At 44.4% G+C, this 110,873-nt stretch overlaps 1 protein-coding gene across 1 annotated transcript; it reads right to left on the reverse strand.

Annotated features, from left to right (window-relative positions):
* Positions 1-34,042: 34,042 nt before the first annotated feature.
* Positions 34,043-76,203, reverse strand: LOC138786527 (CUGBP Elav-like family member 5). The gene is made up of 3 exons (XM_069963508.1): positions 75,936-76,203; positions 34,460-34,542; positions 34,043-34,096 (listed from the first exon to the last, which is right to left on the reverse strand). The coding sequence occupies exons 1-3, from the start codon at positions 76,201-76,203 to the stop codon at positions 34,043-34,045; spliced, it is 405 nt and encodes a 134-aa protein (XP_069819609.1).
* Between the last annotated feature and the right edge of the window lie 34,670 nt (positions 76,204-110,873).

A 110,873-nucleotide genomic window follows, 5' to 3' on the forward strand; every position in this document is an offset into this window, starting at 1 on the left:
TGGACTAAGCAGAGGAATGTAAGGACGCAGAATTGTATCATGATAATGAGTATCCAAACACACAGAACAAACATTCATTGCTACCCAAATATACATCAATGAGGATATGCACAAATACAACAATGACATGAGGCCCAGGAAGACCAGATACACATGAAAACAATGGTCCATGCAGAGTATGGACATCAGTGTTCAAGATTGTGCCAGTTACAATGGAAACAATGAGTGATGGGTACAACCTTCTGCATAGGGATGTTGTTTGTCCTCTGATATACACAACATGCTACAAAACCACAGAAGCCTTACTAAGCTAACCAAAGCCAGCCAGAAATTACCTTCATTGCTTGATCATACATGGAAAGATGTTCTGACAAGCAGACAATGCAGAAGGGAGTGCATTTTAGTCAATGTCCTGATATTACATAGCAGGATGTCCACTACTATCACTATGGATTATTATTATTATTATTATTATTATTGTATTCCAGTTGGTCTGAATTGAAATTCTCTGCAATTCTGGATTTCTCTAGTTGCCTTTATTTTTAGACCAGAATTACAGTAGTCAATGCTTCTTAACATCTCAGGGGCAGACATGCTATGTATTTGTAAAGGAGTTCTATAGGCAAGACCTAGGGCCATAAAACTGTATTTCCTTCTACTATCTAGGGACCATGGTTGACTTGGCTTACGATTGCAGAGGGATTCTGGTCCAAAAAAACACAGTAAAGGGCTGTTAATAAATTGTTGAATGGCAAGGGTCTTACATACTGTTTTGCACAGGGGCGCTCTCTATAGGTTTTAAAGTGTTTTTTTCCCTTAAATTGTCAAAATCCTGACCCATCTGTTTTAGTAAATACTTATAGGTACTTGTGTTTCTTATGAAATAACATCTGGAACATCTTTTCTTATAACTTTGTGTTGTGCCACTTCTCTGTTTTTCTTACCAAAATGTATGACTAAATAACCAAGTGGGTGTTGGCTGCGTATCCCTACACCGTCTGAGACCATCAAAGCTCATCAGGTCAGACAGTATACAGGCACACCCTCAACTAGTAACATCCAGTGGGCTATTAAGTCATATTTCTAGTAAGAGTAACAGAAGAACAGTGGCACAATGAGATATAACAAAAGAAAAAAAATCCAGAATTTTTATTTAACCCCTTAAAAACCCATGACTTCATCTTTGTCATGTCCACCTGTGTCTAGGTGCACGGTGACAAAAATGAATGTCATGCTATATGAAGCTAGCTCATGTGCTAAGCTCACTTCGCAGACAGTGAGTGATGGCTGCTATCAGCAGCTGGCACACACTGTCAAATGACAGACATCAGTGATGACACTAATGTTGGCCATTTAATTTCTTAAATCCGGAGATCAATAGTAATTGTAGCATTCAAAAAATGAATTGATAGGAGCGGCACTTGTCCAATGTCCTGCCAGCACCTTTGCAACGTGTCAGTGGGGTGCCGATTTGTTACCATGGCGTTGATCAGTATTAGAAATCTAGTGGTTGCCTATAAAAGTCCCTTATAAGAACTTTTATAACAGTTTATGGTAAAATGGATGAAGTTACTACAAAGTACAATTGGTCCTCCAAAAACAAGCCCTCATATGGCTCTGTACATGAAAAAAAAAAGATATTGAGGAAAAAATAAAAGTGTAGAAGTGAAAATTGGTTAGGCCCTTAAAGCCCAAACAGGTTGGATCATTAGTGGTTAATGAGATTAAGAAGTACCAACTAAAACAGATAGGTCAGGAGAGGTCGCAGGTCCTCTTTAAGGCAAATGAGACTACAATGCCACCTTTGAATTAGCTTCTAGCTATATTTGGCTTTGCTTTTGCTTGAACATGCTGAATAAATAATGGGCAGGCATCACTTTTTGGAGATGTGAAGCCAGCTGTCACTTTGCAAAAATGGCTTCTGCACATATGGTTCACATTTTGTTCTATATATATGTAGGTCAAACCTTACCCAGATGTCTGGCATCCAGGTGATGTCATCAGATCTAGATCTATATAGGCATTTGTATAGATTCCTAGATTCAATTTTTCTGCTCATTTGGTGATATTGTTTCTTAGTGTGTAGACTATTTAGTATTGTGGATTATTTGTACACTTTAGGAATTATCATTGCTTGTGGGTTATTTATACATTGCACTTGCACTTTACTTATACACGGTGTGTGATATACTTGGATTGGGCTGTCATTGTGGGTGGTACCATACCAGGTACCCATTGGTTTGTGGATTTTTAATTGTTTTTAAGCTTGTGGGATCACTGATTTCTAATATTGTACCTGATAAAATAAATAAATAAACTTTTATTTATTATACTTTTGGTGTGCTATGGTATCAATTGGCAAAGCTTTCTCTTTTTGGTATAGTTGCATGTCAGCCATAGACGTCACATAAAAAAATTATGGTCTGCTTGGTTTTTGTTGCAAAATCTTCCTGTGTATGACCAGCAATGAAAGTGCATATACATCCAGTAATAATGGATACACTGATTGTAAGAATGCAGACAGTCACTGCACGCTTTGCCTAATTTCATGTACAATGTTGCCTTGCATTGTTAGGGTAGGTGTACACACTACAATTTTTCATGAGATCCGTCATCTTCAATGAACTATAGCATCTGTCCTGTTGTAACTCAAATTAATGGTGATAGTGTGTGTTCTAAGTCAAATTGTGCTGCCAGCTGTGTGTAAACAGGAATATACTTCAGTTGTCAACATAGGGATGGCTGTTCATCTAGTACCAGACTCATGAAAATCCTTTACAATCGACACACATGTATACTGGTTGTCAATCATCATATGTCTGACATGAAGAGAATCATAGCGTGTAAACCCATCCTAATACACTGCACACTGTAAGGGAATCAGGTTGCAGAAGTGGTTCCAAACTATGTCCAGTTGGCAATGATACACGAATGTTTCCGAAAAATATAATTGGAGCACCTATGTTTTATTACAACTCATCTATCATGCTTTAGGCTATATACTCTATAGATAATGATAATGAGTATGTACACATTGATGGTGGTTGTGCCTCCCAGTGCGATGCTGTAATAATGAACATACTGTGTTGTATAATGACACCATGTATCTGCACATTGATAATGAACATGCTGGGATCTGGGATGTAACAGAATCAATGTCATTAATGAACAGACAGCTCTGGATGGTGATGGATCCTTTAACAATGAGCAGAAGACACTGCTTGACCCTGGTAAGGGGTAGTCTAACAGGATACATACCTCCCCGACTCTCGCTGTCTGCTGGCTTCACCTGAATTGGTCGTGCCATCTGGAACCAGAGAACACTCGGGATAAATGTTTCTTACCCAAACCTTTAGCCATTACCCAATTTAAAAAAGAAGATATGGGCCAAATGTAAGAGTTTGAAGTGTAGCGTAGATATTCAAATATGTCTAGTACAGAGAATTGTGTTCATAAATAACAGTAAGGTAAAAAAGACACTTCTATCTTCCATATGACTTGATATTGTCACATAGCTGTCATCAAATGATTCAATGGAAAAAGATCTGCAGATGAAATGTAGCTTTGTTAGGATAAAACTCTACTTACTATAAGAAAGACTAACAGCATTGTACAAAGATGAAGAAACAAAAACATACATGTTGCTCTAGTCAGGGATTTATAGCTAAGTAACTTTGCTTGTTGCTGATTCACTAATAACAGGCTCGTTCAGGTTTGTGCTGGAGACCCTGTAGAGATACACTATTGACATCTACCCAGTTCTGCAGACAATCCTTATATGTCTATAGTAAACATAGTCTACAGATTCATCCAGCCCCACAACAAAATCCAGAAGGCTAGATTGTGAGCTCCATAGCAGCTGTATACGCCACTGACTATTAGTCATGGATCATAAATGCTACATTTCCCTTTCCATGCACAATGCTGTATACTAAGAGATTAGAGCCTCATTAGAAATCCAGGAGCTCCTCCCATCTGGGGCAAAGAAACCCTGAAGTCTAGGAATTCTCTAATGTCTTATGAGTTCTATGGAGTAAAATAAATGTCCTAGTAAATGAACACTATGCACTGTAATACAATGCCATTTCAAAGTTAAGGGGAACATGTAACCGTGAAAATGCAGCATTATTATATACAGCAGGAGGTGAGTTTTGAGAGAAAAGAGTCAGTATAACTTAATGATAGTCATTGAACACCCACTAGATTCCTAAGCCACATCAAATGGGATTTCTGTCAGCCTCCCTGTATAAATGTGCATAGAGAACGCTGTCCATCACTGATCAAGACTGCCCAGTGGACTCCTATACCCACAATACGTATTGAAATAAATTAGTTATTTCGAGTCTTTTCCCATAAAATCATACACTGTAACAATCTGGTGGGCCTAGCTTATTGTTTATGGTGTCTGTACACAGAGAAGGAGATCCTGTCTTAGTGTGCAGTGTAAAAAGCTGCAGCAGCATGGAAGCCATGATAAATATGTAGTGGAGAGGAAGGAAGCACTTTTGTCTCATAAGATATATTTAAAAAGTTTCTTGTTTCCTGTAACAATGGTGGCTATTTAAACAATATGTCACAATTACTACACAGATAGGTTATGTTCACACGTTTTTTCATCTCCGTTTAAAATGACCCCCGTAATTTTGAGTCTAAAATTACTGACGTCAATTAACTGTCTAGCCTTCCCTGCAATGATGGCTGTTGGTACATTATTCTAGTTTGGGGTTACTAACTGCCCTTTGGGTGTGGCTTTATTGAAAAGTACATTGAATTTAATAGTAAAAACAGAGAAAGAACAGTGAAAAAAGAAAAACTGTGTGAACAACTAATAGAAAACGTCCGCTGTTTGCAAAAGATGTCCGAAAATAATGATCATGTTCTTTATTTTGATGTCCGCTGTGATAACGTCCGTTATTCAATACATTGTGTGCATTGAACATCCATCTTTCCATTGAATGCAATGCATTGCCATTGCAGTGAATTAAATTGCGGCAAAAACTGACATTATTTTAAATTTCAAAAGCGGACGTCTTTTCTCTATTTTTGACGTTGTGTGAACATAGCCATACAGTTCTTCAAGCACTCAAATAACCCAGCATTCTTTGCCTGTTTTGTGTTTCTACCCAGTATACTTAGTTTCCTGTTAAGTAACAATGTATCGTACAGTAATCTGATGGGTCAGGACAACAAAAAAGAATTTTTAGTACCTTCTGTGTCCGGGTGAAAGTAAGGTAATTCCACAGTGATGTGGATTCGGAGCTCCTAATTTGTTTATTATTTACTGGTGTCACCGTTTGCTGTAAAGCTGTTCAGATCCCTTTCCAGTAGCCCCCTACTTCAGGTTGAAGATAAACAATCTTGTTTGCAATCGTTTACAGTTAGTCGTTAATCGCTAAAAATCGCTCCGTGTTATAGGACCCCAAGGGTCCTATTACGCTGAGCTATTTTTAACAACTAACGATAAACGATCGCAAACGAGATTGTTTATCGTTAACCTGAAATCGTTCACCATATTACACAGAACGATAATCATTAGTTACGGTCGTTACTATGATCGTTATTGCAATCGTTACTAAGAACGTTTACTTCTTCTGATCCCAGCAAAACAATGGGCAATGTGCAATTACACTGAACGATTAGTGAAAAATGCGGAACTTGAGGGAACGAATGTGGAATTACAGCGAACGATTAGCGAACTATTAACGATAATTTTAGGTTCAGATCTAAATCAATGATCAACGACATATGAACGATTTTTCGATCGTTGCCTGCAATTACACAGAATGATTATCGTTTAAATTCGAATGATTTAACAATTTTTTGCACGATAATCGTCCCGTGTAATAGCGCCCTAAGGCGTATGTGCAGGGCAGTAAAATCTGTTGCATGGTTGTGGCCGTCCATCCCCTTTAGTGATCTTATCTCTAATGCCAACAATGGGTGCTGCACACCGCTATTCCTGCATATGGCAGGATATATAGTTCCAGGATATATAGCTGCACATTCCCTTTAACCACAGCTGCCAGTTTGGTGGTTAAAGGGAATGTGTCACCTACATTTTCTTTTACTGATTAGAATCAGATACTGAAACTTGTTCTTTTATTATAATCTGTTTCTATTTTCTGACTTAAAATTCTTTTATTTCACTTTTTATACATTATTATTAGGGCTGCCATATTGCTAGAGCTGTTCTTAACAGCATTTTGTGACATGCTTCACAGCAAGACTCATGGACATAGGCAACAACAGACAGACTCTGTCCCCTTGAGATGAATGAAAAACATAATTGTTTGTGCTCTGTGACCTTTAAAGAGGTCACTCCACAGAGAGCTGCTATTGTCTTGTATTGATGCTGTCTACTGGTGTCACATGTTGCTGCAATGCTGTACAGATCACTTTACAGCAGCTTCTTCTCATCACCACAGACACAACAGGAAGTCTCAGCTTAGAAGTTAAAGGGGTAGTGCAGCACTAAACAATTATTCACAAAATAACACACATTACAAAGTTATACAACTTTGTAATGTATGTTATGTATGTGAATGGCCCCCTTCCCCGTGTTTCCCCCCCACCCACGCTAGACCCGGAAGTGTGGTGCATTATAGTCACCGCATCTCGTGTCGACCGAAGACTACAGACGGGGGTCGACATGAGAGGTGAGTATAATGCACCACACTTCCGGGTCTAGCGTGGGTGGGTGGGGGGGAAACACGCCGCACTACCATTTAGCACCGCACTACCCCTTTAAAGTTTTCAAAAGCCTTAAAGCGAATGTACCATCAGGTACATTGCATTAAGATTTGTACATCAATAGACTGGCACTGGCACAGGGATGCTGATGCAGAGGTCTTTTTTTTTTGAACCGTGGCTGGGTTCCTGCGCACAGCACTGGCCTGGCTTAAAGCACTGGAGGTGGGCCCACCTCCTCCCCAGAGTGACAAAACCCCCTCCCCTGTGATGCGGTTCTATTAGAATCAATAAACTTGTATGATATATAATATTACCTCTAAATAAAAAAAAGCTAACAAAACGCACATGTTAATATATGACTTCCTCTTTCTTTTTTAACAGATTGTCCCTGCTCCCTCGAGTTGTTTACCTAACATTAACACTGTGAATTTGTAATAAGCTCATGTACATGGTATGCCCACCTAATGCAAGACATGCAGGAAAAAAAAGGTTTCCCCCTTAAGTGTCATAGTGTACAAGTTAAGATCACAGCTCTGCACATGATTACAACTTCTGCACCATCTGCTTCAAGACCATTCACACCAGGCCTAAAATACCCCTGTGATATAATGAGCAGATACAAACAACAGACAATTCTCCTAGTCAATCTTCTTGGATATGGCTTGTAAGGGGGAGCCCTTGAGGTGGTATTATACCTTTAGAAGGATGTATTAAGACATCCTTATTTGCCATGTCTTTGGATCACCATAGGAAAACTGCTGACGTATTTTTGGTCCTCCCTCTACTATGTGTAATCATAGGAAGAGCAATGTAGTAATCATAAAATTATGCAAAGGTGGGTGCAGCATTTACCATTAGGTATTCATACTACTAGAAAGTGTACTTCTCTAGCATTTCACCTACCTCCAATAATTAGTCACTTGAGTGCTTATGGAATTTCCTGAGGAGGGGGAAGATATGGTGTCATGGCACCACTCAGCTACTGGGAGGGTAATGAGTTTGGCTGGGATGAGGAGCCAGTTCCACGCAATCCACCACCATCAAACTGGGAAGCTGTATTTGGCCCCGGATTATCAAGTAGGTGTCTGGAATGTAGAAATCCCAAAGAGGCCATCAAGCCATACTGAGCATGCATCTATCCTAGGGAGGCTGTCAACCCATACTGAACATGCAGCTATCCCAGGGAGGCCTTTAAGCCATATTGAGCATGCAGCAGTCCCACTCAGGCCTTTAAGCCATAATAAGTGTGCAGCTGTCCCAGAGAGGCCATCAAGCGTGCCTGAGCATGCATTAGGCCCAATGAGGCCTTCAAGCTATACTGAACATGCCGCTGTCCCAAAGAGGATGTCAAGCGTGTCTTGGCATACAGCAGTCCCTCTGAGGCAGTCAAGCCATCCTGAGTGTGCAGCAGTCCCAATGAGGCCTTCAAGCTAGCCTGAGCCCACTCCAAGTGGCGTAAGTTCATTTCCAGGCCCAGCTGCTGGCCCAGACAGGGAGTTTGAAAAAAGAGCGACACTTGGGCCCAAAACGCTTTCAAAGAGACTGGACACTCCTCCCTGGTGGCAGAACCTACTCCCACCTTAGAAGTATAGGAGCTGGTTCAGGAGAAAGAAAGTGCAGGAGTGGGCAGTGCAAAGACGTCTGGAATGGCTGAACTCGGAATAACTGTGTCCTGAATGAGAGGCTTGGTCCTGTAATTTTATTAAGTGAGAACATATGATGTTGTCAAGGATCACACTGCCAAGAGAGACTACCTCCCGGTCTACATGCGTACACTATTATACTGAGGCCACGCAGATAGTGGCCTTCTGCCGTCAGCTGGCCAGGTGTGTTGCCTTGAGAACCTCCTTCATCATCAAAAGAACCTGAGGTGTGAGAGGAGGAAGAACCACAACACCCTGCGCAGGCCCTGCTGGAGATGTTTGAGGGTCTGTGTTGGACACCCACGGCACAAGCCATGCAGCCAAATCCACCTAGCCAGTCCCTTATACATTTAAGGCGGTTCCCAAGTCGGCACACTCCATCTCATCTTCTCATATAGTGGCATTCTCCAAGTTGGCGAACACCATATGAATGAAACTGTTTGGTGACTATTTTATGCAGAGACTCTAATGGATGCTACTTGCTATGTGCTAGAGGACTTGTATCTGTAGGTACGCCACAGATAAAAGACTTTTACCCATTTTACCTGGTGTTCTAGTAAAGTTGCTGTTGCACAATAATACCTAGTCTCTAATACCTAGTTTCTATAGCACCTCACCAACACCAAGGGCATGATTATATGCCAATAATCCACCCCTCTCCTAGGTAAAGTTAACCCAGCGAGTTACCTGTCAGGTGGCCTGTTCTAAAACAGTGTCTGGCAGCATCATAAATCTCATTGCCAGTAACCTGACAGTTGACAGTTAACTTCACTCAGGAGAGCTGTGGACAGCGTGTACTAACACACAAAATGATAGGAGCCGAGCCATATCACAGCTCCACAGCTTACACTACTACCCACACACTATCCTCTCTCTGTTCCCGATACCTAATCAACCTTCTATAAGCATATATGTTGGGTACTGGAAGCCCATTAACAGCTGCAAGGGATTATGGATAACCCCTTACACCCAGGCTTTTGATGTAATGTAATGTACAATGTGTGGCCGTCAGCTATATTATGTTACAGTACATACATTTGTATGTTTCAGCCACAGTAGATACTCCAAGAGACAGCCATGTATAAATAACATTATACAGTAGAGATCACATGTGTGACCACACATAACAGCTATTTACTGTCATATTTATAACACATTTGTGCACCTGAAAAAGGTTACACAACACCTTTTAATTAGGGATGGTCCGAACAGAGTTCGGTTCGGGTTCGTACAAACCCGGACTCTCGGTAATGATTCCCGCTGTCTGCCCGCTCTGTGGAGAGGGTGGATACAGCGGGAGGACCGCCTGGAAAACTGGGATACAGCCATAGCCACAGGCTGTATCCCAGTTTTCCAGGCGGTCCTTCCGCTGTATCCACCTGCTCCACAGAGCGGGCAGACAGCGGTAATCTGATGCCGAGCGTTCGGGTTCATACGAACCCGAACCTCGGCAGTTTTGGATCATCCCCACTTTTAATATTTATCAAAAGTTTTGTAAAAACGTATAACATAAAAACAACGCTTATTCCTGCATATGGAGTAAAGTACCTTTTTTTCCCAGCTGAATGTTGAGTGCCCCCACTGACAGTTTTAGTGTCATAACATCCATGATAAATGTCAGTATGCACCCAGTATGCTAAAGGCATCTTAATCAATAGTAATCAATGTGGTGGATTATATGTCGTTAGATGTATGTATGTATGTATGTCGTTATGTTTTTTGATTTTATGACTTCTCTACATTCCAATTTTCATAGGGCAGATTAATAAGACAGCCTTCCTATAACTACGTGAATCTTCAAAGTACAGTAAATAAAGTTTTTCTCTGCTCTGTATTGCACGCTCTCTCTTCTCCTCGCTTATCACTCTCTAAACATATCTCTCCTTTTTCTGTCTGTATGTTTGTGTAGGTCTCTGTGCTTCTGCCTGAGGCTTTGCATCTGTCTCTCTATATTTCTGTGTCACTGGCTCTGTACTGTATCATCTTGGTCTTGCTCCCATGTCATTCTGCTCTTTGTGTTTGCATGAAGCAGCCTTGCTAGCATTTCATCTCCTTTTCACCCTTTTCTCTCTTTATCGTCCTCTGTCTTTTCCTTTGAATTACTCTCGTTCTTATGGCAAACAGTGGCCATGTTCCTCTGGCTGCTTTCGCATTGAAAACATAGTCAGGCACTCATAACCGCTTGTTCCCAGCTGCTTTATATCCTGGAAGGAAACGCAAACCTTCCTTATGCCCTGCATGGTCCCTGTTACAAGTTAAAATCTTTAGAAAAGCCACGAAGCAGGTGTAGTCATGCACATCAGTGGGAATATGTGGAGTCTACCTGAAGCCTGGCATGATTACTATACACATTGGATATCCCAAGCAACACCTACCAAATTATTGACACTTAAAGGGTCAATACGTACTGAGAAACGTAACTCTGCTACATCTGTGTATACATATGATATATGATGATGTTATTGTTGTTTTACATACAAAGATTTACATGTCCAACACAAAACATTCAGAGCACAGCATACATTACAGTATTCTTCAATTGCACTACATGACTACGCCTCACAAAGAGAACGCTCTATTTACAATACATGAATAAACACAAAGACACAACATGCAGAGTCATGTAAGACAGTACACATCATCACACACATAAAATGCCGAGCAATGCATGAATATATTTGAGATGAGTCTTCTCATGCATAGTAATGTATACCAATAGAGCAGGGGAACATATATTTGTAGAGAGACATACACACTGCACACACATTGTGCTACCCTGTACCTCTCCCCTCCCCCCAGACCTGTCACTCCAGCTATAACAGCACCTCTCTGAAAAGGATGGGGTAACCATGGAAACGACTATTCACCGCACGGAACCTGACATTTACTGTCGCTGTGGTAACCAGCGCTTAGAGGCACACGCCACTTGTACCTCTTTTTTCAATATCTGTGTATGAGTGCTTGTGTGAAATGCATAGAAGACAGCATTCTGTGATAAGGGATAAACCAGGGGAAACCCAAAGTGGTATACAGGGAAGGCTACATACATGCACATCAAGGCAACACTGCACAATATAGAGAATGTTGTATCACATAGAATTGGAGAGAAGAATACAGTATGGGCTGGACTCCATCACTATCTGCCACACACTGATCAGCCATAACAATAAAACCACTGACGAAAGTCGCCAGTAATATGACACCTGTCAAGAGGCAAAACATGTTGGCATGTGTTGGCTTGGTGTCAAAAATCCCAAGATCTCAATTCAAATGTGCATCTAAGGAATCTCCGGGAAAAACAGGTCTGATCCATGGAAGTCCCACTACACAACTTACAGGACATACAGTAATAGATCTGCTACTAACATCTTCGTGTCATATTCCACAAGACACCTTCTCAGGTCTTGTGGAGCCTGAAGACACCTGTTTAATATAGATTACTTGCTTGTGGATGGGTACAAATCTATCTAACCTCTATCTATCTATCTATCTATAACTAGTGTGACTTTATTGTTACAAGGTACAGTATCTAAGCAACCTGTTAAACATTAGCCTGATGTCTCTTTCCTGCACGATCTACAGTCAGAAGTGGGATCAATGCATTTAGTTTCCTGCCAATAAAGGAGGAAGCAGAGTTGTGTTCTGAGCAATTACTAATACCCTATGAATTGGCTCATGGCTAATACATCAAAATACTGGGGTAGTGAGGTAGTCAACAGCAAGTGTACTCTGCATCTGTGGGTCCTGTCCTTGGGAGCTTTAAAGAAGACTCACCATTTGCCCATTGTCTTAAAGGGGTACTCCAGAGGGGGGGGCACTTTTTTGCTGGGACCGGGGAGGAGGTGGCTGAGGGAAAAGACGCCCACTCACCTCCCTGGTTCCAACGGCGGGTCCCGTATTGCGGCGCTCTGGTGCCCGGTTCCCTGCCGCTTCTGGGAGTCTGACGCGGGCCCGAGACGTGACATCTCAGGTCCACTCAGTCCACTCAGTGAAGGAGGCGGGATCCGTTTCAAGTCCGGTCAGATCCCGCCTCTGTCACTGAGTGGCTGAGCGGACCTGAGACGACACACCTTGGGCCCGCGTCAGACACCAGGAAGCGGCCGGGAACCGGGCACCGGAGCGCTGCGATGCGGGACCCGCCACTGGAAACAGCAAAAAAGTGCCCCCCCCCCCCCGCTGGAGTACCCCTTTAAAGCTAAGGCACAGTGTGGTTGGCCATGTTCATTATGTTACATTCACAAGTCCCGCTTCACTACCACTGTTGCTCATAGCTTTCCATAACAGTAGATAGCCTCAAAAGTACATGGAATGTCTATAGTAAACATAGGAAGGATCCACGTGCACAGTACATGGGATCCCACATACATGGGGGAAGATAAAACCAAATCCTACATATTTATTAGATTAACCAAACATAGAACAGCTGTGTTCTATCCCAGAACAATGGATAACATAAAACCCCTTATTAATTATTCCATGACTAGATAATCCACAGAAAAACGATAACATAAACATTTGCTGATCACAGATTTAATTCTTGACACATACTGACGTGTGAATGTGGCCTAAATGTCTACATTGGCAGGGACCCACTGTCAAGTAGGTGACAGACACACAGTGGCTTTATCATTTTTTGTGACACCGAAATGGCCCCCAAAAGGATCTGTAACACCTTCAGATGTACAGTATGCATGGGGCCATATGAACTGCATGTGTGAAATGATGTGTGGAAGGGGCCATAATGTCACATGATTCATCTGAATATAACAATTTTTAGGATCCAACTTTCACCACATGAGCAACATAGAATGTTTTTTGAAGGACAGAGGGGCTTGGCTCAAAAGTAGGGACTTTCCCTCCAAAAGAGGGAAACCTGGGAGGTATATGCTTATGCTCTATTCAGATTGAGGAATTAGGAGGGCAAATAAACCCCTTGAGCTCGAACCTTCAACCCCCAATTTTTGCAGTGTGGCAGCGACTACTGCTATTAGGAAATATTAGTGCCATGAAAGTATGGACCTGGTCTGCAACAATGTTTAGTTTGGTGGTATGTGTAAGGGCCTGTTCACACTGCTTTGTTGCATCTTACATTCGTTTTGTTGGCCAAATTAACCATGGCAACAGGAGGCAATGGAAAGGCATCATGTTTAAAAAATTCCTTTATTTCTAACATTAAAAGAAAAGAAAAAAGGCTTCAACAAGATTCTTTACTGAAAGTATCCCATCCCCATGAATGTCAGAAAGCAAGGTTTCCCAGCAAAACATTTCACAGGGCATCAAAGCTTCTCTGCTGACCTTCTTCCAATAATGCACAAAGCTAGATTCACACATTATATTTTGGTCAGTAAAAACAGGAGTGGAGCCAACACTGAGAAGATCTGCACCTTTTCTATGACCAAAATACTATGTGTGAACCCAGCTTTATATTTTTTCCTCTGTGTACGTTTCCCTTCTAGGTTCGGCTTACAAATGCTGATGGTAATATCTGCTGTTCGAGAGGGAAAACTGCACCTGCGACTGTTGACGGTAATTAAAACAATCTAGTACACAATTCACATCACAGTCAGATAAAACACTGCCGTAATTTCAAGGTAAGGATTTTTTTCTCATAAAGCTTCTATTAGCCACTGGCCAGTGGAAAATCATGGCATTTGAAGTTCAGCAACAAATAGAAAGCTGCAGGTTGCATATTCCTAAAGTATATATATATATATATATAAAGCTCGGTGAAAACTCTAGAGGCAGCTTTTTCACCTACTAATTCCTTCAGTCTATAAACACTCATTGATTTAACAATTGAACAATTGGTGAATACAGACAGGGTCTAATGTGAATCTATTGGAAAAAAAAATCCTACAATTTATATTCCTATGAGAGCGAAGAATTCAGGCAACCTTTTCATAGTGGTGAAGGTACTCCCCCTTAAAGGGCCAACATCACCAATACTTCACCGAAAGTTAATGTTATAAATCTTGCTTGTCAGATGTATGAACAAGTATAACATACAGTATTACCCATACACAGTTTTTTTCTGTTTAGCATACTCTGATTTTTTTTTTTAAAGATGTGTTTCAGGTGAAAGCAAAGTAAACTTTGTACACTTTTTTCTTACTTCCTCCTCCCTCTAAAGGTCCCCATTTACTGTATACTTTTGTCAGCCGTACCTACCACTTGCTATAAAGTGTCAGTATAAGGTGTATGGGGCTCTCCTGAACAGAAGGGGTCAGGGACAATGATGCCACACTCAGGCTTGATATCTCCATCTCTTATGTCATTTGGATTGTATCCTCATTTTTACTTAAACTATTTGACTTGTCTCTCTTGTTTAGCGAAGCTGTCAGATACTTTACCATAATTTATACAGTATTTATGAAAACAGGTAAAAATAACTGCATTAGGACAAGGGTCACAAGCCCATTGACATCAGGTTGGGAACTGTCAAACTGAAAAAATAGGCTTGAGCTTAAAGGGAACCAGTTACATTAAATGCAGTCCAAACCACCACACATATGCTCTAGCAAAGGTTCAGTATAACTTTTGTTTGATTCATTAAAATCCCTGCTCATTCTAGTCTCAGTCTCAGTGACTGGCTGTTGTTTCTGTATGCACACTCACTGTCGGTCACTGAGAAGCCCCCACTAGACTCCTAAGTCCAGGATGAGTTGAGATCTGACAACTGTTGAGTTGACAACTGTTCTAGTGGATGTTTTCCCACAAAACAATATATATCACCATGCTTAGCATCTTCTGCTCTATTCTATACTGCCTGCAGGCGCTATTGAATTTTCAATGTGACAGGCTTCCGTTAATAAATCAGGCAGAGGCTGCACTTGAAAAAAAAGAGGACCAAAAGGAACACATCAAGGCTACTATATGGCCTTTGCAAAATTTATATATATCTCCACATATAAAATGTTCCCTTACTATAACTGTCTGGGGAAAAAAAGCTTTTCTCACACAAGGTAAGATCCTTCAGTCACCCATCTTTCCTGATACACAAAGATTAGCCTTTGTGTGTTCCGAATGGAAAAAAGAGTTTGCTGTCGGAAAGGATTGGGCTCCTGTGCATTAAAGGGGTACTCTGGCCAAGCTTGCTTTGTGAGCAGAAGCATTCTGTCACAGTGCGGCTGCACTCCAGTGCCGACACTTTGTGCTGTAATGTTAGCTGCAGTGGACATTTCTTGTTCCTGTCTGTGTCGTCCTCGTTTTCAAGCACAGCACGGCCGAAAGAGCGGAGCCATTGGCTCCGCCTCCCCTGTGACGTTCACAGGTCACATGATATTCCTGGATACGCTTTGTCACTGGCTTTAGGGATCATATGCCATCTACTGCTGAGGCCAGTGACTGACTACAGGGTATATGGGCAAACCCACAAAAAAGAACTATGCCGACAATATACCAGAGCACACCAAAGAATGTCAAATATAAAAGTACTTTATTATAACAGGTACAATATTATCAAAGTTTTTGATCCCATAGATTAAAAACAATTAAAAATAGCAGAACATGGGGGTACCTGGTATGGTACCACCCAAAATGACACCCCAGTAAGGTATATCACTCACCCTGTATGAATAACAAACTAATATATTGTGTAAATGTCCAAAGAAAGGGAGGAGAACTATGTCATTCCAATAAACAATGCTAGCATAAAATATGCAAGTCCTACAACCAAAAAGAAGACCATGTGATAAATAACAATCATAAATAAAGAAGTTAGTTAGTGGTCAAACCAAGTAGTCACGTATCACCAAAGAATATTAATGATAAAGACAGGGTGGTATGGGGGTGTCAAGGGAGAGAGTCCCACGCGTTCCGTCCGCCCAACCGTTTTATATTTGACATTCTTTGGTGTGCTCTGGTATATTGTCGGCATAGTTCTTTTTTGTGGGTTTGATTATGTTGGTTTTCATGTCGACTCCTTAGCACCCTACATTATCATTGGGTTGTGCATGTCCAGCACATATATTGGTTACAGGGTATATGGGCACATCATCTCTGCAGGTGAGTATAAAGGTGTCAGAGAGGAGAGAAAGCACTATACACAGCCGAGATAAAACAGCTGAGGATGCCATATTTTATTTTCTGACAATAGGAGACTGTATAAATATATATATATATATTTTTTTTTTTAAATTAGGGGATTATCTGAATCGGGCATCCCATATGAAGCATTGTGACAATGGTAGGAGACAGTAAGAACCTAAAGACATCTGGGCAGCAAACTCTGCATAGAATAGATGTGACCTGAAGTCATCTTCATAGCAGCTGAGGCGAAAGGAAAAGAAAGCAAAAATGAACAACTCCTATCAGAGAAGACGACACCTGTGAGTGCCTGGATATGTTTAGGGCCCTTTTACACAGAAACATTATCTGACAGATTATCTGCCAAAGATTTGAAGCCAAAACCAGGAACAGACTATAAACAGAGAACAGGTCATACATGAAAGCCTGAGATTTCTCCTCTTTTCAAATCCATTCCTGGCTTTGGCTTCAAATCTTTGGCTGATAATCTGTCAGATATTCTTTCTGTGTAAAAGGGCACTTACTCTGACTGCGTCTGAATGCACCAGGGCCCACAAGCCTTTAGCCCTAAGCATGGTTAGGGATGGGAGGGCCAATAAGGAGACCTTACAGCTTTAAGCACTCCAGGAGCTTGGGAACACCTCTTTAGCACTTTGCACTGGAGAATAAAAGCATTTTCTGTCATGGAAGCACAGACAGATATATAAAAGGTGCCATGTGTCTCCTTGACCTAACCACTATCCAACAGTGTCAGCAGTTTGGTGCATGAATTAGAGCTGACAGGTTTAGTTTCAATATCACTGTCTGACCTTACAAAGGTACTTTTGTCTGAAAGAAATTCTCCTTTGTGATATTGCTTCCACACCCAGATCTACAAGCACTGCTGGAGCTGTACTACTAGAATACTTTCCATGGCATCCTGCAAACACCACAGGTACCTATCTGAATGGTAAATGCAGCACGGTTTCACTTTCTGGCACAATCACCCCTACTGACATTTTTTTTCTGTATTTGATGATCAATGACAGTTTGATATATAATTTCCATACACTAAAGATGGAACATAAGCGTAGAACAGATGTAATAGCCTACAGCATGTTTTCTATATAAACCCTACATTTCTAATGGTATTCACTAGTATATACAAAGACATGTTATAATATAACAGATTGTGTGCAGAAGGGAAATGGAAAAGAGAGGACAAAACAACAGAGGAGATAAAAGGTGTAAACAATTTAGAGCAGAAAATGTGAAAACTTCCACCTCCTCCAACTGCTCAAGCATTTTGTTTTCTCTTTTATTTATCAAAAATAAACCTGCCTTTGTGACCCTTGGATCTGCGGGATGGATAGATGTTCCTTTTTATAATTTAAGGAAGATACATAATAAGTTTATATTGTGAGCACAATTATTAGGCAAGTATTTTGATCATATCATTAGTTTTTTGGGGATATTTCCAGCTCCTAGCTGTATAAACTTGTTATTAGATTAAAGCATATCAGGTGATGTCTATGGGTATTTGCATAATAGGGGAGGGTGTGGCCTACGGAAATAAAGACCCTATATCGGTGTGCATAATTAGGCAGCATTTGTTCCTCAAAACAAAAAAAAGATTTAAAAGACTCTGAAAAGACAAAACATGTTAAAGTGTAAAGCGCAAATGATGGTTTCCGGGTCGCCTGCTGTCCGCTGATGTCCTCTTCTTCAAATCTTCTGCTGATGTGCCTTGCACACAGGAAATGACTGCTTAACCCTTTAATTTATTTTTATTTTTTCACTCAACACATTTTTTGTGACCCTGTTCTCAATTTGCAAAGAAACCTTTGATGATTCTGTGATCTCATCCTAATATCTTACCAATTTAACAGCGCTGCGTCCATCTGAAAGACTTAGGCCATGTTCACACAACGTAAGTTATGTATTAATCACAGCCGTTGCTGCCGATGAACAACAACGGCCGTGATTAATACACAATTTACGTGCACTGCATTCTAAGGGAATCCTGGCCGGAGTGTATACACATAGTATACACTCCGTCCGGGATCGCTAGCCGCTGTACAAAAAACTGACACGTCAGTTTTGTGCGGCCACTATTCATTAAATAGCATCCACACATCCCTGACAGGTCACACAATGGAGCATGTGACTCTGAGTGTTTAATGGTGAATTGGGATGTGTGCACACACGGATGCGCCCGCATCTCAATTCTGCACAAATGAAGATCATCTGGCTGGTACTGCACAGAACGGCCGGTGTTTCACGATGTGTGCACATAGCCTTAAAGTGTACCTATCATCTTTAGCTGGGAGCAGGATACGTTGTCAAAATCTTGCCGCTGCGCTTCCGATGCAGGCACTCGGCGAAGATGGAATTGTTTTAGCAGCGCAGTTAATTGCACTGTATACACTCCGAGACATAACCATGGTAAGGAAACCTGAAACTTGACCACCACTAAACCAGATAAGGGTTTATGCACTAATAAAAGGAGAGTGACTCTTGAAGGATCTGGTGGATGGGCCCATAGATCATTAACAGGCACAGAGCTCCACTATGTCTCCAGCAAGGTGGAGGTGAGGTACTGCTATGGACTGGTATAATTAAAGATGAGCAGGTTGGATCTTCATGTTGAAGATGGGCTTAAAATAAACTCCCAAACCTAATGTCAGTTTTTAGTAAACACACCTTTCAAGCGGTGGCACAACAAATGGGAATTACAGCAAACGATTAACAATGATTTTAGGCTCAGCTCAAAAGATCCACACACAAGGGGTTTTTCAATCGTTGCCTGCATTCACACAAAACAATCATCATTTAGATTCAAACAATATAACAATTTTTCGCCCGATAATCGTCCTGTGCCCTAAATGGCAGGCTGGTACATAGGGATAGAGGAGCCTGCCCATGAAGGATCACAATCTACAAGGTGTGTGTGTGGGAGGGGGGCAGCTATTTAAAGTGAGGTGCAGAATTATTGATGGTCTTGATGGTGGGTAAGAGCTGGATGTGTCATGGTAGTGTGTACCAGAGCATGGGGAAACCGCAAGGGGAATGCCCACACTTGTTCTAATCTATAGCTGAATCTGTTAAAAAAAAAAAGAGAATTTCTAGAATTTCTTGTCAGGAATGTGCCTGACCCTTGCTTATTCCCTCTCTATCTTGTCTGCCACCTGCCCTATCTTATAGCTTGTTCTCGTTTATCTGACTTGTCGACTGATTCTGTACTTTTGCTGCCTGCTGTTACTGACCCGGATTGTTGACCTTGGATTTATTGTGTTATCGCTGTTCTGTGTTTCTCCCTATTGAGTTTAGGGACTGTCACAGTGGTTGTCCGCAGTCGCCTAGGACTGTCTTGTGGCAAGTAGGCAGGGACAGTGGGCAGGGTAAGCTTAGGGCTCATTGTCTGTGTCTTGTCAGGCTGCCTTTTGCCATAACAGACGCTGACATTTCTCCTGGAAATATTACTACAAATATACAACTGATTTGTCTGGCAGCAAGGTGAAAGTGTTAATGTAGCCTTAAAAGCCATAGTCAATCCAAAAATAATGGTGGCGCTTCTTGTTTTTGAAAACCAAAACCTACTGCACAAATAGGGCATAATACAGAACTGAAAGTCATCAGCATCACATGCATTTCACTGGATCTCTTGCAGAATTCAGGTGTGGTTAATGCAACAAATATATATCAAAACCTGGGCTTATAAACTGGTAAAAAGCCCTATTTCATGGAACATTATTAACCCTTAACAAGCGTCCACAGTGTTATAAGAGCAGATGGTGCAGGTCCTTGGTCTAAAAATATGTTTTGCCTGGTGTCACTGCCTAGCTCCTCCAATCTGTCAGGAGAAGGTCAAGTATGTGGTTGTCAGTGACCAGGAGTAAAAGACAGAGGCTGTTTACAACCATTTCTGTCTCCTGTTTTGAAGTCTACATAGTGCTCAATCAGGTGATCACTGGGTGCACACCAATATAACCTAGCCTGCTATTATAGCCCCAGATACACTAGTAAATTGCAAATGTCCCCCAGGGACACACCACTCATGCTATTCCAACCCATCTCCACAGCGTCCAAAGAAATGGCTCAAATATTTATTTTGGTAACCAAAGAAATAGAAACATTTCCATCTATTATAGGGAAACTATCAGCAGGTTTGTTTAAATGAATCTGCTGATATCCTCCAGCAGCCCTTTATGTCATGTCAGCAGTGTTATTCATTTTTCCGTGCGTCCTGGCGTTCTTGAGCATTTTGATCAAAAAAGATATGCAAATCGCAGCCTTAGGAGTACTGTGGGCACCCAGAGCACTGCCCTTGGCCCGCCCTGCCTGCTCCGCCCACTCTGCATATGCATATATGCATGGTAATGGCGCTTGTAATCGCGCATGCACCGGAAGCGACCAGTCTCCTACATGAGCGCTTCCTTGCACATGCAACGCTCACAGTGCTCCTAAGGCAGCAATTTGCATATCTTGTTTGATCAAAATGCTCAAGAATGCCGGGACGCACCGAAAAATGATTAACAACACTGCCAACATGAGGTAAAGGGCTGCTGGGGGATATCAGCAAGTTCATTTACACGAACTTGCCGTGCTGATAGTTCCCCTTTAAACCAACAACCAAATGCGCAAAAACACTTTCAGGATCCATTATCACGTACAGGATCTGCAGCAGGTTTGATGGTGCAGATTTGAAGCTGTAGATTTTATGTTGTGTTTGGGTCATCAGACCGCAAAATTGCGCTGCCACTTGTGTCTATATATTTCTCATGTAAAATCAGCCTGTCTATAGAAGGGCTTTCTCTCCTCCGCTCAAAGAATTGACATGTCAATTCTTTGAGTGGAGAACATAGGTGCGCGTGCCCTCCCATAGAGTCACCGGCTGACACTGAGGCAGATGAGATTCTGTGGTGGAGAGCTCCGCTGAGGAATTCTGAGGAATTTGCTCAGTGTGAACTGGCTCTTACTGAGTAAGACAGAGGACTCCTGTTCTGAGCTCAAAAATAGGAATCCCGGCAACTCACCACTTGATCATCATGTAGTTTATTCGGTTACATAACCATAATAGTGTGAACAGCAGAACATGTTTCGGCGGTATGCCTTTGTCAACTGCAACTATGCTCCTTTCCTCGTGCACCACCTGCATATCACGGAGTGCCGCTCTGATTCCTTTCCATCCTGTTCTGAGCTGTCTGGCCAATTCTCCACAGCAAATTGCTGTTATAAACAGCACTTCTTGCCTTGGAGGACCTAAGATGTTTGTGCACTAGAAAGGTCCTCCAGGACCCCAGTGGATGTAACTAAAACTTGATTTTTGAAGGGATCCAGGGCCAACCAGAGGGGTTTAAATTCATTTGCCAGTAGCAATCTAACAGTATCATGTGCAAAAATGTTCTGATGGGTTCCCTTCTTAGTCTCACCTCTCTAATAATCAGGTTTTCTAAATGATGATAATAAAGAGCATAAAAGAGTATAGTTCGTAGCAGACTTCTTGAACGTTTGCATATAGAAGCACATTCTTTTGGTGTTTCGTATAGTGCTAGGGGGCATCCTAATGAGACTTTTGCCTGAGGCTTATGAATGCCTTATAAAAGCCCCAATAAGCTCCCATGACACAGTGACTCATCACTTCATCTAATCGCATGATTTTTACTACATTTGTTCTCAGAGTTAAAAAAAAGAAAGAAATACTCTAACTATCTGAGAGGGGTTTATATAAGAACGTGAAGTAGGCCAATCGTCACAGATAGAGATGAACCTTGACTGGAAAAAAAAGAACTTTAAAATAGAGAGAGATACCCAGTCAAGGAAGGACAAACTGCATTTGACTTTATGATGGATAAACCTACAATGTTCCTCACATGTGAATGGTAACCACATCCCTGACATTCTGCTCTACTGTTAAACCACCAGTTCTGGATGTCACTATGCCTGTGGATGAGCATTTAGGTATATTTCTGTACCAGAAGCAGCCGACCCATTGAAGAATGGTCACACCAAATGCTGTTTCTATGGTAAATTAAATAAAGTTCTGTGATGTTTGAACAAAAGATATGTTATCCCATTAAGTAGGCCTCTGTTTTTTAAATGCTGGGATTCTGTTTTATCTTGTGCCCAGGTTGTGAATTACCGTACTGCAAATAGTGATAAGACATAAGCACCTTACTGACATGGCAAGAAATAAAATGTGCCTCGGGGCTCTCCTACTCTCTGCTGCGCTCACAAACTCGATTCAATCCAATTCCCATTCACTTCTTTTTCTGTACACTGATCTCTTTCTCTAGCTTGCTCCTTCTGTCATGTTGTTTGAGGAGAAAATCCCCGTTCAGAAGGGGGATGATGGCGTAAGATGTAGGAGGACTGCTGAGATGTGCTTCATTATGCTTCTGTTTGATGCTTCCGCTCTAATTTGATGGCCTCAGGTTGCCCCAGAGCAGGTCACATGGTTTAGCAAGCTTTACTCACCCCTCTGTTTCCATAGAGACATTTTACTAAATACCTCTAAGTTGCATTTGGTGGCAATGGGTTAAAGGAGTTGTGACTTTTAGTTTATCTGGTTGAATAGATCCGGACGTTTATCTGTATGAATATTGTATTACAGTGAAATGCCTCACTGCTCTTTGGAATTGGCTGGATATTTTGTAAATGAACAGTTAAACTACTGGAAGAAGGGCCATGGCTTGACATGCCTTTACGGGTAGTGTATCGCCTAGTTGTTTTTTTTTAAACTTATCACAGCCAACAAACATGTTATTTTCTTCTAATCTGTTTTTATTTTCTGACTGTAATTTTTTGCCACATTATTATATGGGCTTCCATCTTACCTGAGCTATTTTTGCAGCATTTAGAAATATGCTTTACAGCAAGCCACAAGGACCATAGGCTACAATAGACAAGACCTTTCCTATTTTGCTTAAAGAAAGGCTTCTGGGTGTGCTCTGTGACCTTTATAGAGGTTATTTTACAGGGAGGTTGTCAGCTAAATAGGTAAATACTGTGTTCACCTTTCACTGTATTACTGTCCATGATTAAAGATGAGTGAAGTGTGCTTCATTAAGATTTGTAGGAATCTCAACATAGTGTGTTTCGCTCATCTCTATCTGTGATAAGAAAGGAACTGCTAGAAATGATCTGTACAGAACAGGAAGTCTCAGCTTAGGCATAGTGAGCAGAAGGGAAACAACAAGATTTCAGAATTATTTTAAGGGGTACTTGTCATGATGCATTCTCAGGTCATCGGTGACTGCCACCAGAAGTTCAGGTAAGTATGGATATAACCACACTGTGTCGGTTCTGTGCATGAGCCCTATTCTGATTCAGTAGGGCTTGGGCACAGAACCATAGTTACCCAAACATCCAGTGGTAGGATTGACTGCACGCCAATTGGGTGAGAACGTATCATGACAGGTACCCTTTAAAATATAAAAGGTAAAATGGAAGATTTGAAAAAACATCACCAACAGTTCTTAAGAAGTATGTTTAACATAAAAACAATAGGTCATTTTCTGATGATACAGTAAGAGTACGGGCCACACGTGGTGAAAATACTAAAGAGTTCCATAATAGAAAATCTGCAACTTTATCACTGAGATTTCTGCAACAGCAAATCTGCTCTAAACGTGTGACTTTTCCGAATCTATCACTAGACTCCCTACTCTCATACATTAGTGAACAGAAATGCATACAGTACTATATGTATATCCACTCACTAACTTGTACAGCATTAACTTCTTTGTGCCCTACAGCCAAAAGCTCTTAGACTGAATGAGATAGCAACTCTTTTCTCTGTCCCACCATCTTGGACCTGTCTACGTCTTGGCTTTGGCCTCCTTTCCTGCTCCTGACTGCTCACTCTGGTAGTGCAGTGGGTGCACTGGATTGTGGCTGCCATTCACTCCACAGGGAAGGTGTGATTTCACAGTGTGGCCATGCTGGCCTGGTGGTTTTTCTCCTCATGCTGTGCAGCTTACAACATGCTACATGGAATCGGGCCTGCTGACAATTTGCTATGCAGGCATAACACAATGCTGGGATAGAGCTCTGGCTTTAAAGTGACTCTGTACTCACAATCTGACCCCCTCATACCACTTGTACCTTTGGATAGCTGCTTTTAATCCAAGATCTGTCCTGCGATCCGTTACGGCAGGTGATGCAGTTATTGTTTTAAAAACTACTTTTAATCCGGCAGCGCTGTGTCTAACGGCCGGGGCTTACATTGTATATGCATTGGGCTGGCACACCCTCTCTGTCCTTCCTCCCCACCCTCCTCCTCATGATTAGGAATGCTCCAGGCATATTGCTTCCTATTCCCCACCTGTGTGTGTATATTGAACATGGGCTGGATCGTTAATACACCTGTGCAAATCTCAAACAGCAGTAAATGTTCCTGGATCATTCCTAATGCTGAGGAGGGCGGGGAGGAGGAAAGGAGAGGTTGTGTCAGCCTAATGCATATGTAAGCCCCGGCCATTAGACACATCGCTGCCGGATTAAAAGTTGTTTTTAGGACAATAACTGCATCCCCTGCCGAACGGATCCCAGGACAGATCTTGGATTAAAAGCAGCTATCCGAAGGTACAAGTGGTTTGGGGGGGGAGGGGTTCAGATTGTGGGTGCAGAGTCACTTTAAGTGTAGAGTACCTAGCCTGGCAAATGTTGAGTGCCAATACATATAATACTGTACACATCACCACTCAGTACTGTACATAAGCCAGTAATGAACAGTCCTGCTACGGTACATTAAAAGAAGAATTTACTGTGAATCCACAACACTTGCAGACGTATTGTGCAGGTGGTGTTCAGCAGGGGACCTTCCCTATACAACATCTCTATGCCTAGATTAGGCTAGGTTCACACTACGTTTTTTCATATCCGTTTAATGTATCCGTTTTGGTTACTTTTAATGGAAGTCAATAGAAAAATTGATCCAAACGGATGGCATACAATTGCATCCGTTTTTTGCATCCGTTTTTTTTTTATATAACATATACGTTAAACAGATAGGAAAAACGCAGTGTGAACCCAGCCTAAGAAATATAAGGCTGTTGCCATCTCGCTGCAACAACCTCTCTGAGCTTATCCAGGAAGCCAGTAATGTGCAATGAGGGGCTCTATAGTTGTAGAAGTGTCCTACACAAATGTAACATTCCCTCAGAAACAAGCTACACAGTTTCAATTAAGATATATGGATGTGATTTATCAAACATGGTGTAAAGTGAAACTGGCTCAGTTGCCCCTAGCAACCAATCAGATTCCACCTTTCATTCCTCACAGACTCTTTGGAAAATGAAAGGTGGAATCTGATTGGTTGCTAGGGACAACCCAGCCAGTTTTACTTTACACCATATTTGATAAATTTCCCCCCATAGTGTATAGAATTGTCTTGTTATGTATAGTACAGCATGTGTAAAGTATATATACCCCATATTATTCATAAAGTATCATATCTAGTACTGTGCACACAGTATTTATATCACGGCCGCGGCGGCGTCCCGTGCTCCGGGCTGCCGCCGCGACCTCTCCATGCAGCTGCCGGGGTCCATGTGCAGGGACCCGGCGCTGCTACTAGTTCGGCCCCGAGGGGCGCCTTACCTCGCCCCGCTCCTGCCACCCGCTGTGCCAGCCGGCGCGCACGTCCCCGCCTCCTAGGGCGCGCGCGCCGGCTGTCTCGGATTTAAAGGGCCAGTCCGCCCCTAATTGGAAGGTGCACTAATTCACTTCCTATAAATTCCAGCCCTGCCCCACTACAGGTGTTGGAGCCTCTGCATGCTTCCCATAGCGTTTGGCCCAGCTCCCTGTTGTTCCTGACCTTAGTCCTTGTCCCTTGTTCCTGTCCGCAGTCCCTGTCCCTAGTCCTTGCCCGCTGCCTTCCCATTGTTCCTGAGTCCTGTCCGCCACCTGCGATCATGCCTACAGACCTCTGCCAGCACTATCTCCTGCCTACTGCTCCTGCCACGCCTCGCCTGCCGTCACTAGCAACCAAGCCAGGGGTAGCGACCTGGGGGTCGCCTGCAGCAGCAAGTCCATCCTGCCTTGCGGCGGGCTCTGGTGAAAACCAGCGGCCCCTTAGACTCCGCTCCCTGGTAAGGTTAGTGCCATCGCTAGTGACGGTCCAGTGGATCCACTACTCCAGGCGTCACAGTAAGCTCCAACCATGGATCCCGGCGAGGTGCCTGATATCCGCGACATAGCCCGAGTGGTTGCCCAACAGGCTCTACAAATCCAGCAACAGTCGCAGCAGATCCAGCAACTCAATGCCGCCTTACAGCAGCATGCTACAGCTCAGCGCACACCACCTCCTGCTGCTTTTTCAACACTTCGACTGGCTCTCCCAAGCAAATACGCTGGTGACTCCAAGTTGTGCAGAGGATTCCTGACTCAATGCACCATGCATATTGAACTCTTAAGTAGTCAGTTTTCCACCGAGCGCTCTAAAGTGGCTTTCATCATCAGCCTATTGGAGGGTAGAGCTCTGGCTTGGGCCATGCCGCTGTGGGACCGAGATGACCCTGCTGCTGCCAATCTCCGAACCTTCCTGGCCGAGTTTCGCTCCGTCTTTGAGGAACCTGCTTGTGCCTCTTCAGCTGAGACTGCTCTCCTCAACCTCTCTCAAGGGAGCTCCTCTGTTGGTGACTACGCCATCCAGTTCCGCACCCTGGCGGCAGAATTAGACTGGAATGAGGCCGCTCTTATAGCCACCTTCAAGAAGGGCCTGTCCAGTTGGGTGAGAGACGTGCTTTCTGTCCGAGACCTACCTACCTCCCTGAACGAACTCATCCTACTGGCCACCAGGGTCGATACTCGTTTTTCTGAGAGAAAGGAGGAGGTCTGGCATGAACGGCGACTAAGCCTGTCCCGTCGCCATCACCAGCTGGCGCCGGTCTTCCAGAATCCTGACGTTCCGGTGTCCCAGTCGACTCCTGAGATTCCTATGCAGGTGGAACGGGCTCACCTGACGCCTGATGAAAGAATTCGTCGTTTGGAGCTGAATCTCTGCCTCTACTGCGGTGGTTCGGTGGTTCGGATCACTTTCAGCTGAGATGTCCCCAACGTCCTGAAGCGTCCGGGAAACGCCAGCACCTAGGTCCGGTGAGAGAGGTCTCCCTAAGTGTGAATGCCACCTCTCCAAGGTTGTCTGTGCCAGTCTCCATCCAGACACCCTCAGGACAAACTCACCAGACTACTGCCTTTCTCGATTCTGGGTCAGCAGGCAGTTTTATTGCAGCTACATTGGTCCAAAGATGGCGGCTACCCGTGACCCAACTAGCCAGACCCCTGACTATCTCCTCGGTCACGGGCGAGATTCTTACCGACCATGTGCACTACCAGACCGCACCTCTAGTTCTCCAGGTGGGCACTTCACATCAGGAAAAGATCTCCTTCTACGTCCTGCCCCATTCTTCTTCCACCATCCTCCTGGGACTCCCTTGGCTGCAATTACATGCCCCTAAGCTGGACTGGAGAACCGGGAAGATTCTAAGTTGAGGTCAGGACTGTTCCAACCAGTGTCTGAGGTCACCTCAGCCCAAGTACTCTATGTTGTCACCCAACCCCGCCAAGCCTCTATCCGGCCTACCGGCGGAATACCAAGACTTGCCTGATGCCTTCTCTGCCACGGAGGCGGACTCTCTACCACCTCATCGGGCATACGATTGTCCCATAGACCTTCTTCCTGGAACTTCTCCTCCACAAGGTCGGGTGTACCCTCTCTCAGTACCCGAGACTAAGGCCATGTCCTCTTACATCCGGGAGAACTTACAGAAGGGTTTCATCCGCAAATCCACATCCCCTCGCCACATAGGGATGGACTTCATCACTGATTTGCCTCCATCTGCAGGCAAGAAAGAGGGGGGGGCCAAAGGGGGGGGTACTGTCACGGCCGCGGCGGCGTCCCGTGCTCCGGGCCGCCGCCGCGACCTCTCCATGCAGCTGCCGGGGTCCATGTGCAGGGACCCGGCGCTGCTCCTAGTTCGGCCCCGGGGGGCGCCTTACCTCGCCCCACTCCTGTCACCCACTGTGCCGGCCGGCGCGCGCGTCCCCGTCTCCTAGGGCGCGCGCGCGCCGGCTGTCTCAGATTTAAAGGGCCAGTCCGCCCCTAATTGGAAGGTGCACTAATTCACTTCCTATAAATTCCAGCCCTGCCCCACTACAGGTGTTGGAGCCTCTGCATGCTTCCCATAGCGTTTGGCCCAGCTCCCTGTTGTTCCTGACCTTAGTCCTTGTCCCTTGTTCCTGTCCGCAGTCCCTGTCCCTAGTCCTTGCCCGCTGCCTTCCCATTGTTCCTGAGTCCTGTCCGCCATCTGCGATCACGCCTACAGACCTCTGCCAGCACTATCTCCTGCCTACTGCTCCTGCCACGCCTCGCCTGCCGTCACTAGCAACCAAGCCAGGGGTAGCGACCTGGGGGTCGCCTGCCGCAACAAGTCCATCCCGCCTTGCGGCGGGCTCTGGTGAAAACCAGCGGCCCCATAGACTCCGCTCCCTGGTAAGGTTAGTGCCATCGCTAGTGACGGTACAGTGGATCCACTACTCCAGGCGTCACAATTTACCATATTCCTTCTGTTTCTTTCACATTATCTTATTATTAGCATTAAGCCTGCCGTCTTGCTTCGGGGGCTCCCGTTGTCTAGACGTCCCATTCAGCCAATCAGTGGCTGCAGCGGGGCAGCACACTGATTGGCTGACCAGGACGTCCAGCCGGGAACCCCCGAAGCGGAAACCCCGGCTGCGAGTACGTCTTTTCATAGAAACTACAGGCCAGGGATCCGCAGCGGATTTACCCTACCGCCAGACCGTCACTTGGTTTAAAACTCAAGTCTCCCACTGTTTTCAATGGGGCTTGTTACTCAAGTCGAGCACTCGAGCATTGGAAAATAATCACGTTACTAATGTTAATCCCAGGTATTGTTAAAATACTGTTGATTTGGAAAAGCTGTACTGTACATTGTTCAGTGATGCCACATGCAGGCACTGGGGAAGGCTTTATTACACAGCATACCCTCTTCAAAAAAAACCTTACACCAGAGACATGAAATTGGAATAAATGGAAAGAATAATGAATATATTAGCAGATCCTCCACATATATTGTGAACAGGAATGGCTAACTCCAGAGATGGTTAGCCATCACAAGTGAACTGAAGGGGGACAATAGTAATCCTGCCTAGGTCAATACACATTGCTCTTTATGAGACACATGAATGAGTCAAGCATTGCCATGTGGAGCAAAGGTCATAATAACAATAATACCTATTGAGATGTTCAAAACAGAAAAACTTGTAATGTAATGTAAAGTGACAATTCAGCACCCTGGACAGGGGAAGGAAATAATACAGTATGTGCCACTATGAAGTGGTGAAAATAGCTGGAACATCCCATAGACCTTTGTCGTTGTAATCTATGCAGTTTTAGCTCAGAACCTGACCCAAAAACACAACTAACCAAAACAACAGAAAGAAGGTCAGAATAAGTACCGGCACACCAGCAATATAGTTCAAACAATTATAAAATCTTTATTGATAAATTTATGACAAACACAAGACAACATCTATAAGCAATTAAAAACATATAACACTATACAATACAGTCTATGGTAATAGTACGGCCAAAGAGCCCTGGTGAGCCAATGCAACCATCTACCCCTTTATGCACCTTAAAAATAAATACCCTGAAACCTGTAATGCATAAACCAATATGAAAACATGAAAAGTGGTATCAATGTTTGACCCAGTGCAACTGCAAATAATACATGTAAAGAGCAATACAAAAATCCATGCAATGAGTAAATGTATGAATAAGTGTATGTACCAGACAGATGACTATGAAAAGGGTGAAGCAATAAGAAGGCACAATGAAGGAGAGTGTGCAAAAGGGAAAAATGTCACCAAATAGATGGTATTAGGAGTGGATGGAAACCAGGGTCCACTATAGCTTAAATACTTGCATACTTTGGAATGTACTGTGAATATTGTATCTGATCAATACTATTCAGCATCTAAGTATGGTATTGTATGCTTTTGTTTTGAACACTAAGGGTACAAACCCACTTGACGTATTTGCTGCGTGAATCAGTCTTAAAAATAAGCAGGCAAAACGCAGGTTGGCTTTATACAATTGTTCTGTGTTAAAATACGCAGTTGCGTATTTTTGAAGCATGAAGCTACATGCGTTTTTTGCACAGGTTGTTAACAACTGATGCTTTGCTAACAACAAGCTTCACGCTTCAAAAATACGCAATTGCGTATATTAATGCTGAACAATCGTATAAAGCCAACCTGCGTTTTGCCTGCTTATTTTTAAGACTGATTCACGCAGCAAATACGTCAAGTGGGTTTGTACCCTAAAGTTGTTCGGACCTGTGACCTATCAGGAGACGCTCTGGTCTCACGTGGATAACATAGAGGTTGACTGGGGTTTTGACATGCACAGTTGCAAGCTGGGGACGCCACAGCCATGCTTGTACCACCCATGCTGATCTCTTCCCAACACAGGTGGGTCAGATGTTTAGAATGTTTGTGATTATAAATACACAAGCAACTTGGCTTTACTGTACACTTGAGAAAGTCCACATTACTAGATGGAACGCGTGGGATCAGTGGACCCTGATTTTCCTCCACTTCTAATACCATCTATTTAGAAATATTTTTTTCCTTTTGTGCACTCTCCTTCATTGGTGCTTTTTATTGCTTCACCCTTTGCATAGTCATCTGTCTGGTTCATACACTTATTCAAAAATGTATTCATTGCATGCATTTTTGTATTGCTCTTTACATGTATTATTTGCAGTTGCACCGGGTCAAGCATTGATACCACTTTTCATGTTTTCATATTGGTTTATGCATTACAGGTTTCAGGGTATTTATTTTTAAGGTGCATAAAGGGGTGGATGGTTGCATTGGCTCACCAGGGCCCTTTGGCCGTACTATAACCATAGACGATATTGTATAGTGTTATATGTTTTTATTGTTTTTAGATGTTGTCTCGTGTATGTCATAACTTAATCAATAAAGATTTTGTAATTGTTTGACTATATTGTTGGTGTACTTATTCTGACCTTCTTTCTATTGTTTTGGTTATATGGTTTGCTAAGGTGCTAATTTTTTATATATCTATAGAGCAGGTTTTTATTGTGTGTACGCCGAGGGGGAATATGTAAGGTAAAGGCCCTATTACACGAACAAAGTATTGTCCGAAAGACAAGGATACCAATGATCTGCTGCCATCGCTGTGTGTAACAGAAGTGGCGGTAGTAGACTGCCGCTATCCCCTATGGGCTCCCCAGAGAATCTAAAGATCATCCAGGGAGCCCCCCGCAGCTCTCCGCCCCCCCCCCCTCCACGCTTTCGTTGCGTATATTAGTGCGGGCTGCAAGCGGGGAACAAGGTGCAAGTGAGCGCTGACCTGCAGTGTAAACAGAGGCATAGAGGTACTGATAATTTTTGCTTTTTACTGTTGTATGTGGGGAGTGTGGCTACCTCCTGTTGGCTTGCACTCCACCCATGTACTGTGGGCGCTATAAATAGAGATTTGGATCCTATCTGCCCAGTTGTAGGCCTATTGTTAGCCCACGAGAGGTCATTGCTAGTGTGGGAATGCTAGAGTAGGGACCATGTCTCTGAGGACCCCTTAATGTGGTGACATGGTACACTCTGTTTGATCAAATAGTTTGCTAAGATCCTAATTTTTTAATATCTACAGAGCAGGTTTTTATCATGTGTACGCCGAGTGGGGGGGAAATGTACGGTAAGCCCTTGCACCTGTAGTTTGTTCTTGCACTTTTGTTTTTTGTCTGGGCTTTAGCCACATGCATTATGCAACCTACAGTGTGAACAGAGGCATAGAAGTGCTGCCAATTTTTCCAGAGATGTATCACTGTAAGATTCACAAGGAGTAATTTTAGTGTAGTAAATTCAAGGTATTGATACTTCCCACCACAAAAATAAATAAAATCATACATATTATGGCAACTGACATTTTTCTTGTGTGCCTCTTAAACAGTTTTCTAACTTTTGACAGTGCCAATTTGTTAAAAAGATCCGTTGACAAAGAACTGATGACAAAATGGAACCTCCAGCAATCAGCTGTTATCTGTGTGGAAACCTAACAATAGATGCTCAACTGCTTCCAGAACGTGGAAAAATGCTTTTATTTCCTGGTGTAAAGTTTCAAAGAGATTTTCCTAAGCCCCTGAATTGCTGTAAGGTGGACTGCCTCCTTTCTCTCTCTCTCTGATTGATTGTCAGTCAGCTAGAAGCCGGGCCTCAAGCAGGGTCAGGGATGGGAAGTGGAAGGATTACAGCCCTCAGCACTTTGCGGCCTTAGGAAAGTCTTTTTGACACCTTGCACAGGAGGAGAAGAGCAAATCTCTACATTCTGGAAGCACAGATAAATATATAAAAAGGTACCATATATCTCCTTGACCTAGCAGTTATTGAACAGTATCAGCAGTTTGGAATGTGAATTACAGCTGACAGATTCACTTTAGGAATTGGCTACTATCAACCACACATTGGTTGTGATTATAGTATTGTCTGATTTTAATGTCTTTTTTTTTTTTAGGGATGGTCCGAACCTGCCGAGGTTCTGGTGTGTATGAACCCGAACGCTCGGCATCAGATTCCCGCTGTCTGCCCGCTCCGTGGACCGGGTGGATACAGCGGGAGGACCGCCTGGAAAACTGGGATACAGCCTATGGCTATGGCTGTATCCCAGTTTTCCAGGCGGTCCTCCCGCTGTATCCGGGCAGACAGCGGGAATCATTACAGAGGGTTTGGGTTCGTACGAATCCGAACCGAACTCGGTTCGGACCATCCCTACTTTTTTTCATCTAGGTCTATGACTTTTGCTGCAAACACAGCTGGTTGAGCTGTGACATATAGATAATACTCCCTAACAGACCCTTCATAACATCGCTAACAGCGATTTCAAAGTTTTGTTTCCTGCTTTAGATTTTTCTGGTGCAAATTTGCAGAAAAATTCACAGAAATCTGCTGCTGATCTCTTCATTGTCATTTTCAATTAAATTACTTGCAGCTGAATTGTCATCCCGCTACGAGTATGTAAAAGGCCGCCACCTTAATCCCCCACAGCCTGGTACATACATTACCGGTCTGGCTCCGTCTTGCTTCGGTAGTTCCTGGCGTCTGAACGTGCTGCTCAGCCAATCAGTGCACTGCGCCGCTGCAGCCACTGATAAGATGAGTGGGATGTCCAGACGCAGGGAACCCCCAAAGCAAGCCGGAGCACAGACCGGTAATGTATGTACCAGGCTGCGGGGGATTAAGGGGGCGGCCTTTTACATACTCGCAGCGGGATGACAATCATGCCTCATGGCACTCATGCCTATGGCTTACTACCCTTCCTACAATATATACTAACCCTACATTCAATATGATGTTGTTTCATTTGCTATGCAGCAGAATCTAAGTGATTTAGTAATGTATATTGGCATATGCAGAAGTGATATATGCACTCTCTTTTACTCTTCATTTTTCTGCCGGTCTTAATACTTATATTACCTACACAACCACATCAAGGTTATGATATGCCTAGAGGGAAAGAAGAACCATAGCTTACTCAGTATCTAAATTAAATCAACCAGATTCAGTGTTGATTTATGAGATTTTTTGTGCCCTTATAAATAAACAGATATGGTATCCACATCAATGTTTTTATCAAATACAATACGGAACACTATTTATATCCATTTCTTAAAATATTCCTCACCAATCCCAATGGTGAACGCCCATTTCTAAAAAAATAAAATAAAATAAAATAAAATAAAAAATGTGCAATGTGCTTATACTGCATATTTTCCCCTGAAACTGCAACCTCTCTGTGCAGATCCCAGCATATATCAGTTTCTTCTTATGACATGCTCGGCTGAACACCTTAATGTTTATAAAATGTTCTGTTCACATGAAACCTTTGATTGATAGCCCATCATTGTATAGATTCCTACAGCCACACACCACCATTATGTAAATCATACAGGAGGCTCCCATGCACTTAGATCTCATTTAAACCCTTTTTTTTTTTTTTTTTTTGCTGAATTTTGTTACTGAACTTGCCCCTAACCCTAAACCTCAAACCATCATCAGTAATTTCCACTCACCCCAGGAAGAGTCTTCTGCTCGTGCAGGGCCGTTTGTGCTTTTATGGCTGAGTCTCTGGCACAGTATGTAAGGAAGGCACAGCCTGAGGATGGAATGACAGGGAGACATTTATTATTTCATGTACACGGTAATATGTGTTTGTTCACATACAACCATGAGGTAATTCTCTGCGACACCTATATACTGAAGGAAGACCGGGCATGATTTTATTCTGTTGCACCAATGGATACAAAATAAATACATAAACTACTACTACTACTAATAATAATAATAATAATAAATACGTTTTGACTGCTTTACCATAACCATGTTTCTCCTTTTGACAAAGATAGTTGTATATTATTACTTTAATATACATTGCATACAAAACTCATATTAATAGTACCCATTCTGTATAAGAGAGCAGATAGTTAAATCATGTTCCTTGTCCTGCCCCTAGGCAAAAGAAAAGATAAAATATCAATAGGAGACCCTTTCCCAATGCCGGCTGAAATTCCTTCGCTTGCATGTATTAGTAAAATGCAAAAAAAAAAATGGCTCTAATTTTTGACAGGCTGCTTTTTTGCCACCCCCTCAAAATGCCTCAAATGCCTCAAAAGGTCTCTGTGTGATACCCCCCTTAAAAGCTGTGTATTTGGAGGATGGGGGCAGGGGCGGGATAAGGGATTTTTCTGTCTTTATCGCAAGCATCTTCATTACATGGGAAGGATATGTTTCCATGGAAACGCCTGAAATACCATCTCCTCCAGGTAACAAAAAACAAAACAATTAAACGAAAAAATTGGGAGAGAAAAAAAAGGAAAAACACCCTCCCTCCCCCTTCCTCCCTCACTCAGAACATCTGATTAACCCCTTCCATGCGTGAGGCAGAGTGGGGTAGGGGCTTTCTATCTGCGAGGCATCACTTTGGAAGTATGAACACAAGGGGGATTTCCCTTACAGCCATAAGCCAGCTGGGGACCTGAGAGGAGGGGTTGATAAAAGGAGAGATTGGGTAGAAAGAAAGGGAAGGGGGGGGGGGGATTCAAGATACAGAAGGAGTAGAACAGAGGCTGCCTGAAAATGCGAATGTACAAAGCCACAAACAGACAGGAAAAAGCGAACTAAATCCAGCAGAGGTGGATAAAGATAAAAAGGAGAAATAACAATCTAAGCCAGATGATGTAGGCTCACATACAAGGAGGGAAATGGGGTGAAGAGCAGCTACAAACAAGAAAGAATACAGTGACATACATAACAAAAGAGGCAAAAGGTACCCATGGCTGTAGACAGGCTGAACAAATTAACATGGGTACCCTGCCATATTTCTCTGCAACCCTGGCTTCAATATTTCATTGGCTACTTCGGCCACAGAAAACCACAGCTACTATAGCCACAGAAAACCACAGCTACTATGGCCACAAAACCACAGCTACTATAGCCACAGAAAACCACAGCTACTATGGCCACAAAAAAACCACAGCTACTATAGCCACAGAAAACCACAGCTACTATGGCCACAGAAAACCACAGCTACTATAGCCACAGAAAACCACAGCTACTATGGCCGCGGAAAACCACAGCTACTATGGCCACAGAAAACCATAGCTACTATGGCCACAGAAAACCACAGCTACTATGGCCACAGAAAACCACAGCTACTATAGCCACAGAAAAAAAGAGCAAAAAACATTTTGGGGAAGAGAGGTATAAGTATAATACAATAATACTAATTCCTAACACACCAGCTACTATGGCCGCGGAAAACCACAGCTACTATGGCCACAGAAAACCATAGCTACTATGGCCACAGAAAACCACAGCTACTATGGCCACAGAAAACCACAGCTACTATAGCCACAGAAAAAAAGAGCAAAAAACATTTTGGGGAAGAGAGGTATAAGTATAATACAATAATACTAATTCCTAACACACCTAAGCTAACTGCAACCACAATAATATGATAATATAATATAAAGCCATAATACAGTGCTCATTCAGTGTGGCCCCACAATATCTCTGTATATCTCTGTATCTCTGTATAGCTACTATAGCCACAGAAAACCACAGCTACTATGGCCACAGAAAACCACAGCTATTATGGCCACAGAAAACCACAGCTACTATGGCCACAGAAAACCACAGCTACTATGGCCACAAAAAAAACCACAGCTACTATGATCACAAAAACCACAGCTACTATAGCCACAGAAAACCACAGCTATTATGGCCACAAAAAAACCACAGCTACTATGATCACACAAACCACAGCTACTATGGCCACAGAAAACCACAGCTACTATGGCCACAGAAAACCACAGCTATTATGGCCACAAAAAACACAGCTACTATAGCCACAGAAAACCACAGCTACTATGGCCACAAAAAACACAGCTACTATAGCCACAGAAAACCACAGCTACTATGGCCACAGAAAACCACAGCTATTATGGCCACAGAAAACCACAGCTACTATGGCTGCGGAAAACCACAGCTACTATGGCCACAGAAAACCATAGCTACTATGGCCACAGAAAACCACAGCTACTATGGCCACAGAAAACCACAGCTACTATAGCCACAGAAAAAAAGAGCAAAAAACATTTTGGGGAAGAGAGGTATAAGTATAATACAATAATACTAATTCCTAACACACCTAAGCTAACTGCAACCACAATAATATGATAATATAATATAAAGCCATAATACAGTGCTCATTCAGTGTGGCCCCACAATATCTCTGTATACTTCCAATATGGAGACGTACAGGGGTTCTGTCTGATTGTTCTGAGCTAACATCTGAGTCCAATAGAAGCTGCAGAAGTAAGGGCAGCATGGCATAAAGGAAGGAGACCAGGAGCTAATAGCTATGATGTGGGGGGCACAGAGGTTAGCCATGTTGTGGGTGGCACAGAGGTTAGCCATGTTGCTTTGTAGTGTTGGGGTCCTGGGATAACAGCGGCATGTATGTCCCCCCATGTTTGCATGTATTTTATCACACACTCCAGAACATTGTGAGCTCCATTGGGGACAGTGACCAGAATTAGTGACTACAATCCTGTACAGCACTGCAGAATAGGTTGGAGCTATATAAATAAAGGAACTATGTAGGTGATTTATCAAAACTTGTGCAGAGGAACAGGGAAACAGTAGCCCATAGCAACCAGTCTTTGTTTTCATCTTAGGGTATAAACCCACACACCGTATATGCAGCAGATATGCAACAAATACGCAGCAGATTTGTTGGTACAGATTTGATGCTGTGTTCAGTTATTTAGATCTAATCTGCTGCGATTTTGCTGCGAGTTTGCTGCGAGTTTGCTGCGTATCGCAGCAGTAAATACGCTGCATATACGGTGTGTGGGTTTATACCCTTAGAGGCCGTTTTAAAAATGTAAAAAAAGCAATCTGATTGGTTGCTATGGGCAACTGCTCCACTGTTCCTCTGCACAGGCTTTGCTAAATCTCCCCTATATTGGCAGTGCTGCTGCTATCTGTAATATAGAGAGGAGAGATGCTACCTCACCTCATGTCAGTCACCATTCTATCTGTTTCTTGCTGAGGTAAACCTGCAGCAGAATGCTGGCTCATAGAACCCCACCCACCTGTAGTGTATGTGTAATCCAGGACTAAAACTCCTAACATGTACATGTGTGCTGGGGTTGTAGTCCAACAACAGACATTTAAAAAAATAAATAAATAGTTTATTTATTAATATAAGTAATTGTCAGACACTGAGCCACCATGCTACTCAAAAGACATTTGTGGGAAGACATTTCCCCGCCTGTGGGTAGAGTGGGTGGAGCTAGATTCAGAGAGGAGTGGGTGGAGCTATAGGCTTGCAGAGCTGTGATGTCCGCGCTGACCCTGTGACCTGGAAGTTCTTTATGTAAACAAACACAATTCCAAAAAGCAGCAACAGAGGAGGATGCCCAGGGACATAGAGGCAGGAAAAGGTTACAGAAAACAACTAAGGGAAAGGAACAGATTACAAATTATTAAAAATGTTGGACAAACTCTTTAAAGCAATACTGCCCCCCCCCCCCCCCACACTCTTGTGTCATTTAATGTGTTAACTAGGCGGGGCTTCATGGCAGTTCGGCCTAATGTCTGAGGAGAGTACCCAACTGTCATGAAGCTTCACCTAGGTGCCACTGTCCACTGAGCAGAAAGAAGACACAGACACACTTTATACATGTATATATTGAATGTGCAGCATTTAAGCATGTGGATGGTGCAGAGAACTGTACAAAGAGGAAGGATGTGTCAGTATGACTTTTCCACATAACATACACAGGATTGGTGACAAATGTCTGATTTACCATTTTCCACCAAAGAGACCCCTACTTATCACTAGAACAGGGGTCCCAAGCTTCCTTATCCTCCTTAATGCTGAACTCTGAAAGGCACAGTAGTGGAGGATAAATGACGCAAATCCATTCAAGGATCAGCAGTCTGACCACTATTGTTCTTATTATTTATTAGCCATTTTGTGAATTGGAGAGGAATGTCATTAGTGGTTCCTTTGAGCTGACCATACACACGAGACAGCTGTCGGCCTAATGCTCATTCGGCCAACAGCTGTTCCTCCTGAGTGCACACCCAAGGATGCTTTTCTTAGTAAGGGGATGGAAATAAGCAGCTGCCAGACCACTCTTTCCACCATTTTCTAGGAGGCTTCCACACACATTGTATCATTTTTAGGCTTCATCGGTGTCTTAAAACTGCACTCACATTATAGATGTAAAGGTTATGACTTTTAGTAAATTGCAACTGGATCAGCAAACTTGTTCATCTATGGCCACCTTAAAGGCATGTCCAAACAGCTTATAACCACATGTTTTTGGTGCAGAAACCATGCTGGCGTCTGTGTCAAAAACCACATCTTTGAAAACGTCATCTTTGAAAACCCCACTTCCATGGACTTCACTGGGAGACCGCCACACAAAAGGTAACTTCTTCTCCACATGGTTATGCACTGAAGCTCCAATTGAAATAAACAAGAGTTTCGGGAATTGGTTTCACTGTGCCACCTGAAGCTCAGAGAGCACCAGGTGGATCAGTGCACATGGGTGTGAATTATGCCAGTGTGCACATGCCCTAAGGCAGATCAGCTGAATGTGCTGGCCTATGTAAGCGCAGAATATTACAGCTAGAGGTATGTAATCCTAGTAGCCAATAGAAGCACTAAAATATATATATCAGCGTTATGAGGCCACTGTATTTATGGAAAGAGTGCTCCAGCCACTTCTCCCCACCCCTCCGGATAGTAAGTGACAAGCTGCTATGTATGCAGGTATTCACAGCACCCTGTCAGTCATCACAGAGAGGGGGCAGGAGAAGGAGGGGGGAGAATTCCCATCATGAATACACTGGATAACTGGATAACTATGTGTCTGCTGTATGATACAGTACAAAATGTTGTGCTGTTTTGGCTACTTGGAGTGCAGCCCTAGAGTTGTAATATGTCACCCTTTCATACGGTGACATTTTCAGCAGACATATCCTCTTCGAAATGTGGAAATAGGTAAAGCAGTATATTAAAATGTAGCAAACGCTTTAATAGTTTTTATGTCCTTTAGGGTGGGTTCACTCTGCATTTTTTCAATCCATTTTTTCATCCATTTTATGTAAAAAGCGGATGAAAAATGGATGAAAAAATTTATGCATTTGTGTGCATCTGTTTTGATCTTTTTTTCCATTGACTTTCATTATAAAAAAAAAAACGGATGCACACAAATGCATTTTTTTTAAACAGATGAAATAAACAGATTGCAAAAACGCAGTGTGAGCCCAGCCTTACCCTCAAAGTACCCTCCAGTGTTACAATACTATTATTTACAGTGTAACAGTAATTTCTATATGCCTCTCTTTGTTGCTTTCTACCCACAACTACCCTTACATCCAAACATTTCCCTCACCACAGTGTCATGTTTTTAGCGTAGCTGAAAGTTGTCTTCTTATTATGTAATAAATCCACTTGTTCAAAATGGAAAGGATTATGAAGGCTGAAGGGTTAAACTGTGTAAATCTAGAAAAGGATAATAAAATGCAGGGACACGACATGACAACGGATGTCGTCAATACATGGCCCAGTGCTGCTGTGACAGGATTAATACCCTGGGGAAGCTCCTGAAATAAAATTGCTCAAGGGATAAAGCAAAAATATAGAAAAATCTAGATTCTGAGCTACACTCCTGAATAGAGAGCCAGAATGGAGAACATAAGAGAAAATACAATGGTATTTATGGATAGGCACATAAGGGAATATAAAGTCAGGTATTCTTAAGCAGGAGACTGAAGAAGGAGTTATACCACTTAGGGAACCCATCATATTAAAAATGCAATCCAATCTTCAGGCATTGTGATATACAGCAGGAGGAGCAGAGCAAAATGATCTATAGTTTTTTTTTGGGGGGGGGGGGGAAGTCTCCAAGACAACTAATCCTTTATTTATGTATATCTCTGCACATTAAAGGACAAGTAGTCAAGAAGGTGGTAGGTAGGTAGGTAAGGTAGTAATAGGACTGCCTACTTGACTACTATGCCAGGAATCTGCTTGGCTCCTCCTGCCCTATACTATGATGTCTGAAGATTTAGGAGTATTTTTTCAATGTGACAGGTTTCTTCAAAGAGAATTAAATTTTTTCACAGCTAAATACAAAAAGTACCACATACTTTCAACAAACTTACTCCTGAATTCACATCAGTTTTTGTAGCTTAACTGGTATAGCATGTTACTGATGATTTCATGACTAATGACCAATACTACCATACTGTCATGACAAAAAAGTGTGCACCAGAAAGTATCTTCTGGTTATCAATGCTATCCTGGTTAAATGTGGCCTCTTGGTCTTCCACTTGTTCCACAAAAAAGGAAGAAATGTTAGTTTCATATGTTCCTGACACCGGAGATGATGATAATACCTGGTGTACATTGCAAAAATAATTAGTAAATCAGCCGTCAGTAAAAGCCTGTTCAGCCAATCACTGGCTTCAGTGCTATCCTGCTTCAGTCAATAATTGACTAAGCAGGCTGTCTCTGCCGTCTTGGAAGTGGTGTTGGGAGCATGCAGTAGGGAACCTGAAGAGCTACAAGAAGACCCATAAGAAGCATGGTTAGGTAAGAATAGGATCTATGTTCTATACAAGGACAGAAATATATAGGTAATGTTAGTGTGCCCCTTTAAACCATCCTAAATCATTTATACTGTATCTGATGCAATGTTTATGGTCTCTTTTTATTAATAAATAACTCTGGCCACTCAAGTCTCAATTTACAAACTAATCCTCTTTAGGAAGTAAGCTGGAAATTGGAAGATCGGCATGTAGGTGTTTAAATAAAATTGGACCTGCGGTTATATCTTATTCTTCTTCCTCCTCCACATATTTATCTTTCAGAATAAATACCAGAGTAAACACCATTTAAATTCTTAATTAATGTATAAACATAAGCATAAAATGAAAGTCAATAAACCATGTTCATGCCACTCTAGGCAAGTGCCTAAAGATGTCTTTATGGTAGATACAGACCCTATAGCTACATTCAGCTTCACTACAAACACGAGGCTGTTCTACTTTTATCTATCAAGACACATTAAAAAAAAACACATAGTAAATATTTATCAAGATAGAATATTGTTTTTTACTATTGGTAACTAGAGATGAGCGAACCTAGAGCATGCTCGAGTCCATCCGAACCCAATCGTTCGGCATTTAATTAGCGGTGGCTGCTGAAGTTGGATAAAGCCCTAAGGCTATGTGGAAAACATGGATATAGTCATTGGCTGTATCCATGTTTTCCAGACAACTTAAAGCTTTATCCAATTTCAGCAGCCACCGCTAATCAGATGCCGAGCGATCGGGTTCGGATGGACTTGAGCATGCTCGAGGTTCGCTCATCTCTATTGGTAACCAGTTACAGCACCAATTACTCCACTAACCTACACACCACTGTCCCCTATGTATGCTAATGCCTAGAAAAGTTTTCAGGTTTGGACAATCCCTGCTTGTTAAAAGGACTCCATGTAAGTAAGCAGATCACAAAGAGACCTGCTGGGACCTCTAACAACCATCTAAACTCTGAGGAGAAAATTAGCAGTAAGCATCTAGTTTTCAGCACTGGCCCCCCTCGGCACCCCTTCCTGTGGCAGCACTAGCCCCCCTCGGCACCCCTTCCAGTGGCAGCACTGGCCCCCTCTGCACCTCTTCCTGTGGCAGCACTGGCCCCCCTCGGCACCCTTTCCAGTGGCAGCACTAGCCCCCCTTGGCACCCCTTCCACCCTTCCAGTGACAGCACAGGCCCCCCTCGGCACCCCTTCCAGTGGCAGCACAGGCCCATCTCGGCACCCCTTCCAGTGGCAGCACTGGCCCCCCTCGGCAGCCCTTCCAGTGGCAGCACTGGCCCCCCTTCCTGTGGCAGCACTGGCCCCCTCGGCACCTCTCCAGTGGCAGCACTGGCCCCCCTCTGCACCTCTTCTAGTGGCAGCACTGGCCCCCTAAAACTCTCTTTACATGTTGAAATGTAAAGTAATGAAGTCCGCAGCACACTTGTGCTGTACTGGATTGCAATTCAATGTTTATTTAGTGCAAAGATGAGAAATAACAGCTAATATTTCTAATATAGCATTAGTGGAAACACAAAGCTTGTGGTGGCCAAGCATAGAACATAAACATTAGGACATAAATGGAGATCCGACTGATGGATATTTCGGCCTAACCTTGGCCTTTCGGAATGTCGCTGGGTGGTGCACTGGGACTTCTTGAAAACTGGGAATTTCTTGAAAACAAACGGGAATAAGGGGGAAAAGGAGGTACAGGGACATAGCAGGTTCATGTGCACTTTCCTGCACTCGAACAAAGACTATTGATATAGCCTCCTAATTCCTTAGATTTCAATCTAACAAAGGTTTTGTGCTAGAAAAACCAAGCCCAATCCATTGAGCACCCACACCTTGCAACTTGGACTAATCTTTGTGCCAGGATACAAGACACCTTCAGAAGATTTTTACTGTAAAAAAGCTTTATAAATCTCCTCCCTTTACTGTCTCTTCTTACCCCAAATTGTAAAGCTACACTTCCCTTTTTATAGCGAGTTTATGTACATGAGAAGGGATTGTGTGTGAAGCTGCAATTCGGATGAATCCCCCCTCTATGTCTTTGACCGTACAGTACACAATGATATATAGATAGGATATCTATATGACAAAAATATGATGTCCTCAATGAATATCAAACACACCTCTATCACTGCTTTAATCAAAAAGACTTAGACCACCAGGACCCCATACTAGTTATAGGGGCTTCTGAGCTTGTACTGGATCACTTTCTTTTCACAAGTCACCAGCATATTCCTCCCTTTAGGTTCTGTTCATTGAGATAGCCAAAGTACTACATACCTTACAGACGCTAGCTCACCCAGGTCAACCAAAGTCTGTTTGAAGGATTCCCTGAATCCCAGGTACTCCAAACCCTAACATTTAATTGGTGCCTTAATGATTCACTTTCTCACAGATCTGAGAGGCAGTTAAGGAATACTTTCTATTTATTTCCTCATCTGTTTCCTCTGTTTGACATAAAGTCAAATGACATTAGCACTGTAATTTACCTAGTCTGAGCTGCAAGAGAAAACAAGAAGACAAAAGCTGTACGATTTAAAAAGAAAAAACAAAGAAACACAAGTAGAAAATATCATAGTTTACCTGACTTTTATAAGGTCTGGTTGAACACAAACCTACAGTAGATGGCCAAAACAACAGTAATATTCTCAGCAACAAGCCAGATATACCACCAGACAGGCAACAAAAGGTTCCCACACCTTCGCATGAGGCAAGAAATTGCGAATCAAGCAAATCTGTCACATAAGCCCTCAAAAACATTCACCTTTTTCACACTTGGTTCTCCATCCTTGTGTGTGGTGGAATGAAAGGGAATGGGACTTGCACATCACTCTGCATTCTCCATAGCAGGAAACAATCACAGGTGCATAGGAGGCAGGGTGATGTACAGTAGTGTAGTCACATGTATCTCAATAGGATGCCATCAATGAATTAGAAGTTTGTTCTGACCCAGACAAGGATGGGAGATGAGCAGGGGGGGGGGGGGGGGGGGAGAGCTGCATAACACACTGTTCCTGTCCATGAGACACACTCTACATCAGTAAGTAACCCCTTCAAGTGACACTGTCACCCCCTGACTATTTACCAAGCTAGTGGCACCAATACACAGAAATCAATAGAAGCATTCGGAACATACCTTTGCTGCTTGTGTTTCATAAAAAACACTTTTATTTTTTTTATGTGAATAGGGTCAGAGAGGTCAAACCTATAATTCCCTGGGTGTTAACAGTGTACATTGCTGATTTTTCAAAGAGGAAGGAATAAAGCACAATGAGGCGTAGCTATGGTAAAGCCCAGGAACAATAAACCCTGCCTCTTTGTCACTATTCACAGCACAAATAAAGATTTTTTTTTATGAAAAAAAAGACACAGACACAGGCCACAAATGTACCTTCTGAATGGTTTTAATTATATATATGCAGCTCTGCCACCAGCTCAGTGGGCGGTCGGGGGGATGACAGATTCACTTTAAGTTAATACTGGGGATCCCTTTGTTTGATCTTAGCGCTATAAAGGATATGAAGACATCCAAAATGCCTGACCTAAATGATTTTTCCTTTTTATATTACAGGAAATTTCCACAATTTTAGCCTTGCATTTATTAAAGTTCTTTATTAAACTTTGAAGCTTGCTTGAGGCTCACATTGAGAAGATTCGGAATTCTTAGACATTTTACATTGCCTATAGTAAAAAGCAACTTCCGTGCTACATGTTGTTGTGTCTAATTACCCATTGATACGGAGTCCTGGTTTTATATAGGTTTTGCCCATATAAGACCAGCCAATTATCTTGGTATAGCAAATACCTTTATATCTTCCGGGTTCAGCTAAGTTCACTATCTTTGAATTTTAGGGATCTGACAGCTTTACAAAAGATTACCATTTCTTATTTTTTAAACTCACTCTAAGATTCTACGTGAGAACATCCAAAAATGCACCCGGTAATGAACTATTGTGTAATCTTCAATTGAGAAATTGGGTTTCTTTGCCATTCCTTAAGAGAAGCAATTCTAGCTCATTCTCCCAGTTCAGGGATCTGTAAGTTATGTCAGAATTCAAAGGGTCTTATTTCCATACTGTTCAACCTTTATGCCACAATCAAAACTTGTTTTATATGCTGCTGTTATTAATGCCTTCTTCTTATAGAAACTAAAAAAGGAAAGTAAAGAGAAGAAAAGAAGACATTTGAAGGCACAGCATCTGTAAAGCACTATCCTATGTAGGTCACAGACAATGTAGATATCAGTCAAGAAGAACCAGAACCATAAACTCCTCAAAAAATTCAATAACTATAAGTTGTTATACTAAGGCATCTTATTCTGCCTAGGCAGAACAAATTCAAGAAGTAAAGAAGTGTGTGTCAGACTTATAAACACAGTGTTGATACATACAGCAGGGCCCTAAATGGGTTATCCAGGATTACAAAAACGTGGCTGCTTTCTTCCAAAAACAGTACCATGTCTGTCCACATATTGAGTGTAGTACTGCAGCTCAAAAGGCTGTGTTCAAACATAGTGTGTATTTCATGTTGAGGCTATGTTCACACTACGTAAGTTTGCGGCCGTAGCGAGCTCCGTGAATAAGCGGCTGGAGATTTACGTAGTTTGCGTACAATGGAAAGTATAGGATCTACGGCTGCACAGTTCACACTACGTAAGAACTTTCACCCGGATCGTATGCGGCGCTGTAAAAAATGAACCAGACCATTGTTTCGGGATGGAAATGCTGTAACTTACGCCCATAGCGTAACATGCAGTCCCGTACGGAGTGGTGATTTCTTCCTTTTTACACTTTGATTTGCCGATCCAAAAGGTCCTGTGGGGTGTCCGGGGCTAGCCGAAGATATCCAAGTAAAAGACCACTGTCAGATCGCTATGTACGCCACTCGGGAAGCGTACGTAGATTACGGGCGTAAGTTCGCGGACCGTACGTAGCCGGCCGCAACTTGCATAAATCCCGGCCGGAGTTTTACACGTATATGTCCGGCCGCGAAAAATATGCGGCCGGACATATAAGTAGTGTGAACATAGCCTAAAGGTGTGTTTTTGCTGCAATCTTTACACTATTTTTTTGGAAATTGTGCAATCGCATTAAAATAACAAATTTTTTGCTGCAATTTTGACACTGTCTTGGCAAAAATTGTGCTATATTACAGTGACAACTTATTAGCCAAAATATTGATGAACTACCAATAGAGATGAGCGACCTCAAGCATGCTCGAGTCCATCCAAACCCAAACTTTTGGCATTTGATTAGCGGTGGCTGCTGAAGTTGGATAAAGCCCTAAGGCTATGTGGAAAACATGGATATAGTCATTCGCTGTATCCATGTTTTCCAGACAACCTTAGAGCTTTATCCAAGTTCAGCAGCCGCCACTAATCAAATGCCGAACGTTCAGGTTCGGATGGACTCGAACCTGAACCCAGTTTGCTCATCTCTAAATACCAACAATGATTTTTAGACATGTTCAAAGACAACCATAAATGACTTATCGCTCGTCAATTGAACGCTAGGTGTTATTACATGGAGGAGATAATCGCTCTTTTTCAGTCATTATAGCAAGTTTTACCCAATAATCACTCTGTGTAACAGGATCTTATGGTGAGACTTCCAGTTGGTAGCTCTGTGCAGCAATCTATTTTAAAGAAATTCTTCTCTTTGGAGTAACCCTTTAATAGTATTATGAAACATGAAAAATATGTTTATGTGCAGTAACTTGAGTTGAGTGGCAAAAACAGGATTAGCATTTCACCATAACAGCCTGATCTGGGGTATCATACTGTTCTATTAAAAGCAATCAGCTATTAAAGGGAAACTATCAGCAGGACCTGATGATATCTCCCTACAGAGCAGGGGGCGCTGAGGATGATGGTAAGTTTCTTACCTTTATCCCTAGTGCCATTCCAGTGCTATAAGGAGTCTGATCTTTGTGCCTATTAGGAGTTTTGGTGCACTGGGGACATGCCCCTTCTAATAAGCATCAGTGGACAGGGCTGGCCCCAATTGATGCACTAAGGGTGACAGTACCGCCCCCAGTGCACCAAAACACCTGACTACTATAAAGATTAAACTCCTAATAGCACGGAAATGTGTCGAGGATGTGTCTTCATCTTCAGCACCCCGTGTGCTATAGGGAGATATACACTCACCGGCCACTTTATGAGGTACACCATGCTAGTAACGGGTTGGACCCCCTTTTGCCTTCAGAACTGCCTCAATTCTTCGTGGCATAGATGCAAGGTGCTGGAAGCATTCCTCAGAGATTTTGGTCCATATTGACATGATGGCATCACACAGTTGCCGCAGATTTGTCGGCTGCACATCCATGATGCGAATCTCCCATTCCACCACATCCCAAAGATGCTCTATTGGATTGAGATCTGGTGACTGTGGAGGCCATTTGAGTACAGTGAACTCATTGTCATGTTCAAGAAACCAGTCTGAGATGATTCTATGATTCTAGCTTTATGACATGGCGCATTATCCTGCTGAAAGTAGCCATCAGATGTTGGGTACATTGTGGTCACAAAGGGATGGACATGGTCAGCAACAATACTCAAGTAGGCTGTGGCGTTGCAACGATGCTCAATTGGTACCAAGGGGCCCGAAGAGTGCCAAGAAAATATTCCCCACACCATGACACCACCACCACCAGCCTGAACCGTTGATACAAGGCAGGATGGATCCATGCTTTCATGTTGTTGACGCCAAATTCTGACCCTACCATCCGAATGTCGCAGCAGAAATCGAGACTCATCAGACCAGGCAACGTTTTTTCAATCTTCTACTGTGCAATTTCGATGAGCTTGTGCAAATTGTAGCCTCAGTTTCCTGTTCTTAGCTGAAAGGAGTGGCACCCGGTGTGGTCTTCTGCTGCTGTAGCCCATCTGTCTCAAAGTTGGACGTACTGTGCGTTCAGAGATGCTCTTCTGCCTACCTTGGTTGTAACGGTTGGCTATTTGAGTCACTGTTGCCTTTCTATCAGCTCGAACCAGTCTGCCCATTCTCCTCTGACCTCTGGCATCAACATGGCATTTCCGCCCACAGAACTGCCGCTCACTGGATGTTTTTTCTTTTTCGGACCATTCTCTGTAAACCCTAGAGATGGTTGTGCGTGAAAATCCCAGTAGATCAGCAGTTTCTGAAATACTCAGACCAGCCCTTCTGGCACCAACAACCATGCCACGTTCAAAGGCACTCAAATCACCTTTCTTCCCCATACTGATGCTCGGTTTGAACTGCAGGAGATTGTCTTGACCATGTCTACATGCCTAAATGCACTGAGTTGCCGCCATGTGATTGGCTGATTAGAAATTAAGTGGTAACGTGCAGTTGGACAGGTGTACCTAATAAAGTGGCCGGTGAGTGTACATTCTTCTAACCTGTTGATAGTTTCCCTTTAAATAAATATATTGTAGTGATCAAATTGGTCAATTTTATTATCACTGAGGTCAAAGGAATTGGTTTTAGGTTCCTGCCTGTACTGTAGGTAATCTACAGGACAACAATTAGAGGCATCGACTCTTTGTTCATATGAGGCCAATTACTACAAGAAACCACACTTGCCACTGTGACAATCTGAGTATTTTTAACACAAAGTCATTTTTATAGAACAGCTGCTAAGATAATGTTAAAAAAAAGATAATGACATTGCTGCACATGGATCATTGATGTGAAATATCAGCTGACAGTATAGATTGATGTCTCATACCTAATTTATCATATTATGTCACGTCTTAGCCCTCCCTGTCTGTTTTCACAATGTCTAATATGTTTTTACTCAAATGTTGATATAACTGATATTTCAGAGGAATTTCCACCTAACATAGATTTCTACATGGAATCAATCGACACTGATGAATTATACATTTAGCCGAAGTATGATTTCTTTTTGCATATCTCTATAAATGCACCTTTTACACTACTAATATAATGGACCAGGACCGTGCCTTGTTGGGGTGTACAATAAATCTAGCCTGCATGGAATTCCCTTCCTGCATAGTCATTACCGATTAGTAAAAAAATAAATTAAAATGTAGCATCCGTACACCTTCACAGAAGATGGAAAAGCTGACTCATTCTGCTCTAAAAGACTAATATAAACCATGTATATGGTAGAATAAAAGAAAGATGGTTTGCCCTGTTTCACTATCATTTTTTAGAGTGTTTGACTGAGATTCTTTCCAGTGCAGGATTGTCATCATTTCAATCATTAGAGATTTTAATAACCTCATTTTAATCAAGGCAGAGCATACACATGTGGCACTGATGATTAATATCTAAAGGAACTCTCTAACCCCCAGTGTAACCCGCCCAATTGCTTAAAGCAATACAGAGACTTGATTTAATATAAAAGAAAGGAGCAATGGTTACCTAGTAAATATGTTCCCATTAGTCCTTTAGCAATTCATTACGGGAGTATATTTAACCATGACAGACAGTCCCTATACCTGTATGTTCAAAATGTCTATTACTGTTACATCTCTCAGATCTGTAATACCACCAGTCATACACTAACCGTGGACATGAAAATGGTGTGCATATCATACAGACAGCCCAGGAGGCTGGAGAAAGGGGTCTGACCCAGGTTGGTTGAATCCCTTAGGGCGGGTTCACACTACGGAATTCTCACGGACAATGTCCGCGGAATTCCGTCAGCTGTCCGCCCGCACATCTGGGCGCCTTTCCACCATTCTATGGGCCGGCGTATTCCGCTATACGCTGAAAGAAGTGTCATGTCACTTCCTTTAGCGGATCGCGGAATACGTAGTGTGAACCCGCCCTTAGATGGTGAGAACCTGTGAATCTTGCTACCCCACCCATAGCAGATTGACAGCTACGCCTATATAGTAACATGTATAAGATAATGCTGTCAATCATAGTGGGCAGGGCATGCAGGAAATATGTTTTTCTCTGTGATTCCCAGCAAAATTTATGTCCATTTACCTCCTCGGCTTCAGCGCTGGGGACCCCTATCACACTACTCTCTTGCCTGGTCTCTGGCTGCTTCCTGGTGGTGAGACGTGACTGTGGCAGGCCACCGCAGTCTTTCAGCAGACATAGTGGGGTCCTGCCTCGGCTGCTGAATGGGTGAGGGGGTTATGTCTCAAGTCCCATCTCAGACCAGAAAGCAGTCGGAGACCGGGGACCAGAGCAGCATGATGGAGGCCCCAGTGCTGGAGGTAAGTGGACATCATTGTTTTCATCCACCCCCTCCGTGGTAATACTAAAATAAAAAGGCCTCCCAGCTAGAGTACCCCTTTAAGGCCATTGACACAGGCAGATTATCAGCAATGAGAGTTCCTAGAAACACTCATACGACTGAAAATCAGCCCATGTAAAAGTGCCAGCGACCAGCAGACACATGGAAAAACTGACGTTGGTAAAATCTATTGTTACCACCCGCACATCTCACTGTGTAAACAGGAGGTGTTAGGCAGATAACAATGAATGGTAATGGCCCTATTAATAATACAATGTTTATTGTTCGTAGCCTGGCTGCGCATTTCATTGTACCTTGTAAAGGCACTACAAAGTAGCGCTCATTCCACTGATCGTCACTCGTTAGCCCTAAGTGGCTAAAAATGTAATGTAATCTAAATGTTAGGGTCCATTTACACAGAAAGATTATCTGACAAATTATCTGCCAAAGATTTGAAGCCAAAGCCACAGACTATAAACAGAGATCAGGTCATAAAGGAAAGCCTGAGATTTCTCCTCTTTTCAAATGCATTCCTGGCTTTGGCTTCAAATCTTTGGCAGATAATCTGTCAGATAATCTTTCTGTGTAAATGGACCCTAAGTGGACCATTAAACAGTTTTTTTTAACATGTAAATAATCAAATCATAGATTCCTTCCTTGAGCTCAACATTTCCCCCATAGAGAGGGTGGAAATTGCCCAGCATTTCCATATGGCTGCTTGCCTCTCCTCCCCCACTAATTGCAGTGGAAACACTGAGAGGGCACTTGAGAGAAATCAGCTCCGCCCAGTGGCAACCTGCTGCTATATATACGAAGATGGTCACCACACAAGCAGCAGTTCATAAATCTAAAGGTAGGAATTTCAATGTGCTTTTAACACCTTCCTGGTGCTGTGATTAGTTATACTATCTATAACCATCTAACAGATTCTCATTCAGCCAATTACACGCATTAGATAAGTGTCAACTGAACCTACGAGTCTGATGGGATGGTACAAACATGTTACATGTATGGTGGCCTGAGAAGGATCAGTCATGTTGAAGATCAACTGCCAGATGTCTTTGGGAGTGGCTTTCTTCCATCTCCATGTTCACTAAAAATGCTGGCTCAGCCAAGTAGACTGAGCATTTGCTTATAGGAATCAAAAGACTGCCTTCGGCCGAACAACCGATTGGTTGACAACTATTTTATGTTTATGGCTAGAGTGGATTACGCACAATCTCAGGTCTCCAACTGTAATGAAGAGTCAAAGATGAGTTGTGGCTCAGCGTTTGTGCCACACTCTGGCACGCCTCACCACTGCTTCCTCCTCCCTCTTCTTCATGAATAATCAATACTGCCCAGTGTCCTGCTCGCCCAGCTGTCAGCCAGTGGTTTTTTTTCTCATCATTGTATAAAAACAATGAAGTTTAAAACAAGTTTGGACCTAATTAGGAATTCTTTGCACTTATAAAAATGATACCATACTGAGGAAAAAAATAAAAATAAACAACTATATTTCATTTCCATCAGAGTAGTCAAACCAAAGAAAGAACTGCTGGCAGGTCTCTAGACAGATAAGTTACCCCTAGACCACAGCGAGCAGAAGGCCGGGCAGCATCATGAAGAGGAGGGAGGTGGAAGGAGGGGTGAGGTGGGCCAAAGTGCAGCACAAACGCTAAGCCATGATTCCTCTTTGACTCTTTATTACAGTAGGAGACCTGAGACAAATTATCAAAAGGTACCATGCCCACAAGGGGTCTGCCAGCTACAGCACACTGTCAGCACCTTATGTAGGGCCAGGGTGCTTACAGATTCCCTTTAACTGCAAAACATAACATAGGTTCAGCTGCATTTAACCATAGTCTTACATTATATATGAATCATACAAAGCCAGAGAAAGCTGAAATCTATTGTGCTGTTAAGCAGGGTTTTTACACTTGAGAGTTGCTGTTTAGTCTAGTCAACTCTCCTAAAACAGAGGGCAATACTACCAGGCTTTAAAGGGGTACTCCAGCAAACTTTTTTTGTATTAAATCAACTGGTGTCAGAAAGTTCAAGAGATTTGTAGTTTACTTCTATTGAAAAATCTCCAGTCTATCAGCTGCTGTATGTCCTGCAGGAAGTAGTAAATTCTTGTTAGTCTAACACAATGCTCTCTACAGCTACCTCTCTCCGTGTCAGTAACTGTTGAAAGCAATAACAAATCCCCGTAAAAAAAAAAAAAACTTCCTGCAGGACGTACAGCAGATGGTAAGTCCTTGATGACTTGAGATTTTCTTAATAGAAATAAATTACAAATCTGTGGCACTTTCAGGCACCAGTTGATTTGAAAGAATATTTTTATGCTGGAGTATCTCTTTAAAGTACACTCACTACTACCCCTCTGCATTAATCTTCACTTTCAGGCACCCATCACTAACATAGTCCCAACGTTGGTCAAGGGGTCAAGACAATATCTATGGCTGGCAACCAGAGGTGAAGATGAATGCTGGAATGGAGAAAAAGGGTTGAAAAAATTATTAAAAAAAACATTTCAACATGTCCTCAAATCGTTGCTTGGCACTTGCTGATAATTCGCTTATTGCTTTGTATAAACATTTTTTTTCCATTTTTTAAAGACCCTAGATGGCCTTCAGCAATCTTAAAAACAACTACTAACTACTGGATGTGAATACTTTATATCTTTCTCAGGCTTTTTTCTTGTATTATGGTCTTCTATTTTCTGAGATAGTGTGTTGCCCTCCATCCACATGTATTTATCAGTGTGGTGTCGTTTGTTTGTTTGTTTGTTTGTTTTTTTGGGGGGGCACTTTGGTCTGGATTCTGTATTTTTTTAGGCGGTCTTGTTTAGGGTCTCTTAGCTTAGGGTCTTTGAGGTCATCTGTATTTGTTTGAATGTCTACTGGTCTGAATTTATGGGGTTTTGGTGTGCGATCTGTTTTACTTTAGGGGTCTGGTTTGTGGTGTATATTAGTTTTAGGAGTCTGCATTTTGGGGGTTTGATGAAGCTTGTCATATGTCCTATTAGTGATACTGTATATAAAATGCTGTACATTGAGATGTGTCCTATATTGATGAATAGGGTATGAGGATATTTTGTATACCTTTGTACACCCCTTTTTAACATATCCGATGTGCCTTCTCAAAAGTTGCAACTATGCTTTGACTGTCTCAAAGCCTGAAAAACGACATAAATACAATACATAAAGAACAAGTATCAAACATAAGTGACACTGTAGAGCGGCTGGTTTGATTGTCAGGGACCATCATTTAGAAAGGCACAGAAAGCAGCACTTCACTGCAATAGAATTTTTGAATTACACATAATATAATTCCATATAAAATCATCCTACAGATATACGACTAAAAAGGGGCCTGGTCATGTACTATATATTTACCTAATTGTTTGAATTGATGCCATAAAATGCTGCATTTACCCTGCTGGTGGCTTTATTACAAAAGTAAGCTGTCTTGATGAGGTAAATCAAGATATACAGTCAAAGATTTCAACAAAAGATATACTATATAGCAGTGCTCTAGCTGTAAGGCAGAGGCAGTTTTAATAAAAGTGACTATACTATAATCTGCACAGTCTAGTCCTTGGCTGCAACAATCTCTAGTTTAGGAACATTATTGACTCATGTTGTTCCTATATTGGTGTTATACAGAGTTTAGGAGAAAATGGAGGGTAGACTGAGCAATAGTTTGTATTTCTGCATGGACTTCCGCCACAGATGGTGAGGCCCCAGCATCCTCCTGGTCAGTCTGGTGAGGCCCAGGCATCACTTTGCTGGCTGATGCTCCAGTTTGAGAAGGGCTCCTCTATAGAAGGAGTTGCCATAATACTATGTTGCTTTAGCAGTATAGAAAATAGACAGTGTATATAAGATCTCAGACACATTGAATTGTTGCACATTTGATGACAACTATGGTAAATATCCCCAAGGGTCTAGAATTTGTGTCAAACTAAAGCCCTGCTATTGCATCTGCCCAAACACCCTACATATTATATTAGGGGATTTAATTATAAGGTCTTAAAGACAGGACGAATATTAAAATGTGTTCATTGATAGAAAAACAGGAGGGAAGAAGAAGGCTAAAAAATACATTTCTTACTTGGATTTATTGACTGAAGCATGGATGTGGGCATGTCGACTGTATATTAGAACCTCTATCTGCAGTCAAGTCTCACCTTGTGATATCTATTGATCTATTCATTTAATGGGACTTCTCAGGCAGAGTCTATACTATCAGCTAATTACTTATTACACAGCTTGTTACTGTTTCCTAGACACTGAGGATTGCTACCAGTTACACAGATAACAGCCGAGAATATACAGGACTAGACACAATATTTTTGGCCTAATAATGTATGAATACTGTGTATATAAACTACATTTTATACAATGAACTCACCAAATTTCTGAAGGCTCTTTAGCTTTTAAAGGGAAATTCCTGTCTCTTTCTGGGGAATACTTACTTTATATGGATTTGGCCTTTAAAATGACATAATTTGAAGGGCCTTTTCACCCACCCTTTAACTCCTCCCACAGGTGGTGATACTGCAGTGCCAGAGGCTATGTGATCTAATTCAATGAAATTATTGATCTTTCAAAAGCAATAACTTCCAGCATTAAGAATTCCCATAAATGTCAGGCCCCATCCCCCACAAAGGTTAATCAGCATAAGGAAAGCTGCAGGGTATTTTCTGAAGACAGGCAATGCCACTCTTTAATGCCCATGTATTTCTTTGCATTTTTAACACTCCTAATAAGGCTACTTCAAGGGACAACGTTAGGCGAACCTGAGATTTTAAGCTTGGCCGGGGATCAAATATAAAGTCTCAGGTACATACTGTATGATCTCACTCTAACAAAATAATGGATTTGCATGGATGAATAGTAATTTATTTGACCCTGCAGAACCAATACTCTGATGTTCAGACGTAAAAAAAAAATCCTAGATGTTGATGTCTCCACTCCACACCAGTTCTGTATATACACTGCTCAAAAACTAAAGGGAACACTTAACCCCTTTGTGCTGCAGCTAGTTTGGGCCTTAATGACCAGGCTAATTTTTCAAAATCTGACCTGTCTCACTTTATGCTCTCATAGCTCAGTGATGCTTTAACGTATGCTAGCGATTCTGAGATTGTTTTTTCGTGACATATGGCACTTTATGTTAGTGGCAAAATTTGGTCACTACTTTGTGTGTTTTTTGTGAAAAACATCAAAATATCATGAAAAATTTAAAAAATTTGCATTTTATGAACTTTGAAATTCTCTGCTTCTAAAAAAAGAAAGTCGTAGCACATAAATTAGTTACTAAGTCACATTACCAATATGTCTTCTTTATTCTGGCATAATTTGGTAAACATATTTTACTTTTTTAGGGTGTTATGGGGCTTAGAAATTTATCAGCAAATTATCACATTTTCGTAAAACAGATTTTTTTAGGGACCAGTTCTTTTTTTAAATGGATTTAGAAGTCTGGTATCCTGAAAACCCCCATAAGTGACCCCATTTTGGAAACTACACACCTTAAAGAATTAATCTAGGGGTATAATGAGCATTTTAACCCTACAGGGGCTGGAGGAAAGTATTCACAATTAGGCAGTAAAAAAATTGAAAATTTAAATTTTCCAATAATATATACGTTTAGATTAAAGTTTCTCATTTTCAAAAGGAATATGAGACAAAAAGCACCCCAAAATTTGTAATGCAGGTTCTCTTGAGTACAACGGTACCCCATATGTGGGCGTAAACCACTGTATGGGCACACAGCAGGGCTCAGAAGGAAGGGAGCGCCAATTAGCTTTTCCAATGCAGATTTTGCTGAAGAAGTTTCTGAGCGCCAGGTGCGTTTGTAGTGCCCCTGTAGTGTCAGCAGAGAGAAAACCCCCCATAAGTCACCCCATTTTGGAAAGTACACCCCTCAAAGAATTCATCTTGGTGTGTGGTGACCATTTTGACCCCACAGGTATTACAGGAAAGTATTCAAAAGAAGACAGTAAAAATGAAAAACTTGAATTCTTCCAATAATATGTTCGTTTAGTTTGAAATTTCTCAATTTCACGAGGAACAAGAGGAAAAAAGTACCCCAAAATTTGTAACACAGGTTCTCCTGAGTACAATGGTACCCCATATGTGGGCATAAACCACTGCATGGGCACACAGGAGGGCTCAGAAGGGAAGGAGCGCCAATTAGCTTTTTCAATGCAGATTTTGCTGCAGAAGTTTCCGAGCGCCAGGTGCGTTTGCAGAGCCCCTGTAGTGCTAGCGGAGTAAAATCTCGCCATAAGTCACTCCATTTTGGAAAGTGCACCCCTCATAGAATTTATTTTGGGGTGTGGTGAGCATTTTGACCCCACAGGTATTTGAGGAAAGTATTCAAAAGTAGACAGTAAAAATGAAAAACTCGAATTTTTCCAATATTATGTTCTTTTAGTTTGAAATTTCTCAATTTCACGAGGAACAAGAGGAAAAAAGTACCACAAAATTTGTAATGCAGGTTCTCCTGAGTACAATGGTACCCCATATGTGGGCGTAAACCACTGCATGGGCACACAGGAGGGCTCAAAAGGGAAGGAGCGCCAATTAGCTTTTTCAATGCAGATTTTGCTGAAGAAGTTTCTGAGCGCCAGGTGCGTTTGCAGCGCCCCTGTAGTGCTAGCGGAGTAAAATCTCGCCATAAGTCACTCCATTTTGGAAAGTGCACCCCTCATAGAATTTATTTTGGGGTGTGGTGAGCATTTTGACCCCACAGGTATTTGAGGAAAGTATTCAAAAGTAGACAGTAAAAATGAAAAACTCGAATTTTTCCAATAATATGTTCCTTTAGTTTGAAATTTCTCAATTTCACGAGGAACAGGAGAGAAATGTCACCCCAATATATGTAAAGCAGGTTCTCCTGAGTACAATGGTACCCCATATGTGGGCATAAACCACTGCATGGGCACACAGCCGGGCTCAGAAGGGAAGGAGCGCCAATTAGCATTTTCAGTGCAGATTTTTCTGAAGAAGTTTCTGAGCGCCAGGTGCGTTTGCAGAGCCCCTGTAGTGTCAGCAGAATAGATTCCCCCCAAAAGTCACCACATCTTGGAAAGAGCACCCCTCAAAGAATTCATCTTGGGGTGTGGTGACCATTTTTACCCCACAGGTATTAGAGGAAAGTATTCAAAATTGGCCAGTAAAAATGAAAAACTCGAATTTTTCCAATAATATGTTGGTTTAGTTTGAAATTTCTCAATTTGACGAGGAACAGGAGAGAAAACGTACCCCAAAATCTGTAACGCAGGTTCTCCTGAGTACAACGGTACCCCATATGTGGGCATAAACCACTGTATGGGCACACAGCAGGGCTCAGAAGGGAAGGAGCGCCGATTTACAGGAGCAAAACCGCAGCTAGTAATGGTTATTAGAATAGCGCAGTTACTAAAATAACATAAAAAAAATTAGATTACAGGTAATGTGGGGTGGTTACGGACAGCCTGGGGTGGTTATGGGCAACCTGAGGTGGTTACAGGTAATCTGGGGTGGTTACGGACAACATGGGGTGGTCACGGGCAACCTGCTGTGGTTACAGGCAACGTGGGGTGGTTACAGGCAACGCGGGGTGGTTACGGGCAATGTGTGGTGGTTATGGGCAACGTGTGGTGGTCACGGGCAACCTGCTGTGGTTACGGCAACGTGGGGTGGTTACAGGCAACGTGGGGTGGTTACAGGCAACGTGGGCTGGTTACAGGCAACGTGGGCTGGTAACGGGCAACGTGGGCTGGTTACGGGCAACCTGCTGTGCTTACAGACAATCTGGGATGGTTACGGGAAACGTGGGGTGGTTACGGGCAACCTGCAATGCTTACAGACAATCTGGGGTGGATACGGGCAACGTGGGGTGGTTACGGGCAACCTGCAATGCTTACAGACAATCTGGGGTGGTTACAGGCAACGTTGGCTGGTTACGGGCAACCTGCAGTGCTTACAGACAATCTGAGGTGGATACGGGCAACGTGGGGTGGTTACGCGCAACCTGCAGTGCTTACTGACAATCTGGGGTGGTTACGGGCAATGTGGGGTGGTTACGGATAAACTGATTGGCAATTTGGGGTGGTCAGAGGCAAGGTGCGGTGGTCAGAGGCGACGTGCGGTGGTCAGAGGCGACGTGCGGTGGTCAGAGGCGACGTGTGGTGGTCAGAGGCGACGTGCGGTGGTCAGAGGCGACGTGCGGTGGTCAGAGGCATTGTGGCGTGGTCAGAGGCATCGTGGCGTGGTCAGAGGCATCGTGGCGTGGTCAGAGGCAACGCGCAGTGGTTACGTGCAATCTGGGGGGGTTACATGTAATCTGGCGTGATTACGGGGAACCTGGGGGGGTTATGTGCAACCTGGAAGGGTTACAGACAATCTGGGATTGTTACTGATAAACTGAAGTGCTTATAGGTAATCTGGGGTGGGTACATGTAATTTGGGGTGGTTACGGGCAATCTGGAGGGGGTCACTGGCAATTTGCGGTGGTTACGGGCAACGTGCGGTGGTTACGGGCAACGTGCGGTGGTTACGGGCAACGTGCGGTGGTTACGGGCAACGTGCGGTGGTTACGGACAACGTGCGGTGGTTACGGGCAACGTGCGGTGGTTACGGACAACGTGCGGTGGTTACGGGCAACGTGCGGTGGTTACGGGTAATCTGGGGGGGGGTTAGGGGTAATTTGGGAGTAAACTGCAATTATTACTATAATAAAAAGTGTGTGTTTTATTTTTTTGTATGTTTGTCACTTTTTGTACTTTACATATTCATTTTCACTGTATTACTATGATTATTGTGATATTTTCTATCTCAGTAATCATAGTTCAGTGACAGAGACCAAATTGGTCTCTGTCACTTTAAATTTTCAGAGTTGGCTGGTTGTGAAGCGCATGCGCACTTCATAACCAGCCAGGACGTCGAGGAGGAAGGAGCTCCGTGGATCCGGTGAGTATATGGGGAAGGGAGGGTGACTGGGGGACGGGGGGGACGGGGGTGACAGGGGGGGTGGGGGGCGACTGGGGGGGTGGGGGGACATCACTTTTTATCCCCTGTCACCAATCATTCATGGTGACAGGGGATAAAAAGTGCCGGGAGCACATGGCACAAGCGATCAGCGGTATATAGTATATACCGCTGATCGCTTGTACCGGGACCCCACAGGGGGGTCCCCGATGACTGCCCCATGCTCTCTGCTACCTCCGGTGGCGGAGAGCATGGGGCTTTCATTCATTTTAACCTTTTAATCGCTGTGAACCGACGTTAGTCGGTTCACAGCGATAGCGGCGGCCATCTTGGAAATGATGGCCGCCGGGGGAGGGGGGTTAGTTATCGGGGCACTAGGGGGGGCTGATCTGAGGTCTGGGGGATACTTATTTCATCTCCCCCCGCCGTAGATTCACGGCGGGGGGAGATGAAAGGTGGCGGCGGCACCGGTACTCTCATTTACCGACGGTCGCCGCTATAACGTTAATAGCGGCGATCGTCGGTAAGGGGGGGGGCCGGGACGGACCTCACACACTGCCCCAACCCCTCAGCTACCTCCGGTAGCCGGGGGGATGGGGTGGGGGCCGTCCCGGCCCCGCAGCCTTATTCTCTGCCATCGCCGTAAAAAGCTGATGGCAGCAGAATAAGGCCCATTAGTGACCGCCGTAGAAAGCCGTATCGGCGGTCACTAAGGGGTTAAACACAGTTTAACATCCCAATTAACAACCCAGTCTCCCCATCAGCCGCTTAGTTTCTTTCTCTAACCTCCTCCCTTGGCCTCTCTCAGCATTCTGACTCTCCAACCCACAAGGGTGGGATTACCTTGGACCTGGTCTTCTCCAGACTTTGCCCAGTTTCCCACTTTGCTAACTTTACCACTGAGCTCTCTGACCACAACTTCCTCTCCTTTATCATAACAAATTCTCGTCCTCCTCTTGACATTCCGACCTCACTCACATATAGAAACTTACGTTCTATAGACACCCAACAATTGCTAGATACTGTACAGTCATCATTGCCCCCCACCTCTTCCCTCTCCTGTCCTAATTTGGCTGCCAAACAATACCACGACACCCTCAAAACCACCCTGGACAAACTTGCACCCCCTATACCCCAAACAGCCCAACATAGACGGCCACAACCGTGGCACACATCCAGAACTCGTTTTCTTAGACGGTGTTCTAGGTGTGCTGAACGTCTGTGGAGGAAATCTAAGACAACAGCCAACCTTCTACATAACAAGTTTATGCTTAGAAGCTACTACTCTGCTCTTCACTCTGCTAAGCAATCCTACTTCACCACTCTGATCTCTTCTCTTTCCCATAACCCAAAATGCCTCTTTGATACCCTCAACTCTCTCCTTAAACCTAAATTTCAGACACCCATAACTAACCTCTGCGCTGAAGACTTAGCCAACTACTTCAAGGACAAAATAGACACAATCCGCCAGGAGATCATCTCCCATTCCCCAGGTAATATTAATCCTATTCCCTCTTACTGTTCCTTCTCATCCCTCTCAGCGTTTGAGCCAGTGACAGAGGAGGAAGTCTCCAGACTCCTCTCCTCCTCTCGTCCCACCACCTGCCCTAGTGACCCTATTCCCTCACACCTGGTCCAGTCTCTCTCTCCTGTTGTCACTACCTACCTTACTAAAATCTTCAACCTCTCCTTCTCCTCTGGCATCTTCCCCTCGACTTTCAAACACTCCGTCATCACTCCATTACTGAAAAAACCCTCTCTAGACCCCTCCTGTGCTGCCAACTTTCGACCTGTCTCTAATCTTCCTTTTATCTCCAAACTCTTGGAACATCTGGTCTATTCCCGCCTAACCCGCTACCTCTCTGTCAACTCTCTCCTTGACCCCCTTCAGTCCGGTTTCCTTCCTCACCACTCTACCGAAACTGCCCTTACTAAAGTCTCTAATGATCTCCTCACCGCCAAATCTAAAGGTGACCATTCTCTTATCATTCTCCTGGATCTATCTGCAGCTTTTGACACTGTAGACCACCAGCTCCTCCTCTCCACACTCCGCTCTATTGGCCTCAAGGACTCTGCTCTTTCCTGGTTTTCCTCCTATATTTCTGACCGCTCCTTTAGTGTATCACTTTCTGGCTCCACCTCATCTTCTCTTCCCTGGGTCCTCTCCTTTTCTCACTTTACACATCGGACAAATCATCAGCAAGTTTGGTTTTCAGTACCATCTCTATGCTGATGATACCCAGCTGTATACCTCCTCCCGTGATATTACCCCTGCTCTTCTACAGAACACCAGTAACTGTCTGTCTGCCGTCTCTAATGCTATGTCCTCCCTATTCCTAAAACTAAACCTTGCTAAGACTGAGCTTCTTGTCTTCCCTCCCTATGCTAACCGCCCCCTACCTGACATCTCCATCTCAGTCTGTGGTGCAACCATAACCTCTACACAGCAAGCCTGCTGCCTTGGGGTTATAGTTGACTCAGATCTGTCCTTCACTCTTCATATTAAATCTCTTTCACGTTCCTGTAATCTGCATCTAAAAAACATCTCTAAAATCCGTCCCTTTCTTACTGTCGAATCTGCTAAAACTCTCATTGTCGCTCGGATTCATTCCAGTCTAGACTACTTCAATTCCTTACTAATCGGCCTTCCTTCCTCTAAACTCTCTTCTCTCCAGTCCATTCTCAATGCAGCGGCCAGGCTCATCTCCCTGTCCAGCCGCTATACAGATGCCTCCCCCTGTGCCAGTCATTACATTGGCTCCCTATTAAACACAGGATACAATACAAAGTCCTCCTGCTCACCCACAAGACTCTCCACAGTGCTGCACCTCCCTACATCTCCTCCCTCATCTCTGTCTACTGCCCTACCCGTGCCTTATGCTCCTCTAATGACTTACGACTAACATCCACCTTAATCCGCACCTCTCACTTCTGTCTCCAGGACTTCACCCGAGCTGCACCAGTTCTGTGGAATGCATTACCCAAGACTGTCAGACTCACCGCCAATACACAAAGCTTCAAACGTGCCCTCAAAACACATCTGTTCAAGCAGGCTTACCAGGTTCCCTAATTTTCACTGCTACCCTCAAACCCAACCCCCCCACACACACACACCTCCACCACACACACACACCTCCACCACGCACACACACACCGCCACCACGCACACACACATACACACATACATATACACACACCAAGCATTTAAGCACTTAGACCTGTGCATGCAGGTATTGGCTGGTGACAGGTTCATCCACCCTTACCTGCACTGCCTTATTTATATAGATGGCTGGACCATAAGAACAATGAAGCACTTTGCCCCTCTGCCATTTTGTCTTGCACCCCCTCCTGATAGTATGTAAGCTCATGCATGGGAGCAGGGATCTCACTCCTCATATATGGATAATTATATGTATATCTCTGTAATGTCTATTTTTTGTCTATGTATGTACCCCCAGAATTGTAAAGTGCTGCGGAATCTGTTGGCGCTATATAAATAAAAATTATTATTAGTATTATTATTATATTATTATTATTATTATTATTATTATTATTATAAGTCCAAGTGAATCAAACTTCTGTGAAATCAAACTGTCCACTTATGGTGTGTTTACACAGAGAGATTTATCTGAGAGATCTTTGAAGCCAAAGCCAGGAACAGACTATAAACAGAGAACAGGTCATAAAGGAAAGACTGGGATTTCTCCTCTTTTCAAATCCATTTCTGGCTTTGGCTTCAAAAATCTGTCAGATAAATCTCTCTGTGTAAACACACCATTAGGAAGCAACACTGCTTATGATAAATTTCACATGCTGTTGTGCAAATGGAATAGACAGACAACAGGTGGAAATAATTGGCAATTAGCAAGACAGACTCAATAAAGGAGTGGTTCTGCAGGTGAGGACCACAGACCACTTCTCAGTACCTATGCTCTCTGGCTGATGGTCCTTTTTAAATGTTGATAGTGCTTTCACACTTGTGTGGGTTGTAGAGTCCATCTCATGCTACTACCAGGTTTGCTGTGTCTGTCAGCGTAGTGTCGAGAGGCTGGCTACCAGGAGACAGGCCAGTACACAAGGAGACGTGGAGGAGGCCATAGGAAGGCAACAACCCAGCAGCAAGACCATTACCTCTGCCTTTGTGCAAGAAGGAGCAGGAGGAGCACTGCCAGAGCCCTGCAAAATGACCTCCAGCAGGCCACAAATGTGCAAGTTTCTTCACAAATGGGAGTTGTGCTTACAGCCAAACACTGCACAGGACGCTTGGCGTTTGCAAGAAAACACCAGGATTGGCAATTTCACCAATAGCGCCCTATGCTCTTCACAGATGAAGGCAGGTTCACACTGATAACATGTGACAGACGTGACAAAATCTGGAGACACCGTGTAGAGCAATCTGCTGCCTGCAACATCCTTCAGCATGGCAGTGGGTCAGTAATGGTGTGGGGTGCCATTTCTTTGGAGGGTCCCACAGCCCTCCATGTGCTTGCCAGAGCCTGACGGCCATTAGGTACCAAGATGAGATCTTCAGACCCCTTGTGAGACCATATGCTGATGCAGTTGGCCGTGGGTTCCTCCTAATGCAGGATAATGCTAGACCTCATGTGGCTGGAGTGTGTCAGCAGTTCCTGCAAGATGAAGGCATTGAAGCTTTGGACTGTCCCGTCCGTTCTCCAGACCTGAATCCATTTAAGCATATCTGGAACATCATGTCTCGCTCAATCCACCAACGTCATGTTGGACCACAAACTGTCCAGAAGTTGGCAGATGCTTTAGTCCAGGTCTGGGAGGAGATCCCTCAAGAGACCATCCGCAACCTCATCAGGAGCATGCCCAGGTGTTGTAGAGAGGTCATACAGGCAGGTGGAGGCCAAACACAATATGATGATTTTTGTGTGATTTTGTTGTCAGCACATTCAACTTTGTACAGAACAAAGTATTCAATGAGAATATTTCATTCCTTCAGATCTAGGATGTGTTATTTTGTTCCCCTTTTTTTTTTTTAGCGGTATATAAGGAAAACTATAGCACCACACCAGTGGGAAGAGCCCATTGTATGATAACAAAAATCTCAGGTTCAGACTCTCTTGAATGTAATTTGGCTGGAAGTGGGATACTGTACTTTAAACGTTTTTTCCAGGAGCCCAAATCTAATGGCCTATTTCTGGTGAACACCTGGTACTGCTTCTAAATCCCTAGGCCATCAAAATCTGACTCCTGTAAAACTCATCCAACTTCAACCTAGCTGAAGTATAGCTAAGTAAAGCTAATGTTATCCTCTAGCTGCCATCTTTACATATTTAGATTTTTTATGTACCTCTAGCTATATGTAAAAAGAAAATTACTCACTAGAAAACACCCGCAAAATTCTGCTGATTTTAAAACAATAGGGGTAAATTAATTAGACCAGCATTTCATACACTGGAATAAAATGCACCAAATGTATTAACAAATGTACACCTGCCACGATCAATGAGCCTTCACGAAAAGCTTTTATCAATGGAGCATCAGAGTGACAAATACATGCAATAATGCACAATTACACAGCAAAATTTATCTGACAGGTTTTTGAAGCCAAAGCCAGGAACAGACTATAGAAAGGGAACAGGTCATAAAGGAAATCTGTGAGATAAATGTTTCTGTGTAAACGCACCATAAGGCTGGGTTCACACTGAGGAGTAGGTGAGGAATTAGGCGAGTAACTGAAAAGGAATCCGCTCTTATTTCAGTTTGAAATTAATCCTGTAAAATATGTACAGAGCAATGTTCCATTATGTTCAATGGGATTTCTGCTCTGTTGTTCACACTGCAGAATTTCCAAGCAGAATTTTCTGCCGCTGATCTGCTTTCTGCCCAAAGAATTGACATGTCAATTCTTTTTCGTGCGGATACTGCTAGAGGAATCCTAAAAAAGTCAATGGGGGCTTAAATTCTGCTTGCATTCTGCTTGAATCAGCTTGCATTCTGCTCAAATTTTGCTAGAATCCAGCTCCTATTCTGCCAGAGCTGAAAAGGCAAGAAATGTCAGACAGAAAACGTTCCTCTACAATTCCTCAGTATGAACCCAGCCTTACAATCATCAATGTGACCATATATATTCTATGGATCATAGCTACCCACATGAGTCATAGATATTATGGTTATGGTTCCTCAGCTTTAGGGGAAAGGTTTATCTAAAAATTAATGGGTCTATTGCCAGCTTGGTAAAATCTACTGAATGTGCAGTAGTTATTAAAAGGTAGGACTGGCATGCAGTAAGAAATAGCAGTGAGTAGGAGCTTTTCTGTACAATATTATGTAACTATAGAGCTAGGGAATAAAGCAAGACAGTAAAAGCTAGAAAAAGGTGAAAGTTCTATGGGGTAGTAAAGGGTCACAAAGAACAAGAACTGAGATAAGTACTAGAAATGTAGCATTGCTTCAGTAAGCACAATAGTACAGTAAGCTATATTGGTGACTAAAGGGTACCCGCACACACACTTTTTGTCTGGTGTTTTTATGGCCCAAAAAAATAAATGGCAGAAAAACCACCAAAGTGGCACATGGCGTTTTTTCATGCTTTTGCGTTATTCTGGCATTTTTTACTTTATGTGTGAACGTCCTTGTTTCTGGTTTAGTCGTTTTTGTGTGCTGAATAGAGATGAGCGAACCTGGAGCATGCTCGAGTCGATCCGAACCCCAACTTCCGGCATTTGATTAGCGGTGGCTGCTGAACTTGGATAAACCCCTAAGGCTATGTGGAAAACATGGATATAGTCATTGGCTGTATCCATGTTTTCCAGACAACCTTAGAGCTTTATCCATGTTCAGCACCCCCCGCTAATCAAATACCTAACATTCGGGTTCGGATCGACTCAAACCCGAACCCGGTTCGCTTATCTCTAGTGCTGAACTTTTTTCCTCTACCATCACATGACCTAGTTGCTGGACCACAAAAGGTGACACAAACGCCAGAAAAAAAATGCTATATGCATATGAGTTTTTGAGACAACCAGAACAATCCCATTGAAGTCTATGGGAGAAAAAACATGGTTGTTTTCTTCAATGCCCCATTTGCCTAAGGGTGGTGTATCCTAATGGAGACTCTACTAAAGCTAATGGGAGCAAATACAACCCCAATGCACAAAGTGTAGCCAGATATGGCACTGGTTTTGGAAGAAAGCAGCCATGTTGTTTCTAATCCTTGGAACAACTCCACATCCAAAGCCCTATGGAATGACACTCACCATGTCCACGAGTTTAGTTTTCTGCTGAAAATCTACATTAATACTACTGGACACTCAATAGCACAAAATACGCAAACAGGAATTTAATTTATTATAGTAAGTGAAAAAGAAACTGGTGTGTGAAAATGCATCATGTGCAGTCAAATAATATAAAGATAGTTTATAAAAAAAAGGAATATAGTCCTTTTATCAGAACAAACATCCAAAGGAACAATAAAGTGGAAAAAACATCTAAAGCATCAACAATATGGGGTGTGTGTGTTCGAAGCTATGCCCCAATACTCAATTACCAATGGTCACTCGACCCTGGTGGATGCAACATAGAAATGTGATTATGGCATAGAGGATGAGCAAAGCATCATCACTAAAAGAGTGTAGTAGTGTCCTAGGGTCAAGACAGGAGCATAGTAAGGAATTAGTCCTAGTCCAGGGTTTAGGACTAGGAGTACTAAAGGTTCTAAGTGAAGTATCCAAAGGAGAACACTGGAGCATAGTCAGGAATACTCCAGAGTCACTAGCAAGATTAGCACTACAGAGTCTTGGTTAAAAAAAATAACCAGCAAAGCGGCAATGAACAAAGGTCCATGGGGAATTCAGGAGACAAGGTACCAGGAGGTTTCAGGCACACAGAAACAGAGATTACATGGGCTCTGAATTGGCAATGTGAATTGTAAGCTGACTGTAAGCTGAGTGAGAGAGTCTGGGTTTACTAGGCCCTAAAGTGATATTGTCACCCCCTTACTCTACTCTGCACCATCCACAAGCCTAAATGCTGCACATTCAATACTTACCAGTATAAAACTTTTTTACGCTCTAAAATAGCTTTATTTCATCAGTTGACAGTGTAACCTAGGTTGGGCTTTATGGCAGTGGAGCCATCTCTCCAGCAAAGAGAGTAAGGGGGAGGGGGTGGTCGTGGCATTAGTAGCATAGTGCAGACATGTGACTTATATAGCATAGTAGTATACATTGTGCATAGAGACAGTTTGTAGAATCAGGGAAGAGTTTAGTCATTGTTTTACTTCAGGGTGTGGTCATGCAACTAAGGCAAAATGAAACAGGAACCAAGCTGTGTATTGTTGACACTCTGACAAGGGTCTGGAGGACCTTTCCAGAGAAATGCCACCGGGATCATTGTCGTTGCCGCCATTGCATTGCAGCACACACAGATTGGAGACAGAAGGACAGCACTGACAGTACTGGATGACTTTTCTATTATTAGATTTTGCACATTAATTGGATAAGACAATGTAATATTTTATAGTTTTTGCTATTTAATACAAGCTCTACTTCCCACAATTTTTTATATGTCAAGCAGTGGCTTAATGGGAACCAATCAGCACATTTGGTGCATAAGATTAAGTATGAAGACAACTGGGATGCAATAAAGCTGTCCATTGATGTAACAATTATAGGTAATGACTGTTAATGATCATTATCGATAATTGCTCTAATCTCTACGGCTCCCACCCATGGAAATCTGTTCCATGAGTTGGAACATAGACATGCACAGTAAATATGGGTTATTCAACACTGCAGTCGAGCCATAGTAACCACATGCGGTTTACTGCTAATTGCTGTGATTCACCTGTTGCTGTCACGGTTTTGTTGCAAGTACAGGTGAGACACATCAATTAATGGTTACTGGGAGCACAGGTGTATGAGGGATTGGTCATGGAATAGGAATCAGTCAGGGGAGAAGGCATATAAAGATAGGATGTTACCCTATGTGACACCTACAGCATGCTAGCATTGAAAAATGCAATATGTTCTAAAATCACTGAAGAATATCACAGCAAGGTAAACATCTGGCTCCAGCTGTATGAGCCCAGCAATGGTAACAGGAAACATACAGAAAAAGACTGCAGTAAGCCAGATGACAGTAGTGAGGGGGCAGGAAAACCAAGTTATTGATTAGTAAAATAAGGACAATGAATGAATGCACAGCTTTGTTCTATCAACAATGATGGATGATGTGATGACACTATATGTGTCAGGTTAGTATTAAAGCAAATGTAGCAGGTGAGAGAAGAACTAAAAGCAAGAGTACATTAAAACTACCTGCCTAATAGTGTGCATGTCCCCTTCATGTCACCAAATCAGCTGTGACTTATTGAGGCCTGGGCTCCACCAGACCTCTGAAGGTGTCCAGTGCTATCTGGCACCAAGAGGTTAGACAATCTATTAATGCACGTCCTGTAAGTTGTGAGTTGAGGCTACATAGATAAGACTTGTTTTCCAGCAGATCCCACAGATCGGGTTGAGATCTGGAGAATTTGAGGGCCAAGTCAACACCTAGGGGGAGATTTGTCGAACATGATGTAAAGTAGAATTGTCTGAGTTGCCTGTAGCAACCAATCAGATTCTACTTTTCTTTCCTCACAGAGTCTTTGGAAAATGAAAGGTGGAATCTGATTGGTTGCTAGGGGCAACTAAGACAATTCTACTTTACACCAGTTTGATAAATCTTCCCCCTTGACTCTATGTCATATTCCTCAAACCATTCCTAAACAAGTTTTTTACTGTAGCAGGTTGCATAATTCTTCTGAAAGAGGCAAGTGCTATTAGTATTTATCATTGCCATGAAGGGGTGGACTTGGTAATGTAGTATAATGTGGTAATGTATGTGTCAAAGTAACATTCACATTATTGGAGGCCCTTTCAGTGGTGAACAGAGGGCAGCATGGGTACTCTGACTGGTATTCAGATACGCAACCTTAGCCATAATAAGATGAGATTATGTATTCTGACACCTTTCTATAGTAGCTAGCAATAACTTTTCACCATTTAGCACTCTCCATGGTGCTGGAGCAGACTAACTAGCTTTGGTAACCCGCACGCATCATGTAAGCCCTTAGCACCTATGACCCTGATAATGATTTCATGGTTGTTCTTCCCTGGACCACATTTGGAAGGTACTAACCACCAAATTGTTAACACCCCACAAGTTTTACCCCTCAGTAAAACTCTGCCCTGGTGCAGAACAAATCATGCAGGCTAGTCATACCTTTCCGTGCTTTCCCAGTGTCCTCCTTTGTCATCTTCGGGCCCTGGCTGAGCACTCCTCCCTCCACTTCAGAGATCGACCTTGCTTGGTAATGACAGTGCATACAGCCAATAACTGTCCCAAGTCAGTCAGCTGTTGACTGAGCGGGCTGTCACAGCTGAGAAGGGATCATTCAGCTGGGTTCCAAAGGTGATGTCGGAGGACACCGGGGGAGTGTGGAAAGGTAGTGTGTTATGTTCTGCACAAGGGCAGCAATATATTAAAAGTTTAATTTTAGTGCAATACCCCTTTAAGGGTCAGTTTTCAACCACATTACAGCATACTTTAAACACCCCAGACCTGCTATTTTGAACATATTCTGACGCAGTCATGGAGCCACCACAATTTTGCCTGAGATCTGAATGCCTGCCCATTTTTTCTGCTTCCAACACATCAACTTCCAAAAATGCCTATTATATTATTATCCTTGATGCCCTAGCCATGAGACAGGCATCTGATGTTGTCATAAGATGCAGGCTCCTCACACCTGCAAAGAATAAAGCTGTAATGCAGCATAAATGCATAATTTAATAACATTAATCATTTATTGCAGTGCTGCAGCATTTAATTGCAATAATTATCATTAGTAATTTAACTGTCATCAGGCCATCCTTCATTGCGTTATCGCAATAAACCTCCAACATGTGTGAACATACCCATAGGGAGAAAACTGAGTGGATGGGCAGGGGCAGCTTGTATAGCATAAATACAAAGGACTCCTGCCTCTTTGCTGTGGCATTGTGCTACAACTATTAAACCATGAATTTAAAGGGAATATCCAGGGACCCCAAACACGATAAATTAAAAACTGACTTACTTCTCTGATCTACCACACAGGCCTAAGCCTAAAGCACATATTACACAGGGTGATCAGCTGTAGCAAGTGTCTGCGACCTGTCAGGTCAGCACTCGCTTTCTCCTCGTTCCCTGCTCGCTGTTGGCGCTCTTATGCCCACAGCAAGCAGGTAAATGCAGAGGGGGGCCACAGGAAGCTGCGGGGGGGGGGGGGACTCCCTGGACGATGTTCAGATCGTCCGGAGAGCCCATAGGTGCTGGTGGCGGTCTCCTGCTGCCGCTCCTATTACACGGAGTGATGGCAGCAGATCATTGCTAGGCTGATCAGCGCCATTTCAGCCTGTTGAAAGACAACGATCAGCCGACATTGTGCATGTCGGCTGATCGTTGTCTCCAATTACACATAGTTATTATCAGCCATAATTGCTTTGTGAAATAGGGCCTTTAGCCATGTGCTGTACTCTAACAGGGTGTATTTATTGACGCACTTTTCCACTATTCTGTTCTGCTTGACAAAAGCAGTATTGCACAGCCAAAACATTGCCTGTGGAAATAAATCTTTAAAAGATTTTGAATCCTTTAGTGCATTTGCAGTCCTGCACTTTCTACTTCTGTGAGGGCTACATGGACCAACTTGCACCTGTCCCACATGGAGGTGTTCACAAGCCAAATCTACAGTGCTGTACTCCTGGCATCACCGCTAAGTGATGAGATCCATGATACCAGGAGTTGACACATAACTGCGGAGGCCACTAACTGGCTATAGCAGTCACATGTTGGCTACTTGTAAACAACGATAGGGACTCCGACCAGAGCTTGTACAGTGGCTTAAAGAGGTCGGAAACTTTTTTTTTTTTAACTCTTTTTAAAAAAAACTACCCCATAGTGACAGATTAACATACTGCTGACATTAGCTCTTACTGGTAACTGCTGACATGTTGCTCTCAGATAGGGCAGCAGAAATTTGGTGACAGGTCCTATTTAAGACTAAACAGTTGAAAATAGGAAAAAAAATGATGTGTGAACATAAAAGCAGCTTAAAACAAGACTAAACTGATGTAAAAAAAAAAACAACTGTGTGTAAACAGCCTAATTGTGTATATAATATGGAACAGATAAAAATGATAAATATCCTTAGGGCAAGTTCACATGTAGCAGCCGGTCAGAAAATGACATGCTGTTTTACCACACATTGATGGGATTTTCAGATTCATTGTTCATTGTAGCACAGCTTTACCTGCAAAATCATGCAACTATTAAAAACTACACCAATTTGCGGTATAAGTCTCTTATGGTGCATTTACACAGGGAGATTTATCTGACAGGGTATTGAAGCCAAAGCCAGGAACAGACTATAAAACGGGAACAGGTCATAAAGGAAAGACTGAGATTTCTGAGGGGGATATTTCTGCGTAGACACACCATTAGGCCTTTTCCACACAGCAGTTTTCCTTCTGGGACCACAGAAATCAGGATCAGTGATGTCCTAAAGAAACCATCCATATGGCATCGTCAGTTCGGCAGGCAGTGCATCAGTAAAAATGGACAGCTTAAGGATGGTACATTTATATGTTGATTATTTAAAACTGATCCATTGACTTCTATTGGAGCCTCCGTTCTGTAAAAACAGACCATATTAATGCAGATCCTACTTTTTTGTGGAAGATCACCAGCCAAAAAAGGGATCAGTTTTTAAAACAGATGTGTGGATTATTGCATGGAAATCAATGGTTCCATTTTCTGTCTGTAAAGGCCCTATTACACAAAAGGCTTATCGGCCAATATCAGCCGTTAAGGCCGATAATCGCCTTGTGTAATAGAAGGCAACAATCATGAAGTATGTCGTCTGATCGTTGCAGTCGTTTGTCTTTCAACATGTTTAAAGACAGACGACTAATATAGCAAAAATCTTCTGTCATTGCGCCATGGAATAGGCGCAGCGACAGCAGACCGCTTCTATCTGCTATGGGCTGCCCGGACAATCTAGCGATCACCCGCTGTGAGAATGTATTGTCATTGGAAATGACCAGCAGAGGATCCACAGCAGATTTCGCTGTGGATCCAGTGTGTGAAATCCGCTGCAGATCTGTGTGTTTGCTTGTACCCTTAAAAAATAAAATAAAATATCACAATGACTGAAAAGAAATATATAAATAAATACTGAATGGTGCTTAGTGGAATAGGGCTCAGCTGCTATACCTTACTCAGCCCACCAAAGAGAACGGCACTGCTCTTATTCTTTTGCATAATCTGAGCTGATAGCTTGGGTTGCTGAGATAAGTATTATAGTCAGATGTGTGATCTACGTCTTGGGCCTTTACAGAATTTTCCATACAATGTGAAGGCAAACAACCTAAAAACTCAGATCCAGCTATGTAAGTTCATGGATTAAACGATAATAAATTGTGGCCCTGTGTCATAGTAATAAGCTTCTTATACAGCTATGCCATAAAACCAAAGATAATGAGAGGCAATATGAATGCATAATATTAAATGTACAATTAAGATGAATTACACGAATGTCTGGAAATAGTCTTGGCCATACATTGCATGGAGACACAGCTGCTATGAAGAAACTGAAAGAATAGAAGCTGTTGTGAGACGATGAAGAATAGAAGCAGGATTTCCACCAATATGTGAAAACACACATGAAGAAAGCAAGTCAGTCGATGCTCACACTGACATGTCAGTATAGGTCAGAGGAAAGAACAGCTTGGCTGGCTTAGTGTGGAGATGGAGAAGTGGGCCTGCGCTGGGCTTAATACATGAAGAAATGTAGGCAGGGTGCACATATGATGGTATAGATGTGAAGGTGGAGACATCTGGAATGTAATGAACTTCACAATCACTTCAAGATCTATTAGTTCAGTGAAACAGAAGAGTTGGGGCTGTGTATAGTTACATATGGAACATAAGATAAGCAGAGAGGTATATACACATGCTGAAACATCATACATAGATAGGCACATTTTACCATACAGTACCTGCCCTCTGGGTGGGTAAATGAGAGGGAAATCAGCATTTAAAATACAGGATTGGTATCTCCATTGATGGTAAGGAAGATGGAAGATGATGGACAGGGAGGATGCTGGCTGCCAGAAGAATTCCAAATGAATGAAAAGCTATAGGTGAAGGGGCAATGTTGGAAGAGGGCGCTATTGGCAGATGTGTGCCAATGTGAGTGGCTGATTAACTGATAGAGGTTCAACCACTCAGCAAGGTGTAGTATTCTGGGGCGTAGAGCAGAAGATGGCACTTACATTCAATGTGTAAATAAATGCCCCTGGTTTTGTATCATTAGGAGAAAATACTCCTGGATGTAGAAGAGAGTAAAAATGTCCCTGGATGTATCATATGGTACAATGCCTCTGGATGTGGAGCAGAGTATAAATGCCCCTGGATGTGGAGCAGAGTATTAATGCCCATGGATGTGGAGCAGGGTATAAATGCCCCTGGATGTATCATATGGTACAATGCCCCTGGATGTGGAGCAGAGTATAAATGCCCCTGGATGTGGAGCAGAGTATAGATGCCCCTGGATGTGGAGCAGGGTATAAATGCCCCTGGATGTATCATATGGTACAATGCCCCTGGATGTGGAGCAGAGTATAAATGCCCCTGGATGTGGAGCAGAGTATAGATGCCCCTGGATGTGGAGCAGGGTATAAATGCCCCTGGATGTATTATATGGTACAATGCCTCTGGATGTGGAGCAGAGTATAAATGCCCCTGGATGTGGAGCAGAGTATTAATGCCCATGGATGTGGAGCAGGGTATAAATGCCCCTGGATGTATCATATGGTACAATGCCCCTGGATGTGGAGCAGAGTATAAATGCCCCTGGATGTGGAGCAGGGTATAAATGCCCCTGGATGTGGAGCAGAGTATAAATGCCCCTGGATGTGGAGCAGGGTATAAATGCCCCTGGATGTATTATATGGTACAATGTCCCTGGATGGAGAGCAGGGTATAGATGCCCCTGGATGTGGAGCAGGGTATAAATGCCCCTGGATGTATTAAATGGTACAATGTCCCTGGATGGAGAGCAGGGTATAAATGCTCCTGGATGTGAAGCAGGGTATAAATGCCCCTGGATGCATCATATGGTACAATACCCCTAGATGAAGAGCAGGGTATAAATGCCCCTGGATGTATCATATGGTACAATACCCCTAGATGAAGAGCAGGGTATAAATGCCCCAGGATGAAGAGCAGGGTATAGATGCCCCTGGAGGTATCATATAGTACAATGCCCCTGGATGTATCATATAGTACAATGCCCCTGGAGGTAATATATGGTATCAATGCCCCTGGAGGTATCATATAGTACAATGCCCCTAGATGAAGAGCAGGGTAAAAAAGCCCCTGGATGTGGAGCAGGGTATAAATGCTCTGGATGTAGAGCAGGGTATCAATGCCCCTGGATGAAGAGCAGGGTATCAATGCCCCTGGATGTAGAGCCGGGTATCAATGCCCCTGGATGTAGAGCAGGGTATAAATGCCCCTTGATGTATTATATGGTATCAATGCCCCTGGAGGTATGATATAGTACAATGCCCCTGGAGGTATTATATGGTATCATTGCCCCTGGATGTATTATATGGTATCAATGCCCCTGGAGGTATCATATAGTACAATACCCCTGGATGTATTATATGGTAAAATGCCCCTGGGGGTATTATATGGTATCAATGCCCCTGGATGTATTATATAGTACAATGCCCCTGGATGTATTATATGGTATCATTGCCCCTGGAGGTATCATATAGTACAATGCCCCTGGATGTATTATATAGTACAATGCCCCTGGATGTATTATATGGTAAAATGCCCCTGGAAGTATGATATAGTACAATGACCCTGGGTGTATTATATGGTATCATTGCCCCTGGGTGTATTATATAGTATCAATGCCCCTGGGTGTATTATATAGTACAATGCCCCTGGATTTACAGTGTGGTAAAGAAGCTTCGGATGTGTCATTCGGTTTAAATGCCCCATAAGCGGTGTATATAATCTATAAAATGCCCCAGTATATAATCTATAAAATGCCCCTGGTATTAAGCAAGGTATAAGTGCCCCTGGGTGTAGTGGGTGGCTGCCCCCAGACGAGAGGACATGGAGAGGGCAGGGGTGGTCCTCACCTTTGTGCATGCCCGTGTATCGGTCCTTCAGGACTGTCAGCTCATAGATCTTGCCGAACTGCTCGAAGAGAGGCTTCAGGTCCTTCTCCTCCAGGTTGCGAGGGATTTGCCCCACAAACAATTTGATGGCGTCCAGGTCCTTCATGCTGTCTGACTGCTGAGCAGGGGGCTCGGGGCCGCTCATGGGGCAGGCTCGGGGCTGCTGCTGCTGCGGGGGATGCTGCTGCTGCTGCTGCCTCCTCGCCTCTCTCTCCGTCAGTCTGGCCATCTCCAGCCCCTCGGTAGGCTGGATCAGTCACACAGGCAGAGCTCTCAGCTGGAAACTGGGGTGTGAGTGAAAAGCTGAACAGCAATGATTCCAGCAGCCGGAACGTAAGAGCGCCTCCTGCTGGCAGCTTTGCCGAACATAATTACATCTCCCCAGGACTGCTGATGTGCCCACTGTTCAGTCCCACAAGTCCCCCTAACACTCTGCCCTTTATGTGTGGCATGGCTAATTGTTCAGTTTCATCCTGCAACCTAATGTCCAACTGACCACCAAAAAGGATGACTCACACAAAAGAAGAAAGCTCAGCAGGCAGAATGGAACATAAAATGACCAATGTTTATTATTAAAACAAGAACACAAGGTGGGGGGGGAATTTATTAAGTCCGGCGTTTTTTGCGTCGGGCTTAAAAATGTTCCCGAAGCGCGACAGTACACAGATTTATGTAGAGGCACACTGCCTCTACATAAATCCTGAGCGCACGGAGGGAAACCTACGCTAGCTCTTTCCTTATCATTTTTCCGTGCGCAAAATCATAAATTAAGCGGATTCAGCGGAGTCCGTGCCCCCATTACGCCCCCTTCCCCGCCCCCCTGGCGCAAGTGGCATAAACTGGGTTGATGCGATAATTTTATACGCAAAACAGACTTTTGGGAATAAATTAATTCACATCTGCCCAGTTTCTGCCAAAAAATAGAACTTTTTATGTTGATAAATCCCCCCCAAGAAGTTTATGACTAGAGATGAGCAAAGCAGTCTAAAATTAGTTTCACAAGGTTTGTGAATGTTGGGATGAATTTGCGAATATTCACAAACACCGCGCAAATGAATATTAAAACAGCCAAACCATTGTAGCTACAATACTATGACTATTACAGAGTAATGTTTTGTTCAATAGCTATTGTTGTGACAGTGTCAAAAATTGGAAAATTTGTAATAAATGTCAATCAGCCTGTCAATCATTCAATTTTCGCCCTGGACAGCAGTGGACCTTGGTGTATTAGTGGCATAAAATCAGTTTTCTGGGAGGACAGCAGTGGATATTGGTAAATGAGCAGCGTAAAATGACACTTTCTCCCAGGACAGCAGTGGACATTGGTGGAACAGCGTCATCAAATCAAATCAGACTAGTTAAAAAGGACACTGGCTTTACAGCAACCACACACTAGGATACCAATGGGTTAACTTCACATACAGCACCCACAGACTGGTTGAATTGGACACTGGCTTTACAGCAACCACACTAGGATACCAATGGATTAACTTCACCCACAGCACCCACAGACTGGTTTTACTGGACACTGACCACTTCTCCCACACACTGGGATATTTGACCCACAACACTCACAGACACCCACCCACAATGGACTCTCCTCTCATCTCTCTCTATTTCTCTCTCTGCCTTGCTCTAGTTGCCTGCTGCGAACCTTGTCTCCTTTGCAGGGGTGTAGCTAATGTGTCCTGGGCACCCTGGTGCAAGAGGTCAACTTGCCCCCCCCCCCCCCCACCACCAGCACCACCTTTCAAGACGAAGCGATGCTGTTGGTATTTGTATATATATATATATATATATATATATATATATATATATACACACACACTACCGTTTAAAAGTTTGGGGTCACATTGAAATGTCCTTATTTTTTAAGGAAAAGCACTGTACTTTTCAATGAAGATAACTTTAAACTAGTCCTAACTTTAAACAAATACACTCTATACATTGCTAATGTGGTAAATGACTATTCTAGCTGCAAATGTCTGTTTTTTGGTGCAATATCTACATAGGTGTATAGAGGCCCATTTCCAGCAACTATCACTCCAGTGTTCTAATGGTACAATGGGTTTGCTCATTGGCTCAGAAGGATAATTGATGATTAGAAAACCCTTGTGCAATCATGTTCACACATCTGAAAACAGTCTAGCTCGTTACAGAAGCTACAAAACTGACCTTCCTTTGAGCAGATTGTGTTTCTGGAGCATCACATTTATGGGGTCAATTAAATCCTCAAAATGGCCAGAAAAAGAGAACTTTCATCTGAAACTCGACAGTCTATTCTTGTTCTTAGAAATGAAGGCTATTCCATGCGAGAAATTGCTAAGAAATTTAAGATTTCCTACAACAGTGTGTACTACTCCTTTCAGAGGAAAGCACAAACAGGCTCTAACCAGAGTAGAAAAAGAATTGGGAGGCCGTGTTGCACAACTAAGCAAGAAGATAAGCACATTAGAGTCTCTAGTTTGAGAAACAGACGCCTCACAGGTCCCCAACTGGCATCTTCATTAAATAGTACCCGCAAAACACCAGTGTCAACATATACAGTGAAGAGGCGGCTGCAGGATTTTGGCCTTCAGGGCAGAGTGGCAAAGAAAAAGCCATATCTGAGACTGGCCAATAAAAGAAAAAGATTAAGATGGGCAAAAGAACACAGACATGGTGTTAGGACTCGGGTCGTGCGCTCGGCTCGGCTTTTTCAGCCATAATGCTTCACATGTTTTTCACATACTCAGCTCTGCTGTTCTTTGTTATAGCGGAGGCCAGGGTTTCACTCCCCTGGCTGTTCAGCATAGGTGTTGGGTGTGTGCACTGATTATTGGTTGACAGCTGACTTACCAGTTAGCTTTCTGTATCTGGCAGGACCTGGAGCCTCAGCCCCACTCAAGTCTGGGGCTGGGACTCCAGGCTGAATAAATATCAGACCTGTGGTCTAATTTTTTGCCTGCGATAGAACCTGGTTCCTCCTGTGTATCTTGACCCAGCATTACTCTGACTTTGTACTTCTGATACCTGACCTTTTGGCTTGGACCTCGACTATTCTTTGGATCACGATAATGTACCTATACTGACCGGCTGTTACCGACTCGGACCTCTGACTTTCCCTTGCTCTGACTTTCCCTCACTTTGCCAGGTTAGGGAACGCCGCCCAGTTGTCCGCAGCTGTTTAGAGCTGTCGCGGCAAGCAGGTAGGGCCAGCTGGGGTGGGTGCCAGTTCTAGGGCTGCACTCATCTTGTTTTCCCAGACCCCCTACCTGACACATGGGACAGAGGAAGACTGGAAAAAAGTGTTGTGGACGGATGAATCCAAGTTTGAGGTGTTTGGATCACAAAGAAGAACATTTGTGAGACGCAGAACAAATGAAAAGATGCTGGAAGAATGCCTGATGCCATCTGTTAACCCCTTAAGGACGGGGCCCATTTTCGTTTTTGCGTTTTCGGTTTTTCCTCCTTGTGTTTAAAAGGCAATAGCGCTCGCATTTTTCCACCTAGAAACCCATTTGAGCCCTTATTTTTTGCGTCACTAATTGTACTTTGTAATGACAGGCTGAATTTTTGCATTTGGTACACTACGAAACCAGAAAAAAATTCAAAGTGTGGTGAAATTGAAAAAAAAAAACGCATTTCTTTTATTTGGGTGAACTGTGTTTTTACGCCATTCGCCCTGGGGTAAAACTGACTTGTTATGCATGTTCCACAAGTCGTTACGATTAAAACGATATAAAACATGTATAACTTATATTGTATCTGATGGCCTATAAAAAATTCAAACCATTGTTAACAAATATACGTTCCTTAAAATCGCTCCATTCCCAGGCTTATAACGCTTTTATTCTTGGGTCTATGGGGCTGTGTCAGGTGTAATTTTTTGCGCCATGATGTGTTCTTTCTATCGGTCCCTTGATTGCACATATACGACTTTTTGATCGCTTTTTATTACATTTTTTCTGGATTTGATGCGACCAAAAATGCGCAATTTTGCACTTTGGGATTTTTTTCCACTGACGCCGTTTACCGTGCGAGATCAGCAATGTGATTAATTAATAGTTCGGGCGATTACGCACGCGGCGATACCAAACATGTTTATTTATTTATTTATTTGTTTACTTTTATTTAAAACCTGGGGAAAAGGAGGGTGATTCAGACTTTTATTGGGGGAGGGGGCTTTTTACTATAAACTTTTTTTTTTTTTTTTTTTTACACATATACTAGAAGCCCCCCTAGGGGACTTCTAGTATATATACTTTGATCTCTCATTGAGATCTCTGAGATCTGCTGCAGCCGGAAGTAAACGAGTGCCGAGCCGGGGACGGCGCCATCTTGGACGAGTCCCCGGCCGGCATCAGTAACGGAGATCGCTCCTCCGGGACAACGTCCCGGAGGAGCGATCTCCCCCACTAGACACCAGGGAACGGTTGCCTCCGGTAATCGCTGGTAAGGTGGGAGATTTGTACAAGGTAAAAGGGATTCTGAATAAGGAAGGTTATCACTCAATTTTGCAATGCGATGCCATACCCAGTGGACAGCGCTTGATTGGAGCCAATTTCATCCTACAACAGGACAATGACCCTAAACACACCTCCAAATTGTGCAAGAACTATTTACAGCAGAAGCAGGCAGCTGGTATTCTATCGGTAATGGAGTAGCCAGCGCAGTCACCAGATCTGAACCCCATTGAGCTGTTGTGGGAGCAGCTTGACCATATGGTACGCCAGAAGTGCCCATCCAACCAATCCAACTTGTGGGAGCTGCTTCTAAAAGCGTGGGGTGCAATTTCTCCAGCTTACCTCAACAGATTAATAGCTAGAATGCCAAAGGTGTGCAATGCTGTAATTGCTGCAAAAGGTGGATTCTTTGACGAAAGCAAAGTTTGATGTAAAAACAATGTTATTTCAAATACAAATCATTATTTCTAACCTTGTCAATGTCTTGACTATATTTTTAATTCGTTTCACAACGTATGGTGGTGAATAAGTGTGACTTTTGAACGGTAGTGTTTATATATATATATATATATATATATATATATATAAAATTTCTGTTACTGACAAAATCCTGCATACTGAGACCAATATTACCAGTATACAACGGGGAAATAATACTCTACCACAACCACTACCATCACCACCATATTGTTATTGACCAAATCCAGTATACTAAATCCAATAAAACACAGTACCAGATAACAAGTAACAAATATTACCAACACATACTGACTAATACCACCACTGCTACTGACTAATATCACCACATACTGACTTATGCCACCACTGCTACTGAATAACACCACCACAAAATGACTAACATCACCACTGCTACTGAATAAAATGAGCTGTACAAAGATCACCTCATACAGTCATCTAGAGGTAGCCCCAGCTCTACACAGGTTCTGTACACCATATACATTACAGTGCAGTTATATCAGGTGACTCACAGGGGACGTCTTCTCTGATCAGAATTGTTTTCAACTTCTTCTCCATCTGCCCTGGGCCATTATGAGAACTTCTCCAAGCCACGAATCTACAGAATCTGCCAGACAGACATATTAGGCTCCTCGCTCTGGCACCATCCTCATCTCTCTGCAAACTGCACATCTGTACTAGCCCCTTTGTCCCCTCATTTAGTGGGTAGGGTGACTCTATGTGATCCCCCTTACAGTATATGCCCCCCTCTGTGTAGCCTCCTTATAGATGGCCCCTTGTTCAGTCTTCCATATAAATAGCTGTAACGCCCGGAGTAGTGGATCCACTGGACCGGCACCAGCGATGGCACAAACCTCACCAGGGAGCGGAGTCTAAGGGGCCGCTGGTTTTCACCAGAGCCCGCCGCAAGGCGGGATGGACTTGCTGCGGCAGGCGACCCCCAGGTCGCTACCCCTGGCTTGGTTGCTGGTGTCGGCAGGCGAGGCGTGGCAGAAGATGGCACAGGCAATAGTCTGCAGATGAGAGAGCACGTGACAGGCTGGACACGGGAACAGGTGGAGTGACAGGGGAACAGGAACCAGGAACAGGGACTAGGGACCAGGTAACGGACAGGAGTCAGGAACAGGGACTTGGGACCAGGTAACGGACAGGACACAGGAACAACAGGGAGCTGGGCCAAACGCTATGGGAAGCATGTAGAGGCTCCAACACAGGGAACAGGGCAAGCTGGGATTTATAGGGGAGTGATTAGGTGCAACTACCAATTAGGAGCGCACTGCCCCTTTAAATCTGAGACAGCCGGCGCGCGCGCGCCCTAGGAGGCGGGGACGCGCGCGCCGGCCGGCACAGCGGGAGACAGGAGCGTGGAGAGGTGAGGCGCCCCCCGGGGCCGAGGTGATAGCAGCGCCGGGTCCCCGACTATGGACACCGGCTGCTGCATGGGGCAGGAAGCGGTCGCGGCGGCGGCCCGGAACGCGGGACGCCGCCGCGGCTGTGACAGTACCCCCCCCCTTTGGCCTCCCCCTCTTTCTTGCCTGCAGATGGCACAGGAAGCCACAAAGTCTTTGACATCTTGAAACAAACTGGACCACCAGTAGTGGCGAGAGATCCGTTGGCCGGTCTTACGGACTCCAGGGTGCCCGGCCTCCAACGAGGAATGACTCCACTTCAAAATACCTCTTCGAAGCGCAGGGTGAACATGAGTCTTTCCGGGGGGTACTCTCCGAAGCGAGGAGGTGACGACTGGTGCTAGGCAATCAGGCGGTAAAACATGGCAAGGGACTGTGGGTCTGTGGACGAGGACCTTCTGTAAGTTCTCCCGGTGGTGAGAGGACCCGACCTTAGTCTTGGGTAAGGAGAGAGGGTACACCTCAGCAGAGAAGGCATCCGCCGAGTCTTGGTCTTCTGCCGGTAGGTCGGATAGAGGCTTGGCTGGGACAGGAAACGACATAGTACACTTGGTCTGAGGTGACCTGAGACACTGGTTGGAACAGTCCTGACCCCAACTGAGAATCTCCCCGGTTCTCCAGTCCAGTTGAGGGGCATGTTCTTGCAGCCACGGGAGTCCCAGGAGGACCGCGGGGGAAGAATGGGGCAGGACGTAGAAGGATATCTTTTCTTGATGTAAAGGACCCACCTGGAGGACTAAAGGTGCGGTCTGGTAGTACACACGGTCGGTAAGAATTTCGCCTGTGACCGAGGAGATAGTCAGGGGCCTGGCTAGTCGGGTCACGGGTAGCCGCCATCTTTGGACCAATGTTGCCGCAATAAAACTGCCTGCTGACCCAGAATCGAGGAAGGCAGTAGTCTGATGATTTCGTCCTGAGAGAGTCCGGATGGAAACTGGCATAGACAGACTTGGAATGGTGGCATTCACACCTAGGGACACCTGTCCCACCGGACCTAGGTGCGAGCATTTTCCGGATGTTTGGGGACGTAGGGGACATCCCAGCCGGAAGTGATCGGAACCACCGCAATAGAGACAGAGATTCTGCTCCAGGCGCCGGATTCTTTCATCAGGCGTCAGGTGAGCCCGTTCCACCTGCATAGGAATCTCAGGAGAGGGTTGGGACATCGAAAGGTCAGGATTCTGGAAAACCGGCGCCAGCTGGGGATGGCGACGGGAACGGGTTAGTAAATGTTCATGCCGAACCTCCTCCTCCCTCTCCGAAAAACGAGTATCAACTCGGGTGGCCAGTAGAATGAGTTCGTTCAGGGAGGTAGGCAGGTCTCGGGCAGCGAGCACGTCTCTCACACGACCAGACAGGCCCTTCTTGAAGGTGGCCAATAGGGCGGCCTCGTTCCAGTCCAATTCGGCTGCCAGGGTGCGGAACTGGATGGCGTAGTCACCAACAGAGGAGCTGCCTTGAGAGAGGTTGAGGAGAGCAGTCTCGGCTGAAGAAGCACGGGCAGGTTCCTCAAAGACGGAGCGAAACTCGAATAGGAAGGCCCGGAGATTGGCAGCAACTGGATCATCACGGTCCCACAGTGGCGTGGCCCAGGCCAGGGCTCTACCTTCTAATAGGCTGATGATGAAAGCCACTTTAGAGCGCTCGGTGGAAAACTGACTACTCAAAAGTTCAATGTGCATGGTGCACTGAGTCAAGAATCCTCTGCACAACTTAGAGTCCCCAGAGTACTTGCTTGGGAGGGCCAGTCGGAGTGAAGAAGAAGCGTCAGGAGGTGGTGTGCGCTGGGCAGTAGTCTGCTGCTGTAAGGCGGCAGTGAGTTGCTGGATCTGCTGTGACTGTTTCTGGATTTGTTGCGCCTGCTGAGTGACCACTCTGGCAACGTCACGGAGATCAGGCACCTCGCCGGGATCCATGGTTGGAGCCTACTGTAACGCCCGGAGTAGTGGATCCACTGGACCGGCACCAGCGATGGCACAAACCTCACCAGGGAGCGGAGTCTAAGGGGCCGCTGGTTTTCACCAGAGCCCGCCGCAAGGCGGGATGGACTTGCTGCGGCAGGCGACCCCCAGGTCGCTACCCCTGGCTTGGTTGCTGGTGTCGGCAGGCGAGGCGTGGCAGGAGATGGCACAGGCAATAGTCTGCAGATGAGAGAGCATGTGACAGGCTGGACACGGGAACAGGTGGAGTGACAGGGGAACAGGAACCAGGAACAGGGACTAGGGACCAGGTAACGGACAGGAGTCAGGAACAGGGACTTGGGACCAGGTAACGGACAGGACACAGGAACAACAGGGAGCTGGGCCAAACGCTATGGGAAGCATGTAGAGGCTCCAACACAGGGAACAGGGCAAGCTGGGATTTATAGGGGAGTGATTAGGTGCAACTACCAATTAGGAGCGCACTGCCCCTTTAAATCTGAGACGGCGGGGACGCGCGCGCCGGCCGGCACAGCGGGAGACAGGAGCGTGGAGAGGTGAGGCGCCCCCCGGGGCCGAGGTGATAGCAGCGCCGGGTCCCCGACTATGGACACCGGCTGCTGCATGGGGCAGGAAGCGGTCGCGGCGGCGGCCCGGAACGCGGGACGCCGCCGCGGCTGTGACAATAGCCTCGTGTGCATCTCTTTAAAAGCCCTGCCCATGTGTGGTCCCCCTATAGTAGATGCCCCCACTGGGCATCTCCTATTATATACACCCCCCCTTGTGGTCCCCCTTATAGATGGCTCCACCTGTTGTCCCCCTTATAGATGGCCCCCCCTATGTGTTCCCTCTCATAAATGGCCCCCCCTATGTGTTCCCTCTTATAGATGGCCCCCTTGTAGATGGTCCCCCTATGTTGTCCCACTTATACATGTCCCCCGTGTTGTACCCCTAAATATAGATGGCAAACTATGTTGCTCCACTATGTTGTCCCTTTATAAATGGCCCCCCTATGTTGTCCCCCTATATATAGATGGTTTCCTATGTTGCCCCCTAATAGATGCCTCCTCCCATGTTGTCCCCCTTATAGATGCCCCCTTTGTAGCTCCTCCTTATAGATGTCCCCCCTCCCATGTTGTCCCCTTATAGATAGCCCCTATGTGGCTCCCCCTAATAGATGCTCCCCTCCCATGTTGTCCCCTTATAGATGGCAAAGCAGATTAAATTACACAAGAACAAAACACAACTCACCCAGCAACGCACTCGCCCGTCGAGCCTCTCTTCTCTTGGACTGGCAGTGCAGTGGCAAGCGAGGCCCCCCCCCCCTCATGACAGGCCAGGTCACAGTTCGACCACTGTGACCATGGTAGCTACGCCACTGCTCCTCTGCACACAAAAGCAACTACCCGCCTCCAGGAAGTGGAGCACACTTTATATAGAGGGGGAAGTGCTGACATCACAGAGGGGCTTGCAGGTGATTGGATAATCCCTTGTTCCCGCCAAATGACAGTACTGTAAGCTAACATGTGCATCCGCCATCACTGCCGCCATGTTTAGTGCATTTTGGAACAAATTACGCTGAATTAGCTTTCCACAATGATTCACCAGATTTGCTTTGCTCATCTCTGTTCATTCTAAGAGCCAAACTGAATGGAACAAAAAGGTAAGAGTGCTGGGGGATGGGGGCTACAGCTAGCCTTATGCTGCGTTTACACGTAACGATTATCGTGCGAATTTGCGCGATAACGATCGAATTCAAACGATAATCGTACGTGTAAACGCAGCGAACGATCAAACAACGAACAAGAAATCGTTCATTTTGATCTTTCAACATGTTATTAAATCTTCGTCGTTCGCAAAAAATTCGCCGATCGTTCGGTGTAAACAATCGTCGCGCGATAGTCCGGCCGCCCGCCGCCCGGCCCCCTGCTCGCAGCCCGGCCCCCCGCTCATCCGCAGCCCCCTGCGCCAGCTCGATCGCCACCCCCGCCGCCGCTCTGATTGCCCCCCCCCCCGCCGCCGCGAGCATATGTTACCTGCTCCGCGTAGCAGGTCTCCTGACATCCCCCGACTCCGCTCTTCAGTGCACTGATTGGCTGAAGAGGAGCCGTTTGAAATTCCCGTCTCCCCTCTTCAGCCAATCAATGCAAGGCAAGTGCTGCCTTACATTGATTGGCTGAAGAGGGGAGCCGGGAATTTCAAACGGCTCCTCTTCAGCCAATTAGTGCTGCCTTGCATTGATTGGCTGAAGAAGGGATCCGGGAATTTCAAACGGCTCCTCTTCAGCCAATCAGTGCTGAAGAGGAGCACTGATTGGCTGAAGAGGAGGCGTTTGAAATTCCCGGCTCTCCTCTTCAGCCAATCAGTGCACTAAAGAGCAGAGCCGAGGTTGTCGAAGACCTGCTACGCGGAGCAGGTAATGTATGCTCGCGGCGGAGGCGGCGGGGGGGGGGGGCGTGGGGAGAGCGATCGGAGCGGCGTACGATCGGGCCAATTATCATTTCGTGTAAACGCAGCATTAGGCAAAGGAATATCCAATAATGCAGGATCCAAGTAAGTGGATAAAAAAGGCAATATAAACTGCCTAAACTAGGGAATAACATATAAGTATACACACTCCAAGTGGAAACCTGCTTCATCAATGGAAAATAGCTAAAAAATAATATCATGTTGGAGGATGCATGGTGTTTTCTTTTTTAATTCTGAATAAACAATGTGTTCATTTTAGCTGGAAATAAATAGGGAAAATGCTATGTCTACAATGTTGTTTTCGAGTACTTCAATGAAACAGAACTATGTAAATTAGTGTGTTAGGAGAACTGGGAATATTCCTCGTTCCCCCAAGAACACCGTTTGGCCTGCCCGTCTCCTCCTTTGGTCACACCTACCTATGCATATTCAATTATACATAAGCAGGTCTTTAGGTAGACATGGCTGAAGGAAGAGGCAGACGGGCCGTATGGTGTTCTGGTGGGCCAAGGACCGTTCCCAGTTCTCCTAACATACATATAATTTACATATTTCTGTGTGATTACAGTACTTGAAAATGGCAGCCCAATTAAGAAGAGAAGACAAGTGCCAGAAACATGAGGTACATGGCTGCAGGGAGCTGTCAGCAGGTTTGTTTCACTTTGGAAAAAAAAAAGTGTAAATGTGTGGGGGGTTTTTCGAGCATTTTCTCTCCTCACATTCTAAAATAGAAATCCTTGAATCACATGATCAAAGAATCAAATGACTTGTAATGTTTGTAGATTGCAAGCCCTAGTGGGAAGGGTCCTCTCTCACTATGTACCAGTCTCTCATTTACTCTATTCATGTCATTTAGGCTTGATTTTACATTGATGAGCTGAATTAATAATGAGCTGAAAAATTCAAAAAAACGTACACAAAAATAACATCATGTTTTATTATTAGATTGTCATGCAGTAGACAAACCTATTGCCAACCTATAGAATATTGCAGATCGCACTCCCTGCATTGCAAGGCAGGAAACATGAGTCGGAGAGAGTTGTACTGACATATAGTGGATTTACCTCACAGATGTACAGTAAGCTACTACTCATTATGGATCTAGATTTTTTGTGTGTAAGCGGTGCATGTTATTGATCTGGGGAAGCTGAGGGGTGACACTTGAGAGGATGTAGTATGTCAGATGACAGGATCAATTTCTGGTGAGATCTTGCCAATGTACAATGATTATTTGAAGATCAGGTACTTTCAATTCATTAACTCAACATGAAGTCATGTTAGACACATTTTAGCAATAAAACTGTCAAATTGAAAGACAAAATCTGAAAATATTTTACACATCATTTTGAATGATAAAAAAAATCAATACATGTCTATAATTAACACAAATATGTGCGAAAACTGTAAATTTAAAGTGGTGTCATGCTGCCTCCTGGTGGCCACATATAGAAACTTTATTTTAAGGGCTACTCCCATTTTATATTGTTATGGCATATCACTCGGATACACTGTAACAATATGTTAGGTGGGGTCAGACCTCAAATGAATGGTACTGTGTTCTAGTTCTATGTGTGGTAGGTAACTAAAAGTATCAATGTGCAGGGAAATACAGTAAGACTGGAATAATTGTTAAAAAAAAAGCCACTAAAAATGCAAAATTTGACATGGTAAAGGGGGTAATTTAAACTTTTGTTGATTGGTGGTGCACTTCCTACACAGTATATGAGTGCACTCCCTGTATACATTAGGTTCTCATGTCCTGCTCATCTTGAGATTCTGATAGCGCTGCATCAGAAGACGTGGGGCGCACCGAAAGCAAATTCCGCACAGGGAGCCACCTACACTAAAGGCCCTATTCCACGTAACGATTATCGTCCGTATTCGGCCGATATCGGCCGCTACGGATGATTATCGTCCCGTGGAATAGAGTGCAACGATCAGCCGACATCGTTCATGTCGGCTGATCGTTGCAGTCGCTTGTTTTTCAACATGTTGAAAAACAAGCGACTGATATAGCAGCGATCTGCTGCCGTCGCTCTGTTGAATAGCAGCGTCGGCAGCAGACGCTGCTACATCCTATGGGCTGCCTGGACGATCACCGATCCTCCGAGCAGACATAGAAATAAAACGAAAAAAAATATATATATATAAATAAACATATTATATATCATATCGTGCAATCGTCCAATCTATTAAGATATAACAATACTATTCCTGTGTGGTGAAGGGGGGAAACGTGTCAAGATTGTAGATTTTTGTCACTTATATGTGAGAAAAAAGTAATAAAAAGAAAATATAAAAAAACAAAACAAGTATGATGCTAATAAACACTAGAGATAGTGTCCTTAGAGAGAACCAGTCAGCACAATTGTGCAAATGTAGCTCCCAGCTGCAGCAAATAGAGCTCCTACAAGGCTCCCCTACCAAATCTGTGGTGTCTTCATTGGTAAGGGCCCTATTCCACCGGACGATTATTGTTCAGATTATCATTAAATCGTTCAAATCTAAACGATAATCGTTCGGTTGAAATGCAGTTAACGATTAATGAGAAATCGTTGATCACTTTATAAGACCTGGACCTATTTTTATCGCTGCTCGTTCGCATTGGATAAGACGTTGTTCGGTCGTTCGCAGTAGATACGAACACAATAGCGAAGAAATAGCGAAGAAAAAACTATCGCATATACGATCATAAGTAATGATTATCGTTCCATCGAAATGAGTGAATGTTTTAAGGTCTTTCGCAATAGCGGTCGTTTGAGATCGTTAATCGTTAACGATTATGCAAAAGATAATTGTCCGGTGGAATAGGGCCCTTAGTGTGGCTACTGGAAAAACATATTTTATTCCGGCGTGCGAGGTAGGGGGAGAGCTCATTTGGGCAGAGACCAGGCTGTAACTAGTGACGGCTTTCTATCTGTTAGCACGCTGTGCAGGGGTGATTGATAGGCAATAAGATTCCTAATGGGTCTCTTTGCCTGTCAGTCATTCCCGCAGAGCGCATTGACAGGCATATAGATTATCGTGCTGATTGGTTTCCTCTAAAAGGTTAATAAATTGAGATGGATAAGTAAATAAAACCCTAATGTGTAGGTTTTGAAAACCCAACAATCTTAGTAAATCTGGGCCACTATCTTTATTTTCTTTCCATGGGCATTTTCTGTACCTGCATACTTATGTGGTTTTTAAAGAGATACTGAATCCACCAACCCACCAATCTGCTGGTACCGTCTATTTTCTTCCCAGACATTTCTTTTACAATGTGCCAGGTGCCCGAGTCAGTGCGGCATGGTCTAGGCCAGCGGTGGGGAATCTTCGGCCCGCAAGCCACATGCGGCCCTTCGACCTTCCGATGCGGCCCGCGGCTCCCCTGTGATGTGCGCGCTGCTCTGGTGGGGCAAGAGCCGGCATTTACAGCATCTTCCTGTGTCTGTGACACAGGAGGATGCTGTGAGTGCCATCCCCTTCCCCACCAGAGCGGCGCACGTCTTCCTTCTCCTGCGGGCTGCGCGCGATGATGCCATTTCATCGCGAGAAGAGGACCTGGGCAGAGTGGGAGCAGAGGAAAGGTGAGGGAGATGTTTATTTTTTTATTTGGGACAGGCACTGGGGGGTTAACTAGGCTACCAGGGACATGACTGGTGGGGGGGGGTTAACTAGGCTACCAGGGACATGACTGGGGGGTTAACTAGGCTACCAGGGACATGACTGGGGGGTTAACTAGGCTACCAGGGACATGACTGGGGGGTTAACTAGGCTACCAGGGACATGACTGGGGGGGGTTAACTAGGCTACCAGGGACATCACTGGGGGGTAAACTAGGCTACTAGGGACAGGACTGGGGGGTTAACTAGGCTACCAGGGACATGACTGGGGGGGGGGGTAACTGGGCTACCAGTAACATGACTGGGGGGGTTAACTAGGCTACCAGGGACATGACTGGGGGGGGGGGGGGTTAACTAGGCTACCAGGGACATGACTGGGGGGGGGGGTTAACTAGGATACCAGGGACATCACTGGTGGGTAAACTAGGCTACTAGGGACATGACTGGGGGATTAACTAGGCTACCAGGGACATCACTGGGGGGTTAACTAGGCTACCAGGAACATGACTGGGGGGGTTAACTAGCCCGAATTTAATGTTGCAGATTTTAGGAATTTATAATTATGAAATCAGCATCAAATCTGCAACGGATTAAGTAAGTGTAAAAAGACTCTTGTCGGGGTTCTTCAAGATTACAAAAAGCACAGCTACTTTCTTGCAAAAACAACTGAGCTTCAAAACCTACACAAAACCTGAGGACAAGAGTAGTACTGTTTCTGGAAGAAAGCTGCCATGTTTTTCTAAGCCTGGAAAACCTCTTTAAAGAGAATCCATGAGGTCCATATGAGGTGCAAAGCGGCAGATCCCAGCAGACAGGTGCAGGGGTGATAGAAGTGATTGGACATTTAATGCTGCTGATCACCGACTGTAAAGATTTAAAGGGGTAGTGCGGTGCTACACATTTATTCACTTAATAACACACATTACAAAGTTATACAACTTTGTAATGTGTGTTATTTAAGTGAATGGCCCCCTTCCCCGTGTTCCCCCCACCCCCGGAAGTGTGGTGGATTATACTCACCGAATTACTGATGATCCCAATCGCCATCTTGGGACAATGACGTAATCTTCAGGAGGCTGATTGGACCGCTCCAGCCCTCCCTCATGCGCTGGAGGAGGGCCGGCATGAGGGAGGGCTGGAGCGGTCCGGCCGGCCTCTTGAAGATTACGTCATTGTCCCAAGATGGTGGCTGGGGTTGGTGAGTATAATGCACCACACTTCCGGGGGTGGCGTGGGTGGGGGGAAACACGGGGAAGGAGGCCATTCACTTAAATAACAAACATTACAAAGTTGTATAACTGTGCAATGTGTATTATTTAGTGAATAAATATGTAGCACCGCACTACCCCTTTAAGATCATCCATTACCAGCTGAAGTGTCACAGAAGTGGAGCTGAGCAGCAGCAGCATTTCCCTACCTGGCTTCTACCTGCTATGACTGACATATAGGGGGTTGCTGCTGCCACTGCCGTCACTGACACTTCAGCTGGTTATGAAAAGGGCAATTTTAAAAGTTTACAAATGGCGACTAAAGGTTCTGTCAGCTATATCTCCCTAACACCTGTCTGGTGGCATCTGCAGCTCTGTATCTGACAGATTCCCTCTAAAGGGCTTATTCACAGTTCAAAAAACTGAATACTGATCCTAAATATAAATCCACCATATAAACACAAATATTACTAATGATACCAGTATACACAGGGAAAATAATACACCATGACCACTGCCACCTTCACGACACAGTGACTGGATATTACCACTGTACTGATACTGTATAAAATCCACTATAAAAAGACCAATATTCTCCCTAAGCAGTGACCATATAAAGGTAGCATTAGCCTACCCAGGTTCTATAGATGTTATAAGTGATTATAGTGCAGCGCAATCCAGTGTCTTACAGGGGGCGTCTTCTCTGCATGAATTGCAAGTGATTTTTTTGGTAATCATAGTTGTTAATTGTTGCCGTTTCTTTTCCATCTGGCCCTGCTATCACCAAGTCTTCTCAAGTCATCTGCATACGATCTGTCAGACAAACATTTTAGGCTCTTCATTCCAGCATCATGCTATTTTCTATACAAAGTGCTCATGTGTATTGCTTCACACAGTTAGGCCGGGTTCACACTAAGCAAAACTAGCGGAATTCCGTGGCGGAATTGTCCGCCGCGGAATGCCGTTAGCCTCCCTCTCATAATGGGAGTCTATGGGAGGCGTGCGCTCCTGCTCTATCGGCGCTGAAGAATGAACATGTTCATTCTTCAGCGCGGAGAGACGATGTGGGAACAGCAGCACACGCCTCCCATAGACTCACACTATGAGAGGGAGGCTAACGGCATCTGCTAGTTTTGCTCAGTGTGAACCCGGCCTTACAGTGCTCCTCTGTGCCCCCATATATGCAGTTAGGCCCAGTTTGAGCCTCCCAATGGTAGCCAGACCCCTTTATGTTCCCATATATTATTAGGCCCCCTCTGTGCTTTCATATAGTAATAGGACTCTGCCCCCATACCTTTTATGCCCCCTAAAGTAATTAGGTCCCTCTGTGTGCAATATAGCAGTTTGGCACTCTTTGTGCCCCATATAGGCCTCCACCCTAACCCTGCATAGTATTAGGCCCCCTCTGTGCCTGCATATACTATAGGCCCCTAGTTCCTCCGTATAGTATAGTCCTCTTCTGTGCAGAAGTCCTCATAGAGTACAATTCCCTAATGTGCAGCAATCCCCCCTACCATATCCCCACTGTGCAACAAAACCCATATAGTGTAGCCCCTCTCTTCCTGTACAGCAGCTCCACGTAGTATAGCCCTGCCCCTTTCCTGTGTAGCAGCCCCATGTAAAGTAGCCCCCCTGTGTTTTCCCCACATAGTATATGCCCCTCAGAGTAGCCCCCACTTACTGTAGGCCCCTCAGAGTAGCCCCACTTAGTATAGGCCCCTCAGAGTAGCCCCCACATAGTATAGCCTCCACATAGTATAGGTACCTGTGTAGCCGTCACATAATATAGTTCCCTTTGTTGCCCCCACATAGTACAGCCCTTCCCCGTGTAGCCCCCGTAGTATACCCCCCTCTGTGTAGCCCCCACATAGTATAGCCATCCCCTGTAGCCCCCTATAGTATAGGCCCCTCTGTATTCCCCACATAGTACAGCCCCCTCTGTGTAGCCCCACATAGTATAGCCCTCCCCCATGTAGCCCCCTATAGTATAGGCTCCTTTGTAGCCCCCACATAGTATAGCCACCCCCCTGTAGCCACCCCCATAGTAAAGGCCCCTCTGTAGCTCCCACATAGTATAGTCCCCCTCTGTGTAACCCCCTCATAGTACAGGTCCTTTTGTAACCCCCACATAGTGTACCCACCTCTGTGTAGCCCAACATAGTATAGGCCCCTTTGTAGCCCCCCAATAGTATAGACCCCCTGTGTAGCCACCCATAGTATAGACCCCCTTTGTAGCCCCAATGGTATAGACCCCCTGTGTAGTCCCCCATAGTGTAGACCCTCTGTGTAGCTTCCCATTGTATAGACCACCTGTGTAGCCCCCCCATTGTATAGAACCCCTTTGTAGCCCCCACATCGCAGCATTCATGTGAAAAATAAAAAACAAAAATGCACCTCTCCTGGATCCAGCAGCAGCGTCTCCCTCTGGTCTCGGACTTCTCTCCTCTCCTGCTCGGCGGCGAACATGTGACTAGAGATGAGCGGACCGTCGGACTTTCGGTCCGACGGCATCGACGCTCTCTCATCATGCCTGTGATCCCGGGGCTGTGGCAGTGAGCTTCTGGGCCGGTGTGAAGCAGGGTGTATGTGCCAGAAGCTCACTGAACTTGTTAGAGACACGGCGGCTGCAGCCCCTATATATACACTCACCGGCCACTTTATTAGGTACACCATGCTAGTAACGGGTTGGACCCCCTTTTGCCTTCAGAACTGCCTCAATTCTTCGTGGCATAGATTCAACAAGGTGCTGGAAGCATTCCTCAGAGATTTTGGTCCATATTGACATGATGGCATCACACAGTTGCCGCAGATTTGTCGGCTTCACATCCATGATGCGAATCTCCCGTTCCACCACATCCCAAAGATGCTCTATTGGATTGAGATCTGGTGACTGTGGAGGCCATTTGAGTACAGTGAACTCATTGTCATGTTCAAGAAACCAGTCTGAGATGATTCTAGCTTTATGACATGGCGCATTATCCTGCTGAAAGTAGCCATCAGATGTTGGGTACATTGTGGTCATAAAGGGATGGACATGGTCAGCAACAATACTCAGGTAGGCTGTGGCATTGCAACGATGCTCAATTGGTACCAAGGGGCCCAAAGAGTGCAAAGAAAATATTCCCCACACCATGACACCACCACCACCAGCCTGAACCGTTGATACAAGGCAGGATGGATCCATGCTTTCATGTTGTTTACGCCAAATTCTGACCCTACCATCCGAATGTCGCAGCAGAAATCGAGACTCATCAGACCAGGCAACGTTTTTCCAATCTTCTTGTCAGGAACTCACCTGACCTGGCTCCTGCGGCGTCTTCCTCGGGCTCCGCCCGCCGGAGCCGAGTGACGTCACGGAGACCCGACGGCGTCCCCAGTAACCGGGGACGCCGCGGTCTCACGTGATAGTCAGCCGGCCGGCCGGCACAGCTGATGCGGCTTTCATGCAGGCTGAGTGGCATATCGCTCTGCCACTTGGTCTGCAGCGCCGCAGCTGTATTGTTGCTGGATCAGGAGACCGGACCAATCAGTGTCTGGTCTGGGCTCCTGGTCCAGTATAAAGTAAAGTGAAAGCCAGCTAGTAATCGCTGGCTATTAGTTATTCTGATCCCAGCTCCCCCTGTCCTTTTCCTGCGTATCCCGTCCTAATTCCTTCTGCCTGACTACTCGTGTTCTGACCTCCGCCTGACTCCCGACTATCCCTTGTTTACCGACTTTGTACTGCGTTGCCTGTTTGGTTTGACCCGGCTTGTTCTACGATTCTTTATTGTGTTTTTGTCTGTCCATGCTGTTCTGTGTTTCACTTACGCAGCGTAGGGAACGCCTTCGTGGTTGTCCGCGACCGTTTAGGGTCGACCGAGGCAATTAGGCAGGGTCAGTGGTGGGTTCAGATTCAGGGTCCACTGTCTCTGTCCTGTCTGTTCTTGCCAGTCCTGACACTTCTACTGTTCAATTTCGATGAGCTTGTGCAAATTGTAGCCTCAGTTTCCTGTTCTTAGCTGAAAGGAGTGGCACCCGGTGTGGTCTTCTGCTGCTGTAGCCCATCTGCCTCAAAGTTCGACGTACTGTGCGTTCAGAGATGCTCTTCTGCCTATCTTGGTTGTAACGGTTGGCTGTTTGAGTCACTGTTGCCTTTCTATCAGCTCCAACCAGTCTGCCCATTCTCCTCTGACCTCTGGCATCAACAAGGCATTTCCGCCCACAGAACTGCCGCTCACTGGATGTTTTTTCTTTTTCGGACCATTCTCTGTAAACCCTAGAGATGGTTGTACGTGAAAATCCCAGTAGATCAGCAGTTTCTGAAATACTCAGACCAGCCCTTCTGACACCAACAACCATGCCACGTTCAAAGGCACTCAAATCACCTTTCTTCCCCATACTGATGCTCGGTTTGAACTGCAGGAGATTGTCTTGACCATGTCTACATGCCTAAATGCACTGAGTTGCCGCCATATGATTGGCTGATTAGAAATTAAGTGGTAACGTGCAGTTGGACAGGTGTAACTAATAAAGTGGCCGGTCTGTGTGTGTGTATATATATATATATATATATATATATATATATATATATATATATATATGCCCCCCTGCCCCCTGACCCAGCCCGCCCCTGGTGCTGCTCCTCCTCCTTTAACCCCTTAAGGACGGAGCCCAAAATGGCTTTAACCCCTTAAGGACAGAGCCAATTTTGATTTTTGTGTTTTCGGTTTTTCCTCCTTGTGCTTAAAAGGCCATAGCACTTGCATTTTTCCACCTAGAGACCCACATGAGCCCTTATTTTTTGCGTCACTAATTGTACTTTGCAATGACAGGCTGAATTTTTGCATAAAGTACACTGCGAAACCAGAAAAAAATTCAAAGTGTGGTGAAATTGAAAAAAAAAACGCATTTTGTTTATTTGGGGGAAATGTGTTTTTACGCCATTCGCCCTGGGGTAAAACGGACTTGTTATATATGTTCCTCAAGTCGTTACGATTAAAACGATATGTAACATGTATGACTTTTATTGTATCTGATGGCCTGTAAAAAATTTAAACCATTGTCAACAAATATACGTCACTTAAAATCGCTCTATTCCCAGGCTTATAGCACTTTTATCCTTTGGTCTATGGGGCTGTGTCAGGTGTCATTTTTTGCGCCATGATGTGTTCTTTCTATTGGTACCTTGATTGCGCATATACGACTTTTTGATCGCTTTTTATTACAATTTTTCTTGATTTGATGCGACCAAAAATGCGCAATTTTGCACTTTGGGATTTTTTTGCGCTGACGCCGTTTACCGTGCGAGATCAGGAATGTGATTAATTAATAGTTTGGGCGATTACGCATGCGGCGATAGCAAACATGTTTATTTATTTATTTACTTTTATTTATAACCTGGGAAAAGGGGGGTGATTCAGACTTTTATTAGGGGAGGGGGCTTTTTACTAATAATGAGACTTTTTTTTTAACTTTTACACTTATACTAGAAGCCCCCCTGGGGGACTTCTAGTATAAGTGCTTTGATCTCTCATTGAGATCTCTGCAGCATAGATATGCTGCAGAGATCCATGAGATCGGCACTCGTTTGCTTTCGGCTGCTGCAGCCGGAAACAAACGAGTGCCGAGCTGCGGACGGCGCCATCTTGGAGCGGTCCCCGGCCGGCTTCAGTTAAGGAGATCGCTCCTCCGGGATAACATCCCGGAGGAGCGATCTCCCCACTAGACACCAGGGATGACGCTGCGTCCGGTAATCGGATGCAGCTGTCATGTTTGACAGCTGCATCTGATTACTGTATTAGCGGGCACGGCGATCGGACCGCGCCCGCTAATACCAGCAGTCCTGGGCTACAAGTGGCACCCGGGACCGCCGCGGTTCAGAGCGGGGTCGCCGCGCGGCCCCACTCTGAACTCCCTTACCGGCATCAGGGCGTAAATTTACGCCCGATGTCGTTAAGGGGTTAAGGACCGGAGCAAATTTCAGGAATATGACCTGTGTCACTTTATCCATTAATAACTTCGGGATGCTTTTACCTATCTGACTGATTCTGAGATTGTTTTCTCGTGACATGTTATACTTTATATTTCTGGAAAAATTTACTCAATACTTACAGCCTATCTTTATGAAAACCTCCAAAATAACGTGAAAAATTTTGAAAAATAGCATTTTTCTAACTTTGAAATTTTCTGCTTGTAAGGAAAATGGTTATGCCACATAAATTAGATATGAAATAGCAACATAGCAACATGTCTACTTTATGTTGGCGGCATTTATTAAACTTTCTTTCAATTGTTTAAGACAATAGAAAGCTTCAAAGTTTAGCAGCATTTTTTCAAATTGTCATTAGAATTTCAAAATCTGATTTTTCAAGGGACCAGTTCACGTTTGAAGTGTATTTGAGGGGGCTGTATATTATGAAGCCCCACAAAGCACCCCATTTCAGAAACTGCACCCCCCAAACTGTTCAATTCCAGAAAGTTTTTTAACCCTTTAGGTGAGTCACAGAAATAAAAGCTAAGAGTGTGAGAAAATTGAAAATGTCAATTTTTTTTGTAGAAATTATATTGTGATCCAATATGTCTCATAATAGAAAACCTATTGCACTAGGCTCTGGCTCTGGGGTGCCAAAATCTAATAAACACCCCTAAAGGGATACCATTTAGGAAACTACACCCTTAAGGAATGTAACAAGGGGTAAAGTGAGCACATGGACCCCACTGGTGACAGACACAATGTACCGTGAAATTGAAAAAAAAAAATTTTTACACTAAAACTTGGTCTAGCCTTACATTTTTCAGGTTGACAAGGGGTTAAAAGGAAGAAAAAAAACATACAACTTGTAGAGAAATTTCCCCCGAGTACAAAAATACCCCACATAATGTTTCATGCGGGCGCAGGACACGCCTCAAAAAGGAAGGAGCACCATTTGGCTTTTGGAAGCTGAATTTGGCCAGAATGGAGGACGAAGGCCATGTCGGGTTCACAAAGCCTCCGTGCTGCCAAAGCAGTGGAAACCCCCCACAAGTGATCCCATTATGGAAACTACACCCTTCAAGGTATGTAACAAGGGGTGTAGTGGGCATATGGACCCCACTGGTGATGGGCACAATGTGCTGTGAAAATGGAAAAATTTAATTTTTTACACTAAAACGTTGGTGTAACTTTAATTTTTTTATGTTCACAAGGGGTTAAAAGAAAAACCCCTAATCATGTAGAGCAATTTCCCCTGATTACAGGAATACCCCACATGTGGACACAAAGTGCAAAGCGGGTGCACGGAAAGCTTTCAAAGGGAAGGAGCGCAATTTGGATTTTGGAAGCTGGATTTGGCCAGAATGGAGGACGAAGGGTTCGCAGAGCCCCCGTGCTGCCAAAACAGAGGAAACCCCCCACGAACTCAGGAATCTGTGGCTCGTACGGGGTGGGGTCACTTGAGGGGGCTTGTTCGGCTTCCTGGAGCGGCGCCTTGGGGCTTGTCATGACTAAATGATGATGACGATGAGGAAGAAGAGGAAGGAAGAGGGATCTTCCTCCTCTCCCTCATTAGTTGTCTCAGTATCAGAGGCAATTCGGGCGAATGCCTCTTCAGCCGAGAACAACCTGTGGGCCATTTTTTTTTTCTTTAGAGTGCCTTCACACACACCGGATCCACACACTGCGGATCCAGCGTCAGTGCATCCCTATGAGAATACATACACGCAGCAGGAATGACATTCCACTGCGTATATGTAAGTTAACGCCCGCTGGCCGGAGCATACTTTACCTCCTCCCCACTCCGGGTTGCTTCGGGGCTCCCGGCGTCTGCTCATCCCGCGCAGCCAATTAGTGTGCTGCCTGCGAAGCTACTGATTGGCTGAGCGGGACGTCCTGCTAAGAACCCCCGAAGCAAACCAGAGTGGGGAGGAGGTGATGTATGCTCCAGCCGCCGGGAGGTTAACTTACATACACGCAGCGGGATGTAATTCCCGCTGCGTGTATGTATTCTCATAGGGATGCAATGGAACTGGATCCGCAGCGGATTTTGCTGTGAATTCGCAGCGTGAAATCCCCTGCGGATCCGGTTTGTATGAAGGCATCCTTAGAGGGGTGTGTAAGTGTTATGCTTTTACACGTGTAAGTGTTAGTGTTTTATGTACTGTTTTTACATTTTATTCGTGTGTATCTTTTAAGAGGAGAGGGGCGGCAGGACGGAGGGGAGAGGGTAAGAGGAGAGGGTGGCAGGGGAGAGGAGAGGGGCGGCAGGACGGAGGGGAGAGGAGAGAGGGTAAAAGGAGAGGGTGGCAGGGGAGAGAGAAAGAGGAGAGGGGTGGCAGTACAGAGGGGAGAGGGGCGGCAGGACGGAGGGGAGAGGGTAAGAGGAAAGGGTGGCAAGGGAAGGGGAGAGGGGTGGCAGAACGGAGGGGAGAGGGTAAGAGGAGAGGGTGGCAGGACAGAGGGGAGAGGGTAAGAGGGGAGGGTGGCAGGGGAGGGGAGAGGGTAAGAGGGGAGGGCGGCAGGGGAGGGGAGAGGGTAAGAGGGGAGGGCGGCAGGGGAGGGGAGAGGGGCGGCAGGACGGAGGGGAGAGGGTAAGAGGAGAGGGTGGCAGGGGAGAGGGGCGGAAGGACGCAGGGGAGAGGGGAGGGTGGCAGGGGAGGGGAGAGGGGTGAGGGGAGAGGGTAAGAGGAGAGGGTGGCAGGACAGAGGGGAGAGGGTAAGAGGAGAGGGTGGGAGGAGAGAGGGGGTGGCAGGATGGAGGGGGGTGTCAGGACGGAGGGAAGAGGGTAAGAGGAGAGGGTGGCAAACAGAGGGGGGGCTGGCAGGACGAAGGGGGTTGGCAGGACGGAGGGGGGGCTGGCAGGACGGAGGGGGGGGCTGGCAGGACGGAGGGGGGGGCTGGCAGGATGGAGGGGGGGCTGGCAGGACTGAGGGGGGGGCTGGCAGGACGGGGGGGGCTGCCAGGATGGAGGCGGGGGGGCTGCCAGGATGGATGGGGGGGGCTGCCAGGATGGATGGGGGGGGCGGCTTGGATGGAGAGGGGGGGCTGCCAGGACGGAGGGGAAGGAGCTGGCAGGAGGACGCTGGAGGAGGAGAAGGCCGCAGGAGGACGCTGTTAGAGGAGGCCGGAGGAGGACGCTGGAAGAGGAGGCCGGAGGAGGAAGCTGGAGGAGGAGGAGGCCGTAGCCCGCAGGTATCCCAAGAGGGGGGGGGGAGGAGGAAGCACCCGGCGCCCGGTGCCGTCCTGGAGAGTGCCGGGCACCTCCTCCCCCCGAGCTGCCTCCTCCTCCTCCGGTAACAGGGAGATAGATAATCATCTCCCTGCTACCGGAGGAGGAGGCAGCACGGGGGGAGGAGGCACCCGGCGCCCGACACACTCCAGGACCGCACCGGGCGCCGGGCACAGGACTCACCACCCCCATCATCACCTTCTCTGCTGCAGATTCTTAGCAAGCAGAGAAGGTGATGATGGTGGTAGTAGTGTGGAGTGCCCGTGATTGGCTGGCTGGCCGGCACCCACAGGCAGATGATGCCCAGGGACAGCTGTGATTGGTACTGTCTCGTACAGCATCAATCACAGCTCTGTGCCGGGGTCCGATCCCGGAAATACAGCAAATCGCTGTGATTGGCAGATGACAAGTCATCTGCCAATCACAGCGATCGTCTTCACGGGGGGCAGGGAAACTGCCCCCTACGTGACACATGAAGATGGCTGCTGATAGAATTAGCAGCCATCTTCAATCAGCAGCCATCTTCACCAGTTTAAAGGGCCGGCGTACCGGTACGTCATGGGTCCTTAAGTGACAGTGATCCATGACGTATTGGTACGTCATGGGTCCTTAAGAGGTTAAAGCCGCACAGCCTCATGAGCAGAATGCTGCTAGGAACAAAGGGGGATATTTATTAAGTCCAACTCCTCCTCCATTCAAGAAGAGAACACGGTACCACAGTACAGTACTGTATCTCTTGATTGCTGGGGCCCCCAGTGATATAGCACTGTACTGTATTTTAGTTGCTGAACTTTCTGCATTTTCTTATGCTTTTTGGTTTGCGGTGTACTGATTTTATATTTTTAGAGATGAGCGAACCTCGAGCATGCTCGAGTCCATCCGAACTCGAGCATTCGGCATAGCGGGGGCTGCTGAACTTGGATAAAGCTCTAAGGCTATGTGGAAAACATATCCAACTTCAGCAGCCCCCGCTATGTCGAATGCTCGGGTTCGGATAGACTCGAGCATGCTTGAGGTTCGCTCATCTCTAATTGTAGTCAGTTAAAAGAATAGTTTAGGACTAGGAAATACTTCTCATACATAGGGATGTACAAAAAAAAGTTCATAATTCAGTACTTTTTGGTGTTTGAATGCTGTCTCATTAAGTATTGAAATATTCGACTTTCGAGAATCCGAATTGAATAGGCACCGAGATTCGACTATTTGAACGAATATTCGATCCCATTATAGTCTATGGGGAAAAAATTTTCACCACTTGGAAATCCAAATTCGACCACTTGGAGGTCACCAAGTCCCCCATGAAACCTCCCTAAACGATGCCAACACCTCTGGAATGACACTGTGACATCAGGGGGAGCATGCCTGGGTGCATCCAACACCCCAAAATTGCAGTATAATGCCACTCTCCGCAGTTGCGAATGAAAAATATTTGCGAATGCTTTACGGATGTTTACGGCAATGCTCACGCATTTCCTTCGTATTTCTTGCGCAGCGTTACATACATGATTCCAATGTGCGTGCGTAGAGCGTCACGTTATTCGCGCGTATCACGCATACTGGAACAATAGCTACACGTTCCTTTTACTAGGCTACTGGAACAATAGCTACACGTGCCTTTTACTGGGCTACTAGAACAATAGGTATCACGTGCCTCTTACTGGGCAACTGGCATAATAGGTATCACTTGCCTTTTACTGGGCAACTGGCACAATAGGTATCACATGCCTTTTACTAGGCAACTGGCACAGTAGGTATAATGTTTATGTGCCCTTAGTGGGCTAAACCAGGGACACTATAAGTCACTTGTACACTCAGGGTACTGGAATGAATACAGCTGCTGATGCTGCTGCTGTTATATCATCTATATCTTAGCACTGAGAAGTGCTTTGGAATCAAAGATGACTTTTTCGCTGGATATTAGCCCTGAAAAGGACTTTTGGGTTCAGTAGTAATCCTGCCTAACCAAAACGCTACTAAAACCTATCTCTCCCTGCTCAAAGATCTCTCCCTGACTAGGTTGGAAGCGCATCTGCGGTCGAGAGGCAGAAGTCAATTATTAAACATTCGAGGTCATGCAGTTCAGCCATCCAATGAGGGTAGACGCCATTTTTGCGCTGCGTGCGTTCTCCCAGGGTCCCTCACGGCCTCCCTGCATGGTGATTGGATTAAAATAAGCGCCAAAGTGCGATGGGAGGGCTTTCGAATTGTTCCAGCGTATTCGTCACACTACTCGATTGAATTCGAATCTTTCTAATACCACAATAATTGATTGAATACCATCTCGATCAAATCATATTCGCTCATCTCTAATAATAAGACATGACTGTGTGCTTTTTCATCATTATTTATGTGCAAATCTATGCTGTACACGTTCCTGCTTCAATTACACTTAATTCTGCATTTTCTATACTTTGCTCTTTGACAGGACCACCTAATAAAAGACTGATTTTTTTTGTGCAAAATTGGGTGGTCAGCTCATAGAGGTTTCACTGTTTTTTTTTTTTTTTTTTATTTACACGGCATAAACTTTTTGTAGATGTACATCTGTAACAATTTAGCTGCTTATAAAAGGCAGCAGAAAAGTCCAATCACTTGTATCTCCCTAGTACCTGTCTGCTGGTATCTGCAGCTGTACTTGGTATAGAGTTGACAGATTCTTTTTAACCCCTTGCCAAAAAATGATGATTCCCTCCCCCCACTGTCCCCGCCAGCAATCGGGCGGCGGCTGCTGCACATTGCCTCCTCCCACAGCCACTGACTGGAGAGGGACCAAGCTCCTTGCCGGGTAGTTAACCCTTTGGAGGGAGAGTATGGAGGGAGATTGACTCCCTCTGTTCAGGGCCGTATTAACAGATGCTGCTGCCCTAGGCACTAGACCTGAACAAGCCCCATCTGGGGAGGGTGGTTTCAGAATCGCGTTTTTCATGTTTTTTAACTACTTAAACATAAACAAATTTCCACATTAAATCAATGATTAGATTCGTCAACATATTGTCTGAAGGAATTCTCACAACATGATTGGTAGGTATTAGCTGTATCCACCGTATCGACCCCCGCCTCCTCCTCGAAAAGACACCAGATTTACTGGCAAGTCTGAACGGGAGGTGAGAGATTTAAATAAAAAAAAAAAGTTGTTTCCTTCCCCCTGCTCCCTGGTGCTGCCCTAGGCACCGGACCACGGGTGCCTAGTGGTAAATACAGCCATGCCTCTGTCTCTTCTCAGAGCCATGCAGAAGATGGCCCCTGGGTTGCTGTAGCATGGAGAAAAAAACAAAAATGCAAAAATTGGCCTGATCCTTAAAGTGGTATTCTACTCAAACATGACTCTTCATATGTTGCTGTCTGTGGTGAGACTAACAATTCACTCCATACTTCTTCTTCTTGTCCTCCCTGGCCTGATGTATCTGCAACTTTGTAGCTTTTTTGTAATGCTGGGAGGATTAAAGGGGTTATCCAGCGCTACAAAAACATGGCCACATTTCCCCCTACTGTTGTCTCCAGTTCAGGTGCGGTTTGCAATTAAGCTCCATTTACTTCAATGGAACTGAGTTTCAAAACCCCACCCAAACTGGACACAACAGTAGGGGGAAAGTGGCCATGTTTTTGTAGCACTGGATAACCCCTTTAATCTGAGAACAAGTATGCCATCTCAGAAAAGAAGGGGAAGAAGAAATGTAAAAACAGTTAAAAAAAAAAAAACACAACAAAGAAAACCACCCACGTACACGTTAAGGGTAGCTTCACACGTACCGGATCCGCAGTTTGCAGCTAAATCCGCTGCGGATCCTGTAGTGTGAAGCTGAATAGGTCCCATACACATGTATGGGACCCGGCCCCGAGCATAAATTACCTGCTCGGCGCCGCGGCTTTGTGTGACGCTCCCGGCTCCCCTTGCTCCTCATCAGCCAATTAGTGCACAGCAGCACTGATTGGCTGATGGGGAGCCAGGAGCCTCTGCAGGAATAGCAGATAAGGATATGCCAGTGTCACTGCCTCACTATGTCTGTGCCACAGAGGATGAATCTAGAGCGGCCAATTCTGATGATGTCACAGAGTGGGTGGAGACTACATTGCCAATGCAGGCGGGGAGACAGGGCACGATGACTGTGAAGCTATGATGACATTGTCAGCCAATAATAAAATGCATTTTTGATTGAAAAGAGAATAAAAACATGGTTTATACAGGTAGATATGAAATGTGCAGACTATGAGCTTCAGAATCATGCCCAGAAGGCCCTATATGGAAAGGGAGTGACGATATCACTTTAAAGCATAATTGTCATTTAAATGTCACTTTTCAGAAATCAATAAATATAAATAATACAAATAATTTTAAGACACTCTATATTAGTTTTTATTAGGCAAAAGAGTTTGCTTCTGTACTCAAAAAGCTGTTTTCCTACCTCCCCCCTCACTTCAGAAGAAGCAGTATTTCTGTGTCCATTATGGTCTATAGAGGGAGGAGGGGTTGAAGGGGATGAGTGAGCACAGAGAGGAGAAAAGCCAAGCCTGTAAAACACTTCTTCCTGCAATCTTATCTCACCGAGCTCCCAGACTAGCACTGACCTTTCTGCCCTGTGAATCCAGTGTTTTATGTACCCAAGCAGTCTCCAAACTGCTGGGCTGCTTCTCTGCTTTTCTTGCTCACTCATCCCCCAAGACCCCAGGGTTATAATGGACTTAGCAAACCCGCCTTTACTTTGCTCCTCTGTAATGAAGATGGCTTTGCCTGATAATGCACAGATTGGGGGGGGGGGCTGCAAAACAGCTTTATAAATACAGAAAAAGGCTTATTTGCCTAATTAAATCTATTACAGAGTTCCTTGAAATCACTTGTATTGATTGATTGATTTCTTGATGTCTGGAAAAATAAATGAAATAACAGTTACATTTTCACTTTATGAATGTCAATTAACCCCTTCCATCAGAAGGATGTACCGGTAAGTCCTGCTGCGGGTGGGGAGGTTCAGAGAGGGGTCGCGCTGCTCTGGACCACTGGATCCTGGCTGCTTTCTGCAGGCCAGGACCTCAGCTATTAGCGGGTGCGGCCGAACACTTCCACCCCTAATTAGGACAGTTAAATGCCCTTCACAGCCCCTCTCCCTGGTATCAAATGGCTGGTCCCTCCCCCCCCCCTCCATTGGACTGGCCGACCATAGAATGAGTCTATGGTATAGGCGGAAATGCGCTCGGCCTATTACACGGGGCAACTGGAGGAGCAAACGAGTGCTGTCAGCGTTCCCCACTTGCTGTCGCCGCTATTACACGTGGCGGCAGCGAGCGGGTGAGTGCGGGGGGGGGGGGGGGCCGGGTCAGATGGGGCTGCCCGGGTAATCGCTTTTAATCATCCAGGCAGCCCATAGAGGATAGTGGCCTGCTGTTACCGCCCCTATTCCACGGAGCGACGGCAGCAGATCGTTGCTATATTAGTCGTTTGTCTTTCAACATGTTGAAAGACAAACGACTGGAACAATCAGCCGACATCGTTCATGTTGGCTGATCGTTGCCTTCTTTTACACAAAGCAATTATCAGGCGTAATGGCTGATATCAGCCGATAATCGTTTCGTGTAATAGGGCCTTTAATGGACCCTTATCCAAACAAGTTATCCCCTGTACAAATCCATTTTGGTCCACAGCGATAATTTCAGTGATGACTCTACTCATTCTACATGCTATACAATGATTTTAAAAACTATATTAAGTAGAGGTATTGGCCAATAGGCCCCCAAGTCTAGTCGGTCCTTCCTTTTTTTGGGGATTAAAACTATTGCTGCTTCAATCATAGACTTAGGCAAAGCATCAGTAACACAGGATTCATTAACCACTTGTATCAACAAAAGCAGTAGTACTTTCCCAAATTTCTGGTAGATTTCAAATGAAAGACCATCTGTTCTGAAGTATTTGCCTTAGTTGTTATCAATGCTTCCTCTAATTATTTTAACATTATCAATTTATCTAGTTCCTTTTTGTTTTTCACTGATATTTTAGGAAATTTGATGTCCTTCAAATACTCTTCTTCCCCATATGATTTTCTGTTGTACACATCTATTATTTTTTGTTATAATAAAGGGGTACTCCAGTATGAGAAAATTAGTTTAATTTAAATACATCACCCCAAAATATATAACTTTCCAATATAATGTTTCCAATATAGCCCTCGCATCCATGTAACATAATATCGGATAAAGTCCTTATTGTGGGGGAAGGGGTTTCGTATTAACGCCGTTCACCCTATGGTATGGTATGACATGTTATCTATGTTCCTCAAGTCAGTACGATTACAACGATATGTAACTTGTATAACTTTTATATTATTTGATGGCTTTTAAAAAATGTAAACCTTTTAAAAAAAAAACTAAATGTGTTTAAAATTGCTCTATTCCCATGCTTATGAACCTTTTATTGTTTGGTTTATGGGGCTGTGTGAGGTGTCATTTTTTGTGCCGATCTGTTCTTTCTATTTGCATATATGTGACTTTTTGATCACTTTTCATTACATTTTTTCTGGATTTAATGTAAACAAAAATGCTCAATTTTGAACTTTGTCGGGTTTTTACGCCATTTACCGTGCAAGATCAGGAATGTAATAATTTATTAGTTCGGGTAAGTACGCATGCGGCGATACCAAATATGTTTCTTTTTTTATTTTTATTTATAAAATGGGAAAAGGGGGGTGATTCAAACTTTTATTAGGAGAGGGGGTTATTTATTAATAAAAACACTTTCTTTTTTTTCACTAACAGTAATTACAAGCCCCCTGGGGACTTCTATATATACACAACACTGATCTCCCATTGAGATCAATGCTGTGTATATAATAGAGCAATGATCCATCAGATCGATGCTCTATTATACTGGTCTGCTGCAGACCATCTACATGGATTGCCAAGCCGGGATCAGCATCATTCCGACGCTGAGCCCCGGCCGGCTCAGTACAAGGGATCTCCTCTCCGCGATCTGGCTACACATAGCAACCGGGGACCGCGGGCTGCAGAGAGGGCTCACGCCGGGAGCCCTCTCAGATCACCCTAAACGGCCGCATGATGGGTATACCCGTCATGCATCGTTAAGGGGTTTAATAGCTAATTCCCAGCATCAATGGTGGTGTACTTAGGGATCCATTCAACTTACCCGGCTAGGCCTCAGCATTAGAATGACGCTTATTCCGACTCGGTAATCGACAGATCTCGTCTGCAGAAGACCAGAGTAATACAGCACTGATTTAATGGATCAGTGCTGTATTATGTACACTACACTGATTTATATGATAGATAAGTGTAGTTGTATTAGACATCCCCAGGGAAATTTCTAATTACTGTGTAAAAAAAATAAAGTTTTTTCATTAATAAAAAATCCAGCCCATTCAGCACATCCACTTTCTATGGGGAAACACTCGAGGATGCAGCCCACAGGCATCCCATCAGACTCACCTCCTGAACCGAGGACCACTGCACTCGAGCGGTACGTCCTCCAGAACCCGGCATGCGCTCCTCTAGCCTCCCACACGGCCAGCAGCCTAGGAGATTAAGTAGTGCGGGCCCCCGGTGGTTTCCCCCCCCCCCCCCGCTGACCCACAGATGCTACACGCCACCTGGTGTTCTCCGGTCTCCGCCCCACAGCTGAGAAGCAGACGGGTGAGTGCTTAGGGATCCAGCCTGCAGTAGAACAGGCATAATCTTGCCACGTGGCACAGCTGCACACACCATAGTAGCACTCCCTGCCTGTGCCTAAGGACTTGGGAGAGGAGGCAGCCAGGGCAGTATTTGCCACTCATGGTCCGGTGCCTAGGGCAGCACTTTGCAGCAACAGGGAGCAGGGGGAAGAAAACAACTTTTTTTTGTTTTAATTTTTTTACTCTCCCACCTCCCATTTAGACTTGCTGGTCGCTGGTTTCGGTCATGGTGGTATTGGTCAGGTCTCATATAGGGGTGTTATCCAGTCAAAGTATGGCGGTATTGTTCAGGTCTGGTGTGGCGGTGTTAAATACGACGTCTGGAGCTATTACCTACCAATCTACCAAACCTGTGGTGAGAATTCCTTCAACAATATGTAGACTGCACTAATCATTGATGCAATGTGGAAATGTGTTTATGTTTTAATGGGTAAAAACCCTGAAAAACGTCATTCAATGTTTCTACATGTAGAGAAATGCATATGGCTGAAACCACGCTCCCATTTCTTCCCCAGTAGCCATGTGCTGTTACCAGGATTATTGGCCATACACCTATTGGTTACCACATGAGGGTCTGGTTTCGGCTGCATGTGGTGACTTACAGTAAAATTGGGAACGCGGCCTAAGACTATCAAGATGATGATCAGAAACTAGAAAATCATGGTGCTAATTGGTGAGTGAAGATTGGGCGTCTTCAGGTTTAGTGCCTAGGGCAGCAGCAGCTGTTAATATGGCCCTGGAGGCAGCTCAGCTGATAGGCTTCCCATCTGGCATTACTGCACCCCTGGGTGAGGATAGGGGTTATTATGAGGAGCCAAGAGACTACTGGGGGGGAGGGGGGGGCGAAGGATCTACACCCCAGGCAAGAATATAATAAGGCAGTCCCGGCACGCGCAAGCAGAGCTGATCATCATGGCCTCCACCTCGGGTTCCCAGAGGGACAAAGCTAAACAATTCTCCCAGCACCCTGATACTGTTCTCCAGGACTCTCAAGATCTATTTTTTTTCTAATACTAATGTGCAGGGGGCTGGAGCACCACAGCTTGACAATGGGCCACCCTCAGGGGACACAGATTCTGATTCAGTTATACAGGGGGACTGCTCACAGGCCATAATGCACAAATTGCTCTCATAGCTACCAACTAAAAATGACTTTCACTCCCTGATTTCAGAAGTAAAGGAAACATGTCAGGCAGAGATAGCTGCTTTTAGACAAAATATTCAACAGATGACGGCCAGAGTAGAGTCCCTGGAAGTCGATCACGATGTTACAAGAACCTGTATAGCTAAGCTGCAGCTCACAGTCTCTGTCATATCCATCTCTATCAAGCACACAATAGCTGGTAAGTACCGATTAACTCTATCAAAGACTGCACCTCTTTTCCTCTTATGCTGTAGACCCCTCACATTCCATATTACAATTTTGGTTAATGAGTTCATTCAAACACAAACAAACAAACACACACACACACACACACACACACACAAAATACATATAAACTGCCGCACCCAGTACCCAATCCCTTCATCTGGTGATTTAAAAAAATATGTTAAGTAATTATCAGTCTAGTTGGAAATAACAGAGAGAATGATAAACACATTTTTTTTATGTGTATCCCTGGAAAAGTCCTAGAAGAAAGCAATCCTGTTACCATCCAACACTATCTCCTTTTTCTTACAGGCAGGCCTCAGAATATTGCTCTGTCCTTAGCATTCAGCAGCTTAAACAACATTGTCCTTGGTGGGCTACCAACCACAGGCTGTTTTAATGGTATCCTCCCCTTTGATTGTCTCTGTTGTAGAGATGAGCGAACCTCGAGCCATCCGAACCCGATCGTTTGGCATTTGATTAGCGGTGGCTGCTAAAGTTGGATAAAGCTCTAAGGTTCCACCTCCTCCATCCTTTCTCGATCTTGTTCTTGTCTGCTCTGATCAATATGGTTTCTGTGGTTAAAGGAGAAGTTCAGCGAAAATTTTTATTTAAGTATTGTATTGTCCCCCAAAAGTTATGCATATTACCATTATACACTTATTATGAGAAATGATTTATCAAACATGGTGTAAAGTGAAACTGGTTCAGTTGCCCCTAGTAACCAATCAGATTTCACCTTTCATTTTCCAAAGAGTCTCTGAGGAATTTAAAGTGGAATCTGATTGGTTGCTAGGGGCAACTGAGCCAGTTTCACTTTACACCATGTTTGATACATCTCCCCCTTTATGTGCATTTCCCGTAATAAGTGTATATTGGTGGTTTGTATAACTTTTGGGGGGCAATACAATACTTAAATGAACATTTTTGCCAGAATTCTCCTTTAAAGATCCTACTTGCATGGTTAAGTCCTGCAAGGTTTTATTACTTTTATAAATTCCGGCCAATATCTCATCCAAACTTTCCTTTGAAGGTGTACTGTATCTATACCACCGTCTCCTTCACTTATACCTTCTTCTGTATCTAATACAGCTTATCTAGAGCCTGTTGTAACATTGAGTAGAAGACTGCACAGCTTGACA

This window comes from Dendropsophus ebraccatus, chromosome 3 (assembly GCF_027789765.1).
Source record: "Dendropsophus ebraccatus isolate aDenEbr1 chromosome 3, aDenEbr1.pat, whole genome shotgun sequence".
In the NCBI taxonomy this organism is placed as follows: Eukaryota; Metazoa; Chordata; class Amphibia; order Anura; family Hylidae; genus Dendropsophus; species Dendropsophus ebraccatus.

Bases quoted from the DNA above. Each gene is read 5' to 3' on its own strand.
- LOC138786527 (XM_069963508.1), bottom strand. From the start codon at position 76,203: ATGGCCAGACTGACGGAGAGAGAGGCGAGGAGGCAGCAGCAGCAGCAG. The intron at 34,543-75,935 runs GTGAGGACCACC...TTCCATCCTCAG, and splicing joins ATACACGGGCATGCACAAAG to GCTGTGCCTTCCTTACATAC. The intron at 34,097-34,459 runs GTGAGTGGAAAT...TTATTTTTTTAG, and splicing joins AGCAGAAGACTCTTCCTGGG to AAATGGGCGTTCACCATTGG.